The 121,896-nt window shown below is 42.3% G+C and overlaps 3 protein-coding genes across 8 annotated transcripts; all 3 read left to right on the top strand.

Annotated features, from left to right (window-relative positions):
* The first annotated feature begins 3,291 nt into the window (after positions 1–3,291).
* LOC112254391 (ras and Rab interactor 2) lies at positions 3,292–50,472 on the top strand. 4 transcript variants are annotated; one of them, XM_024426933.1, is made up of 12 exons: positions 3,292–3,597; positions 10,817–10,904; positions 21,549–21,649; positions 24,553–24,757; positions 26,981–27,092; positions 32,022–32,094; positions 36,846–36,934; positions 41,364–42,884; positions 46,817–47,125; positions 47,800–47,931; positions 48,103–48,266; positions 48,358–50,472. In XM_024426933.1, exons 2-12 carry the CDS (start codon positions 10,848–10,850, stop codon positions 48,820–48,822), a joined length of 3,228 nt encoding a protein of 1,075 aa, XP_024282701.1. In that variant the 5' UTR covers positions 3,292–3,597; positions 10,817–10,847; the 3' UTR covers positions 48,823–50,472. The 4 variants fall into 4 exon arrangements, with proteins under 4 accessions (XP_024282701.1, XP_024282721.1, XP_024282711.1 ...); XM_024426953.2 differs by lacking the exons at positions 3,292–3,597; positions 10,817–10,904 and adding an exon at positions 14,269–14,286; XM_024426943.2 differs by lacking the exons at positions 3,292–3,597; positions 10,817–10,904 and adding an exon at positions 14,274–14,374.
* Positions 50,473–57,185: 6,713 nt separating this feature from the next.
* LOC112254405 (elongation factor 1-alpha, somatic form) lies at positions 57,186–91,519 on the top strand. Of its 3 annotated transcripts, XM_042323834.1 has the most exons (9): positions 57,186–57,367; positions 70,978–71,211; positions 88,180–88,346; positions 88,592–88,771; positions 88,995–89,291; positions 89,496–89,646; positions 89,732–89,988; positions 90,373–90,607; positions 90,723–91,519. In XM_042323834.1, exons 1-9 carry the CDS (start codon positions 57,289–57,291, stop codon positions 90,845–90,847), a joined length of 1,725 nt encoding a protein of 574 aa, XP_042179768.1. In that variant the 5' UTR covers positions 57,186–57,288; the 3' UTR covers positions 90,848–91,519. The 3 variants fall into 3 exon arrangements, with proteins under 3 accessions (XP_042179768.1, XP_024282742.1, XP_024282750.1); XM_024426974.2 differs by lacking the exons at positions 57,186–57,367; positions 70,978–71,211 and adding an exon at positions 86,599–86,871; XM_024426982.2 differs by lacking the exons at positions 57,186–57,367; positions 70,978–71,211 and adding an exon at positions 87,706–87,844.
* A 4,166-nt stretch (positions 91,520–95,685) lies between these two features.
* Positions 95,686–99,427, top strand: LOC112254417 (cyclic GMP-AMP synthase a). The gene is made up of 5 exons (XM_024426995.2): positions 95,686–96,294; positions 96,389–96,605; positions 96,710–96,973; positions 97,313–97,412; positions 97,581–99,427. The coding sequence occupies exons 1-5, from the start codon at positions 95,830–95,832 to the stop codon at positions 97,915–97,917; spliced, it is 1,383 nt and encodes a 460-aa protein (XP_024282763.1). The 5' UTR covers positions 95,686–95,829; the 3' UTR covers positions 97,918–99,427.
* Positions 99,428–121,896: the final 22,469 nt, after the last annotated feature.

Raw genomic sequence — 121,896 nt, 5'->3', positions numbered from 1 at the left:
ATCATTTTCAAGCACTGCCTTAACCTTCTTGGGCATGGAGTTCACCAGGGCTTCACAGGTTGCCACTGGAGTCCTCTTCCACTCCTCCATGACGACATCACGGACCTGCAGGAGGCCTACAAACCTGACTCAGTTACACCAGCTATGTCAGGAGAAATGGGCCAAAATTCACCCACCTTATTGTGGGAGGCTTGTTGAAGGCTACCTGAAACGTTTGACCCAAGTTAAACAATTTAAAGGCAATGCTACCAAACACTCATTAAATATATGTAGACTTCCAACCCACTGGGATTGTGATGAAATAAATAAAAGCTGAAATAAATAATTCTCTCTACTATTATTCTGGAATTTCACATGCTTATAAATAAAGTGCTGATCCTAACTGACCTAAAAAAAGGGAATTTTTACTCAGATTAAATGTCAGGAATTGTGAGAAACTGAGTTTAAATGTATTTGGCTAAGGTGTATGTAAACTTCCGATTTCAACTGTATGCTGAGCACGTGTTGGCTGCTTTTCCTTCACTCTGAGATCCGACTCATCCAAAACCATCTCAATTTGGTTGAGGTCGGGTGATTGTGGTAATCTGATGCAGCACTCTATCACTCTCCTTTTTGGTCAAATAGCCCTTACACAGCCTGGAGGTGTGCTGAGTCATTGTCCTGTTGAAAAACAAATGATAGTCCCACTAAGCCCAAACCAGATGCGATAGCGTATTGCTGCAGAATGCTGTGGTAGCCATGCTGGTTAAGTGTGCCTTGAATTCTAAATAAATCAGTGTCACCAAAGCACCATAACACATCCTCCTCCATGCTTCACGGTGGGAACCACACATGCAGAGATCATCTGTTCACCTACACTGCGTCTCACAAAGACACGCCGGTTGGAACCAAAAATCTCACATTTGGACTCCAGACCAAAGGACAAATTTCCACCTGTCTAATGTCCATTGCTTGTGTTTCTTGGCCCAAGCAAGCCTCTTATTATTGGTGTCCTTTAGTAGTAGTTTCCTTTCAGAATTTCGACCATAAAGGCCTGATTCACACGTTCTCCTCTGAACAGTTGATGTTGAGATGTGTCTGTTACTTGAACTCTGGGAAGCATTTGTTTAGGCTGCAATTTCTGGGGCTGTTACCTCTGCTGCAGTGTATAAGTTCATTAGAGTTATCTCTGGGTCTTCCATTCCTGTGGTGGTCCTCATGAGAGCCAGTTTCATCATAGCACTTGATGGTTTTTGCGACTGCACTTAAGTTCTTGAAATTTTCTGTAATGATTGACCATGTCTTAAAGTAATGATGGACTGTCATTTATGTTTGCTTATTTGAGCTGTTCTTGCCATAATATAGACTTAACCCTATTTGGTAATAGACCATCTTCTGCATACCCCCCACCTTGTCACAACACAAATGATTGGCTCAAACGCATTAAGAAGGAAATTAATTCCACAAATGAACTTTTAAGAAGGCACACCTGTTCATTTAAATGTATTCCAGGTGACCACCTCATGAAGCTGGTTGAGAGTGTTCAACGCTGTCATCAAGGCTACTTTGAAGAATTTCAAATATTAAATATATTTTGATTTGTTTAACACTTTTTTTGGTTACTACATGATTCCATATTTGTTATTTTATAGTTGTGATGTCTTCACTATGATTCTACAATGTAGAAAATAGTCAACATAAAGAAAAACCCTTGAATGAGTAGGTGTTCTAAAACTTTTGACAGGTAGTGTATATCCCAACCACAACTGAAATACAAATAAGTTCTGTATTACTTTAAAAGATCGGTCTAACGCTTTAAGTTCAGAAAGTCACAACCAAACCACTGTTTGAACTCAATTTACATGTTATAACCCATTATTCCTATTTGTGTATCCTTCACTATGCTTAGGATGTACTTTTTTATAACACGCTGTCGTTCACGTCGATCCAGAGCATCCCAAACATGCTCAATGGGTGACATGTATGGTGAGTATGCAGGCCATGGAAGAACTGAGACATTTTCAGCTTCCAGGAATTGTGTACAGATCCTTGCAACATGGGGCTTTGCATTATCATGCTGAAACATGAGGTGATGGTGGCGGATGAATGGCACGACAATGGGCCTCAGGATCTCGTCACGGTTTCTCTTTGCATTCAAATTCCCATCGATAAAATGAGGAAAACACTTCAAGTGCTTATGGAACATTTCTGGAATCTTTTATTTCAGCTCATGAAAGATAGGAACAACACTTTACATGTTGCGTTTATATTTTTGTTCGTATATTTAGTAACTTTGCAACTACTTATTACTTATCAGCTACTTTGCAACTACTTAGCCCTAACCTTGAAACCTTAAACCTAAATCCTAACCTTGACCCTAACCCCTAGCCTAGCTAACGTTTGTTACCTCGCTAACATTAGCATTAGCCACATAGCTAGCTAACTTGTGTTACAACAAATTGGAATTTGTAACAAATTATGCGTTTTACAAATTGATAACATATTGTACGAATTGCAATTTGTAACTTTTCATCCGAAAAGGATGATGGACATCCACAAATGAATACCATACAAAATATAACATATCTTACAAATTGGAGTTCCCTAGATTTACTTTTACTATGTTACGTCTACCCCCAAGTGCAGGTTGGGGAGACAGCCACTGCCTCTGACTGGGGAGAGAAACAGGCTTGCTTGAGCGGACTGCCTGACCTTAATAGAAACAACCCTTCTCTAATTCTGTAGCCTACTAGAAATAATATATTTTAGGGTTCATAATACTACCAAAGTTGTATTTTGAGAAATAGCGTTCACTCACGAGATGCACATTTCTTCACTTTGCAATAGAAACTTTCTCCATTTGTTTTTTTTTTAATTTCTCTATCATTCTTATTCGTGCCTATAAATATTCGATGTTCATTTTGACTACTATTTTATTTGTTCCATGTTTGCTCACAGATTAGAGGGTTTGTTAAGAAGAGAGAAAGAGAGGAGATATTGTGAGTTTCTCCATAGCCCTGCTTAAATTTTTTCCCTTCACGAACCAAAATAATAATTGGCAGGGGGCGGATCCAGTCATAAAATGATGACTTTAGTAGAACTGTGTGGTGTAAGAAGACACAGAAAGCCAGTAGCTGCCAGGCGCTTTAAAGTGGGATATGTTGATCTTGGTATATTATTGAGGGGGTCAAATTGTCCTGTCTCTAATATTGGAGGGGGTCATGACCACCCGATTCCCCGCAAGTTACGCGCCTGCGCACACATACAAAAATAAAGTTGTAATTTTTCAGGAAAACAGGACATCCACACCAATAAAGCGGGGTGTACCCATGCCAAGGTCATCCCTTGCAAAGACACGTGACGTGAAAGCACTGATTTTACTTTAGTTCTCCAGCTGTTGCTAGGGATGTCGAATGCACGCATTGAACTGTGGAGGAAGGAAAGACAGGAACTAGAGTAAATCATGGACGCAAGCCGACTCGGAGCCCAACTTTCTACGACGAGCTATGGAAACTCCATCATTTGAATGACACAAACGTGACTTATTACTTCACAACTGGAGGCAATTATAAACATACATCAGAGTTGTCGGTTTAGGAGCTCAATTCTTCCGACTTGGTACGTTTGAAAGAGATACGTTTTCATTGTGTTTACATTTTGCAGCATTGTTTATAGAACTTTTCTCAATTTATTTCTCAATTTCCATGCCAGCAAGCCTGTCCGTAAATCATAAACGGCATATTTAGAAAGTATGATAATAGGCCCTATGTATTCATGTCGCCTGTTATTTTAGTCTAAAGAACTATTGTCCCCGAAAATACTTATGCTCCTGTTTGGATGGAGAAATCTCAAACATTGTCTCGCTAGTAACCGATTACATTCAGTTACATGTAATCTAATTAACGTTACAAAGAAACAGTAAGTAAACATTTGGCAGCAATAATAAAAACATCTGAAAAAAGAAGCACATTTAAATTTGTTCACCTAATCGAGAATGACCACAAGTTACAGACCACTATGATGACAGCAAATGCGTTTGATCGATAATTTATGTCTTCTTCTAATGCCTCTAAGAGGAAAGTCATCCAAAAGTAGTCAGATATTTACTTAGTTTGGGTAATCCTAAACTGCAGCCTGGTCTCAGATTTAATGTAACATAGTAAAGCAAATCTGGAACAGTCAAGTTAGTATGATATGTAATGTTTGGTATGGTTACTTAAAGGCAACTAAAGTTGGGTGTGTAATGGGAACGTCTAGCAACCCAAAGGTTGCGAGTTTGAATTTTATCATGGACAATTTGAGCTAATTAGCAACTTTTCAACTACTTGCTACTTTGCAACTACTTAGCATGTTAGCTCACCCTTCCCCTAACCTTAACCCTTTTACCTAACCCCTAAAGCTAACATTATCCAGCTAGCTAATGCTTGCCACCTAGCTATAATTAAGCAATAAGCCATGAGGGGGTAAGGTATATGGCCTATATTCCATGGCTAAGGGCTGTGCTTATGTGCAACGCAACATGGAGTGCCTGGATACAGCTCTTAGTCGTGGTATATTGGCCATATACCACACACCCGAGGTTCCTTATTGCTATTATAAACTGGTTACCAATGTAAAAATAAATGTTTTGTCATACCCGTGTTATATGGTCTGATATACCACAGCATTCATTTGTGGATGTCCGTCACCCAATTCGTATGTGTTATGGATTACAATTGGTATTATATGTTATGAATTTGCTAAACTTATGATATATTCCAAATTATAACTGGGTGGTTTGAGCCCTGAATGCTGATTCACTGACAGCATACCATACGAAATGTAACGTCATACTAAATGGAGCGTCTCCGATTTACATACAGAATAGTACAAAATGCTCTGAGAACAGGTTGAAAAGTGACATCACTGATTTACAATTTTGGACAGATAACTAGCAACTGTATTACATTTAGAGAGTAGGCCTAACCTAGCCAACCCTGGCTATAGCTTATTCAACACCTGTTGCCCGGTGTCTCACCTTCGATTGAGAAATACAATGTAGTCTGCGATGAGACTCTTCGGTCAGGGATGGTGATATTGTAAACGTAAGTTGAAACATGTTACTTTGGGGAAAAAGCAGACTGGTGTTACGTAGAACTTCAGTCACAGGTTAGAATTTGAAGAACTGTGCCAAGACTGGCAGTTCATTACTTAGCCAATAGTTTGTTTTCGCCTTCTCTCCTTTACAGACTAGCAGGTTCCCTGTGTTCAAAGCTTCCATGCACACTCAGCTGAATATTACCATCCAAGGCAGGATTTCTCCCCATTACCATATTGTAATTGGCTGTAGTTTTCTTTTACCTGTCAGTTTCTTCCCCCAGAGGTCTGCTGTGGTTGCGTGCAGATCACCAATAGGGAAATGTTTGTTATCACTTCAGACTCTAACCACAGAAAGCCTAGGAGATATACTACTGCAAAAAAAAGCTCTTTATGGTAGACTTGGTCAGAAGTTGGAGTTTCACACTCAAATATAAAGTTAGGATTCGGCTCTGATTGAGATGGAGAACACTTCGACCTCTGAGAATAGTAGCCATAAATGCTGTCATATAGAGTTTGGCATAAAGCCTATCATAACAAGCCATGACAACAGTACAGCCAATAAACCTATAGCCATTCACCTCACCCATCTGTCTGCTTGCCCCAACTAACTACTACTGTAGATGCAGTGTAGGAAATCTGTTACTGTCAGAGCAAGAAAACAAGTCCGTTCATAATTTGGTGGGGACAGATGAGCAGCTTTTGCGTTAAAGCCTGCTTTTAGACCACCTTCACTGCGTTATTTCATCCAACCCCACTGAAATACAGCTGGAGATGCAGAGCTCTGCAGTTTGCAGTGTTGAGAGAAGTGCAGGGAGTTGGATGTGGAGTTGCAATTGTAGGGTGTTACGTGGGATGCTTTGATAGCTGGTACTGTCTTTAGAAATTTAGAACAGGCAACCACTGTTTTAGGATAACTCCCTCTTGTCAATCTGTGTGTATGTGTGATTCATGTGAGTCTTAGTGGCTGTGACCTATGCAAGCAGGGACACACACCTAATCCAAGTGGAAACAGGCTGAATGTGTCTTTTTGAGGGAGCCACATTTGGCCCCAAGTGTTGACACTCCAACACACAATAGTTATCCGGAATTCACCTATTGTTGCTTTATTTCATGTTTTATTTATAGAGGACATCATATACAGGTAACTGCCAAAATAATGGAAACACTTGAGTAAATGAGGGATACAAAGTATATTGAAAGCAGGTTACTTTGGTGTTCTTGGGCACAGGGACTATGGTGGTCTGCTTGAAACATGTAGGTATTAGACTTGGTCAGGGAGAGGTTGAAAATGTTAGTGAAGACACTTGCCAGTTGGTCAGTGCATGCTCGGAGTATACATCCTGGTAATCCATCTCAATGTTGACGTATTTAAAGGTCTTACTCACATTGGCTACGGAGAGTGTGATCACACACTCATCTGGAACAGCTGGTGCTCTCATGCATGGTTAAATTTTGCTTGCCTCGGAGTGAGTGGAGAAGGCAGTTAGCTCGTCTGGTAGGCTCACGTCAGTGTGTAGCTTGCGGCTGAGTTTCCCTTTGTGATCCGTTATAGTTTTCAAACCCTGCCACATCCGACGAGCGTCAGAGCCGGTGTAGTAGGATTCAATCTTAGTCCTCTATTGACACTTTGCCTGTTTGATGTTTTTTTTGAGGGCATAGTGGGATTTCTTATAAGCGTCCTGATGAGTGTCTGCTCCTTGAAAGTGGCAGCTCTACGCTTTAGCTCAGTGCAGATGTTGCCTGTAATCCAAGGCTTCTGGTTGGGATATGTACGTACGGTCACTGTGGGGACCGTGTCGTCAATGCACTTACTGATGAAGCTGGTGACGGATGTGGTATACTCCTCAATTTCATCAGATGAATTCCAGAACGTATTCCATTCGGTGCTAGAAAAACAGTCTTGTTTGCTTATGGCTGTCTGAGAGCCTGCATCGGTATGTGGTGGTAAATGGGCAGCTATGAAAAATATAGATAAACTCCAGGTGAATAGTGTGGTCTACAGCTTTTCATGAGGTACTCTACCTCAGGCAAGCAAAACCTCAAGACTTCCTTAATATTAGATTGCGCACCAGCTGTTGTTGACAAATAGACACAGACCACCACCCCTCGTCTTACCGGAGGTTGCTGTTCCATCTTTCCAATGCATGCAAAAACCAGCAAACTGTGTATTATCCATTTCCTCGTTCAGCCACGACTCTGTGAAACGTAAAATATTACAGTTTAATGTCCCATTGGTAGGATAGACTCCGATGGAGCTCATCCAATGATTGCACGTTTCCCAGTAGGACAGATGGTAAAGGTGGATTATCCACTCGCCAACGAATTCTCACCAAGCACCCGGATCTGTGTCCCCTGTATCGGTGTCTCCTCTTCATGCCAATGATGGGGATTTGGTCCTGGGAGGAGATATACACTGCTCAAAAAAATAAAGGGAACACTAAAATAACACATCCTAGATCTGAATGAATGAAATATTCTTATTAAATACTTTTTTCTTTACATAGTTTAATGTGCTGACAACAAAATCACACAAATTATCAATGGAAATCAAATGTATCAACCCATGGAGGTCTGGATTTGGAGTCACACTCAAAATTAAAGTGGAAAACCACACTACAGGCTGATCCAACTTTGATGTAATGTCCTTAAAACGAGTCTAAATGAGGCTCAGTAGTGTGTGTGGCCTCCACGTGCCTGTATGACCTCCCTACAACGCCTGGGCATGCTTCTGATGAGGTGGCGGATGGTCTCCTGAGGGATCTCCTCCCAGACCTGGACTAAAGCACCCGCCAACTCCTGGACAGTCTGTGGTGCAACGTGGCGTTGGTGGATGGAGCGAGACATGATGTCCCAGATGTGCTCAATTGGATTCAGGTCTGGGGAACGGGTGGGCCAGTCCATAGCATCAATGCCTTCCTCTTGCAGGAACTGCTGACACACTCCAGCCACATGAGGTCTAGCATTGTCTTGCATTAGGAGGAACCCAGGGCCAACCGCACCAGCATATGGTCTCACAAGGTGTCTGAGGATCTCATCTCGGTACCTAATGGCAGTCAGGCTACCTCTGGCGAGCACATGAGGGGCTGTGTGCCCCCGCCCCAAAGAAATGCCACCCCACACCATGACTGACCCACCTCCAAACCGGTCATGCTGGAGGATGTTGCAGGCAGCAGAACGTTCTCCACGGCGTCTCCAGACTGTCACGTCTGTCACATGTGCTCAGTGTGAACCTGCTTTCATCTGTGAAGAGCACAGGGCGCCAGTGGCGAATTTGCCAATATTGGTGTTCTCTGGCAAATGGAAAACATCCTGCACGGTGTTGGGCTGTAAGCACAACCCCCACCTGTGGACGTCGGGCCCTCATACCACCCTCATGGAGTCTTTCTGACCATTTGAGCAGACACATGCACATTTGTGGCCTGCTGGAGGTCATTTTGCAGGGCTCTGGCAGTGCTCCTCCTGCTCCTCCTTGCACAAAGGCGGAGGTAGCGGTCCTGCTGCTGGGTTGTTGCCCTCCTACGGCCTCCTCCATGTCTCCTGATGTACTGGCCTGTCTCCTGGTAGCGCCTCCATGCTCTGGACACTACGCTGACAGACACAGCAAACCTTCTTGCCACAGTTCGCATTGATGTGCCATCCTGGATGAGCTGCACTACCTGAGCCACTTGTGTGGGTTGTAGACTCCGTCTCATGCTACCACTAGAGTGAAAGCACCGCCAGCATTTAAAAGTGACCAAAACATCAGCCAGGAAGCAAAGAAACTGAGATGTGGTCTGTGGTCCCCACCTGCAAAACCACTGCTTTATTGGGGTGTCTTGCTAATTGCCTATAATTTCCACCTGTTGTCTATTCCATTTGCACAACAGCATGTGAAATTTATTGTCAATCAGTGTTGCTTCCTAAGTGGACAGTTTGATTTCACAAAAGTGTGATTGACTTGGAGTTACATTGTGTTAAGTGTTTATTTTTTTTGAGCAGTGTACATCTTTCGCCTCTGATTCGTTAAAGAAAAATGGTTTGTCCAGTCCAAGGTGAGTAATCGCTATTCTGATGTCCAGAAACTCTTTTCGGTCATTAGACGGTGGCAGAAACATTGTACAAAAACAAGTTACAAACAATGCAAAAAAACACACAGAATAGCACAAGTGGTTAGGCTCCAGTAAAATGGCAGCCATCCCCTTCTGCGCCATTACTAAAAATGTTGCTGGGTTTTCCACTCTCAACAGTTGTCCCGTGTGTATCAAGAATGGTCCACCACCCATTGGAGTCAACATGGGCTAGCATCCCTGTGGAATGCTTTCAAGACATTTGTAGAGTCCATGTCCTATGAATTGAGGCTGTTCTTAGGGCAAAAGTGGGTGCAACTCAATATTAGGTGTTCCTAATGTTTGGTATACTCAGTGTAGGTTCCTACCTTTGATGCCGTCAACACTAGCAATCAATAATAAGTGGCATATATTTTCCATTATTTGATTCACTTCTGAATTGACACCAACCCTGGCAGTGAATTGTGTTTTGCTATAACTAGGGTTATTTTTTCCTGACATTGTTACATAACCTAGAAAGACCTTCGGCCTGTTTTTTTTAAAACTTCTTTCTGGTCAGTTGGTCATTTATTTATACCCATGCAGGTCTTTGAGTCAGTGATGACATTTGTTACTGTAGAGTTTATTTTGCCTCAAATGTCAGCCGTAGGAGCTTTCCTGTTTACCTGGCCCTTTGCAGTGTGTGTTTGTACCATATGTGTGTGTGACAAGATGGACGAACATGGGGATGTTTCAGGGCAGTAACAACATCAGAGACAGAAAAATTAAAGAATTGGGTCAAATCTCTCACTGGCTGTTGGGGCTTTTCAGGAAATGCCTTCAAATACCTTCAAACCAAACCAAACCTCCACTTCCTCTTTCCCGTTCTCTCTCTCCTCTGGTATTTCCTGAGGAATGCACCAAAACATGGAAATATATTTTTGTTTTTTCAGGGGGTTGGGGTTCTGTCCCAGATACTGGAGAGTCCATACAGCAGCATGCAATGATTGACAACAGGGGTCTGGTCACAGACCAGCATCTGCGCGAGAGTGTGGATGTGTGTGAGAAAGTCAGAGAATGTTTATACAGTCCTAGACATGGCTGTCAGATCAAAGCTAGACTGGGTAGGGCCTGAGCTACAGGTGATTATCCTGGTTTCCCCCAAAAAAAGTAAAACTACCCTTTCACCTTTTAACCCCAAACAGTAGCCACTAGCAGTTACAATTAAATAGGCAGGTCTGAGACCGAAGTAGTCTCCTACAGTTACAATATAGTACATCTATGTAGACTGAGGGACTGTAGTCCTTTCAGATAGACAAAGTGATGATGTTTCATTCTCATGCCTGCTCTCTCTGGGTTGGAGAGCTGGCATTTCATTTATAAGCATTGTGTATGTACAAAATATGCCCCAAAACATGCTTAGACCATGCACACACACGTTTTCTAGTGGTTGAGATCTTGCATTGCAAGAAGGCAAAAGTAGCCTTATGCAAATGGTAAATATGATACCTCTTATTCATAACAAAAGAACAGGTAGGCCAAGCTAAATATAATAAGTTGCAATCATTTGCCATTAGTGAGAAGAACGAAAATGTATTTATCTTTGCATTCAAAAATAATAATTCTGGGATATATTGTGTTGACCTTGGCTTTACTGGAATATACTAACTACTAGACAGTACTGGAGTGTAGCCTACAGGACTGAGAATGACATTCTGTTTTCTCCCCCACAGAGACAGGCACGACAAAGGACAGGAGGATAGCATGTCCATCAGCTCACTCATTGAACGCAGCGAGGAGAAGAAAGGGAGCTTCTTCAAGGTATGGTGGGAGGGAGGGGGGAGTAAATGAGGGAGAAGATGAATTATGGGGGTCAGGCAGAAGAGGGAGATGGGGAGGAGCCTTCTTGAAACTGTCCTTGTGACTTTTGTTCTGTCGTTGTCAGTATGTCCATCTGTCTGTAATGACCTGTTCTAGTTTTGTCTGGTAAGTTAATCAACTGATACTTATTTGAGGAAGTTGGGGTTAGTTAGGTTATTGAAATTAAAAAGTCCCCATGTTCTTTCATTTTCGCATCTCAAAGTCCATGCAACAGATTTATGATATATACCCTCCATTATAGCTGTGGATGAGCCCTCACTGTTTACCGTAATTAGTCCGAGTTGTGGGTTCGAGCCTCTATCTCTCTGTAATAACGACATCAACCACATTTAAGCTGTGAACTCAGTGAAGAGCCTCTTTCAATAGGTATGTTGGGTGGTTATGTGCTGGGACCTGCTTAGCTAGTGAGCCTCTAGCTAATTATAGACCTGCACACTCCACACCACCACACTAACTAATTATAGACCTGCACACTCCACACTATCACCACACCACTTGTCAGTGTTTGTGAAGAGGGGTAGAATATCTACTGATTCCAAATCAACTCTTTATATATCCTACATTTGAATGGGGGGGTAATAGGTTACTCTAATGAACTGTGTGTCCATAGAACACACCCTCAAAATTTTGAGACCCGTCAATTTCTCACACTTTGAAGCCATTCAATTCAGATGGTAAATTAAAGCTATGATGGGGTTATGCATTCAGTATGAGTTACTGTAAGGCTGATGTTTTGATAGCAGGAAAGGGGGATGAGGGGATAACGAGAGGAAAGTAGAGGGGAGATGAAAATAGAGAGGAGGAAATGGGAATAGGAGCACTAGGTCCACTTCAGACTGAAATTCCAGAAATCTGTCTGACTTCAACCTGAGTCTTATCAATCCAGTCATCAATCAGTTCCTGTTCATATGGTTTCAGACTAAGAGAAAGATGAAAGGCTATTTACAGTCCTTACCATATGTATTTGGACAGTGAAGCTAAATATACAGCTCTGGAAAGAATTGAGACTACTGTGAAATGATCAGTTTCTCTGATTTTACTATTTATAGGTATGTGTTTGGGTAAAAAAAAAAAACTTTTATTTTATAAACTACTGACATTTGTCACAAAATTCCAAATAAAAATATTGTCATTTGGAGCATTTATTTGCAGAAAATGACAACTGAAAGATGCGGTATTGTCAGACCTCGAATAATGCAAAGAAAATAAGTTCATATTCATTTTTAAACGACACCATACTAATGTTTTAACTTAGGAAGAGTTCAGAAATCAATATTTTGGTGGAATAACCCTGATTTTCAATCACAGCTTTCATGCGTCTTGGCATGCTCTCCACCAGTCTTTCACATTGATGTTGGATGACTTTATGCCACTCCTGGCGCAAACATTCAAGCAGCTCGGCTTTGATGGCTTGTGACCATCCATCTTCCTCTTGATCACATTCCAGAGGTTTTCAATGTGGTTCAGGTCTGGAGATGGCTATGACAGGGTCTTGATCTGGTGGTCCTCCATCCACACCTTGATTGAACTGGCTGTGTAGCATGGAGCATTGTCCCACTGGAAAAGCCAATCCTCAGAGTTAGGGAACATTGTCTGAGCAGAAGGAAGCAAGTTTTCTTCCAGGACACCCTTGTACGTGGCTTGATTCATGTGTCCTTCACAGACACATCTGCCCGATTCCAGCCTTAATGAAGCACCCCCAGATCATCACCGATCCTCCACCAAATTTCAGTGAGTGCGAGACAGTGGCTTGTAAGGCCTCGCCAGGTCTCGCACACACTGTGAAATTTGGTGGAGGATCGGTACTGTTTATTGTGAAGTGGCAACGTCTAGGAGCAACAACCGATCAGCCGCAAAGTGGTAGGCCACACAAGCTCACAAAGGTGCGTAAACATAATCTGTCCTCGGTTGCAACACTCACTACCGAGTTCCAAACTGCCTCTGTAAGCAACGTCGCATAATAACTGTCGGGAGCATCATGAAATGGGTTTCCATGGCGGAGCAGTCGCACACAAGCCTAAGATCACCATGCACAATTACAAGCCTCGGCTGGAGTGGTGTAAAGCTTGCCGCCATTGAATTCTGGCTTGATGAACAGTAGGCCTGATTACCAATAATGCTGAAACAGCCTACAGGGAGGAGGTTTGGGCCCTGGGAGTGGTGCCAGGAAAAGAACCTCACTCAACGTCAACAAACCAAAGGAGCTGATCGTTGACTTCAGAGGGAGCACATCCCATCCACATCGACGGTACCGCAGTGGAGGTGTGAAGCTTTAAAACCCTGTCGGGCTGTATCATCGCCTGGTACAGCAACTGCAATGCCCGCAACCCCAGGGCTCTCCAGAGGGTGGTGTGGTCTGCCCAAACCATCACCGGTGGCAAACTACCTGCCCTCCAGTATACCTACTTCACCTGATATCACAGGAAGGCCAAAAAGATCAAGGACATCAACCATGAGCATCAACCAATAAGCACCACCAACACAGTGAATGGAAAAATTGATTAAAAGGAATCTCCCTCTGCTGGTGATTGGCTGAATGTGCAATCTTATAGGAGGGCTGTGATTGGTTAATGATCTATAATGTACATTTCTATGTATTAAAATGTAGAATTTCTACAAAAGTAGCAGAGAGCCCACTGGAAATGTTATATTGTTCCAATTAGGGGTGTGAAAGTTTAAATGTTAAAACGTTTAAACATTCAATTGTTTAAACGAAGTTGGGATCCTTAACGTAAAGAAACATCCCTCATAACTCATTGAGGTGCCAGAGTGGTGATCTTAAGGCCACAACCCCCCGCACATGTTTGATTCTACCGCCTGTGTGCATACGAATCCCGGCACATACCGGCCCTACTTTGTTTATCCCTTCTCTCTGTCTCCCTTTCATTTCACACAGTATCCGTCATTGGAAAAACAATGACATACTGATGGAGAATGCAAGTTCACAAGTTTTACTGATCTCTTATGGGGCATTTGTTGCCAACATGGAGGCTAAGTTGCAGAACTGAACTAAATGTGTCTTACTGACTGTCTTCCTGTATAACTGCTGCCTAGTGCAGGAGGAAAGGAATTTGCTGTGCTCTTGGAAACTCTTAGAATTGTGGTTTTCACGATGTTCTTTAAATAGTTTAAATCCCTCTACCTTGTGCTATAACAGCTGAACCTAGTTGCATAACATCTATTCTGAAACTGGTCTTGGAACAAGTGACACTCGTGCTTGTGAGTGTGTCCATGCGCATTCGTGAATATGTAATTGAGCAATCGCATCACTTGATTTTCAGGAAGACATTTATCGTCTCACATGAAATGAAAAAACCCAGAGGTGACTGCTGGCAAACTGGGGTCTTATTTCTTTACTAATGATGTTAGACTTTTGCTTATTTTACCTATTATTTTTTTACACTTTCAAGGTAAGCAGAGATTTACACTGTACTGATTATAGTGAACTATTGTAAGTCATTCACTAGAATAGCTGATGTACAGTAGTTTATGCATGGAGAATGTGGTTTTTTTGCAGTCCCTTTTGGATTCTAGGGTTAAAGCTACATCGTCAGTTTGCTTTTCTGGCTGTGTCTTGGCAGTGAACTGGAGAGGGACAGGCAGACCCACTGCTGTGTGTGTTTTCATTGCCTGTGTTCGTGAGAGCTTGCATGTGTGTGGTTTGCTGACTGGGGTTCAGTTAGGGTTAGACTATAACAACCCTGTGAATAGGTGTGAAAATTAAAAGGCACTGTAGGAGCATTTACTCAGTGGTGCTAGGATGGGCTCTGGTTGTGTGTGAGTCCAGTCAGATTTTACAGTGGTGTGAAATCCGCTCGGTTCATTATGTTCATGTTTGAAACAGTGACCTCTTCTGGAGATGTTTTTATTTAACGAGGCAAGTCGGTTAAGAACAAATTCTTATTTACAATGACGGCCTACACCGGCCCAACCCAGACGATGCTGCGCCAACTGTGTGCCGCCCTATGGGATACCCAGTCACGGCCAGTTGTGATACAGCCTGGATTCGAACCAAGCTGTCTGTGGTGACACCTCAAGCACTGAGATGCAGAGCCTTACACTGCTGCGCCACTCAAGATTACTGGTTTGGTCTTTGTTTTGCATGGCTGTTTATTTCTCCTAGTTAACTTTAGTATCAGCGTTAGATGTTATGTGAGTCTGGCTTCTCATCTGGTTTGTTGTTTAGTGGCCATTTTGTCTTGCTTTTCTTTCCTCTGTTTCTCTTTCCTTGTAGTCTTGGTCAGTCAGTAAAGGGGAAGTGGCTCTTCTGTGAAATAATTTTATGGTTAAAATATGGCAATATGCCTGTATGTTGACTAACAACCTAAATTCCATTGCTGGTTGTGTGTTAACTTGTCCTGATTGGATATTTCTACTACAGTGACAGAAAAGGATGCAGTTAAATGGTTATACAGGGTCAATTGATGAAATGGAACAGTGAAACATGTGGTTTGCATATTTTTTTTTTTGTTGATACTCTTCAATTTATTCAATTCCAGCCTTTTACAATGAGCCCTTACTCCTATAGCTCTTCTCACCAGCCTCCTCTGACACACACTGGGAGGCGACTAGGGCTGACCCCATTTAGTCGACTGGTCGATATACATTGCCTTCAGAAAGTATTCACACCCCTTGACTTTCTCCATTTTTTTTTTACCAAGTGGAATGAAAATGGATTTAATCGTAATATTTTGTCAATGCTCTACACAAAATACTCTTTCAAAGTGGAAAAAAAAATAGACATTTGTAAAAATAATTTAAAAGCACACAAAGAAATATATTAATTTAGATATGTTTTCAATTACAGCTTAGTCTTTCAGGATAAGTCACTAAGAGATTTGCACACCTGGTTTGTACAATATTTGCACTTTATTTTTTATTCTTCAAGCTCAGGCAAGTTGGTTGTTGATGAATGCTAGGTAGCAATTTTGAAGTCTTGTCATAGATTTCCAAGCAGATTTAAGTCAAAACTATAACTAGGCCACTCAGGAATATTCAATGTCATCTGGTAAGCAACTCCAGTGTATATTTGTTTTAGGTTATTGTCCCAGCACATAACCACCCAACAGACCTATTGAAAGAGGCTCTTCACTGAGTTCACAGCTTAAATGTGGTTGATGTCGTTATTACAGAGAGAGAGAGGCTCGAACCCACAGATGAATTTGTCACCAAGTATATGTTGGAAAGCAGACTGAACCAAGTTTTCCTCTCCGATTTTGCCTGTGCTTTGCTCTTCTGCTTCTTTTCATCCTAGACTAGGGAGTTCTTGCTGATGACAAGCATAACATGATGTAGCCACCACCATGCTTGTAAATATGAAGTGGTACTCAGTGACGTGTTGGATTTGCTCCAAACATAAAGCTTTGTATTCAAGACATAAAGTAGATTTTTGCAGTTTTACTTTAGTGCCTTATTCCAAACAACATGTTTTGGAATATTTGTATTCTGAACAGGCTTCCTTTTCACTCTGTCATTTAGGTTAGTATTGCGGAGTAACTACAATGTTGTTGATCCATCCACAGTTTTCCCCTATCACAGTCATTAAACTGTAACTGTTTTAAAGTCACCATTGACCTCATGGTGAAATCCCTGAGCGGTTTTCTTCCTCTCCGGCAACTGAGTTAGGAAGGACGCCTGTATCTTTGTCGTGACTGGTGTATTGATACACCATCCAAATGAATTGTAATTAATAACTTCACCATGCTCAAAGGGATATTCAATGTCTACTTTTTTTATTTTTTATTTTTTTAACCCATCTACCAATAGGTGCCCTTCTTTGCGAGGCATTTGGAAAACATCCCTGGTCTTTGGTTGAATCTGTGTTTTGAAATTCAATGCTGGACTGAGACTTTACAGATAATTGTATGTGGGGTACAGAGATATGGTAGTCATTAAAACATTTTGGTGAAACACTATTGCACACTGAGTCATGCAACCTATTATGTGATTTGTTTAGCAAATATTTTCTTCTGAACTTATTTAGGTTTGTCATAACAAAGGGGTTGAATACTTAAGACACTTCACCTTTTCTTAATTTGTAAACATAATTCCACGTTGACATGGGGTATTGTGTGTAGGCCAGTGTCACAAAATTTAACCCAAATAAAAATGTATGCTCTAACACAAAATGTGGAAAAAGTCATGGGGTGTGAATACTGTCTGAAGGCCCTGTATCTACAGCAATACGACAGATCCTGCTTCTGTTGCCTATTTGAGTGTTTGTTTAATAGCCTACTGATTCACTGTGCTCCAAGCCTCATACAACCACAACATGTCGGATAAAGCAGTTCCACAACTGCTTTTTAAAATATTTTCTATGCTGTAATAAAGGCTCTTTCAACAAATGTACTATCAACCATAATTTCATGTGTCTATCTGAATAATTAATGGTATAGGTTTGAAATTTGTGAAAATGAACCATGCATCAACATCACCATATTTTGCCTTACAATATTAATTGGACTAAAATGGATCACATAAGCTATACTAACCATCATTTTCTCAGCTCACTTTCATTGGAATTTTCAATTACTTTTCATGCTTAGCCGTACCAGCTGTCCTTGTCATGTCTTGATAAAATAACTGTCTTTATTCTCGTCAAACGACATACACAAAATGAGTATCACATTTCCAACGGCTTGACATAAGGTAATTGACCCCCAGAATGATAGATTCTTTAACCACTAACCTGTTGATTTTAAAAGCTTATGAAGCTGCTTATGCTTATGAAGCTGCTCTGTCAAGTAAATTGATTAAGGCATAATTCTAATGTCAATTTTCAAACATTCAGTCACGTTGCTATTCTGTTAACATTATAAAAGCAATATGAACTAGAGATAATGGCCTGTGCTCAAATGTTTATTTTATTCCAGGTCATCAGAGTTTGGTTGTAAGATTCGGGTACAAATTCTAGTCAGACTCTGAAGAAAGTTCCAGCTAGATGTATTAAATCACACTGGGTCAAACAGCTGCAAAGACAAAGTATGATTATACACGCACATATATTTATAACCTCCGTTTGTACCCTCCCCCAAGACAATACCTCCCCCTCCAGAGTCTAGGCTGTACAATGCATCTCTGTGGCTAGGCAGGTGGTGTTATCATCCCAGCCCAAGTATGGAACCTTTGATACTCCTCCACGCATCTCCTGGTCTACTTATCAGTCAGGAGAAGCTTTGAGACTAGGGAGTATACATTCTTCAGCCTGACTCAGTCCGTTGTTAATTATCCGGACTCATACACAGAGGTATTTGAGAATAAGCCACCCATTCGTACTCAAGTGTACATAATGATGCAAAACATATTGAGAGAATATGATATAAAAACAGTGAAGCTATAAGACCGTGTCATAGGGCAGTAGTTTACAATCTATTAGCTTTAACACATGCCTCCCATCTCACTCTTAAGAAAACATTGTGTGTCTGCAACAGTTCCCCTTTGTTTTGTAATTATAAATATGCTCTAGTCAATTTGTTTCCAGCATCAGTTTACATTGTTACTTTCGTCCCACCCACCTGGCCTGTAACGTCTGCCAGACTAACACCCAAGACTAGCTAGCATGATACTTGAAACATATGCTGTCATTTTAGTTACCAGATGGGTTAAGGAAATTACATATTTGAAACCTTAAACAACTAAACACAACTCTACAACTGAAAAACACTTCCAGGTCCATTTTTTTATATATATTTTTTACTTACATCGCTCAAAGCCACTTTTTGTTTAACTTTGCGAAACAACATGGTCAATCTGGGCTGTTATTTTGCAGGGAGGTCGTCCTCAACTCTGAAGCAGCCAAGAATAACTAAGTACTTCCGCGTCATGAATCCTTCAGAGTAAGCGTTCTGTCCTTTATACTTAGTAAATTAATAATTAGGGCAAAAAATAGTCTAGTTATGCAAACAATATTTAGGTATTTCTCTAAGAGATTGATTTTTTTTTTTTATACTATATAGTCAACAATGTTTTATGTATGTACACAATTTTCCGTATTTTGTGTCCAGATCCAGCTCCAGGATAAAGTGACTAAGGAGGCAGTTGAAATCAGCGAGGAGGCACATTTTTTTTGGGGGGGGTTCTTGCATTGGAATTATATTTAATTCTGCTTATATAATCACGCTATACAACAAACAAAGCTTAAATGCAGAAACTCTGATCTTTGAGTCCTTATGAAATCTATAGCCCATCTCTGCTGCACTGTCAGCACAATTGACAGCGCACTACAGCAAGGCCACTTTGGTCATGAAAATAGGCTACAAGGGTAATACACCTATTACAAACGGCCTATGTGAATGCAGCCGTACACAGCTGTCTTACCAAAATAATGCAAACTAAATGCTGAAAGTAGTAGCCTAGTTATTCATGCTTGCAACAACAACAACAAAAAACAATAGCAATTTTGGTTTAGAATACCGACACATGCGAACAAATTAATTTGAACAAAACAGCGGTACCAAGTAGGCATAGTAAACACAATATCAGATCGATAAAGGCATGACATAATCTATATTTACGCTAGTTATATTAACAGTAAACAAAAGGTGACTGGAGATAGCACCTCATTGTAGTAGGCTGTCTTGCCAAATAATTAGGCAGAGACGGGCCCGCTTCAAACATGGAAAATAGTACCGCTCACTCGTGAGTTCAGCAACACGTTGTATGGTACAATACACTTCTGTGAATCAAATTCAACCCAATTACCCAATGCTAGCCTACCACAAACACTTTTCCAATACGTACAGTTCCATTTACGGCAACAAAAGCCATAATATAGTGTATCTGTTTCTATGAAGAAACATATCGATATGTAGCTATACCCAGGGCCGTCATTTGGAATAGTGCATTGTAATTCTTTTGATTTCTGCTTATGTCACGCTATACCACAATAAACATGCGTTCAAATGCTTTTGACTAAGAAGTGACCGGTTCAATGGCACAAAATCAGGGCTGCGCTCTATCAGCAACATGGACAGCACCATACAGACTAAAGCAAGATTTGGATAGAAAACAACCACCTAGATTGTTTTCTGCTGCCTCCTTGATGCTCTGTGGAAATTCCTGAATAATCAATAATTCCATTCTCCCTAGAAACTTGTAAGATCCCCCTCAAATGCCAGTTGTATTAGTGGAGCTTTCCTCTGGTAACATCCTCTTTCGGTGCTGACTGAAAACATTTATCAAAGGTGGAAAATTAATTGACATGTAGCTGTGGACATCCCAAAAGTCAGTCCATGTTTCAGTGCAGTAAGCATGGTCGGCATAGTGGCGAGGGTCCAGGTGTCCTCATTGGAGGCAGAGTGGATGATTTCAGTCTGCAAAAACTGGCGAGCGACACTAAACTCAGCTTCCACCAAATCGGTTCTGCTTCGATCCAGCCAGCAGTGATTAATTGTTTTAACTGACTTGCCTAGTCAAATAAACAGGTAAGAACAAATTCTTATTTACAATGACTGCCTACCCGGGCCTAACACGACGACTCTGGGCCAATTTGTGCTCTGCCCTGTTGGACTCCCAATCAGGGACGGTTGTGATACAGCCTGGAATCGAACCAGGGTCTGTAGTGACACCTCTAGCACTGATATGCAGTGCCTTACACCGCTGCACCACTCGGGAGCCCTAAACATTTTTCCACATATAGAAAGTCATGGCTCTCTCCTATTTTCACATCCATTAGGATCCTTAGTCCCGTCTACCTTCAATGTGTACCAAGATTCCGATATCTTTAACTCTTTCTTCAGTGACAGTCTCACTCGTGAGCCCTATGATTTCATTTTGAATATCGTGTGACGTGTTTGTGGGGTATGGTGCTAAACACATTGGCAAGTTCCTTGTCTTTTCAAAGAGTATATTCCATCAAAGAGTATATTCCACAACAACAAAAAATCCACTGCGCCTCTTGACTCTGTTACTTCCAATGTCCCCCTCAGTGGTTACTGGTTTGAGACTAGGAACTCGATAATGTCCTCAATCACCGAAAAATAAATGTGATTTCTTGCCAGATGCCCATAATTATATATGGATTAAAACTGAGGGGGCTAAACCCACTTTAGCCCCCTCGTGTGGACTGGTATAATTTGTGTTGCAGTAAAATCTACTGCAGAATGGCCCATTCTACTCAGGAGCACTTCTAGTTTCCAAATCCAGAGTTTTCACTGAGGGTCACTTAGTGTGGCCAATCTGCTTAAATCCAACTGTTTCTTTCATATTGGACATGCATATTGCACTGTACACAATTTCCTGTATGTTCTGTCGCAGTAAAAGGAGGCTCCATTCTACTCAGGAGCACTTCTTGTTTCTAAATCAATTGCTGTCGGGCTCCCTCTTCGGTTATTTGTGTCTTTTTTAATTATTTAATCAAACGGTGCACTTAAAGCATCAGACAACTCAATCAACAATTATTATTTTGGGGGGGGGGGTCGTGGACAGCCCTAGAGGTGACAATTTTCCCAGCTCCTGAGTCTGCAGGAATGAGTGCAAAGTTGTCTCACACGAAAATACATTCACTATACACACACATTCTCAACTTGTTTGCCTCGTACGCCCTCTATCCCTCGTCACTAATCGACTTGTCTTTCTGTGCTATAGCTGATTGACTCGTTTGTCTGGGAGATTGGGACTCTGAAGAAGGAGATGGTGCAAAAGGCTGAGCAAGCAGAGGGAGATCCAGAGCCTGTAATACTACAGGGGTAAGTGTTAAAACCTACAGACAAACTGGCTAACAAAATTGTTCTTTCTGTCCATCCATTTACTCTAGTAGTGGTACGATGAGCAGACTTGCTTCAACCTTATGATGGGCTGATGTAAAACTAACGTTAGCTGTGTATGTTAGAGCGAGGGGGGAGAAAAAGGAGGAAGACATTAACAGTGATTTGTTTCCTTGAAGAATTTCAGACCACTCTCAGTTTGTTCAAGTGTAATAACAACAGATGTTGAATTCATTGTTTCGCCTGGTTCACCAACTACTTCGCTGATAGAGTTCAGTGTGTCAAATCGGAGGGCCTGTTGTCCGGGACTCTGGCAGTCTCTATGGGGGTGCCACAGGTTCAATTCTTGGCCGACTCTCTTCTCGGTATACATCAATGATGTCGCTCTTGCTGCTGGTGAGTCTCTGATCCACCTCTACGCAGACGACACCATTTTGTATACTTCTGACCCTTCTTTGGACACTGTGTTAACAACCCTCCAGACGAGCTTCAATGCCATACAACTCTCCTTCCGTGGCCTCCAACTGCCCTTAAATACAAGTCAAACTAAATGCATGCTTTTCAACCGATCGCTGCCTGCACCTGCCCGTCCGTCCAGCATCACTACTCTGGACGGTTCTGACTTAGAATATGTGGACAACTACAAATACCTAGGTGTCTGGTTAGACTGTAAACTCTCCTTCCAGACTTATATTAAGCATCTCCAATCCAAAATTAAATCTAGAATCGGCTTCCTATTCCGCAACAAAGCATCCTTCACTCATGCTGCCAAACATACCCTCGTAAAACTGACCATCCCACCGATCCTCGACTTCGGCGATGTCATTTACAAAATAGCCTTCAATACCCTACTCAATAAATTGGATGCAGTCTATCACAGTGCCATCTGTTTTGTCACCAAGCCCCATATACAACCCACTGCGACCTGTACGCTCTCGTTGGCTGGCCCTCGCTTCATACTCGTCGCCAAACCCAATGGCTCCAGGTCATCTACAAGACCCTGCTAGGTAAAGTCCCCCCTTATCTCAGCTCACTGGTCACTATAGCAGCACCCACCTGTAGCACGCGCTCCAGCAGGTATCTCTCTGGTCACCCCCAAAACCAATTCCTCCTTTGGCCGCCTCTCCTTCCAGTTCTCTGCTGCAAATGACTGGAACGAACTACAAAAATCTCTGAAACTGGAAACACATCTCCCTCACTAGCTTTAAGCACCAGCTGTCAGAGCAGCTCACAGATTACTGCACCTGTACATAGCCCATCTATAATTTAGCCCAAACAACTACCTCTTCCCCTACTGTATTTATTTATTTTGCTCCTTTGCACCCATTATTTCTATTTCTACTTTGCACATTCTTCCACTGCAAATCTACTGTTCCAGTGTTTTACTTGCTATATTGTATTTACTTTGCCACAATGGCCTTTTTTTTGCCTTTCCCTATCTTATCTCACCTCATTTGCTCACATCGTATATAGACTTGTTTCTACTGTATTATTGACTGTATGTTTGTTTTACTCCATGTGTAACTCTGTCGTTGTATGTGTCAACTGCTTTGCTTTATGTTGGCCAGGCCGCAATTGTAAATGAGAACTTGTTCTCAACTTGCCTACCTGGTTAAATAAAGGTGAAATAATAATAAAAAATTGTTACTGGCTGTTTGATAAGCATGATTTGAGGATCATGATGATAACGATGAGTGCCAGTGAGTAAAGTTGATTGGTGTTCTGTAGTTTCCTGTCTCCACCAGCAAGTGGGGATAGTGTGCTCTGGTCATTCAGGTAGCTGAGTTTCATGATGTCTTTGTGTTGACGAGATGTCAGAGGGAAAGGTGGATAGAGTATCAGTGATTTCCAAAGTGAACACCAAGCATGTTTGTGTAGATTAAATTATAGGCTACAAAAAAGATTTACAGATTACCTGACATTAGGTACATAATGACATGTAGATTACACTGGGTGTACAAAACATTAGGAACACCTTCCTAATATGGAGTTGCACCCGCTTTTGCCCTCAGAACAGCCTCAATTTGTCGGGGCATGGACTCTACAAGGTGTTGAAACCGTTCCACAGAGATGCTGGTCCGTGTTGACTCCAATGCATCCCACCATTGTCAAGTTGGCTGGATGTCCTTTGGGTGGTGGACCATTCTTGATACACACAGGAAACTGTTGAGCATTCAAAACCCAGCAGGGTTGCAGTTCTTGACACACTCAAACCAGTGCACCTGGCACTTACTACCATATTTTGTTCAAAGGCACATAAATATTTTGTCTTGACCATGACCATTTACCCTCTCTCTGAATTTCACACATACACAATCCACAATCCATCCGTTTCCTTCTACACCACGTGTCAAACACAAGGGCCACAGGGCAATGATGCATTTCTATCCAGCCCGTGCGACGATTTGGGTTGTCAATTCATTTTGGCCCGCTTACATACCACCCGTAATGCGGTGCTCTGCAAGCACTATCAGTGGCGTTAGCGGGTCTGTTCTGCCCTGATAGGATGTTAAAGCAGTTTCCGTGGAATTGAAAAAGCACCTATTTCTGAAGAAGTATAAATGGTGAAGGATAAAGGGGTGTGTGTGTGTTTGCATTGAATCATTCATTGGGTACATGTTTTACACTGGAATACTGAACCTCTTGGGCTATTATGCTATTCTCGGTTTTGAAATCCATTTATAACTATGATTCAACTCAATAATACTTTTTGGTTCTCATGCTGATCTATTACGTTCTTGTTTTTATTATGTGTTTGTGTGCACTTGTGTTTGCATAGTTTTTTGTGTGTGCATGCATGTGTCTGTACATTAGATATCACTATTAGTAAACAAATGGAGGATATAAATTGTATATTTCTAATTTGGTCTTTCTCCCCCTCTCAGGCTAGATGGGCAGGTGGGAGGTCTGTTCCTACCTCCCTGTGTTGGTGTGCGGGCAGGGCTTGCTGGAGTTAGGGATTCAGGCTACGACTCTTTGCGTAGAAGGATGAGTGTGCTGGACAGGCTGGTGCAAACGCATGCTGTCTGGCTGCAGCTGGGACTGAGCCGGGCAGAAGCCACACGCAAACTGCAATCACAGCCCACTGGGGTGAGACCAGATGCACTCACCTAGTCACAGGACCAAATTCATGTTCTACTAAGCTAACATATGGAATTGTTTTAAGGTCATACCATGGATCATTTAGCCATTTGATTTAGAATTTTAGGACCCCTGTAGGCATCATAAAAGGCCACATTTGATATGTTTTATTTGCCCTTCACTACTATAGCCCATAGACATGTGTTGAATAACACATTAATACATGTAAAAAATGAATCATGTTTTTGAAGTGTCTGTCCTATATCTAGGAGATGTAAGAAAGCTCAGGAAATAATGTAGTTGTTTTTGGACACGTTTAACAATACATTTTTTGGACACAAAACTACGTTCATACTTCCATAAAATGTTTTAACCATTACTGTGTTGCCTTCAGACGAGTACCGTGACAGTTGTGGGGGTCGTAGAGCAAAACGGTAAAACCATCATTTTCGTGAGTCTCCCCTTTTCCATAGTGGTCATATTAGTTTAGGCCAAACCATTCGGACGCTACAGACCGATTTTTCAGGATATCTCCTGGTCTGACAAACAGCGCTGTAGCTCTGCCACTTTCAACCTCAGATGCGGAAGACACACACACACAGGCGGAAGACACACACACACAGGCGGAAGACACACACACACAGGCGGAAGACACACACACACAGGCGGAAGACACACACACAGGCGGATGCAGTGAATTGAGACGTGTCCCATGCAATAAAAAAACCATCTCTAACTTAAACTAAAGGATTTTGATGGGGATTTTTTAATGTTAATTCGATTGACGAGTAGGTGTCAATAGACACTTAAAGGGATTATAGTGGTATTGTTTACATGCAAGCCTCAGCAAGCACCCATAAGATACTGGACACTATCACTGGCGCTTAATTAATGACAAAGGAAAGACCACTCACCCATATTTCCTATAATTCTACACATTTTGTCATGTCTTATGTGTGTTCATGTGATATTTGAGTGACTCAAACGTTACAACAAAATCAATGGGCTAAAAAATGATAGCTGACATGGGATCGTTGATCTGGACATTTCTAAAAAGTTATAAATACCTCTCGAAGGTCTGCAATGACTGACATGACAAGAGGAAAACTGCTGATGCACTACCCAATTTCGAAATTGCACCTTGAGCAACTTTCAGGAGTAAGTTGAACGCCTGACTGAGTTCCTTAAGGTACCCCCAGCCGAATTCTTGCGTACACCAGAACCACTGAGTGAGAACCACCTTTGGTTACTGGCTCAACGCTCTAACCACTAGGCTACCTGACGCCCCCTAGATGAAGAAAAGTAGACTGGTTAAAGAAGGATTTTCAAACCGAGAGACAAATGAGTGGGTAAGACAAAATATTTAAGTGCTTTTGAATGGGGTATGGTAGTTGGTGCCAGTGCACCGGTTTGAGTGTGTCAAGAACTGCAACGCTGCTGGGTTTTTCACACTCAACAGTTTCCCGTCTGTATCAAGAATGGTCCACCACCAAAAGGACATCCAGCCAACTTGACACAACTGTGGGAAGCATTGGAGTTAACATGGGCCAGCATCACTGTGGAATGCTTTCCACACCTTGTAGAGTCCATGCCCTGACAAATTGAGGTTGCTCTGAGGGCAAAAGAGGGTTCCACCCAATATTAAGGTGTTCCTAATGTTTTGTACACTCAGTGTATATGACATGGTGAAATGTCCCTCTTCCTATGAGAAGGCTGACTCACTGGTACATCTTTGTGTGCAAAGCAGTGCTTGGAGTGTTTCCTACTTATCTGTGATCCTAACAAAGTAGCAGCTGTTTGTGATGACCATCTTTCACAGTACCTAAGGCCAGGATGAAATTGGAAAAATAAATGTTCCTATAGTTCTCCTTTTGTCGAAATACTTTAAAACTGGAGGAGAGGGTATCGCTTGCTGAGTTTAAAGCTCTGATAGAGGAAAATGACTATTGTGATTGTTTTTAATGTATTGTGCTAATGTGTTGCATGTACACACTGACTACTTCCTTGCCAGGTCCCCCTCAGAGGTTTCTAACCTCAAGGGTTTATTTTTCTGTTTAAATAAAAATGAAACGCCTATTCATGCAACAACATCACAATACACAGACACCCTTACATTCTCACACAATGGAGGACTAAATGAGACACATACTTCAGAAGTGTCTGTGATTTTTCCATTTCAACGTTTTTATTGATGTCTGTGTTTCTCAATGGGCTTTTTCCCCCTGGCTGCAGACGTTTCTGGTGAGAAAGTCGACTACCCTGCAGAGGAAGGTGATCTCTCTGCGGATGCACCAGGACTCTGAGACACCCGTCAAAGATTTCCCTGTGAAGGAGTGTCAATACAGTAAGCACATGGCCTATCAATTCCTATCTATTAGGGATATTTGTCATCCAAATGTATCCCCCATAGACCTGTTATTATAAGCTTCTCAACACATTTATTTTTCCTCTGATTATTTGAATATTCTATTTTAATCTATATCCCTTTTGCTCTAATTTCCCCTCGTGTTTTCCCCCCATTCTAAATCAACACCAGTGTTGACGTGCTTCTGTCACGGTACAGTATGTGGTGTTTCTCTACCTGGGCCTCAACATTATTTTCTTCTCTCTCTACGCAGAGGTCGATGCAGAGAGCACTGGGTGTTTCCCCAAGCCTATTTCCCAATACTTACCTAGTGAACGTATTTATGTGTTATGCAGTTAAGTCACACAAAGATTCACTTCTTAAACCAGGCTTTATATTGCTGCCTCTCTTTTGATGTTCTTGGGTTGAATATAACAATCTGACTAAACTATTTGTTGGGTGTGTTGTCCCAGAAAATGGTTGACCAAGTATTTTGTATGGTTTCTTAATGTGATGTAGCCTGGTACGTGTTGCAGCTTGCTCTCCGATTCTAAGTAAATGGTTGTACTAGGCGTAGACAAATGCCTAGAAAACACACGCATCTCTCCTGCAAAAAGCCTCACTGAACAAGGCAGCTAACTGGGCATTGTTTAGCCATGGAACAATAATGTTGGAGAGTAGTGACATTGTCCAAATGTATGCTGAACAAAAATATAAACGCAACATGTAAAGTGGTGGTTTCATGAGCTGAAATAAAAAAATCCCGGAAATTTTCCATACGCACAAAAAGCTTATTTCTCTCACCATTTTGTGAACACATTTGTTTATATTCCTGTTATTGAACATTTTTTTCTTTGCCAAGATAATCCATCCACCTGACAGGTGTGGTATATCAAGAAGCTGATTAAAAGGCATGAGGGAGCGTGCAATTGGCCTGCTGACTGCAAGAATGTCCACCAGAGTTGTTGCCAGATAATTGATTGTTCATTTCTCTATCAAAAGCTGCCTCCAATGTTGTTTTAGATAATTTGGCAGTACATCCAACCGGCGGGATCGTCTTGTGACATCCATTGATTAAGGCATCATGTATTTATTTCAATTGACTCATTTCCATATGAACTGTAACTCATTAAAAGCTTTGAAATTGTTCCATGTTGTGTTTATATTTTTGTTCAGCATAGATTCTGATCATAAGTTGGTTTATTTCTTTCCTGCTAACTTGAGTACTGTTTGATTCAGCAAGAGTCAAATAGAAATGTGCAAATGTAGAGTACTTTTATGTAAATGTGGACATACTGTTTTCACATTACACAGCAGACTTTGACATCCTGTTGCTCTTCTCAAGCTCAGAATTCGTCCAAGTTAAGCATTAGTAATGGAGTTCAGTGTACAGATGGGGACGGCTCGCTGGCCTGCTGTCTGGATTTAACCCACTTCCCCAATTTCCCCTCTTAAATGTAAATACACATTCTCTCCCCCTTCCTCACTCTCTTTGCCTCTTTCTTTCCTTCCATCTCTATCACTTCCTGCATACCCCAATCTCTATTAAAATATACCTTTTTTTTTCTTTCTCTCTCTCGTCCATCCCTTTTTTCCAGATCTGGGACACGTGTATGGGTTATTAAAGACTTGTTGTATACAGTTGCCTTTGTCTGGCTCTTCATGCCTTGGCAAATGAACCAGCAAGGCACCAGATGTGTACCCTGTTGTCTTAGTAGAGTAACCCAAACGTATGAGCAACAGTTTTTCTATTAAGTTGTGTCTCAGAAGACTACAATGAAAGGAAAAATATTGGGAAACGGTGATCAGTTAACTACTCGTGATAATGCAACTTGTGTGTGTATTAGAGGTCGACCGATTTCATAATTTTTCAACGCCCCTACCGATTATTGGAGGACCAAAAAAAAAAACCCTGATGCCGATTTGTTTTTTTTTTAAATGATTTATTTTTTACATGTATTTGTAATAATGAAAATTACAACAATGCTGAATGAACACTTATTTTAACTGAATATAATACATCAATAAAATCAAGTTATCCTCAAATAAAATGAAACCTGTTCAATTTAGTTTAAATAATGCAAAAACAAAGTGTTGGAGAAGAAAGTAAGTGCAATATATGCCATGTAAAAAAAAAAAACTAAAGTTTAAGTTCCTTGCTCAGAACATGTGAAAGCTGGTGGTTCCTTTTAACAGGAGTCTTCAATATCCCCAGGTAAGACGTTTTAGGTTGTAGTTATTATAGGACGATTTCTCTCTATACGATTTTTATTTCATATACCTTTGACTATTGGATGTTCTTATAGGCACTTTAGTATTGCCAGTGTAACAATATACAGTGGGGCAAAAAAGTATTTAATCAGCCACCGATTGTGCAAGTTCTCCCACTTAAAAAGATGAGAGATCCAGAAAATCACATTGTAGGATTTTTAATGAATTTATTTGCAAATTATGGTGGAAAATAAGTATTTGGTCAATAACAAAAGTTTCTCAATACTTTGTCATTGCCAACAAAGGGTATATAACAGAGGTCAAACGTTTTCCGTAAGTCTTCAAGGTTTTCACACACTGTTGCTGGTATTTTGGCCCATTCCTCCATGCAGATCTCCTCTGGAACAGTGACGTTTTGGGGATGTTGCTGGGCAACACGGACTTTCAACTCCCTCCAAAGATTTTCTATGGAGTTGAGATCTGGAGACTGGCTATGCCACTCCAGGACCTTGAAATGCTTCTTACGAAGCCACTCCTTCGTTGCCCGGGTGGTGTGTTTTGGATCATTGGCATGCTGAAAGACCCAGCCACGTTTCATCTTCAATGCCCTTGCTGATGGAAGGAGGTTTTCACTCAAAATCTCACAATACATGGCCCCATTCATTCTTTCCTTTACACGGATCAGTCGTCCTGGTCCCTTTACAGCCCCAAAGCATGATGTTTCCACCCCCATGCTTCACAGTAGGTATGGTGTTCTGGATGCAACTCAGCATTCTTTGTCCTCCAAACACGACAAGTTGAGTTTTTACCAAAAAGTTATATTTTGGTTTCATCTGACCATATGACATTCTCCCAATCTTCTTCTGGATCATCCAAATGCTTTCTAGCAAACTTCAGACGGGCCTGGACATGTACTGGCTTAAGCAGGGGGACACGTCTGGTACTGCAGGATTGAGTCCCTGGCGGCGTAGTGTGTTACTGATGGTAGGTTTTGTTACTTTGGTCCCAGCTCTCTGCAGGTCATTCACTAGGTCCCCCATGTGGTTCTGGAATTTTTGATCACTGTTGTGTTCATTTTGACCCCACGGGGTGAGATCTTGCGTGGAGCCCCAGATTGAGGGAGATTATCAGTGGTCTTATATGTCTTCCATTTCCTAATAATTGCTCCCACAGTTGATTTCTTCAAACCAAGCTGCTTACCTATTGCAGATTCAGTCTTCCCAGCCTGGTGCAGGTCTACAATTTTGTTTCTGGTGTCCTTTGACAGCTCTCTGGTCTTGGCCATAGTGGAGTGTGACTGTTTGAGTTTGTGGACAGGTGTCTTTTATACTGATAACAAGTTCAAACAGGTGCCATTAATACAGGTAACGAGTGGAGGACAGAGGAGCCTCTTGAAGTTGTTACAGGTCTGTCAGAGCCAGAAATCTTGCTTGTAGGTGACCAAATACTTATTTTCCACCATTAATTTGCAAATCAATTCATAAAAAATCCTACAATGTGATTTTCTGGATTTTTTTTCTTCTCATTTTGTCTGTCATAGTTGAAGTGGTACCTATGATGAAAATTACAGGCCTCATCTTTTTAAGTAGGAGATCTTGTACAATTGGTGGCTGACTAAATACTTTTTTGCCCCACTAGCTTCCATCCCTCTCCTCGCCCCTACCTGGGCTCGAACCAGGAACACATCGACAACACCCACCCCCGAAGCAGCGTTACCCTCTGCAAGGGGAACAATCACTCCAAGTCTCAGAGCGAGTGATGTTTGAAACGCTATTAGAGCGCAGCCCGCTAACTAGCTAGCCATTTCACATCGGTTACACCAGCCTAATCTCGGGAGTTGATAAACAGTCATAAACAGCTCAATGCTTGAAGCACAGCGACGAGCTGCTGGAAAAACACACGAAAGTGCTGTTTGAATGAATGCTTATGAGCCTGCTGGTGCCTACCATCGCTCAGACTGCTCTATCAAATCATAGACTTAATAACATAATACACAGAAATACGAGCCTTAGGTCATTAATATGGTCGAATCCGGAAACGATCATCTCAAACAATACGTTTTATTATTCTTTCAGTGAAATAAGGAACCGTTCCTTATTTTATCTAATGGGTGGCATCCATAAGTCTAAATATTCCTGTACATTGCTCAACCTTCAATGTTATGTCATAATTACGTAAAATTCTGGCAAATTAGGCGGTCCAAACTGTTGCATATACACTGACTCTGTGTGCAATGAACGCAAGAGAAGTGACACAATTTCACCTGGTTAATATTGCCTGCTAACCTGGATTTCTTTTAGCAAAATATACAGTGAGAGAAAGTATCCCCTGCTGATCCCCTGCTGATTTTGTACGTTTGCCCACTTACAAAGAAATGATCCATCTATAATTTTAATGGTAGGTTTATTTGAACAGTGAGACAGAATAACAACAAAAATCCAGAAAAATGCATGTCAAATGTTATAAAATATATATTTCTTTAATCTGCCAAATCGGTGTCCAAAAATACCGATTTCCGATTGTTATGTAAACTTGAAATCGGCCCTAATTAATTGGCTATTCCGATTAATCGGTCGACCTCTAGTGTGTATGGTATGTCACTGTAGTTCCCAAGTGAAAACATCACTCCTTCTCTCATCTAGGAATATTGCTGTTCTGATTTATGGGAATAGCCTATGGAAATGTCTCACGGTTCCTTAAATATACATTTCTCCACAGCATTCTCCTTGGAGAGATCAGGCCTCAGCTTTGCAGACCTGTTTCATCTTGTGGCTTTCTGCTGCATCAGCAGGTAACACACACACACACATACACACCCCCCCAAAAACGGTACCCTTTTCATCCCAGCTATAAATCACCTATTCCTTTTGAAGACAAACACATGGAGCCCAGAGGTTACTGAAAGAACCTGAATCAGTTGAAGTTCAGAGAACAGCATTCACTGGCCACCTCATCAGTTCATGTTATGAGACAATTGCACTGTTTTCTTCAAACTATCATCAGTCTAGTCTGCACTATAACAATTCCAACTACTAGTGTTGAGCAAATTTGTTTTGGGGGGGGGGGTTATTAACAGACAGACAGTTCAATTACTTTAAATACATTTAGTTTGGGTTTTTTGTGAGCCCAACATGCTGTTTTTCTTCAGAGAAATCCAATTTATGAGAAATTTAGTCTAACTATATGGGACACTGGGCAGAAGGGAGTTGTAGTTTTCACTCAGTGGCGGGGTATTTATGGATGCCAAGAAGCCAGGCTTCCCCAAAAAATGTTACTTAGGAAAAAAAACATGCATTTTTCGTCTCTCCGTGTTTCAGGATTTTCCTTATATTTGCAAGAGGCTGAATGGACCGTATCTCATCTGAGAAAGCATTCGAGTGAGCGAAACAGTGCCCCTCTGTCTCTGTATTTGTAGGCCATGTACAGTTGAAGTCGGAAGTTTACATACACTTAGGTTGGGGTCATTAACTTGTTTTTCAACCACTCCACAAATTTCTTGTTAAACTATAGTTTTGGCAAGTCGGTTAGGACATCTACTTTGTGCATGCCACAAGTAATGTTTCCGACAATTGTTTAGACAGATTATTTCACTTAATTCACTGTATCACAATTCCAGTGGGTCAGAAGTTTACATACACTAAGTTGACTGTGCCTTTAAACAGCTTGGAAAATTCCAGAAAATGATGTCATGGCTTTAGAAGCTTCTGATAGGCTAATTGACATCATTTGAGTCAATTGGAGGTGTACCTATGGATGTATTTCAAGGCCTACCTTCAAACTCTCTGCCTCTTTGCTTGACATCATGGGAAAATCAAAAGAAATCAGCCAAGACCTCAGAAAAAAATTGTAGACATCCACAAGTCTGGTGGAGGTACCACGTTCATCTGTACAAACAATAATACGCAAGTATAAACACCATGGGACCACGCAGCCGTCATACCGCTCAGGAAGAAGATGCGTTCTGTCTCCTAGAGATGAATTTAATTTGGTGCAAACTGTGCAAATCAAACCTAGAACAACAGAAAAGGAACTTGTGAAGATGTTGGAGGAAACTGGTTCAAAAGTATCTATATCCACAGTAAAACGAGTCCTATATCAACATAACCTGAAAGGCCGCTCAGCAAGGAAGAAGCCAATGCTCCAAAACCGCCATAAAAAAAGCCAGACTACGGTTTGCAACTGGGACAAAGATTTGTACTTTTTGGAGAAATGTCCTCTGGTCTGATGAAACAAAAATAGAACTGTTTGGTCATAATGACCATCGTTACGTTTGGAGGAAAAAGGGGGAGGCTTGCAAGCCGTAGAACACCATCCCAACCGTGAAAGCACGGGGGTGGCAGCATCATCTTGTGGGGGTGCTTTGCTGCAGGAGGGACTGGTGCACTTCACAAAATAGATGGCATCATGAGGCAAGGAAAATGATGTGGATATATTGAAGCAACATCTCAAGACCTCAATCAGGAAATGAAAGCTTGGTCGCAAATGGGGCTTCCAAATGGACAATGCCCCCAAGTATACTTCCAAAGTTGTGTTAAAATTGCTTAAGGACAACAAAGTCCAGGTATTGGAGTGGCCATCACAATGCCTTGACCTCAATCACTTAGAAGATTTGTGGGCAGAACTGAAAAAGCGTGTGTGAGCAAGGAGACTTACACACCTGGCTCGATCAGGAGGAATGGGCCAAAATTCACCCAACTTGTTGTGGGAAGCTTGTGGAAGGCTACCCAAAACATTTGACTCAAGTTAAACAATTTAAAGGCAATGCTACCAAATACTAATTGAGTATATGTAAACTGCTGACCCACTGGGAATGTGAGGAAAGAAATAAAAGCTGAAATAAATAATTCTCAACTATTATTCTGACATTTCACCATCTTAAAATAAAGTGGTGATCCTAACTGACCTAAGACAGGGACTTTTTACTAGCATTAAATGTCAGGAATTGTGAAACTGAGTTTAAATGTATTTGGCTAAGGTGTATGTAAACTTGAATGCAAGGCCTGCCAGCGAGCATTTGGTCTCCCTTGATATATATATATATATATTTTTTTTTTAAATAATAGCCAGCATTGCGCTAAACTGAGCGAGCTAAACTGAATGGTCCTGGCACACCAAAAAAGTGTCAAGGGAAGCCCGTTTGGATTTGTCGGCACTCCTATTGTGGCAACTTGTTTTTGTCCTCCAGTGGCTAGCTAGCTCAGATTTGGCTATTTCCTAAATTGTTATTGTCTCGGCCTTAGGCCTATATATCATGGCCACAAGGCATATGAACTAACAGGTTATAGCACAAACAATGTTTTTTTTTTTTTGGCTTGGCTTCCCCAGTGATTTACCCAAGCACCACTACTGAATTAACTACAATGACCATCATCCATTGTGCCTGTTCTTTTCTGGGTCGGACAGAGATGGATACACTTTTATGCCTGCTTCGTTGTGTTAGATACGCACAGACTGCATACGCCTCCGCATATGAGGAATGTACACAGCACGAGACCACACGTGAAAGTATGCCTTTTCTACTTTGAAATCTTGTTTAAAAAATATTGTAGTACAGCTCTCAGCATACTTAGGCAGGCTAGCCTAGAATGACTAAAGATGGTACAATACAGAGATGTTAGATGGTTGTCTGGCTGGCCAACCTGGTCTCGGAGCATTTCATATTATTTTGAACGTAATTCTGAGACACTGCATTTAGTATGATATGTATTCATTTGTGGCTGTCCATCAACCATTTTGTATTATATGTTACGAATTTGCAAAATGTACAATATGTCACGAATTACCAATACTTTGGACATGTTACGAATTTGCTAAACATATATGTTACGAATTCTAGCTAGGTTAACGTTAGCTAGGCTAGGGGTTAGGGTTCAATTTAGGAGTTAGGTTAATGGGTTATGGGAAGGGTTAGGGTTAGGTACTAAGTAGTTGTGAAAAAATGTAAGTAGTTAAAGTTGCTAATTAGCGCAAATGCTAAAGTTATCCGTGATGAGATTCGAACTCGCAGCCTTTGGGTTGTTAGATATCCGCCCCAACCAACCACCCTACTAAGTAACATTTGTATTATGTAACCATATCAAACTAATTTCAGTGTACTAGATTTACGTTTCGTATGTTACTCTAGTCTATGAGACCAGGATGGGCAGGCTGGCTGCTAGTGTCTGAGCAGAGATGCGATTACTTTAAGGAATTAAAAATTATAGTAATGTACACAATTGAAATATTTTATTATTTCATAGCAATTGGACCTGACAGAGACAATGGAATATTTTCAGTTTTGGCAATTGAATGTTCACTATTTTGGGCTTTTAATTTCAATTAAAAAGCTCTAACCATTTTACTTTATTATTTCATAATGCATTTCATGTGTAAAAAAAATAATTTTGAAATTCAATTTTTTTTTTACAGAACAGTCCTCAAAAAGCACTTATCGTTCAGCAGAACTATTTTTTTTTATTTTTTTTTATTTTTTTACATTTGGTTTATAAACAAGGGGTCACTTGATGTTATTCAAACTATGCTAATCTTGGATAAGACTTAGAGGTTGTGATTGATTGAAAACATGCGGAGATCATCCGTTCACCGACTCTGCATCTCACAAAGTGGTTGGAACCAAAAATCTCAAATTTGGACTCATCAAACCAAAGGACAGATATCCACCGGTCTGTCTATTTGCTGTTGTTTCTTGGCCCAATCAAGTCTCTTCTTATTATTGGTGTCCTTTATTAGTGGTTTCTTTGCAGCAATTTGACCATGAAGGTCTGAACAGTTGATGTTGAGATGTCTGTTACTTGAACTCTGAAGCATTTATTTGGGATGCAATCTGAGGTGCAGTTAAATCTAATGAACTTATCCTCTACAGCAGAGGTAACTCTGGGTCTGCTTTTCCTGTGGCGGTCCTCATGAGAGCCAGTTTCATCATAGCGCTTGATGGTTTTTGCGACTGCACTTGATGAAAATTTCAAAGTTCTTAATGTTCCTGATTGACTGACCCCCATGTCTTAAAGTAATGATGGACTTTTGTTTCTTTGTTTGTTTATTTGAGCTGTTCTTGCCATAATATGGACTTGGTATTTGACCAAATAGGGCTCTCTTCTGTATACCACCCCACCTTGTCACAACACAACTGATTGGCTCAAACGCATAAAGAAGGAAAGAAATTCCACAAATTAACTTTTTTAACAAGGCACACCTGTTAATTTAAATGCATTCCAGGTGACTACCTCATGAAGCTGGTTGAGAGAATGCTAAGAGTGTGCAAAGCTGTCATCAAGGCACAGGGTGGCTACTTTGAAGAATCTCAAATATATTATATATATATATTTGGATTTGTTGAAAACTATTTTTTTGGTTACTACATTATTCCATATGTGTTATTTCACAGTTTTGATGATCTCACAATGTATAAAATAGTAAAAACCCATGAATGAGTAAGTGCATCCAAACTTTTGACTGGTTGTGTGTATAGATGGGACAGGGATTAATTAGCTCTTTCTATCTCTCAATCATCACACATATTGACTCTGTCTGCCTCTCTCTTAGGGATGTCTTGCCATTCACTCTAAAGCTTCCTGAAGCCATCTCTGCAGCCAGGACGCCAACAGACTTGGAGGTGGCCAAGCAAGGAGCAGGTGAATGTCCACTAGACTGATACTGTACATTTGTATTGATTTAATACATATCTGAAGCTTCTCTGAGCCCCAGATCAGTGGCTGCTAGGCACATGATGAGGGGAGTATTGGGGCCCTGGAACCACGAGTAGGCCTCACTGGGGTCTTAGACCTCTAACTCAGTCACTGTACAATGTGATCTCTCTGTGCCAAAGCTGTAATGTTGCACTGCCTCTGAAAGAGCCAATGTATAGGCCTATCTATACTAGCCTCGGTGACACACTGATTTGATAACATACTTCCTTTGGTGTGGTTTCAAGTGATCTTCACACACACAACAGGCCCACTGTGTAGCTTTTCCCTCTGATTAACGTGAGGAGACCGATTTGAGACTTAAACAATGCTTGGGTTTGTGTGTGTTGAGGTAGATGCACGTCACTGAAGGTTCACATGGATTTGAATGATGTTCATATAGGTGACCATGCTCTATGAGCCATGTGTAGGTAGGCTATGTCGCAGCACTGAAATATGGCTTTGGACATAACAAAAGACACCAGTTCTGACGTCTAGATCGGTACCCATGACGTGGGTCTGATTTCAATACAGTTAGACACAGCCCATCTATGCTTCAGAGAAAGTAGACTTTCTTTCATTCTGTCTATTCAACCATGGTTAACAGAAGTTGAGCTTGATTGAAAAAGTGCACATTTGCTGGACATACTAGCAGATGTTTGATAAATAAGTTTTTCAAGCAGTGAACCATAAGCAGACATTTCTCTTCACCATGAGGCTGAACTTTGGTAGTATTTATTCACTCTGTCATCATCTGCCTGTATTTCAGGTTTCACTCACCTCCATATTCCTCAGCTCAATCTACATTTTCCCAGCTGACAGTTTTTTTAGAACAGAACGTTTCCCTGTTAGGCCACACCCTCCCAGTGCCTCAGGTGTGTAACCTGCGAGACAGGATTTTAGTTGCAACAAGTTCACCCCTTGCAGACAACAGTTATTATTAACACTTTAGGGATGAATGTGTTTTCATCCAAGACAAGTGATTTTCTACATTATTTTATGTTCAGAACAGGGGCAATGGGATTTGAACTTAACGGAGAACTGCACTTCCTGATTTGGTGTCGTTTTTTCATCAATGCTCATTAAGAAATGCAAGCGGCCAATGAATGAAGGCAAACGAGTTGTCTTCGGGTGTGGTTTGATGTGGGTGTTTTTTGGGAGGTTGTTTATTTGCCATTCAATCACAACAAATGAGCTAAAATCACTCATGACTGCAAAGCCAGGCATGACTCCAACACCATCATTAAGTTTCTGATGACACAACACTGGTAGGCCTGATCACTGACTATGAGACAGCCTATACGGAGGAGGTCAGAGACCTGACCGTGTGGTGCAAGGACGACAACCTCTCCCTTAATGTGATCAAGACAAAGGAGGTGATTATGGACTACAGGAAAAGGAGGACAGAGCACGCCCCCATTCTCATGGACGGGGCTGTAGTGGAGCAGGTTGAGAGCTAACATGGTCCAAGCACACCAAGGCAGCTGTGAACAGGGCACGACAAAACCTATTTTCCCTCAGGAGACTGAAAAGATTTGGCATGGCTCCTCAGAAGCTCAAGGTTTTACAGCTGCACCATCGAGAGCATCCTGATGGGTTGCAATCACTGCCTGGTATGTCAACTGCTCGGCCTCTGACCGCAAGGCACTACAGAGGGTAGTGTGTGTGGGCCAGTACATAACCAGACCAAGCTTCCTGCAATCCCGGACCTCTATACCAGGCGGTGTTAGAGGAAAGACTCCAGCCACCCTAGTCATAGACTGTTCTCTCTGCTACTACACAGCAAGTGGTACCGGAACACCAAGTCTAGGTCCAAGAGGCTTCTCAACAGCTTCTACCCCCTAGCCATAAGATTCCTGAACAGCCTATCTAATGTTAGCTAGTGAATATTTCTGTCAAATCACAGTTATAACAAGATGGCACAAAAAATGGACTGTAAAGGTAACTGATTAAGAAAATGGAAGAGCTGCTTAATGAAATAATAACGAAAATCAGTCAAGCAAAAGAGGTCTGGAGGAGTTGGGTAGGAACAACTTTGGCTGAGAGCTGGAGCGCGAGTGAGGGGGTGACTGGGGGAGGAGAGAATGCGCTGTTGACAGCCCGCCCCCACGCACTTATTAGCATGTGTGAGTCATAACACAATCCGTGTGTGTGAGACACGACAGCAAGGCTGGACAGATGCAGCAGTGTGCTCTAAAGTTGTCACACTACTAAAACTACGGTCAACTAAAATCAGAGCTGGTCTTTGTCTTCTGTGAGTACAGTAAGTCAATGTTTGCTCTTATCTTACATTGTGATGTGACTTTGGCTGTGTCTGGTACGGCTGTGTGTATTTTATTGTTCTATAGAGTGAGTTTTCTCTGTCTAGTACAGCACTGTTGTGTGAGCTCTTCAGTTGGACGTGTCTCGTGTAGCAGTAGGTTTAGTTCTGTCATAGAGTATCATTGTTTGGTATATGGCTTTGGTTGCGAAGTTGGTGGCTGTGTACAGTCGTGTCCGGCGCTGTTCTTCGTTAGTCCTTTATGGTTAACGTTATATCGTACTGATTGGACCGTTACTGTGTTGGCATTATGCAGGTATGGTTGTATTTATTTGCAACATGTATTAATATGTGACGTAGGTAATAGGCATTGATAACGTGGTATGATAACAGTAATTAATTGACTCGATGATGTAACGTTGATGTGTATTGGCATTGTTGTGCCTACTTTTTCTGTAACTTAGCTGTATCAGTGTTATTATCAGGCTATTGTAGCCTCCGTTTTTAAAATGGATAGTTCCGGATTTATCTACTTCTCCAGAGTCCGATTTAACTTCTCGATACCATTTGTATGTATCTGCTCCAGTGGCGATTTTAGCATGTAAATTATTAGGGTGAGGCACATGGGCTACTAACAGTTTACTACACAACATACACTTAGTATTAGTTTTAGTTACAGTATACATATCTACCTGGCATATTACATAATTTATGCAGCAGCATACAGTATATTTAGGACTCACAGGAGGTCCTTCGTGTGCAAATGTTGTCATCAACCTTTGTCATCAAAATCTGGCGTTCTCTGGATTTATGGTGCTTTCACGACAACTGGGAACTCGGGAAAAAAATAACGAGGTCGAATCATAACGTCAGTGATCTTCAGGTCGTGGCTCTGGGAAGAGGCCCAAGATACGATTTGCAAATCCGATTTGGATGACCATTCAAAACGTATTTTCCCAGTCGGAGCTAATTTTTTTTCCGAGTTTCCAGTTGTCTTGATTTTCACAGAAGTCAGAGATTTCCGAGTTTCCAGTTGTCTTGAACGCGGCCGAAATCATGCTGGATTGACAGTATGGCCAATGTTGAATGTTTATCCTTTTAAACTTGGAAAAGAGACCCTTAAACCCAGATTTGGACCACACACCCACTCCACTGAATAGCATTTGCAATGCTTTCAGTTAGCCAATGATTTCTTCCAAACCACTCATTGTTGGATTTGGAATTTCCAACTTGTTGTGTAATGTTTATGTCCAATGGATTTTGCGGTGATGTAGGGTCCCTATGAGTGACAGAACACTGAGCCAATCACGGCGCAACTAGAGAACATTACCAGCCCCTACACTCCGTATCTTCTGCTGGCTGCACCACCACATAAAGCACTTGAGCTAGGCTGAAACGCCTGCATTTTGGAGCTACATCAAGAAAGCAAGAAAGAGACCATGTTTTTAAGTGAATGCTTTTTCAAAAAATCTGCTTGATTTTCAAGCAGATATGTGACTTAAATGCCTAAATTACATAATAAATAAGATATGTTTTTTTTGTTGCCTGTTTTTCATGTTATTTTGGCATTAATGTGTCATCAGTTTGTAAAAAATAAATAATAATAATTGAGTTAATAAAGCCTCATACGAACATGGTCTCTTTCATACTGGAGCAGATCAGTGGCGAGCCCCACCTGCCCTGAATGACGGGTCGCCACTGATCTGCTCCAGCATGAAGGAAGTTACAGGTAGTTTCCCGAGCTAATGCTGGCTGTTCCTGTAGACTTCGTCATTGTGCTAAAGCATGTTAGCAACTTCCTTCAAACTGAACACAGAGACATAAAAAATGGTATCCACAAATTCATCTGATACTGGGGAAGTATAAAAGTATATAAAGGGAGTCATTGACAAAATCCTGAACTCTCTCTTAAACGTGTTTATATTATATTACAGTATCATGTTACCCTTCTGTTTTGCTGTTGTGTAATATCAGGCTGACTCTGGCAGTGTTTGACCGGTAATGTTATTGTGAGTTAGGGAAACATAGAAATAATATTGGCATGATGTTAATGTAATGTTAGTGTTATGTTACAGTAATGTTGCTGTTGTAGTGTCTGAACCTCTCTCTCTCCTGCAGGGTTCTGGGGCTCTGAGCGTTGCCGCAGGAGGAGTTCTCTCTCCTCGTTGTCCAGGACAACCACCCACGACAAATCACCTAGCCTGAGGCATAGATCCGTTTACACTCCCCTGGTCACCCGCACCCCGTCCCAGCTGGAATGTTCCCAGTCCAACGGGGCTCTCTGCTTCATCAACCCCCTCTTCCTAAAGGTTCACCATCCAGAGGGTGGCAACCACACCTTTCCCTCCTACACCAGCCACAACAACAACAACCCCCAGCACCTAAACAATAGCAGTCCAACTACAGCTACAACTGTACAAGTACAACAGCACTGTACCAGCAACCCAGAGCAACTTAAAGACAGCCCTCAACCCCATAGCGACAGCCCTCAGAGTGATAGCCCTGGCAATAGCATCCAGCATCATAACAGCTGTGGCAGCGTGAGCCGGGCTAACAGAGTTTCCCTCCCACCACCCCCTCGCCCCCCACCTCCCTGCTGTGCCCCCCGTCGCCCTGCCTCACCTCAACGCCACCGCAGCATGCCTGAGAAGATATCCTGGATCAATCCCCCCAAAGAGAAGCAGAGGGTGGGAGAGAGGGAGAAGGGCAGTAGCCTTCTCTCCCGCCTGGGCTCCACTCTCAGCATCAGTCCTTCCTCATCTTTCCTCTCCTCCTCTTTCCTCTCCTCCTCCCCTCCCAAGAAGCGCAGCATCAGTGCCCCCATCTCTATCCCCCTGTCCCTCTCCTCCCCAAGTGACGTCGACTGCCGTCTTGTTCTCGATGACCAGACTATTGAGAACGCCATATCTCTCAGTCTGGCTAAGCGGGCACTGAGAAACGCCACCACCCCCGATGAAAACACAGAGGGAAACAGTCCGTCCACTCAAGACCAAGCCCTCTCCTCCCGAGAGGAAGGAGGCGGAAGAGGAAGAGGCGGAAGAGAAGAGGACTGCATCCAGCGCCTGAGCGACATGAGTATTTCCACCGACTCCACTGACTCAGTAGACTTCTCCCAGGGCTTCTTCCCCCCAATCGCTGAACCCAGCCCACCCACCACCAATAACCTGGTGCTGCCCCTCACCCACCCCTACAGCAGCATGGAGGAAGACGATGATGAAGACGAAGCAGACTTTGGCGTGAGTGTGGAGAACGACCAAGACCAGGACCTGACCATCACCCCTCCCGGGCTGCGCACCAAACGACGAGCCAGTGTCGGAGCCATGGTCATCCAGCAGGCCCTCAGGGGCCACTTCCGTAAGATGAGTGGGGTGTTCAGCTCTCTCCTAACCCCTGAGAAACGGGCCATACGGAGAGTCCTGGAGCTGTCCAGGGATAAGGGCTCGTACTTTGGATGCCTAGTGCAGGACTACTTGAGCTTCTTGCAGGAGGGAGGGGGCTGCCAGGCCTGGCAGTGCCACGCCTCAGGGCTGGAGCTGCTGCAGACGCTACGCCAGTTCATCACCCAGATGAAGAGCTACCTGCGGCAGAGCTCTGAGCTGGAGCCCCCCATCGAGTCACTCATCCCAGAGGACCAAATTGGTGAGTGGGGAGGGGAAGGGTGCAAATATGTGCGTTTTTACCGTTTTCCAACATTTCTGCAACTATTGGACATCAGATGCTGATTAACCGTTGCTAATTTGCTAGACATCACAGTAAAAATGTACATTGAACTTCAGCTGTTCCATTGCCATCTTTGAAATGGGTAATTAGTTGACATTGAGACACCCAAACAGCTAAAGAAAATATATTTTTTAAACTATCACATCTGGAAATATACGAACTGGACTAGACAGTGTATGCCTATAGACAGGGCGAGAGCAGCTCAGTGCGCAAGACTGTATGCATGTGTGTGTGAGCTGGCCATTGTGGTTAGGATTATATATTTAATCTCGGGTTGAGATGAGTCCTGTGTCAAATCTACTTGTTCTCAACTTGCCTACCTGGTTAAATAAAGGTGAAATAAAAATACACCATTACACAAAAAGCAAAACACAATCATAGAAAAAAACATTCTTCACTAAAACGGTCCTCAATCAGTATTTTGAATTGCCCTATAGGCATCAATTCATCTCATTTTAGAGAGCCTTGGACATTATTCCACAAGTAAGTTGCAAAAAAAAACTAAAAGTAGATTTACTTAACTCTGTGGAGATAGAAGGGATCTCCAGGGTTGGCCATCCCTGAGAGTGGGTCTGGTATCTCGTACGTCTGTAAGCAACAATGAAGTAAGATCCGTCCGAAGTTCATGCAGAAGGGCTGTATAAACAGAGTGCAATGCATCGATCTACAAGACTTCAAAGAGGGCCAGCCTACTTTTTGATACATAAAGTAGTGATGTGAACCGATTATGGTTCTCTGTGACACTGACATGTCAAACACCTGCCTAGGGGAGGGGCTTAAAGATATTGTGGGCATTGTTGGGGTTGGAAACTGGCCCGAATTGTAAACAGTGAAAACAAAGCCTGTTTCCGCTAGAGGATAATTCTGTGAACTAGCTAACATAAACTAACCTGTTCCCACTGGTCCTTTTGACAGAATTGGCAGGTGAAGAAGACAAAATAGCATGGAATTGTGAAGCAGTAACACACAGGGGAGGCATCTTTTGATCCTTACATTACCATTCTCCTGTTTGCTGTATGTCAGGAACAACCATCAAAGAGATCTCTCTTTAAGACAAAGACAGTAAAATCATTCTGGCTTCTTAAATATTCTTGATTGACAACTAATCCCAAGAATTTCATAGGCTACTTCACGATTACTTTTTCTGCAGTGTTTGGTATCGGAATTGTTTCACAATGTTTTCGTAGTTGCAGAAAGTGTTTTCAGTTTGGCTGAATGAATTGTCTCTGCAGATCTGCTTCAGTCTCTCCCATGTGACCATTACTTCTCTCTCCTCTTTCTGTCCCTCTCTTCGTCTCTCCCACTCCTCCAATCACAGATAAAACCTTTATTGCATGCCCCTAAATAGCTCTCCCTCTTTTTCTCTCCCTCTTTCTTTTTGTGTTCAACACTCGCATGTGTCTCTGGGTGTGTGAGGAAAGAGCATGGAGCGCGGAGGAGGGGAGGAGAATGGGGACCCTTGTCTCTTAAACCCACACTGCAGGTTTTTTTTCCCTTCTATTGCTTTAATTTCTATGCTCAGTGCCAAGTTGCGCAATATAATGTTCTGAAGCTCTGTTTGCGGAAGGGAGACGATATATTGCCCAATTCCAAATGGAATGTTTGCGCTGCATGGGTGCTCCCGTGTGTGTTTGCTGCTCTGTGACGCACATTGAGCTATAAGCCACTGTGGTGGCACGATTAGTGTTGGATGTGTGAATGGATTCACTTCTCCTCTCCAACTCTGTTTGTCTGCTTGCCTGTACATAACAGTACATAACTCCGGTCCACGCGGAAGCTCTGCAGGGAGGATGTTCTGAGTGAGATTAGGGGCGAGGGAGGATGTTTATTGGAAGTGGAAGGGCCCTCTCAGATAGTACAAACTGCATGTTTGTGTGGTTGGAAAGTAGCCTAACTATAAATAAGCCTAACTATAAATAAGTGTGTGACCTTGGCTGACGCTAACTCATTCCTAAGTGGGCTTGCGCCTCTGTGTCGATCTGTCCCCTCTGTCACACCATACAACTCATCACTTACTTACTGTAGGTGTAACCGGTGTGAGATGGCTAGCTAGTTAGCGGTGCACGCTAGTAGCATTTCAATTGGTGACGTCACTCGCTCTGAGACCTTGAAGTAGTTGTTTCCATTGCTTCGCACATATTTTGTGGAGCAATAGGTAATTATGCTTAAGAGGGTGACTTGTCGATGTGTGCAGAGGGTCTCTGGTTCAAGCCCAGGTTGGGGCGAGGAGAGCGATGGAAGCAATACTGTTTACACACATTGACCTCCAACTTCTTTACAGACTAGTGATGGGGAAAAAATCTACATAGTCATATCGGGATATTATTTTTTGACAATATACTGTATACTTTTGACTATCACAATATTATTTTTACACCAGTTGGCTGTTCCAAAACTCCAGCATTTTCCTTCATACCTTGTTCTCCATCTTCTTTTTAAATAGGGAGCAGATTCATTTTCAGCACTTTTTGTTTGACTGATCAAACTTGTTTTCTCATGGCTCTCTCTTGTCCCTCTGCAGCAGACATGTGGTGAGCAATATGTTTGGAACCTTCGAAATCACAGTATCTAATCGCAATCCATATCATTTCAGCGCCTAACTATCGTGATAATATTGTGATGTCCCTGGCAATTCCCAGCCCTACTAATGCCCACACACACTCCCAATATTTACACATCTAACATGTCTATAGCCTATAAGCCATACAGTTAGGCCGGTGTAACCACTGCATTAGTAGGACCACACTACAGGATTACATGCGACCACTCCATGGTTACATGTTATTACACTCCACAGTGCTAATGACCAGAGTTATGAGCAGTACCAGTACAGTAACTGGAGGCAGTGTTTAAAGACCAAGTCCAGCTAAAGTGGAAAAACATGCATGCAAAAACAAAGGGCACTGGGGATTTTGCTTGCGTGTGTGTGTGTATACATATGTGCTCCCACTGGGAAACTCATGCGCTGAGCCCAACTGCAGGCCTGAGGTCTTGAAATGCTAGCACTGCATTCCAGGGCTTTTAACCACTTTAACAGAACTATAGGGTGCCAGACGTGCTCTACATCTGCATTGAAAAGACAGGGAAGAGACAGAGATGGAGAGAGGCTGACTTCATTAATGATGACCGGGTGATATCCAAGTTAACATGTGTGCTTTGAAGTCTGATTGCCAGTGACGTGTCAAGTCTGGTTTAATCTGTTGGGTAGTTTACTGCTTACTGGAAAATATCAGTCTATTCTTAAACAATACTTTTGATAATGATACAGTGATGTTACACCTACAAGGAAATCTGTTGCTGATCTTGACTTACGGAACGAGGAAGGACTCGTTGATACGCACATTCTGAGACTGTCGTAACTTTTGAGAAGTTTAGATAACAAATGCTTGGGACGGGAGACTCGCCTTTTACAATCTGGCAGACGGGATAGGAAAGAACGAAAAGTGGGTGTTGAGTGAGTCGAGAATTAGGGAACGAGTTGAACATTCAGTGGAGGAAGCTGTGGCTCAGTCTGCAGATGTCTTCAGTATAATCTGCTGAGTTTGCCCCATTCAACTGCACAGTCAGTACGATCTCTCTCTGTGGGGCTTATTCAGCTCTGTGGTTTGGATTCCCTGTCTGCATTTATCCTGTGTATATTATGATATCATGGCTACTATTAGCCAGTCTCTTTGAGTAAGCTTGTAAAAGCTGAGGTCTACGTAATGTCTTGATGACATGATATGGACTGAATCCTACTGCTACCAGGCATCAAGTAAGACTTCTGCAATTCGTTAATAATACAGATGGATGGTGCCATTTCAGTATTTGCTGTCAAAATAAGTCTATTTCTCCCGCTCTCCTCCATACAGACTATGTCCTAGAAAAAGCCATGCATAAGATAGTCCTGAAGCCCCTGAAAGGTGTGGTGGGGGTGGCCCTCCAGGAGTTCCAGGTCCGCAGCGGCGCGTGGCAGGAGCTCAAGGAGAACCTCTCATTGGCCAAGGCCCGGCAGCCTCATGAGATGGGCGTGGCCAACGCCTTCCCTCCGGATCCAGTTAACATAGAGAAAATCCGGCACAAGTTCCACACCATGTGTAAACTCTATTCACCTGAGAAGAAGGTGACCATGCTGCTGCGCGTATGTAAACTCATCTATACCATCATGGAGCACAAGTCCGGTACGTAGTAACACATGTATGCAACTCAATATTAGGAAGGTGTTCCTAATGTTTGTAAACTCAGTGTAGATGCACCGACTCTCAAATCAAATTTTATTAGTCGCATACACAGGTTTAGCAGATGTTATTCCGGGTGTAGCAAAATGCTTGTGTTCCTAGCTCCAACTGTGCAGTAGTGTAAAATAATGGATTTAAGAAATATTAGGATGAGCAATGTCGGAGTCCGGAGTATAAATGTTTGTGTGTGATATAGAGACATTATTGACAATATTAGAATATTTATTATATCCAATCTGTAGAATACGTAGAATAGAATAGTGTGTGTATATATACACACAGCAATAGTTGAATAGGATGGCATTGAGTAGAATACAGTATGATGATATGAAATGAGTAAAACAGTATGTAAACACTATTAAAGTGAACAATGATGCCATGTCTATGTACATAAAGTAGCAGCCTCTAAGGTGCGGGTTTAAGTTATCAGGTGGCAGGTGGCTAGTGAAAGTGACTAAGTTCAGGGCAGGGTGCTGGGTGGAGTCCGGCTAGTGATGGCTATTTAAGTCTGATGGCCTTGAGATGGAAGCTGTTCTGTCTCTCGGTCCCAGCTTTGATTCACCTGTAACACCTTGCCTTCTTGATGACAGCTAATACCAATGCTGTGTGTGTCTCAGGTTGTCTGTATGGAGCAGATGACTTCCTGCCCATGCTGACCTATGTGTTGGCCCAGTGTGACATGCCTCAACTAGACAACGAGATCCTCTACATGATGGAGGTTCTGGATCCTTCTCTGCTGCATGGAGAAGGTACAGCACACATCTGCTTTACATGTATTTCCTTCCTTCCTAAACTTTACCTTTAAATTTATTGTAAATTGTAATGTTCAAATAAACTAAATATCGATTGTCATTGACTGCTGTTGTAGCAGTGTCAGGTTGCAGAGATGTTTGACCCTCCTCTCTCCTGTGTTGTTCCAGGTGGATACTACCTGACCAGTGCATATGGAGCCATGTCCCTCATTAGGAACTTCCAAGAGGAGCAAGCAGCTCGTGTACTCAGCTCTGAAACACGCAACACACTCCGCCAGTGGCACTGTCGCCGCACCACCCAGCACAGTGCGCCCTCCGTCAATGACTTCCAGGTAATACACACACACACACACTGGATGCTTAACTCTAAGTCCCTGAATAAATGCATCTGCTAAACAACCCTATTTTTACATTTTTTCTCAGAACTACCTGCGGGTAGCGCTCCAGGACAGCGGTTGCACTGCCAAAACTCTGCAAGTGCAACCCTATGCCACGACTGAGGAAATCTGCCAGATCTGCGCCTACAAGTTTAAAGTTCCCGACCCTGAGAATTACGCCCTAATCCTGCTCACTGAGGGCTCATGCCAGCAGCTAGCTCTCGACACACACCCCCAGAAGATCAAAGCTGAGCTCCACAGTCAACCCCAGGCCGCACCTTTTCACTTCGTCTTCTGTCGGGTGGCTAACCTCAATGACCTGGCCGCGACCTCGTTTGAACCCCAGTCCAACCTCAATGACATCACACTTACCAAAGAATCTGAGCCCAACCTTAATGGTGTGGCCTTGACCCCTTCTGACCCCCAGCCCAACCTCAACCTGGGTCTCAGTCCCAGTCTCAGCTTCAGTCTACCCCCCAACCAGCACAATGGTAACTCCATATCCATCTGAGACTACAGGGCTGGAGAGTTGAAACCCCTATCTGGACTACCATCACTCTTACTGTACCCCAACAAAACTGGGCTGAACTGTGTTTAAAACTGGTCTGAGCTAGGCTGAACTGGGCCTAACCGGGTTAAGCTGCGTCATGCTGAGCTTAGCCCCAAAAAACTTCCCCTTTTGGTGATTCTTCTGTCTTGCAGGGAATCCTCACTGTAAAGCTTTGTCTGAGTACAAGAGGAAAGGAGAGGAAGGAAATGCGACAGATGGGGTTATTTTGCAGCTCTATTTGTGAACTTTTGGGACATGGCACACGTGAGGGCAAACGCAACTCTCATAAAAGATGGATAAAGGTTTTGAAATAGTCTTGTTACAGACAGCCAGACAGTTCAATTCCAAAAGTGTCAAAGTGCAGATTCAGGGTCAGTTTTTGGTTTGTCACTCCAAGTGGTGAAGCATAGGATTAAGTAAAGGGAAAGCTGATCTCAGATCGGTGGATAGGGTTCACTTTTATCTGCTTTGGTTCCCATCTAGTGATGTACTCGTTCAGTCCATTAACTTTCGTCAGACCGAAAATGTTCCTTTTCAGGCAGAAAAGAGCCTCCACGTCTTTACAGAAAATATACAGCAATTATTTTATCTGGGTGATACTTCTATAATGAATTACTTGTTGCAGTTGCTGGTAAACTGCATTGTGTTTTTATTGAATTTTTATGTTATAGCATTGCTTTTCTTTGTTAAAGTAAAATGTTAGGAGCAGGCATGTCTGCCAGTGATGAAATTATGAACTTAATGTTTTTATGATTATCCAGGAGATATGATACTGTACTTCCCTCATAGCTAATACTTAGTTAATCGAGGTCATCCCTCCCGTAATAATTGGTGTGATCATAAGATATGTGATTGGCTGACTTGGTCTACGGTACAAGCGTCAAATCGTCGACAAGGTCATGAAATATTGTACTACTGACAAATATTAAAAGTAGGCCTAAGTTGCCTTGTGAAATTTAGTGTGTTGATTCTCAAACTGGTCTGAGATTCTGCGCGCGCACACAAACGTGTGTGTGTTTTGACTCTTGACTGGTAAGATTTTTAGCGTTGGGTATGAGAGGGTGCAAATTTAAAAGATGGAAAGAGAAGGGAAAGGAGTAAGAAGAGAAGTAGAACTGAATCATTAATGAAATAGTCTCTGTTCTTTAACTTAACACAGATAATGTTAACAAATTGTATTCTATTTTATCAGTTCTTCAATGTTTACATTATGAAATGTAAACATGGGCATTGCTGGAGAGATGACCAAAAAGTGAAATGGGGAAATGTGCTTGAGATAAGGTTGAGTAGCCAGAGCATGGTTGTTAAGCAGTAGCATTATTGTTAGAAAAACTATGTAGCTTATGTTAGTTCAAATATATTAAACTATTTGGACTTTTTAATAATAGATGTGTACTGTAATACAATTGCTACTCTAACAAGATATTTTAAATGATACAAATGTTAGTATTTATATGTATCGGTGCTGGGATTTTTCACATATGGCTTTTTTCCCCCATGTCTGTCATATTGCAGTTGTCCCAGATCAACAAGACATGTCCTTATGTTCCAATGCTGTCTGCATCATTGAATGATATTATTTTGCACTCAATACATTTTGGTCATGACTAATTACCATCGGTCCATTGTGTGTGAACAGTACATGCCCACACAGTGGAAACAGTCTTTGTGTGAACTGTAATTTCTACTCCTACAAGTTTTCAGTAGGACTCTGATTCAACAGAAAGGTGTAGTTATAATGCTGGCTGGGTCATTTAGGGTCAGCATCAGTTTCAAGCCAATAGGCTCTGATCCATTCCATTTCAAACTATTAGAAAAAAGTAATTTAAAGGTAGACTGCGATAGGATGTAGATGCATAAAGTATAGTGGGTCAATTGCCGCAACAACTAAAAGCGTTCTGTGTTATTTTGGTGCCTGGCTACCACACTGTGAACAGCTTGATGCAAACCTGTGCACATGCGCAGAAACTGTGTCGCTATGAGAGCGAAGTGTTGCATCTCACTCATCTCTACCGCTGCTGAGTCAATCTTTGTAAGTAATTTCTTTTTTTAATGATTTTCCCATTCTTTGACTGAAATGACTGACGGCAAACAAATTCATCCCTAAAGTTTTGATCCGATCATAGAAAGAGGAATCTAGTGCCCAAAAGCCAGTTTCACCATTTTGAAATAGTTAACTGGGTGGGACTTATATGTATATATATATATATATATATATATATATATACAGTGGGGAGAACAAGTATTTGATACACTGCTGATTTTGCAGGTTTTCCTACTTACAAAGCATGTAGAGGTCTGTAATTTGTATCATAGGTGCACTTCAACTGAGACGGAATCTAAAACAAAAATCTAGAAAATCACATTGTATGATTTTTAAGTAATTCATTTGCATTTTATTGCATGACATAAGTATTTGATCACCTACCAACCAGTAAGAATTCCAGCTCTCACAGACCTGTTAGTTTTTGTTTAAGAATCCCTCCTGTTCTCCACTCATTACCTGTATTAACTGCACCTGTTTGAACTTGTTACTTGTATAAAAGACCCCTGTCCACACACACTCAATCAAACAGACTCCAACCTCTCCACAATGGCCAAGACCAGAGAGCTGTGTAAGGACATCAGGGATAAAATTGTAGACCTGCACACGGCTGGGATGGGCTACAGGACAATAGGCAAGCAGCTTGGTGAGAAGGCAACAACTGTTGGCGCAATTATTAGAAAATGGAAGAAGTTCAAGATGACGGTCAATCACCCTCGGTCTGGGGCTCCATGCAAGATCTAACCTCGTGGGGCATCAATGATCATGAGGAAGGTGAGGGATCAACCCAGAACTACACGGCAGGACCTGGTCAATGACCTGAAGAGAGCTGGGACCACAGTCTCAAAGAAAACCATTAGTAACACACTACGCCGTCATGGATTAAAATCCTGCAGTGCACGCAAGGTCCCCCTGCTCAAGCCAGCGCATGTCCAGGCCCATCTGAAGTTTGCCAATGACCATCTGGATGATCCAGAGGAGGAATGGAAGAAGGTCATGTGGTCTGATGAGACAAAAATATAGCTTTTTGGTCTAAACTTCACTCACCGTGTTTGGAGGAAGAAGGATGAGTACAACCCCAAGAACACCATCCCAACCGTGAAGCATGGAGGTGGAAACATCATTCTTTGAGGATGCTTTTCTGCAAAGGGGACAGGACGACTGCACCCTATTGAGGGGAGGATGGATGGGGCCATGTATCGTGAGATCTTGGCCAACAACCTCCTTCCCTCAGTAATAGCATTGAAGATGGGTCGTGGCTGGGTCTTCCAGCATGACAACGACCCGAAACACACTTCCAGGGAAACTAAGGAGTGGCTCCGTAAGAAGCATATGTGTGTGTGTGTGTGTATATATATATATATATATATACATACACACACTTAACAAAAAAATAAACGTCCTCACTGTCAACTGCGTTTATTTTCAGCAAACTTAACATGTGTAAATATTTGTATGAACATAAGATTCAACAACTGAGACATAAACTGAACAAGTTCCACAGACATGTGACTAACAGAAATGGAATGTGTCTCTGAACAAAGGAGGGGTCAAAATCAAAAATAAGTCAGTATCTGGTGTGGCTACCAGCTGCATTAAGTACTGCAGTGCATCTCCTCCTCATGGACTGCACCAGATTTGCCAGTTCTTGCTGTGAGATGTTACCCTACATTTAAACCAAGGCATCTGCAAGTTCCGGATCATTTCTGGGGGGGAATGGCCCTGGCCCTCACCCTCCAATCCATCAGGTCCCAGACGTGCTCAATGGGATTGAGATCCGGGCTCTTCCCTGGCCATGGCAGAACAGACATTCCTGTCTTGCAGGAAATCACGCACAGAACGAGCAGTATGGATGGTGGCATTGTCATGCTGGAGGGTCATGTCAGGATGAGTACCACATGAGGGAGGAGGATGTCTTCCCTGTAACACAGTGTTGAGATTGCCAATGACAACAAGCTCAGTACGATGATGCTGTGACACACCGCCCCAGACCATGACGGACCCTCCACCTCCAAATCAATCTTGCTCCAGAGTACAGGCCTCGGTGAAACGCTCATCCCTTTCGACGATAAACGTGAATCCGACCATCACCCCCGGTGAGATAAAACCTTGACTTGTCAGTGAAGAGCACTTTTTGCCAGTCCTGTCTGGTCCAGCGAGGGTGGGTTTGTGCCCATGGGCGATGTTGTTGCTGGTGATGTCTGGTGAGGACCTGCCTTATAACAGGCCTTCAAGCCCTCAGTCCAGCCTCTCTCAACCTATTGCGGACAGTATGAGCAATGATGGAGGGATTGTGCGTTCCGGGTGTAACTCGGGCAGTTGTTGTTGCCGTCCTGTACCTGTCCCACATGTTCGGATGTACCGATCCTGTGCAGGTGTTACATGTGGTCTGCTGCTGCAAGGACAATCGGCTGTCCGTCCTGTCTCCCTGTAGCGCTGTCTTAGGCATCTCACTGTATGGACATTGCAATTTATTGCCCTGGCCACTTCTGCAGTCCTCATTCCTCCTTGCAGCATGCCTAAGGCACGTTCACGCAGATGAGCAGGGACCCTGGGCATCTTTCTTTTGGTGTTTGTAGAAAGGCCTCTTTAGTGTCCTAAGTTTTCATAACTGTGACTTCAATTGCCTACCGTCTGTAAGCTGTTCCACATGTTCATTAATTGTTTATGGTTCATTGAATGGGAAGTATGGGAAACCGTGTTTAAACCCTTTACTATGAAGATCTGTGAAGTTACTTGGATTTTACGAATTATCTTTGAAAGACAGGGTCCTGAAAAAGGGACGTTTATATAGGTTAAGGAAGGTTTGTTTGCCAACTCCGAAGTAGTAGAATAAGATAATTGACTACTTGAAAATGGAGATGGACTCAATGGCGCTACAGATTGAACAAGGATGTTTCGCCGGATGTATAAATCTGAAGCATCATGTTGGAATTCCCACGTCCCACCAAATATGGTGAGGAGAGGAAGCCTAGTGGCCAGCAGTGGGAGCATATGGAGCGAGATGGAACTAGGCAGACATTCTGCTGATTTTCAAATCCGATTCAAAGTCTAACGGGTGTGAAATGGCGTGCGAGCAAGATTAATCAATAACCAGTGGCGGTCTCCTCAGAGGAGGAAAGGGAGGACCATCCTCAGTGATTTTCAGAAAAATAAAAGTGAAACATTAAAGTTATCCTTTTTAGATAAAGCTATACAAAATATATTAAAATGGCACCAATTGATAACTAATTTGCAATGAAGGAATACAGTAACCTCTGCAAAACTCTGTAGGGTAGCATCATGGTGTGGCCGGAGGACAGCTAGCTTCTGTCCTCTGGGTACATTGACTTCAATACAAAACCTAGGAGGCTCATGGTTCTCACCCCCTTCCATAGACTTACATAGGTTGGAGGACGTCCTTCGGAAGGTATTACTAAGTATTACTTTAAGGTATTACTATCAGAGCTCTTGTGGCTCTGATAGTAATCAGAGCTCTGTCAAAGCTCCATCTATATTTTGGTGTGTGTGTGTGTGTGTGTGTGTGTGTGTGTGTGTGTGTGTGTGTGAGACACACACACACACACACAACCATTCAAAAGTTTCGGCTCACTTAGAAATGTCCTTGTTTTTTAAAGAAAATCACTTTAGTCCATTAAAATAACATCAAATTGATCAGAAATAGTGTAGACATTGTTAATGTTGTAAATGACTATTGTAGCTGGAAATTGATGAATATTTTTTTATCTACACAGGCATACAGAGGCCCATTATCAGCAACCATCACTCATGTGTTCCAATGGCACGCTGTGTTGGCTAATCCAAGTTTATAATTTTAAAAGGCTAATTGATCATTAGAAAAACCTTTTGCAATTATGTTAGCACAGCTGAAAACTGTTCTGATTAAGGAAGCAATAAAACTGCCCATCTTTAGACTAGTTCAGTATCTGGAGCATCAGCATTTGTGGGTTCGATTACAGGCTCAAAATGTCCAGAAACAAATAACTTTCTTCTGAAACTCATCAGTCTATTCTTGTTCTCAGAATGAAGGCTATTCCAATGGAAAAATTGCCAAGAAACTGAAGATCTCGTACAACGCTGTGTATTACTCCCTTCACAGAAGAGTGCAAACTGGCTCTAACCAGAATAGAAAGAGTGGGTGGCCCCGGTGCACAACTGAGCAAGAGGACAATTTCATTAGTGTCTAGTTTGAGAAACAGACGCCTCACAAGTCCTCAACTGGCAGCTTCATTAAATAGTACTTGCAAAACACCAGTCTCAACGTCAACAGTGAAGAGGCGTCTCTGGGATGCTGGCCTTCTAGGCAGAGTTCCTCTGACCAGTGTCTGTTCTTTTGCCCAAATTAATCTTTTATTTTTGTTGGCCTGTCTGAGATATGGCTTTTTCTTTGCCACTTTGCCCACAGCATAGAAGTTATTTAGTTTGTCTGGTACGCGCGTGTCACTGGGCAGCTGGTTGCACATTTTAACATGCCGATTAGAAATTAGATTAAACTCATTTGAAGTTACACTGTGTTAAAGTCCCCAGCCACTAGGAGCGCCGCCTCTGGATGAGTGTTTTCCTGTTTGCTTATGGCGGAATACAGCTCATTGAGTGCAGTTTAAGTGCCAGCTTCGATCTGTGGTGGTACGTAGACAGCTGTGAAAAATACATATGAAAACTCTCTAGGTAGATAGTGTGGTCTACAGCTTATCGTGAGATACTCTACCTCAGATGAGCATAACCCTGAGACTTCCTTAGATATCGTGCACCAGCTATTGTTTACAAATATGCATAGGCCCCCACCTGGTGTCTTACCAGAGGCTGCTGTTCTGTCCTGCCGATAGTTTATGTTCTTAATGTCGTCATTCAGCCACGACTCTGAAATAAGATATTTGTTTTTAATGTCGCGTTGGTAGGATATACTTGCTTTCAGTTCGTCCCATTTATTTTCTGGCGATTGACTGTTAGATAGCAGAATGGAAGGCAAAGGAAGATTAGCCACTCATCGCCTGATCCTCACAAGGCATCCAGATCTCTTTCTGCGACACCTATGTTTTCTTTTCCAGCGAAACACGGGGATCTGGGCCTGCTTGGGTGTCCGTAGTATGTCCCTCGCAGTGAACTCATTGAAGAACTCGTCCAATTTGAGGTGAGTAATCCCAGTTCTGATGTCCAGAAGCTCTTTTCTAAAACAGCATGGTTGGTTAATTAAGAGCCAATAAGACCGCAGCCCTACCGATTATAACTTTTTTTTTTTAAAGAAGCAAACGGAACGCAACTGGGATAAACATACCTGAACTTGTCCAATAGAAGCTCTTGTTTGCCTAATGATTACAACCTAGATCATCTAGATGCAGGAAAGAATGTGCAAGGCGGTAATGAATGTGTCACCTTGATTACTCTAATTTCTCTTGACCTGTGCACCTACCTTGTAAACTTTCATTCTTAGGCTTTGTTGTAGCAACCTCATGATGGGTATAGAGGAAATTTGAGTATCATGTAGTAGACTAAACCTATAAATGTTACATTGAGCTGTGTGAATGGAATATGAATGAGTCATCCAAAATGCTGTAATAGAAATAAGGCCATGCGCTTAAAGAAAAAAAATCCTCCCTCGCCACTCGCCCCCGCAACTGGTTTGAACATCTACAAATATTTTTGTCATGGTAGAGCGCTAAAGTACTGCCCAAACTCTAAGCAAAATTTACACGTAGTAGGTTTACAGATGCAATTATTGCTCAAGAAATATTAACTTACAAGTTTGCAAATGCGAATACAACTAACAAAATAATAATTTATTTAATGTTCACAACTAATCAGCTACATGTTTGGGGAGGGGGGATGCCTGCATGCATGCAGGAAGGTGCCCGAATTGTAGGCTGCAGTTGTACACTATTGAGCTAGCAAGCCCTCTGCGACAATGTTATTGGGACACTGGAATTTCTGATTTGTATATAAATGTTAACTGTCATTGAAGTTGGTGGTTACTGCTGTACTGGTTTCAGATCCGAAGCGAGAGAAATGGTCTGCATGTTTTGGTAAGGGGTCAGTGACGTAACACCCCCAAGAAGCTCAATCAACCTGATGGGTTCGCGACTCATGAATATTCATACAATTTGCCACTGCTTTTCTACTGCTAAGCCATGTTAATGCGCTTGTCGGAACTAGGAAACTCAGACATTCCCGACTGGCTAACTAGTGGAACGCAGCAAGTGTAAAACTATAACCAGTTAGCAAGTCGGAAATGTCAGTTTCCTAGTTCCGACTAGCATATGAACAAGGCAGAAATCTCGCCTCGGGTTCATGCCTCAGTGGGTTCCCCTCAACTTCCGCTCACAGTTCTCGTGATTCAATGCTGACTGCCGTACTTTCATACAACAAACATTTAACTCTGATGTGCAATGGACCTATATGCATCGGAGACCGATGACCAAGAACGACCATTGTTACTTAGCCGACAAGATGATACAGTTGAAAAAGGTCAGTGCAAGCTGGAACAGCTGCTTGAAGCAATCTGACCGTTGCCCCAGGCTAGACCGGTCCTGAAATATCTTAGCCTGTATTAACACAACCATTTGTTACCCCTGGGCTAAGGTTTAGCACTGACCTAATATTCCAAAATCCTGGGCTAACGGACAAACAATGCGACCAACATTCTATCTCTGACACGCAATCAATGTTAAAAGCAAAGCAATAACACACTTATTAACACTAACACATTACCTCTTGCACTAGCATTTTATTTCCAACAGTGGTGGTTTGTATAAACCTTGCTGACTGCCTGTCTGACCTCGTAAACAAAATGTTTTACTTTTGAAATTCGATCTCGCTCCTGTCAGAACGATGTGCACGAACGAGACATCAACTTTTCTGATCCAGGCGAAATCATTAAACAATATTATTAAAATGGTTATATCCAATCAAAAATCAATATAAAAGCTATGAAAACAGACAAATGGCGCGTTTCCTGCACTTCCAATTGTAGAGTTTGTAGCTTTACTAGTTGGCTAAGTGAGAAGAGCTTGCATAGCAACCATTTTGTTATTCATGGCAACCAATGATTTAGAGCGAGTGAAAGTTTTTTTTTTGTTTTGTTTTTTTGTCCTCAGATGGAAATAGTATGCATCTACTTATCAAAATAATGCAGAACGCATTACAGCCATCACGAGCATATGTTGATGGACAGCATTCTAGGCGTTTTTCTAGACCCAATTTCACACGGGCTATTTTGGCACCGTATTTCGGGGGCTAACCCCGAAAACTCGGTCCTAAGTACATAGCCGCGGAATGTTGGGGGCTGCAGCACCCCCTGAAAAATCGGAATTAGTTTTTCATATAAAACATTTATTAAAATAAACTTCAATAATTTTTTCACAAGTAGCTCACTCTTGCAAAAAAAAATACTGTCAGGCTGTAGTATAACTGTAGTTAAAGTGCAGTATAACTGCAGAATGTTGCAATTACCACGTCCAAAATACTAGTCGACTGCAGTTTCAAAACTGACTTTTTGTTGTTGTTGTAAGGGCAGGGCCTTTACTGTTCTTCTATTGGTGGACCGATGTAGCAGGCAGATCATTTTTTTGCATCCTGTTTCCATTGATCATCCTAGATGTTTCTACAACTTGATTGGAGTCCACCTGTAGTAAATTAAATTGATGGGACATGATTCGGAAAGGCACACACCTGTCTATGTAAGGTCCCACAGTTGACAGTGCATGTCAGAGCAAAGATCTGGCCATGAGGTCGAAGGAATTGTTCATAGAGCGCCAAGACAGGATTGTGTCGAGGCACAGATCTGGAAAAGGGTAACAAAACATTTCTGCAGCATTGACGTCCCCCAAGAACACAGTGGCCTCCATCATTCTTAAATGGTAGAAGTTTGGAACAACCTAGAGCTGGCCGCACGGCCAAACTGAGCAATCGTGGGAGAAGGGCCTTAGTCAGGGAGGAGACAAAGAACCCAATGGTCACCCCAGAGTCCCTCTGTGGAGATGGGAGAACCTTCCAGAAGGACAACCATCTCTGCAGCACTTCACCAATCAGGCCTTTAAGGTAGAGTAGCCAGACGGAAGCCACTCCTCAGTAAAAGGCACATGACAGCCCACTTGGAGTTTCACAAAAGGCACCTAAAGGACTCTCAGACAATGAGAAACAAGATTCTCTGGTCTGATGAAACCAAGATTGAACTCTTTGGCCTGGATGCCAAGTCTAGAGGAAACCTGTCACCATCTGTACTGTGAAGCATGGTTGTGGCAGCATCATGCCGTGGGGATGTTTTTCAGCACCAGGGACTGGGTGACTAGTCAGGATCGAGGGAAAGATTATACAGAGCAAAGTACAGAGAAATCGTTGAAGAAAACCTTGAAGAAAAGAGCTCAGGACCTCAGACTGGGGCAAATGTTCACCTTCCAACAGGACAACAACCCTAAGCACACAGCCACACACAGCCAAGACAACGCAGGAGTGGCTTCGGGACAAGTCTCTGAATGTCCTTGAGTGGCCCAGCCAGAGCCCGGACTTGAACCCGATCGAACATCTCTGGAGAGACCTGAAAATAGCTGCGAGCAACGCTCCCCATCCTGTAGATTGACGAGGGGGAAAAATAGCTATTTAATCCATTTTAGAATAAGGTTGTAACGTAACAAAGTGGAATTGTTCCTGTTTGTTCCATTGTTCCTGTTCCCAAGAAAGCTAAGGTAACTGAGCTAAACGACTACCGCCCCGTAGCACTCACATCCGTCATCATGAAGTGCTTTGAGAGACTAGTCAAGGACCATATCACCTCCACCCTACCTGACACCCTTGACCCACTCCAATTTGCTTACCGCCCAAATAGGTCCACAGACGATGCAATCTCAACCACACTGCACACTGCCCTAACCCATCTGGACAAGAGGAATACCTATGTGAGAATGCTGTTCATCGACTACAGCTCGGCATTCAACACCATAGTACCCTCCAAGCTCGTCATCAAGCTCGAGACCCTGGGTCTCGACCCCGCCCTGTGCAACTGGGTACTGGACTTCCTGATGGGCCGCCCCCAGGTGGTGAGGGTAGGCAACAACATCTCCTCCCCGCTGATCCTCAACACTGGGGCCCCACAAGGGTGCGTTCTGAGCCCTCTCCTGTACTCCCTGTTCACCCACGACTGCGTGGCCACGCACGCTCCAACTCAATCATCAAGTTTGCGGACGACACAACAGTGGTAGGCTTGATTACCAACAACGACGAGACGGCCTACAGGGAGGAGGTGAGGGCCCTCGGAGTGTGGTGTCAGGAAAATAACCTCACACTCAACGTCAACAAAACTAAGGAGATGATTGTGGACTTCAGGAAACAGCAGAGGGAACACCCCCATCCACATCGATGGAACAGTAGTGGAGAGGGTAGCAAGTTTTAAGTTCCTCGGCATACACATCACAGACAAACTGAATTGGTCCACTCACACAGACAGCATCGTGAGGAAGGCGCAGCAGCGCCTCTTCAACCTCAGGAGGCTGAAGAAATTCGGCTTGTCACCAAAAGCACTCACAAACTTCTACAGATGCACAATCGAGAGCATCCTGGCGGGCTGTATCACCGCCTGGTATGGCAACTGCACCGCCCTCAACCGTAAGGCTCTCCAGAGGGTAGTGAGGTCTGCACAACGCATCACCGGGGGCAAACTACCTGCCCTCCAGGACACCTACACCACCCGATGCTACAGGAAGGCCATAAAGATCATCAAGGACATCAACCACCCGAGCCACTGCCTGTTCACCCCGCTGTCATCCAGAAGGCGAGGTCAGTACAGGTGCATCAAAGCTGGGACCGAGAGACTGAAAAACAGCTTCTATCTCAAGGCCATCAGACTGTTAAACAGCCACCACTAACATTGAGTGGCTACTGCCAACACACTGTCAATGACACTGACTCTACTCCAGCCACTTTAATCATGGGAATTGATGGGAAATGATGTAAATATATCACTAGCCACTTTAAACAATGCTACCTTATATAATGTTACTTACCCTACATTGTTCATCTCATATGCATACGTTGATACTGTACTCTATATCATCGACTGCATCCTTATGTAATACATGTATCACTAGCCACTTTAACTATGCCACTTGGTTTACATACTTATCTCATATGTATATACTGTACTCGATATCATCTACTGTATCTTGCCTATGCTGCTCTGTACCATCACTCATTCATATATCCTTATGTACATATTCTTTATCCCCTTACACTGTGTATAAGACAGTAGTTTTTTGGGGAATTGTTAGTTAGATTACTTGCTCGTTATTACTGCATTGTCGGAACTAGAAGCACAAGCATTTCGCTACACTCGCATTAACATCTGCTAACCATGTGTATGTGACAAATAAAATTTGATTTGATTTGGAAAAATTCAAGGGGTCTCAATACTTTCCGAATGCACTGTAGCTTTTTATTAAGGCCATTTGGATCGACTGATTTATTTGATCAGCCCATGTCCATTTACTATTATTGACATTTATTATTGGCATGGCTAGTGGGACACTCCCCTGCGAGGCTACATAGGTGCCTCCAAACTTTTCTTACCCCAAGGCTCTGGTGAAGTAGCCTGGTGCTAGGTGATGTTAGCAATGTGACAATATTTTATTTTAGCAACGCAAGTGTATTTAAAAACAGTCCGTGAGAAGCTAGACGTAAAATACAAATCCAATGCAACTTACTGTGCCGATGGGCAGGACGGTTGGTCATCATGACAGGGGGGTCTTATTATTAAGCAGACTTTCCAAATGTCGGCCTGCTGTAGACCCACTTCCTCTCTGCTTACTTCTTGTCCTATAAGTGTGCCATATGTGGACAAAAAAGGAATAACTTGTAGTGGGCTTTTATATTGACATGAGGTAAGCAGCAGAGATGAAGTGGAGCTACAACAGACCCACATTTGGCAAGTCTGTTTAATAATACAAACCTATTTAGTACCCACTACAATCAAATGCAACGCAAGTGTTTGTAAATACACCCGTGTTGCTAAAAGAACCTCCCTGGGTCCCAGTCTGTTTTTGCTCTCTTGCCAACTCCTTATGGAATTGTCATGCCACCTAGAAAAAGATTCACTGTTGAACCTTGCTCCACTACAAGATGTCTTATCTTTTGCACTACCATTACCAGCTGTTTATTGATTCATTGTGTCACAGGTTGTGGGACTAATTTCCATCACCATCAGCTAGGGCTAGTTAAGAAACTTATAAAGTCAAAGTTCACTCTCGAAATCGAAGTTTGTCAGATGTTTTCAGACCTTGGTCTTATGCCAAGATTAGTTCACGTTTCATTCCACCTCAAAAAGCACAAGAAAAAGATTGACACCTGCCATCTCAGATTGTGTTGGAATTAGAAACAGAGATTAGCATTCCTGCAACATTATTTTGTTGAAATATAATTTGACCTGTGAGAAATAAAGGTAATTGCACCCAAATTGGCCACTTAATTTATAGGATTCTTATATTCAATAAATATTTTACCCAACATCCGATTTGGACTGAACATATTTTCTAACACTATGAGTGAGACATGAGGAATCCAAAGAAATTGTCAAAAGCCACCCACAGACGATGACTATATAGTATTAGTTCTCTGTTTGACACGACATGTTTTTCTATTTAGAGAAATTCGTCATTGAAGTTTTGGGGTTTGTCCCATCCTGCATCCTGATATTTTCAGGTTCTGATCACCTAGATGGCACTGTTCCTGCTATTAGGTGATTATTTTTTAAAGGGATCATTCACTCAAATTACAAAATTCCATATTTGGTTTTCTCACCCAGTAAGCCAGCGTTTCTTAAAGTATGGGTCGCGGACCTGTTAATGGTGGGTAGCGAAGTAAATGTATAATTATTTCATTAATTACGGGAATTGATTTGGCCAAGTAACTGGCTCTCGGTTCAGTGCGCTCTCTGTTTGGCAGCTGCGCCAGTGGGAGAGGGAGAAGCGTTGTGTGCTTTGCGGTTTCCCTGATCTTTTTTATGAAGTTTTCTTGAAGACCACTCATCGACCCACACACTGCATCGCTGTCTTTCAGCAGCGGACGATGCCCTGTCAGCCACTGACTTGTCACTCCCACTCACCGCTGTCATGAAATGGTCTCATGCTGGACACAAGTTCTGACTGAGCGCAATCGTCATGACACGCAAATACAGTGATGCCTCTCCGTCTCTTTCATACAAACCTTGAGAAATAACGAGGAGCACCCACAATGTGTTTTGTGCGGGGAAGCGCTTAGTAATGAGTCTTTCAAAACGAACAAATAAATAAATCGACACGTCCTGACCAAACATCCACAACTTGACGGTAAACCCAGGGAGTTATTTCAGAACAGGGCAGAATGATTCAGGAAACAATGCTACGAAAGTGGAAAAGTCAACCAACAAGGCATTGTTGTCATTTTATAACAGGTGGTGATAAGCAGAAATAAGGTATCTCATAAGGTATAAGTACTATCTCTCATAGTAGATGTGAGTTTCTCTTTCAAACAGTCTAGATGAAAAATTCTACTGTACATCTTACTGTAGAAATTATTGTTGAACACATGTCTAGGTTGGAACTGTTGCTGTTAAAATACAATTAATAATTTTATTCTGAACTGGAACAAACTGATTGACGCAATATGCTTTTTGAGGCAAACATACTCACTATTCTGCCCTGGAATTGCGTTCTCATACAAAACTAGACAGATAGCTAACAACCGAGTCTTCAATAATCTCCCAAGGCGTGACTTTACTGAAAGAATATATTGAAAGCGTTTGTTGTGAAACTGCGAAATGCAGAAAATAATATAATGTAATATTCAATTTACATCGACATACTGTAGCAGTACATTATACATTTCAAGCTGAAGTTACATAAATACAAAGCATGGGCCAAGGTACCATGTATCTGGCATGATGCCAAACCAGATAGCCAATTATGAGTAGCAACTAGCCAACTCCTTTCGTTACTCGAATGATGTGCAAACACTGTTTGAATGTTAAATGACGAGACAGAGGCATTGATGCGAGTAACCAGTCTTGTTCAGTACATGACAACACATCCGGGTATCTCAAGCACCCCGGTAAAACACAAGAGTTGCAGTAATGAACATTTACCAACAGATGGCATCACTGTGCCATTTTACACCCATAACGTCTTCCATTTAATAAAATAGGACAGGAGGTGTCAATTCACTAACAAAACAAACCTAGTAACAATTTCCAACATGAACAGTTTAGTCGTTTTTTTTTTCAGGTAACAACAACACATTTTGATATTCCCTTCACTTTTATCTCTGTCAACAATCCCTGATGGAAAACCTACAGATTAAGTATTTTTGGTGGCTGGGACAGACGCCCGCAGCGTGAAAATACAGGGGGCTTGTCTGCGAGGACTGCGGGTTCCCGCACAGGCGTGTCACTTGAATGTCTAAGGGGAGAATTGATGGGCGAGAGAGCGGCTGACCTGTGATCCCCTGGCTCTTCGCCCAGTGCCTCAGGCCCCATGTGACTTTCTGGGGTTCTGTCTTTTGTCATGCGACCCCATTGGCCATCAGGGTTCTGAGTAGGTGCTGGCTCAGCAATCCGAAGGTCAACCCTGTTACGACGGTACAGTGATCCATTCACTTCGACCAAGTAGGAGCGTGGTGCCACTTTCTGTACACAGGATCCGAGTCTCCAGAGGCCTGTCCGGTCCCCTGGTAGTGGCTTAATTCGCACCGTTTCACCCACCCTGAGCTCAGGTAAGTCTTTTGCTGATTTGTCGTAGATGAACTTGGAGACCTGTCTTCTGTGACGTAGCTTCACCAGCACATCTGTCACCACACATGGCTCCAGGAGAGTGCTGGCTACTGGCAGAGCTGCTTTTAAGCGCCGTGCCATGAGGCGCTGTGCCGGGCTGCTGTCCATGCCTTCTGTCGGGGTATTGCGCCACTGCAGGATTGCTTTCCAGGCATCTTTGCCCTCTCGCAGAGCCTTTTTGCAGAGGTTCTTTGTGATTTTTACTGCGGACTCTGCCTTCCCATTAGCTTTTCGGTGTCGTGGTGATGAAGTGACGTGTTCGAATTCCCACCCTGCAGCAAATTTTCGGAACTCAACTCCGGAGAATTAGGGTAATTTCAGACAATGGACCCCATCTGGCTGGCCATAGCGGGCAAACTGAGCCTTGCAGCGTTTGATCGTTGTCTCTGCTGAGAGGTCGGGGAGGAGGTCAAACTCCCAAAAGTCTGAGTAATGATCAACTACCAGCAGAAAGTCTTTGTCACTGTGCTGGAAGAGATCTAGACTTACTATCTGCCGGGGGCGCATCGGTAGCTCGTGGGACATCATCGTCTCTCTCTGTTGCTCAATGGCATATTCATTGCAGATTGTGCATTTACTGACATAGTCTTTGATTTCACTCTGCATTCCTGGCCAATACAGTGTGTCACGTGCTTGTCTGTAACAGGCCTCACCTCCTATGTGACTTGAGTGCACGTGCGCCAACATCTCAGGGCGCAGAGACCAGGGAATAACGACTCTCTGACTCTTGAATATTACTCCGTTTTGAACACTGAGCTCCTCTTTGACTGGCCAATATTCTCTGACGGCTAAAGCAGTTTCTTCCCTGCAGTCGGGCCAGCCCATCAGAATCACAGACCTCAATGCCTGGAGTTCCTCGTCCCTGTCTGTGTCCTGTCTGATTTGTATAAGGCGCTGGTCTGTAACATTGAGGTAGTCAGCCTGGTTGATGTGTTCAACATCCACTTGCTCTGTTTGTAAGCTGCACACTGCGTGTTGTTCATGCATGGAGCGTGTGTGAGTACCTGATGCAGTAGCCCTGCTGAGCGTGTCACTCACATACATCTCTGGCCCTGGCTTATACACCACCTTGAGGTTGTAGTTTTGTGGGGCCAGTAGCATGCTCTGCAGTTTTGGGGCATTCAGGAGAGGCTTGCTGAATATAGCAATAAGGGGCTTGTGATCTGTCTCTGCGGTAATATTGTCGTGCCCGTACAGGTAGTGGTGGAAGCGTTGGCATGCAAACACAAAGAGAAGGAGTGCCTCAGCAATCTGGGCATAGTTCTGCTCTGTTGGGGTGAGTGCCCTAGAGGAGAATGCCACAGGCTGGCCCTCCTGCATGAGGCAACAGCCAAGTCCATACTGGCTTGAGTCACTCTGAATTGTGACAGGTTTTGACACATTGTAGTATCGCAGTACAGGTGTCTGTCTGGGTGACCAGTTGTTTTATTTCCCTCACCGCTGCGTCATGTTTTGGGAGCCAATGCCAGATGGTGTCCTTGTCCATGAGCCTCCTCAGTGGCTCACACACTTCAGAGAGCCGCGGAATTTGGCCAGGTAGGTGACGAATCCGACGAAGTGCTGCACTCCCTTCACGTCAGATGGGTGGGGCATTTCCAAGACAGCCTTCACTTTTTCAGGATCCGCCTTCAATCCGGTGGAGGACAAGATGTGCCCATGAAAGCGGACCTCTGGCACTTTAAACTGAAGTTTTTTTATGCTTAGCCTTAGCTTGACCTGTCTGCATCTGACCATCAGGATGTCATCTGCTATGGGTTCCACGCCACTGAGTCCTATCAACAGCTCATGCTGTTTCCGCTGATACACCTCTGGAGCCACGGAGACACCAAACGGAAGCTTCAACCACCTCTTCCTGCCCCAGTGTGTCCAAAAGGTGGTCATGTAGCTGCTTTTTCCCTTAACCTAGTGACAAAGCTGTCAATGGACTCCCCGTCCTCCTGTTTGCAACGACCAAAAACATAACGCTCGTAGATGACGTTCTTTGCTGGCGTAAAGTAGTGTTCAAGAGCATCAAGAATGGCTATAGCGTTACCTTGCTGAGCTGCTGTTAGGTTCAGGTTGTGTTTGTATACGTGTCGGCATTCAGTTCCCATTATAGTCCTCAAAGTGGCAGCCACTACCTCATCTTCCTTTTCCAGAAGTCCCGTTGCTAGCGCATAGTCCTCCCATTCACCTCTAAATGTATCCCAGTTCGTGCTCCAATGCCCGCTGAGCTTCATAACGGCGGGAGGGGGAATGTTCGCGGCCATGTCTAACCGGTGCTAACAACACTGAAGCTAACTACCAAACTCACTCTAGCTAAGGCCAATTCTGGGCAAAATTTTACACAAATAAGCATTTGTTTGTAAACCAGAGCAGGTGACTCTAATTTGCGGAAAGCATGGTTAGTTATCCGACTCTGACACCATGTTTGAATGTTAAATGACGAGACAGAGGCATTGATGTGAGTAACCAGTCTTGTTCAGTACATGACAACACATCCGGGTATCTCAAGCACCCCGGTAAAACACAAGAGTTCCAGTAATGAACATTTACCAACAGATGGCATCACTGTGCAATCTTACACCCATAACAAACACCCCCGTACAATAACAAAGCATATTACACTAGAAACAGTAATAACACTACAGTATGTTTTACAATTCGTTTACATGACGCACGAGCAAACTAATACAGCTGACGGCATACATGCAAGGCAATTTGCGTGAGTAAATGCAACCAACTAGCATTGATAAGTAAGCAATTCTACCAATAACAATATCAGTAGCAATATGCTTGAATCGAACTTAGAAACAAATATTTTCAGAGGCTGAAGCGTGACAAGAAATGGCTGCACTGAAATAACTGCACCGTAGCGTTGTTTTTAGCCGATTCTCTGCATGCAGTAATGACTACTCTAATCTACTTCCTGTTTCCGTGCAGTCTTTATAAGTACAAGAGAGCTCCACTAGGGGGCGATAAACACCATGGAACACAATGAAAGTCCATTTTAACCACTATAATAAAATAATTTGTTACATTCTAACAGGATGGCAGCATACTCACACAGTTCTGGGTTGCTCATCTACAGCAGGTCATCATGACCTCAGTGTTGCGCTGTCAAATCCTGAGCCCAAAATAGACATGCTTGTTAAACTTAAACCAGCCACACACCTCATTTAGGACTGTGTGTGTTTTCTGATCTACATCTGTGTGATGTGATCAATTAGTCCAGTTTAGAATTAAATTAATTGTATTTCAACAGCAACAGTTCCAACCTAGACAGGTATGTAAGAGTGTTTTTAATTGGGAAAAATAAACTTAAATATATTTATGGGTATTTCATTTTGTTTTTGTCTATATTGCTTTTTTTTAGGCATAAAGGCAATGTACTGATATTTCCATATAGTTGCATATTTTCCTAAGCTTGGGTTCCAGGAAAACACAGAATTTCTCATTTGGGTCCCAGGCTGAAAAAGTTTAAGAACCCCTGCTGTAAGCAGTCTATGGACCATGTATAACAGCAACCCATGCTTTGGTTTTGTTTACCTGGCCACTTACAAGGTTAGACAACCAATATGTAATTTGGGTGAATTATTCCTTTAACAATTGAAAAATAATCACCTAATCACCTACAATCTTTGAAAAAAAATCACCTGATTGCAGGAACAGCAACATCTAGTGGTCAAAAGCTGGTAATATCAGGATGCAGGATGGGCCATAAACCCAACAACTTCAAAAACAGATCTCTCTAAATAGGGGGAAAAAACATCACCAAATTAAATGAGAATACATTACATAGGATAAAGAAACAATATTCAGAGCCACAGCTCCATAATACTTGACAAAAATAGAGAACTGATACTATATACTGGTTGTTGGGATAGGATTGGCATTTGGTGTGGAGGGGTCCGTAGATGGCTTTTGATCACTTATTTAGATTACGCATGTTCTACTCATTGTTAGAAAAAAGTTTGGGCCACATTGGATGTTAGGTATTATAATTATTAAGTATTATATAAATCCTATAAACTAAAATGGCCAATTTGGGTGCAATCAATTAGCTTAATTTCTCAGATCAAATTATATTTCAACAAGATGTTTCCCCGAATGCTTATCTGTTTTTAACTACACAACTGATTTCAGAACAATCTGAGATGGTGGGTGTCATGGCCTGCTGAAATGACAAGGAACGACTCTCACATTACATCCCACGCCTGTTATTTCAGTGGTGCATATCAATCTCAAATGAATGAGGAAGATCGGGAAACCTGTTAGAATGATGCTTATCCTATGAATTCCAGCACCAATAGGTTGTAGCCTAGGACCAGTCCATATATTTATTTGGCCTAGACTAGTAGAGGAACATTTCTAAAGGACTTTGAACAGGCAGGCCAATTCTAATATTTTGCCCAATTATAGGCCAAAGAGCTGATCTGATTGGTTAAAAGCCAATTTGGTGGAAAAAGATTAGAATTGGACTGCTTGTGTAAACACAGCCAGAGAGAGGGGTATATTCATTACACCAATTATGTTGCAAAATGTTCCTTAAACGGAAGAAAGCAGAACGAAACAGGGAGGGACCTAGCTGAATTTGTCCAATAATAGAAACTCTTGTTTTCATTTTGCAACTGTTTGGACTAATAATTCCTCCCCAGAATTATTATTTAACCAGCTAAATTTAAGTCAGATGTGTTCATTCCTCCTCCTTGACTCCACCTCTCGTTAGCCCCAAAAATCGAATTATGTCTACAAAATAAGGTTGATTAGCATACTGGGGCTACGCTTCTCAGGTGGCAAAGTGAAGCTAGCGAGAAGGAATCTACCACCCTTCACACATCCAATTTGTCAATCTGTAAAAAGGTATTAAAGTTTTTTTTCTGGACAGAACCCAGAAAAGTTTTCAATATTGATTGATTAGGCATGTTGTGGAAGTATTAAATGTGTCACACTTTGTCAGCAAGCTGGAGAGGTCACAGTCAAACTTAGATGCATAAGTACCGGTCTTAAGTGCCTCCAGAAGGGCATTCCTTACATAGAGCCTTATATACTGCTATCTAAACCTACATCAACATGATTCATTGGATCGGTTCCCACATGTGACTGGCTCTGTCTCCTATCTTAACTGAAAGAGCATATTCTGGGGTGTTCTGACAGATGTTCCTCCGGAGGGCCCCCCCTCCCCATCTCTTGACCAGACATAGGCAGGAACCAATGATTGTCTATGACACCAAAGATAAGATGCACAAAGAACATTTCCTTTACAGGCATATTGAGTTCAAGAACTGGCCTAAATTACATACGGCGATAAACTCAAGTGTGTTGCGGAAATGGTTATCTGTCACCCCGTTTGTTTATAATGTTGTCGTCTAGATATAATTGTGTTAGTGGCGGGTTTAGCCTAATCCAGTGTTTCCCAAACAGGGGTAGGGTCTACAAGCAGTCTACCATATGAACGGCAGTTGAATATGGGGGACACAGTCTCAACTTTTTAGCTAACCAACCTTGTAAAAGGATGCCATGATTCAACAATAACAACCTTCAGTCTCATAAACAGCCTTTAGCCATAGTTAATGGTGCTAAAGACAGAGATGCTGTAGAATATTGTGAAGGGAAAAAATGATACTAATACTGTAGTTGTCCTCTATGATCAACATTAGGTGTATGTGACAATACAGCATATTTGAATAATAATTGATTATTGTGACATTTTACTGTGTCTGGTCCATTTCCAAGGCGTTACAGCATCTTACAACTCTCTCTGGTCTCCCTCCACTCTCTCCTTCTATCTCTCCCATCCCTCTCTCCTTCAGCCCCTGCGTGCTGCTCCTCGAGGTACGGTCTGTCCCTGCTCTCCTGTTATGGTTTCTTTGTGGCTTATGCCCTTAGGGTCAACCTCAGTGTTGACATGCTTAACACAGACGCCAGCGGCAACACCAGCACATCAGTGTGTCCTGCACACCCCAGCCCTGCTCGCCCCAAGCACAACCACACTGTGCGTATCACCACCCCAGCCCTGCTCGCCCCAAGCACAACCACACTGTGCGTATCACCACCCCAGCCCTGCTCGCCCCAAGCACAACCACACTGTGCGTATCACTACCCCAGCCCTGCTCGCCCCAAACACAACCACACTTTGAGAAATAATGTAATACTGCAACCACTATGACTGCACACATTACACAACCTCACTGTGATTGTGACGCTTAATCACAACACCACATGATAAGCAACCGTATGTGTTGACTCTCTTGTTTGCTCTGGCCAGACAGACTAAGAATTGTCTGTGTGTGTGTGTGTCTGCTAGGTCAGTGTGTACGACTGGGACTCTGGGACCCAGGGCTAGATCCTGGGCTGCTCCTTCTACGGCTACATCCTGACTCAGATCCCTGGGGGCTACCTGGCAAGCAAGTATGGGGCGAAATGGCTGCTGTGCCTAGGAATCCTGGGAACTGTAATCTTCACCCTCCTCACCCCCATGGCTGCCGACCTGGGTGCAGGTTACCTCATCGTTGTCAGAGTGCTGGAGGGCATCGGAGAGGTATTGTGTGTGTGTGTGTGTACTAGAGGTCGACCGCCGATACAGATACTGATTATTGGAGGACCAAAAAAGCCGATACCGATTAATCGGCCGATTTAAAAATAAAAAAAAATCGAATGAAGAATTTAAAAAAGTATTTGTAATAATGACAGTTACAACAATACTGAAATAACAGTTATTTTAACTTAATATAATACATCAATAAAATCAATTTAGCCTCAAGTAGATAATGAAACATGTTCAATTTGGTTTAAATAATGCAAAAACAAAGTGTTGGAGAAGAACGTAAAAGTGCAATATGTGTTATGTAAGAAAGCTAACGTTTCAGTTCCTTGCTCAGAACATGAGAACATATGAAAGCTGGTGGTTCCTTTTAACATGAGTCTTCAATATTCCCAGGTAATAAGTTTTAGGTTGTAGTTATTATAGGACTATTTCCCTCTATACCATTTGTATTTTATTAACCTTTGACTATTGGATGTTCTTAGAGGCACTTTAGTATTGCCAGTGTAACAGTATAGCTTCCGTCCCTCTCCTCGCTCCTCCCTGGGCTCGAACCAGCCACACAACGACAACAGCCACCACATCGAAGCAGTGTTACCCATGCAGAGCAAGGGAAACAACCACCCCAAGGCTCAGAGCAAGTGAAGTTTGAAACGCTATTAGCGCGCGCTAACTAGCCAGCCATTTCCCTTCGGTCACACCAGCCTCATCTGGGAGTTGATGATAGGTTTGAAGTCATAAACACGCAATGCTTGATGCACAATGAAGAGCTGTTGGCAAAACACATGAAACTGCTGTTTGAATGAATGTTTACATGTCTGCTTCTGCCTACCACCGCTCAGTCAGATACTTAGATACTTGTATGCTTGTATGCTCAGTCAGATTATATGCAACACAGGACACGCTAGATAATATCTAGTAATATCAACCATGTGTGCCCCTGAACAAGGCAGTTTGTCAACAGGGAGTGACGTTTCCCGCCATGCAGCCCCCCCCAAAAAAAAAAAAAATGAAATAATAATTTAGGATTTCTTGGGGGGGGAACCACTAACTTCCAACAATTCTCCAAATGTTACCATGGGTCAAAGAGAAACATGTTCTGTATAGCTAATTTCATGATAATCTACACATTTTGCCATGAGGCTGAGAGGAAAATGTGCAGTTTTAAAGGTAATATCATGCTTTTCTACACATTTTTGCAATGATGCTGAGCGTATTTTACATTATTAAAGAACATTTCCTGCTTTTGAGAATAAATGCAACTCGCAAGCACACGACGTGGAAATGAATACAACACTTGCAAACATGTCACTTGATATGTGTATCAATTCTATAAAATTTGCAAGCATGCTACTCAATTTGAGAATGAATGCAACTCATTCACTAAACTTAACCTTCTGTGAAGCAGAACTACATTTGCCGATTTTGAATCTGCATACTCAAAAAAAAAAAGTGCTCTGAATGCAAGTGTAGCACATGGGGATGTGTAAAACTTCTCTTCAGCCTGAAGTGTCCCCACTGCACCAGCCAATAGCTAGCTTTTTGCATGGCGCCGACTGCTAAGACTCTTCAGGAGGACGGTCACGTGTGCTAGGAAGGAAAATGTCCCGAGTTCGCTCCAGGTATGGGCTGAATCGGTCAGGAAGTGGTACTTGATAACATATTGTTTTCACCACTTCACCAAATCGTCAGACAATGTTCGGCCCCCATTCATTTTCATAGGGGGCATGCAGAGCAATGCCAGGGGATTGTGGTAAGGTGAGTGGTGAGGACCCTACTAGCAAAGCAGTAGAAAATGTTCAGCTCTACTTCCTGCAAATTGCACACCCCCACCACTGCCGTTAACCAATCAGGTGAGGAGCATGTGCTTGAAAAACTTCCGTTCATGAAACAATTCCGCCTGCCATTAGTTCCGGGCAAGCAAGACCAAAAAAGAGGGGGGAAAGACAATCATTGCTGTGTCTGGTTTTCCAATTCTATATGATGCTGCTTTGCTAGAATACAGAGACAAAATCAGAAGGTCAATGGCCTGGAGGAGGATTGCAGAGAGTGTTGGTGGGTGAAGAGAGATTTGCACAACAATGTTTGCTTGTTCTGTTAGCTAGCTATGAAACTCAATCAATCTAAACCTCAAACCTGATCAAGGCCACTATTTGTGAATGTGTTGACTAATTATGATTAAATTTGCCCACTAAAGGGTAGAAATCACCAATAACACACAACATTGTAAATTAAACTCCGGGCATGAATTTCCCATGTTAAATGCTACCAATTTAATTATGGTATCATAACATCATGATTCTCATATATTATATCTTATGGCTCTTTCATTATACCTGTGTCTTGATATGGATGATTATAGCTCACTTCCTGTAAAATACATTGGCCTACATGTAATGGGTACTTTAGGTAAAGGAAATTGTGGTTTTGACTTGCAAACATTGTGCAAAGCTCTCTTCACCTAACTTCAACATCAACAATCTCTGCAATCCTCCTCCATGCCATTGACCTTGTACTCTAAAATCATTCTCAGCAAATAAACAAGGTAGAATTACGCGCCCCAAGATCCTTTTCGACATTTTGAATTACCCTACAAATTGTCAGCTCCTTATTTTCATATACAATAATGCACCTACAATACAAGGGATGGATTTGCACTAAACAATTTAATGTCAGAAAAAAACAAAGGAGGTTGGTTAGCCTCATTATCTGCTGGTATCATTTTAAACAGGTTTTGCTTTGGCAAGCCTTGTTTTTTTTTATTGACATTTGTCAATAAAACTCATGAATACATCTATATATGTAAACGTGTTTTGTATGCTACTTGTAGCTCTGGTTGTCCTGAAAAGAAAAATGGTAAAACACTTCACTATGAGGCTAAATATAAGACCTGGACATGCAGATACAGTTGAAGTTGGAAGTTTACATGAACTGAGATTGTAGTCATTAAAACTCGTTTTTCAACCACTCAACAAGAAATTTGTGAACAAACTATAGTTTTGGCAAGTCGGTTAGGACATTTACTTCATGCATGACAAGTAATCTTTCCAACAATTGTTTACAGACAGAATATTTCACTTATAATCCACTGTATCACAATTCCAGTGGGTCAGAAGTGTACAAACACTAAGTTGACTGTGCCTTTAAACAGCTTGGACAAATCCAGAAAATGATGAAGCTTCAGATAAGCTTCTGTTTACATATTTAGAAGCTTCTGATAGGCTAATTGACATCATTTGAGTCAATTGGAGGTGTACCTGTGGATGTATTTCAAGGCCTACCTTCAAACTCAGTGCCTCTTTGCTTGACATCATGGGAAGTATCTATATCCACTGTAAAACAAGTCCTATAACGACATAACCTGAAAGGCTGCTCAGCAAGGAAGAAGCCACTGCTCCAGACTACAGTTTGCAACTGCACATGGGGACAAATATTGTACTTTTTGTAGAAATGTCCTCTGGTCTGATGAAACAAAAATAGAACTGTTTGGCCATAACGTCCATTATGTTTGGAGGCTTGCAAGCCGAAGAACACCATCCAAACCGTGAAGCATGGGGGTGGCAGCATCATGTTGTGGGGGTGCTTTGCTGCAGGAGGGACTGGTGCACTTCACAAAATAGATGGTGTCATGAGGTAGGAAAATTATGTGGATATATTGAAGCAATATCTCAAGACATCAGTCAGGAAGTTAAAGCTTGGTCGCAAATGGGTCTTCCAAATGGACAATGACCCCAAGCATACTTCCAAAGTTGTGGCAAAATGGCTTAAGGACAACAAAGTCAAGGTATTTGAGTGGCCATCACAAAGCCCTGACCTCAATCCTATACAAAAATATGTGGGCAAAACTGAAAAAGCGTGTGAGCAAGGAGGCCTACAAACCTGACTCAATTACACCAGCTCTGTCAGGAGGAATGGGCCAAAATTCACCCAACTTATTGTGGGAAGCTTGTGGAAGGCTACCTGAAACGTTTGACCCAAGTTAAACAATTTAAAGGCTATTCCCACTTATTGAGTGTATGTAAACTTCTCACCCACTAGGAATGTGATGAAAGAAATAAAAGCTGAAATAAATCATTCTCTCTACTATTATTCTGATATTTCACACTCTTAAAATAAAGTGGTGATCCTAACTGACCTAAAACAGGAAATTGTTTCTTGGATTAAATGTCAGGGATTTCTATGTATTTAGCGCAATCCATCATTCCTTCAATTCTGACCAGCTTTCCAGTCCCTGCTGATGAAAAACATCTCCACAGCATGATGCTGCCACCACCATAGTTCACTGTGGGGACGCTGTTCTCGGGGTGATGAGAGGTGTTGTTTTGCGCCAGACATCGCGTTTTCCTTGATGTTCAAAAGCTACATTTTAGTTTCATCTTACCAGAGTACCTTCTTCCATATGTTTGGGGAGTCTCCCACATATACCTTTTTGCAAGCACCAAATGTGTTTGCTTAATTTTTTCTTTAAGCAATGGCTTTTTTTTCTGGCCACTCTTCCGTAAAGCCCAGCTCTGTGGAGTGTACAGCTTAAAGTGGTCCTATATACGGATATAGGAAAATCGCCAAGGGGGATGAATACTTTTGCAAGGCACTGTACATAAGTATTCAGACCCTTTACTCAGTACTTTGTTGAGGCACTTTTGGCAGTGATAACTACCTTGAGTCTTCTTAGGTATGACGCTGCAAGCTTGCCGCACCTCTGTTTGGGTAGTTTCTCCCATTATTCTCTGCAGATCCTCTCAAGCTCTGTCAGGTTGGATGGGGAGAGTTGCTTCACAGCTATTTTCAGGTCTCCAGAGATGTTCGATCTAGTTCATGTCCGGGCTCTGGTTGGGCCACTCAACAACATTCAGAGATTTGTCCCAAAGCTGTTTCTGTGTTGTCTTGGATGTGTGCTTAGGTTCATTATCTTGTTGGAATGTGAACCTTCGCCCCAGTCAGAGGTCCTGAGTGCTCTGGAGCAGGTTTTCACCAAGGTTCTCTCTGTACGATGCTCCATTAATCTATCTCACGATCCTGACTAGTCTCCCAGTCCCTGCTACTGAAAAACATCCACACAGCATGATGCTGCCACCACAATGCTTCACCGTAGGGATGGTGCTAAGTTTCCCCCAGACGTGATGCTTGGCATTCAGGCCAAAGGGTTGAATCTTGGTTTCTTCAGACCAGAGAATCTTGTTTCTCATGGTCTGAGAGTCTTTAGGTGCCTTTTGGCAAACTCCAAGTGGGCTGTCACGGCCACTACTTATAAAGGCCTGATTGTTGGAGACTGCAGTCTTTTTTTCAGTTTTGCCGGGTGGCCAGCTCTAGGAAGAGTCTTGGTGGTCCCAAACTTCTTCAATTTAAGAATGATTGAGATCACTGTGTTTTTGGGGACCTTCAATGTTGCGGAACGTTTTGGTACCCTTTCTCACATCTGACCCTCGACACAATCCCGTATCGGAGCTCTACAGACAATTCCTTCGACCTCATGGCTTGGTTTTTGCACTGACATGCATTGCAACTGTAGGACCTTAATAGACAGGTGTGTCTAATCAATTGAATTTACCACAGGTGGACTCCAATCAAGTTGTAGAAACATCAAGGATGATCAATGGAAACAGGATGCACCTGAGCTCATTTTCGAGTCTGATTGCAAAGGGTCAGAATAGTTATGTAAATAAGGTATTTCTGTTTTTGTGTTTCTATAAATTTGCAAAAAATTCTAAATAAGTGTTTTCACTTTGTCATTTACTTATTTACATAAGTATTCACACCCCTGAGTAAATACTTTGTAGAAGCAACTTTAGTAGCGGTTGCAGCTGTGAGTCTTTCTGGGTAAGTACTGTATCTAACAGCTTTCCACACATGATTGTGCAAACTAATTTGCCTATTATTATTTTCAAAATTCTTCAAGCTCTGTCAAATTGATTGTTATTAATTCATAGGCAACCATTTTCAGGTCTTGCCATAGATTTTCAAGTAGATTTAAGTCAAAACTGTAACTCAGCCACTCAGGAACATTCACTGTCTTTTTGGTAAGCAATCCCAGTGTAGATATGCCTTGTTTGTTTAGGTTACTGTTCTGCTGAAAGGTGAATTCATCTCCCAGTGTCTGGTGGAAAGCAGACTAAATGGAATAGAGTTAGCACAGGCAAAATCCTAGAGGAAAACTCTAGGATTTTGCCTGTGCTATATCTCTATTCCGTTAATTTTTTTATCCTGAAAAACTCCCCAGTCCTTAACAATTACAAACATACCCATAACATGATGCAGCCACCACTATGCTTGAAAATATGGAGAGTGGTACTCAGTAATGTGTCAGTATTGGATTTAACCTAACTTAATGCTTTATATTCAGGACAAAAAGTGAATTGCTTTGCCACATTTTTGTCTGTTTTACTACCACTACACCTGTTTGTTCGTGTTTGTTTTCCTGAGTTTTCCCCGCATTCCCAGCATAAGGCGCTCGTCGATTCAGGCGCGGCTGGGAATTTTATCGACAGAGCGTTCGCCCTTAGTTTAGGGATTCCCATTGTTCCTGTGGTTAGACCTTTCCCGGTACACGCTCTGGATAGTCGACCAGGTTGTTAGCCCTCCTGAGATCCAGTTTAGTGAAGAAGCGCACCCCGTGCATTGACTCAATCGCCGTGGCGATGAGAGGTAGGGGGTAACTACCTCACCGGGATTTGATTGAGACCTCGATAGTCAATGCACGGGCGCAGACCTCCCTCTTCCTTCTTTATAAAAAAAGAAACTTGAGGAGGCGGGTGAAGTGGAGGGCCGAATGTACCCCTGACACAGGGGTTCAGAGACATATGTCTCCTGGGCGAACTTCTGGGCGCTCCTCCTCACAGGCAGACACTTTATTTAGGCAGGAGCAAACAGCAACTGTGTCAAAACCTCCAGCAAAAATGGCAAAAGTGCAAAGCACGAAAACAGTCACAAAAGCTATAGTTACCAAATAAACATACATCATGAAAGAAACATGGAAAACCAGCCTGGTGCGTCACATAAAACACGTAACACAAAACAATTCCACACAAGGACATGGGGGGGAACAGAGGAATATATATACACAATGTGATTAGGGAATGTAAACCAGGTGTGCGGGGAACAAGACAAAACAAATGGAACAATGACAAATGGAGCGGCAATGGCTAGAAGGCCGATGACGTCGAACGCCGCCTGAACAAGGAGAGGAGCCGACTTCGGTGAAAGTCGTGACATTGATGGCATGTATGCATATGCTTCAGACTACAGATTTAAACCTCTAAGGAATCGGTGTCCCTATACCGGGACGGTTGTTGCTAACGTGCACTAATGTGACTAGAATGACGTAAGTAACAGCCAAATTTTCACAACATAGACATGTCTTATATTGAAGTGTCCAATTTACAGTAGCGATTACAGTGAAAACAATACTATGCTATTGTTTGAGGAGAGTGTACAACAACAATCTTTTAATCACGGTAACTGGTTTGATACATTCACCTCTGAAGGTAAATAATGTACTTACATTCAGTAATCTTGCTCTGATTTGTCATCCTGATGGTCCCAGAGATAAAATGTAGTATAGTTTTATTTGATAAAATCAATTTTTATATTCAAATGTAGGAACTGGGTTCTATAGTTTGAACCCCTGCTGTGTCTAGCTTCAGGTCCTGAGATACAAGCAGGTAGATTTGGGTATGTCATTTGCAGCGAAAATTGAAAAAAAGGGTCAGATCCTGAAGAGTTTTTTTTAAGGGCCATGAAGTGGTAAAAACAATGTCATAAGGGGAAAAGCAGTAAAGATGAAAAAAACACATTTACAATGGTTTTCTCTGTATTAGTATTACTGTATCCACATCAGCCCATTTAAACACCTAGGTAGAGCAGAGAGGACTTAGAGCATGTGGCTTGGCAACAATCAAATGTTTCATCTCCACACTGGGATGATTTTAACAGTGTGACACCACACAGGCCTCATGCCGCTCAGGTAGGAGGGTACCAGTAATAAATTAATAAAAACACAAAACTAATGAAAGCGCACACAGGATCCCAGCACTGCAGGAGCACAGACACAAAAAACATCCAATTTCAACTGACCCGGCTCGCTATTCCACAAATGGAGATTTATTAAAGGCAGATAAAATTCCTATTGAGAGGGGTGGCTGGAAACAGCCGATGAATCTGCCAAAGGCTGCTAAAAGCTACAACACTGTGTTTGTTAGTGAAAATCAGGAGATTTGTTTGAGTTCCTCTGCTAAAACCTGTTAGAGTCTAGGCTTGTGTAGTGTGGAACTGTCGTTGAGAGTGAAGAAAAAGAATATGAGCGCCACGATCATGATGAAGTAGAGGATGGTAGTGGCCGGCAGCGGCCAGCAGCCGCGCTAATGATATGCAGCGTGGAGAAGAAGTAGTGCAAGTCATAGACAAAAGGGTAGACTGCCATGAAGAGACTGGTCGGGAAGCAATGCCACAACCCGTGAGTACTATACAAAACACAACACATTCTTTACGTTTGGCTCAATAGTTTTTTGGACACTGTAGTGAGGTCTAAGTGCTTGTATCGATGAGCAGAGAAACATTTGCATCATTTAGAAAGTTTTCATGAAAAGAAATCGATTTACTGTTGACACGAAGACTTGACACTTGGTTGTTAAACATACTGGCACAGATAATCTGGCAAACTGAAAACGTTAGAAATGCGTTTAACAAATATTACACAATACTTTTATACTAAATGTAAATGTAACAATTTAAATTATGTTACTGAGTTACAGTTCATATAAGGAAATCAGTCAATTTAATTAAATTCATTAGGCGTTTATATAGATTTCACATGACTGGGAATACAGATATGCATCTGTTGGTCACAGATACCTTAAAGGCTGTTGATTGTGGCCTGTGGAATATTGTCCCACTCCTCTTTAATGGCTGTGCAAAGTTGCTAGATATTGGCGGGAACTGGAACACTCTGTCGTACATGTCAATCCAGAGCATCCTAAACATGCTCAATGGGTGACGTCTGAATATGCAAGCTATGGAAAAACTGGGAAATGTTCACCTTCCAGGAATTATGTACAGATCCTTGCTGTGCATTATCATGCTGAAACATGAGGTTATGCTAGGGGATGAATGGCACAACACTGGGCCTTGGGATCTCTTCACGGTATCTCTGTGCATTCAAATTTCCATCTATAAAATGCAATTGTGTTCATTGTCCATAGCTTATGCCTGCCCATACCATAAACACACTCTGTTCACAACGTTGACATCAGCAAACCACTCACACCACACAATGCCAAAGATTTGTCACCAAAGCCCCTTATACCACCCACCACTGCGACCTGTATGCTCTAGTCGGCTGGCACCCGCTACATATTTGTCGCCAGATCCACTGGCTCCATGTCATCTATAAGTCTATGCTAGATAAAGCTCCACGTTATCTCAGCTCACTGGTCACGATAACAACACCCACCCATAGCACGCACTCCAGCAGGTATATCTCACTGGTCATCCCCAAAGCCAACACCTTCTTTGGCCACCTTTCCTTCCAGTTCTCTGCTGCCAATGACTGGAACGAATTGTAAAAATCGCTGAAGCTGGAGACTTATATTTCCCACACTAACTTTAAACATCGGCTATCTGAGCAGTTAACCGATTGCTGCAGCTGTACATAGCCCATCTGTAAATAGCCCACCCAATATACCTACCTCATCCCCATATTGTTTTTATTTACTTTTCTGCTCTTTTGCACACCAGCATTTCCACTTGCACATCACCATCTGCTCATCTATCACTCCAGTGTTAATTAGCTAAATTGAAATTACTTCGCTAATATGGCCTATTTATTGCATTACCTCCTCACGCCATTTGCATACTCTGTATATAGACTTTCTTTTTTTTCTATTGTGTTATTGACTGTACGCTTGTTTATTCCATGTGTAACTCCGTGTTGTTGCTTGTGTCGCACTGTTTTGCTTTATCTTGGCCAGGTTGCAGTTGTAAATGAGAACTTGTTCTCAACTAGCTTACCTGGTTAAATAAAGTTAAATAAAAAATGTGGTTTGCGGTTGTGAGGCTGGTGTGCCAAATTCTCTAAAACGACATTGGATGCGGCTTATGCTAGAGAAATAAACAAATTCTCCGGCAACTGCTCTGGTGTACATTCCTGCAGTCAGCATGCCAATTGCATGCTCCTTCAAAACTTGATACATCTGTGGCATTGTGTTGTGTGACAAATCTTCACATTTTAGAGTGGCCTTTTATTGTCCCCAGCACATGTGTAATGATCATACTGTTTAATCAGCTTCTTGATATGCCACACATGTCAGGTGGATGGACTTTCTTGGCAAAGGAGATATGCTCACTAACAAGGATGGAAACACATTTGTGCATAACTTTTGAGAGAAATACGCTTTTTGTGCTTATTATTATTATTTTTGAGATCTTTTATTTCAGCTCATGAAACATGGGACCAAGTCTTTACATGTTGTGTTTATATTTTTGTAAGGTTTACATACAGAGAGAGCACAGTATGCCATTATCGTAATCCATGTACAGTACCAGTCAAAGCTTGGACACACCTACTTATTCAAGGTTTTTCTTTATTTGTACTATTTTCTACATTGTAGAATAATAGTGAAGACATAAACTATGAAATAACACATGGAATCATGTAGTAACCAAAAAAGTGTTAAACAAATCAAAATATATTTTATATTTGAGATTCTTCAAAGTAGCCACCCTTTGCCTTGATGACAGCTTTTCCAACTCTTGGTATTCTCTCAACCTGCTTCATGAGGTAGTCACCTGGAATGCATTTCAAATAACAATTAACAGTGTGCCTTGTGAAAAGTTCATTTGTGGAATTTCTTTCCACTGTGAAAAATGGAGGTGTGATGGTGTGGGAGTGCTTTGCTGGTGACACTGTCAGTGATTTATTTAGAATTTAAGGCACACTTAACCAGCATGGCTACCACAGCATTCTACAGCAATACACCATCACATCTGGTTTGCCCTTAGTGGGACTGTCAATTGTATTTCAACAGGACAATGACCCAACATACCTCCAGGCTGTGTAAGGGCTATTTGACCAAGAAGGAGAGTGATGGAGTGTTGCATGACCTGGCCTACACAATCACCTGACCTCAACCCAATTGAGAGGGTTTGGGATGAGTTGGACCACAGAGTGAATTAAAAGCAGTTAACAAGTGCTCAGCATATGTGGGAACTCCTTCAAGACTTTTGGAAAAGCATTCCTCATTAAGCTGGTTGAGAGAATGCCAAGAGTGTGCAAAGCTGTCATCAAGGCAAAGGGTGACTACTTTGAAGAATCTCAAATATAACATATTTTATTTGTTTAACAGTTTTTTTGGTTACTAGATGATTCCATATGTGTTATTTCATAGTTTTGATCACTTCACTGTTATTCTACAATGTAGAAAATAGTAAAAAATCTAGAAAAACCCTTGAATGAGTCTCTACACAAGTGGAAGAAGCACATAGGGTTGGGAAGTTCAGCTCTTTTTACTGACACAGATCTTTTCGACTTGTTCAGTGAAATTAACCGGTGGTGGAAAAAGTACCTAATTGTCACACTTGAGTGAAAGTGAAAGTCACCCAGTAAAGTACTACTTGAAGTATTTGCTTTTAAATATACTTAAGTATCAAAAGTAAATGTAATTGCAAAAATAACTTTGATAATTAAGTATAAAGTATAAATAATTTCAAATGGCTTATATTAGGCAAACCAGACGGAACAATTTTTTAAATATTTATTTAATTTATGGAACCCAGGGGCACACTACAATATGCAGACATAATTTACAAACAAAGCATTTGTGTTTAGTGAGTCCTCCAGGCCAGAGGCAGTAGGGATGACCAGTGCATGAATTTGACCATTTTCCTGTCCTGCTAAGCAATAAAAATGTAACTAGTACTTTTGGGTACCAGGGAAAATGTAACTAGTACTTTTGGGTACCAGGGAAAATGTAACTAGTACTTTTGGGTACCAGGGAAAATGTACAGAGTAAAAAGTACAATATTTTCTTTGGGAATGTAGTGAAGTAAAAGTTTTCAAATACCCCAAAAAACTACTTAACTATTTGTATCTGAACTTTTACTTAAGTAGTACTTTGTAGTATTTTTACTTAAGTACTTTAGCCCACTGAAAATAATAAATCTTTCGACTTATTTCATTAATTTGCATCAGTAATGCCCAGAGCACACAGGACCGCCTACCGGCGAACAAAGAGTATTGATGCTACAAGCCTCTTGTTCACTTTTCGTTCACCACAAGGGTAGTAGTGTGGGGTCACGTCCTAAAGAATTGATTCCACCAGTCCTTGCCCGTCGACTCCTATTTCTGGGTGTCAAGACTTCTACGATTCTGTATTTTTGAAAGGAGGAAACTAATTTACATAGTATACTTTGAGAACACAAACTCTCACATCTTTCACAGCAAAGAGAGAGAGCTAGCGAGGGAGAGAGAGAGAGATGGCAGGGCCACAGCCAGGCATAGGTAGGCATGTTTCCAAGTGTTTTGGGTCGAGCAAGAGTCAACTCCTGGTTGGAGTCAACTCCAAAAATCCTGAAGTCGTGCAGCGCTACATAAGGGGCTTATTATAGGGATGTTATTTGTGACTGAGTCATGTAAAATTGTGCATTAAACGATGTACATTTGTTGTTGGCTAGATATAAAAATATGATTATTTCTTGCTACATTTGAAACAAGGTCTAGTTGTGGCAGCAACCGGACAAGATTTTGAACGACTACTTGCGGAATGTATTACCATTACAAAAAAAGATTGCAGTTTTGAAACTGCAGTAAAAGTGCAGTAACTGCAGTCGTCTGTGGTATTTTGGAAGCAGTACTTGCAGAATAACTGTAACTGCAGTTACACTGCAAAATTACTGCAGTAAAAAAACGGTGTTATTTTGGACGCAGTATTTCTAGCATACTGCACTATAACTGCAAGTTATACTGCAGTGTAATTCAGTTTTACTGCACTGTGACTGCAATATTGTTTGTAAGGTTTTGCTTGACTGCCACGAGGGCGATTACCACAGTATAGTTCGAACTGCAGCACCCCAAATGATTCGTTTTTCAGTTTTTTGTGCAAGTCTTACAGAATGTCCCTGCAGAGGGCGCTGTGGGACTAATTTCCAGCGTGTGTGTTGTTGTTTATGTCTGGCTGGAGCCATGCTGAATGACTCTCACCCATCCTCCTTCCTCACCCTTTCTCCCCTTCACGTGAGAGATCACGGCTCCTCCAGCTCATGGCTTCAGCCAATCGGACAACAGCCATGTGTCTCACCCCTGTGTATGCTCTAACCATGCAGTCTCTCCAGGTCCTGATTGGCTAGCCAGCCTGAACCACACTCTCAAAAGGGAGTAAAGATTACCACACTGTACCTGAACTTGGTATTCCAGTCTGTGATTGTGGGTGGACATACAAGTATGTGCATGGGATGCTTGAGTAAATTATGGTTGTTTAGCTTGGCTTTGTATGGCTACGTAGCTATTACAATGTTATATGCTGAAGTTGTTATTAGGATTGGCAATTATTACCATTTAGTGTAATGCTTGCTATTTATGTTTCCCATTTGTATAGCCTTATTGTATAGTATTAGGTAAGATGTTTACATTAACTCTGCTGTTATTATTGTACTAATATTTAATACCTGGTTATTAGAGACGGTCCTTGCCTATTGTGCTATTGCGGTTCTCTTCCATTTTTTTATTCACTGTTTTAGCCCATTTCATATGCAGACATTCATCCTGCTCTATTCATTGCTTTCCATTTGTATATTAATTATCTCTCTGTTTCTGTACCTTTACAGAAACATATACCTCGTGTTCATCTTGTCCTGTGTGTGAATAAAAGTTATGTATGTGTTTTAACTCTTGGACTGCCTTATTCCCCTCTAACCAGCGGCGGTGTCAGTGAGTCACAAACCAAACCAGTGAAATACGTAGGGCAGGGTCGCGCTCTTTCACAAAGGCTGTTGAGAAAATACTCAACAATCAAAATCGCACTCCTTGCTCCACTCCTTGTTAATTACACATTAACAATCAATGAATTACTTGTTTGTTTCTTTAGGAATCATTATACAAGCACCGCAAGTAAATTCAGTTCATGGTTGAGTGACAGACTTGACATTTGTTATTAACAGCCGCTGAGCGCAACTGCAGATCCTAGTTACCAGGCACCGCTGTTAAGGACGTCATGCTGCTTACTTAGCGAGGACCACCAAAGATTATGGATATACTGACAAGATACATGTCTCTCCAACCTAACAGTGAGAGTCGTTTGTCCACAAAGCGGCACAGCGTGCTGTCTAGCTCCCACCTATTATTTTCTTTGGATTGGTGGATACATCTCATTATTGTATCCTTTTTTTAACATTAGGGTTTTTCATTCATTTTTTTTTTTTTTATGGAGTAACGAGTACAATATTTTCTTTAGGAATGTAGTGGAGTAAAAGTAAAAGTTGTTATCAATATAAATAGTAATGTAGAGATACCGCCAAAAGCGACTTAAGTAGTACTTCAAAGTATTTTTACTTAAATTCTTTACACCACTGATTAGTGGTTCCACTTCCGCTTTGGCCCATAACAGGCTAGAACTCGGGACCTCTGCCTCGCTCGCACATGTGACCGCCCTCCTGAAGCGTCTTATATACAGTACACACTATGGTTTTACCAGTCGGCATCACGCGAAAAGCTAGCTATTCGCTGGCGCAAGTGGGGACACTGCCCGCTGATGAGTACGTTTCACACATCCCCATGTGCTACACTTGCTTGCAGAGCAGCTCTTACAAAACAGAGGATTCACCAGTTGCAATTGTTGTAAATAAATTGCATTCATTCTCAAATTGAGTTACATGCTTGCAAATCGTATTGAATTTATTCACATATCAAGTTACATGTTTGCAAGTGTTATATTTTTTCACATCACATTACGTGTTTGCGAGTATTGCTGCATTTATTCTCAAAACACTTTACATGTTTGCAAATATTTTATGCAACTACAACACGGATTATACAGGTGCAACTCATATTTGACATGTGCAAGTCATACTTCACAATGCCTACACAATACATTGTCTTTAATTTACTTCCATAGCAGGACATCATGTTTAGGAGTCCATGCTTATGTTATAGGGTCGGTCTTATTTATAGGACCTTATTTAGTTTATACACAATTATTATTTCTCTCCGAAAATACTTGTACGGATTATATCCCTAACCGCTAACACTTTCATTGACGAATTCAAATTAAGTTGATCAATACAAATTAGGAAAAAGTCAGGTGTTGTATTCGATAAAAGTTTTTATTAAAAGTCTGAATTTCAGCACCACGCGGAAGGACTGCGGTTGTATAGGAAGGGTAGGCGTTTTCATAATTACAATTTAAGTATGGACTGATGGCGGCTCAATGTTGTCGCTAGCAAAACGCGGGACCTGTTATCGTAACTCAACTGTGCCTCAATGTAAGAAAACGGAGTTGAGTGTGCCTTATCTACTCGTTCCCTTGCTCTGATGCTCTGTCTAGGACGGTCTAGGAGGGGGTATGAGAATTGAGCGCAATTGCATAACCCCCTACTGTCTGGGATATAAGCGGATCAGCATCTCGTCACACACGGTCTTTCATTCAGCACCGAACTTGACTGTCGTTTGAGCAGGTAGGCAACAGTTTCCGATAATATTTCACCCTTTGTTAAATTGTTCTCAAATGCAATGCTGTAAATGGCGAATGATTGAATTATCTTTATCTATTTTCAATGTGTCCTTATAATATTGTTGTCCGTAATGTTTGTGTGCGTGTGAATATTGCATTGACGCTGGAAGCCGACAGTCGGCCGCTAATGCGCATAGATAGTCTATTCCAGTAAACAGAGGGATGAGAGAACATGGCGGCAGAGGCAGAAGGAGAGCTCGAAAAGCCTGCTAAATCCCCTAGACTCCCTTAGAATTATCTGGTCGCGCTGCTAATTGTAGCACCCGCCCCCGTTTTCTAGTCACCTATTTTTAAATACATGGACAGCAAAGGAAAATGAACAGTGGAGAAAAAAAAAACTATTGCAAAGAAAAATAAACTATTGCAAAGCTACCAGAATTTTATAGTAAAAATAACTCAGTTCTGATTATATCTGGTATCAGCTCCCAGTGCACATAGATAATCTTGCAGAACTGGCTACTGTAACCATTTCCATACATTACTCAGCTAATGAAATGTTATGTCATAAATAAATAACAACCTAGGGTGTTGATTAATGTGGCAATTGCAAAATTAGGTGAATTTGTGATGATCTTGTGTTTATCTGTCATTGTCATGTTGTAAGTCAATGAAAATGAATCCACACTACTGTCCTAGAAAAGCCAGAAATTGTTGACATGTTATTCCCCTTCATTTAACCTGTGCATGCATCCACTGCAGTAGTTTGGCTTCAGAAATGGCTGCTGCACTTCCAATGGCAAGGATCATGACAAAATGGAGGACTATCTGTGAGGCTATAGTTAGCTAAATTGATACGGAATACGGAGGATATTCAATGACATAAGATCTGATCGTCTCAATGTCTCATTACTGAGCTGAGCTGTGGTGGCAGAAGAAAGGAGGGATAACTAGCTGGCCTGCTAAGTGGAAGAAGAGAGGTGTGTGGAGGGATGTGAGGACAGGGAAGAAACTGTCAGTGTGTCTTGAGCTTGACACAATTCTGTGCCCACTGATGTGATGCCCAATTTGCTGACATTAAGTGATTGCTTATTTGTCTCGTGGTGACAAATATGTGAAATTGTTTGTGTGTGTAAACTGTGTGTAAACTGTGCTTGCCCTTAGAAGTTATACTGAGGCAGTAGCTGCTGGGGCTGTTACGCAATGGCAAGTCAGTTGTAGTGTCCTTGTGCTATAATTCAATGTATTCCCTGCTGTGTTTTTGCCAAGGAAATCCCTTAAGATCTGTTGACCGTGCTGTGTTTTCCATTTGTAGACTCTCTCACTGTCACTTTAACCATGGGCAAGGAAAAGCTTCACATCAACATTGTGGTGATCGGCCACGTGGACTCTGGAAAGTCCACCACCACTGGCCACCTGATCTACAAGTGTGGTGGCATTGACAAGAGGACCATCGAGAAGTTTGAGAAGGAGGCTGCTGAGGTGAGTAGGAGTTCGTACTGTACTCTGCAATCAACTCTTGATAGTCTGTTCTTCTGTTAGCCGACGTGTTATGAAAAGGGTTTGTAGACTGCTGTTATATTGTATTATCCAATCATCTTTATAGGCTACTTAGACAAGAAAACACTGTGTCAAAAATGCGACAATCCTTCATCTTGGGAGTAAAATTCACCACCATGTTACTCCTCAGTAACATGTTTACAACCAGTGATGTGTGGTTTTCTCAGATGGGGAAGGGCTCCTTTAAGTACGCCTGGGTGCTGGACAAGCTGAAGGCAGAGAGGGAGCGTGGCATTACCATTGACATCTCACTGTGGAAGTTTGAGACCAGCAGGTACTACGTCACCATTATCGATGCTCCCGGACACAGGGACTTCATCAAGAACATGATTACTGGAACCTCCCAGGTCTGAACCACAATGACAGTCTTTCCTTACACACAGACACCTGCCAGGTCTTCACTTGCAGGGCCTGGAAGTCTATTATTAAACTTGCAGCTTTGGTTTTCAAGGTTAGCTTATAGCTGTACTATAACCCCAGACAAATTCAGTAGTCGTAAAGTGCCTTCGTAGCATATTACTTTTTTGAAAGCTTATTATATGCATTATTCCCATGTTCTGGTGTTTACAGGCGGACTGTGCAGTGCTGATCGTGGCGGCTGGCGTGGGGGAATTCGAGGCGGGCATCTCAAAGAACGGGCAGACCCGCGAGCACGCCCTCCTAGCCTACACCCTGGGGGTCAAGCAGCTGATCGTGGGAATCAATAAGATGGACTCCACTGAGCCCAACTACAGCCAGAAGCGCTATGAGGAGATTGTGAAGGAAGTCAGCACCTACATCAAGAAGATTGGCTACAGCCCGGATATGGTAGCCTTTGTTCCTATCTCTGGCTGGAATGGAGACAACATGCTAGAGGCCAGTCCTAATGTACGTAAGCACAAAACTAAAGCGCATTTCTTGTTATTTCTGGTCATTATTCTAGGATAGCGTTGCAGCCACAGTGAGCCATCTATGACTATATGTAATATAATCTGCTCTCCACTTTAATTTGAAGTACGTCAATGTGTAGCACAGCACACTTCATAACTTTGCATTGAACATACTGCTAACTCCTGTCTCCTGCATGCTCAGATGACCTGGTTTAAGGGATGGAAGATCACCCGGAAGGATGGCAGTTCGTCCGGGACCACCCTGCTGGAAGCTCTGGATGCCATCCAGCCCCCGTCCCGCCCCACCGACAAGCCCCTCCGCCTGCCCCTTCAGGATGTCTACAAGATTGGAGGTGAGCATCACACCCACCCTAGAGGCTGTACATCCATAATGATGATACATTTATCACGTTCACTTTCTTATCCTCTCTCACTCAGGAATTGGCACAGTGCCCGTGGGGCGTGTGGAGACGGGTATGATCAAGCCAGGCATGGTGGTGACCTTTGCCCCTGTTAACGTGACAACTGAAGTGAAGTCTGTGGAGATGCACCACGAGGCTCTGACCGAAGCAATGCCCGGAGACAACGTGGGCTTCAACGTCAAGAACGTGTCCGTCAAAGATATTCGCCGTGGCAACGTGGCCGGAGACAGCAAGAACGACCCCCCAATGGAGGCAGCCGTCTTCACTGCTCAGGTGGGCAGGGTCACACACACACACACACACACACACACAAACTACTGTAGAGGTGTAAAAACCATAGAACCAAAAGTCATACAACTACAAATAATTATTATGTTTAGCTATGATACACAGTAATGATCACATGGATAAAAGTATTTGTGGCGATGATACAGCTTAGTAGTTACTATTAATATCCCATATTTTTCTTTCCACTGTTTTATACTGCTCTTCTCTCTTTTCTCACAAATATATATTTGTGGCACAGTGTGATGAGCTGTGGGGAACTTTTTTTGTCAAAAAAGGGGCCAACATTGAATGTCATGGTTACCACATCAGTGCTGATACAGGTGTTGACAGAACAACCATGTTAACTGTGTCTGATGTTCCCCCCTTTAGGTGATCATCCTGAACCACCCAGGTCAGATCAGTGCTGGGTATGCCCCGGTGCTGGACTGCCACACAGCCCACATCGCTTGCAAGTTTGCTGAGCTCAAGGAGAAGATAGACCGTCGCTCAGGCAAGAAACTGGAGGACAACCCCAAGGCCCTGAAGTCTGGGGATGCCGCCATTGTGGATATGGTCCCGGGGAAGCCCATGTGTGTGGAGAGCTTCTCTGAGTACCCTCCACTGGGTGAGTATTGTTGGGTAGTAGTTCTCTTGGGCCTGGTTGGAATTCTTTGAAAATCATTCAACTCTCCCTTGAAGTTACCATTGATCTGACATCCGCTCTCTCTCTCTCTCTGCAGGTCGTTTTGCAGTGCGTGACATGCGCCAGACAGTGGCAGTCGGGGTGATAAAGGGTGTGGAGAAGAAAGCTCCCTCCACTGGCAAGGTCACCAAGTCTGCCCAGAAGGCCCAGAAGACCAAATGAATGTTGTGCTGTGCTGCCGACTCCAGAGTCACCCATGGCAGGACAGTGGTCACCCAACCCCACCCCCCTATTGGCTGCTTCAACTCCATAGTCAAGAACTGGTTAATAATCACAATGCATCGCAAAAGTATCAGAAGGAAAGAAAAAAAAAGCTTAGTCCTTAAGACAGTGTTTGTTCTTACTCCCATTTCAAAGTGGCTATATTCATATGTATTTACGTTGTAATAGCACATTGCTAGTTTTAAACGTGTACTGTTAAATAAGTGAATGACCATGTTCCCTGTGTGTGAGATATTTTAACCATAGAGGGGTGCGGTTATAACTCACTCTTCACGCAGTCTGTTGTCTTGCTTTTAGTGTTTGTTTGTAAACTACCTGGTGCTTTATAGCAGCCTATGGTAATACAACTTAAAACTCTTATAAGTAGAACATTTGAGAAAAGTTAAGTGTATGTTGTATTATAGCTATAAAGGAAACAAAAAAGCTAAACATTTTACATTTGTCTCACTCTAGGCATACTGAGCAGACCAATTGTTGACACTCCAAGCACTTTTAATTGGCGTTTTGTTAACTTTGCACTGGAAAACGTTTTAATTGGCAGAAGCTGTTGCATCTTACTCTGTTCAAGATGGCAGAAGCCCTGTTCATGACATTAAAGATGTTTCAACCAACCAGAATGTTCACGTACACCGTTTTTGCAGATGCAATCGCAGGTGCACGAAATGCTTGTTTCTCGCTCCGACAATGAAGCAATATCTAGCAATACATTAACAATACACACAGGTTGAGCAATATCAGAACGTGCAATGTCAGGACCAGAATGTAAATGTATACAGAATGTATTTGAATGGTGTGTATAGACAGAATGGGCAGTAGGGGAGTGAAGTAATTTGAGCCGAAGGGTTACTTGAGCCACCACCTTTTTCTAGGAAACCATACACAAAATGAATCTTAAGGAAGATGTCATCTTCAAATCAAATTTGATTTGTCACATGCGCTGAATACTTAGTGAAATTCTTACTTACAAGCCCTTAACCAACAATGTTTTAAGAAAAAAGTGTTAAGTAAAAGTAGATATGTAAAAAAAAATAATAATAATTTACAACTTTTTTATTTTTTTATTAAACAGAAGCAGTAAGATGACTATAGCGAGGCTATATACATGGTGTCTGAAGGAAGAAACCACATGGGAAAAGTGGTAAGCAAGTTAGGTCCAAAAAACTGATTTTCACAGTCGAATAAATGTATTGTGTTACAGTGGCTTGCAAAAGTATTCACCTCCTTGGCATTTTTCCTATTTTGTTGCCTTGCAACCTGGAATTAAAATAGATTTTTGGGGTGTTTGTATCATTTGATTTACACAACATGCCAACCACTTTGAAGATGCAAAATATTTTTTTTTGTGAAACAAACAAGAAATAAGACAAAAAAACGGAAAACTTGAGCGTGCATAACTATTCACTTCCCCAAAGTCAATACTTTGTAGAGCCACCTTTTGCACCAATTACAGCTGAAAGTCTCTTTGGGTTTGCCTCTATAAGCTTGGCACATCTAGCCAATGGGATTTTAGCCCATTCTTCAAGGCAAAACTGCTCCAGCTCCTTCAAGTTGGATGGGTTCCGCTGGTGTACCGCAATCTTTAAGTCATACCACAGATTCTCAATTGGATTGAGGTCTGGGCTTTGACTAAAGCCATTCCAAGACATTTACATGTTTCCCCTTAAACCACTCAAGTGTTGCTTTAGCAGTATCCTTCATTGTCCTGCTGGAAGGTGAACCTCCGTCCCAGTCTCAAACCTCTGGAAGTCTGAAACAGGTTTCCCTCAAGAATTTCCATGTATTTAGCTCCATCCATCATTCCTTCAATTCTGACCAGTTTCTCAGTCCCTGCCGATGAAAAACATCCTCACAGCATGATGCTGCCACCACCATGCTTCACTGTGTTGGGTTTGTGTCAGACATAGCGTTTTCCTTGTTGACCAAAAAGCTCAATTTTAGTCTAATCTGACCAGAGTTTCTTCCATATGTTTGGGGAGTCTCCCACATGCCTTTTGGCAAACACCAAACATATTTGCTTATTTGTTTCTTTAAGTAATGGCTTTTTTCTGGCCACTCTTCCATAAAGCCCAGTTCTGTGGAGTGTACGGCTTAAAGTGATCCCATAGACAGATACTCCAATCTCCGCTGTGGAGCTTTGCAGCTCCTTCAGTGTTATGTTTGGTCTCTTTTTTGCCTCTCTGATTAATGCTGTCCTTGCCTGGTCTATGAGTTTTGGTGAGCGGCCCTCTCTTGGCAGGTTTGTTGTGGTGCCATATTCATATTTCTTTTTTAATCGTGGATTTAATGGTGCTCCGTGGGATATGATATATCCGTGATATTTTTTTATAACCCAACCCTGATCTGTACTTCTCCACAACTTTGTCCCTGACCTGTTTGGAGAGCTCCTTGGTATTCATGGTGCCGCTAGCTTGGTGGTGCCCCTTGCTTAGTGGTGTGGCTGACTCTGGGGCCTTTCAGAACCGGTGTATATATACTGAGATCATGTGACAAATCATGTGACACTTAGATTACACACAGGTGGACTTTATTTAACTAATTATGTGACTTCTGAATGTAATTGGTTGCACCAGATCTTATTGAAGGGGTTCATAGAAAAGGGGGTAATACATATGCACGCACCACTTTTCCGTTTAAAAAAATATATATATTTGGAAACAAGTTATTTTTATCATTTCACTTCACCTATTTGGATTTTTTTGTGTATGTCCATTACACGAAATCCAAATAAAAATCCATTTAAAATGACAGGTTGTAATGCAACAAAATAGGAGAAACAGCAAAGGGGAAGAATAGTTTTGCAAGGCACTGTATAGGTTTCATGCTTGTATCTAAACCAAAGTACATATTTTTAAGATTGTTTTATACATCAGTTGGGGTCTCTATAAGCTAGAATATGAGTTCCTTAACCCAGCATGAAAGTGCATCCTTGTAGCTGTGTGGGCTAATATATTCATGTGTTTTTGAACACGGGTAGGTTGAGCCAATAGCCATGGGGTAAATTGAGCCAATGGCCACCATACCCCATACAAATTATGAGTACATTTAGTCCGTTTTGAGCAATATGCATGGTATTTTCGCAATGTGTCATGCTTATGAACTCAAGTGCATTTTTAATGTTACAAAGCAGACATCATCATTCCCCCTGTATACAAACATCAAACAAGCAGGGGTCTACCCCCCCCCGGGGCTGAATAATTTTGCACACCCAATTTTTCAGTTTTTGATTTGTTAAAAAAAAGTTTGAAATATCCAATAAATGTCGTTCCACTTCCTGATTGTGCCCCTCTTGTTGTTGACTCTTCACAAAAAAATACAGTTTTATATCTTTATGTTTGAAGCCTGAAATGTGGCAAAAGGTCGCAAAGTTCAAGGGGGCCGAATACTTTCGCAAGGCACTGTACCATGAATGTTCGCTAACCCTTACTAACACTCAAGTTAGTAACCTTAACTCTTGTAGCTAACTCTAACCTTAACCGTCTAACCTAACTCCTAACCTTACCCAGCTAGCACAGTGGAGCTGGGCCGATTCCGGCTGAGAGTCGGGGCACTCGGCTGAGAGTCAGACTTGGCCGACGTCATGTGGCCGAGTCTGAGCCGCCATCGGCAGTATTAATTATGGCTAGGATGCTCGGGCCGCTTCCGGTGTGAGTTATCTGGCCCAAATGTATATATTACTTGGTGCTCAGGCCAATTCCGCTGTGAGTTATCTGGCCCAAATCTCTTACTTTTGGGGCTTGGCCGATTCCAGTGAGAGTTATCTGGCCCAAATGCATATATTACTTGGTGCTCGGGCCAATTCCGGTTATCCGGTCCCAATCAATTACTTGGGGCTCAGACCGATTGGCGCTACTCTCTGGCAGATGATTACACGGGCTGCTTTATATAATTAACATTTAATTATTTATTTATTTTTTCCATATTTTCCTCATTGCTTCTGTGATCAAAGAATACAATTAACATTTAAATTAAATTCTTTAAGAGTCCTGTGTAGTATTTTAGTATTTTGGTACTTTGTGCAAGGCAATTGATAAGCATTAAAAACTTTGTGGGAGGAACTTCCTGAGTGGCGCAGTGGTCTAAGAAACTGCATCGCTAACCCCTAACTCCTAGCCTAGCTAATGTTAGCCAACTAGCTAACATTAGCATTAGCAATCTAGCCACCTAGCTAACGTTAGCCACAACATATTCGATTTCATATCATTAGTTTTGCACATTCGTAACATATTTTACGTTTTGCAAATTCTTAACATATCATACAAATTCATAACATATAATTTGAGAAATGGATGATGGACATCCACAAATTAATGCATACCATACAAAATGTAACATATCCCACTAAATAGAGTGTCTCAGATTTACGTACAGAATAACACAAAATGCTCTGAGACCAGGTTGATAGGGCAGCAGTCTCTATGGTCCAGGATAGAGATGACTGTTTAACAGTCTGATGACCTGAAGAGCCCCTCTGGGGTTCATGGATATCTCAAGAGACATCCTATACTTGTTTAACTGGGTTAGGGTAGTCATTTGCCCCGGTTTAGTAATATAGTTAATTAATGTAAGAGTAAAATAGTAAACGTTACATATTTATCACTATCGTACTGAAAGTTAAGTTCATTAAGTTACTCGATGGAAGATAGGGATTTGGAGCAACAAGCATTTCTCACGTCATTTACCTGACAATAGCACATTTCAGGGCAATCATACATGACACAAGTGAGCGGTGGGCGTGCATGTGCTTTTGTTTACTCTGTCTCAATAGCTTTCGACACAAGAGGGCGACGAACGGATTCTGTATGTGGAAAGGGGAGTGTTCACATTTACTTTTCATCACACGGAAACAGTGAAGAGAGTTTCATTTAGCTAGCATAGAATACAGTTGAACTCGTCGGTGTCACATCACGATCATACTTACTACAATGAGCGGCAGAGGGAAACCACGAAGCGTGCGCGCAAAGAGTCCGGAACCAGCGCATGCCAAGAATCCGGTTCGGGCCAAGAGTGCCCGGCAACCTCCAAAGGAACCAGTGAAAGACACTAAGAAGGAAACGCAACAGGTCACTGATGAATACAACCCCAAGAAAACCAAGGAACATAAGCAGCCTAAGCGCATCACTGAGGAAAAGGCACCTGTGCCACAGAAGTGCGTAGAAGTTAAAACCGGATCAAGGATGGTCAAAACAGGTTACAGCGTTGACTCAAATCCGAATAAGATCCTGTTTACAACCATTGAACAATTGAAGATTAAGAAGAAACAGAAATCGGAATCAGCAAGTATTGTCAATGACACGGTAAAGCATATAATGGACCACATGAAAAAGTGTACAGAATGCTTCAAAGATGTAAATGATCTGCGCACTGGGAGTTATTACGAGAATTTAAAGGTGGGTCATTAATTCAATTCAATCATACATCACCAGTGTGACCCAATAGTCTTTCATGCTTCACAAATGTTTAACGATTTTTTGATCAATATAGATTTCTAATCCCGACGAATTTGACGTGATGTTAACTGTGCCTGTCGAGCGGGTGGACATTCGGCCGTTTGGGGATGTTGGGGCGTTTTACAGCGTGGCGTTCAAACGAGGAAAACACTCGTTGGATCGCTTTCTATGTGAAGACAACACAATATCTGCCAGTGGAATGCTTACGGAGTTCAGAAACGAGGTTAAAAAGTGTGTGAAGATACTCAAAGGTGTGTACGTCTGTAGCGCGCGTTTCCCAAATGCCTGTAATGTAGCGTATGTATGCAAAATATTTGTTCATTAAAATGTTTATTTTTTCCATACTTCTATCAAGACGTGGGGTTGGAGAAGAAAAAGAAGGGTTGCCCGGCGGTGACCTTACTGATAAACGGGACGGGAACAGTCCCTATCTCACTGGACATTGTTCTGGGTCTTGAGGTCCGCTCGAGCTGGCCCACTTTCACCCAAGGAGGCATAGACAAAATAGACATCTGGCTCGGGACCAAAGTGAAGAAAGAACAAAAGCTTAAGGGGTACTACCTCGTTCCGAAGTACGAGGGAAAGGGCACGGTGGAACGGGAAGGTGTCTGCGCTAAAGGTAACCTTTTTGTAAACATTAAGTCAACACTATTAAAGCTAACATATCTTGAATAAAACTATCACTTTCATTTGTGATTTCTTCATGAATGGGAGTTGCAAAGGGCGATCAGGAAGCCTGCAGACCCCCCCCACCCCAAACAAAAATCAGAATAAAAAATGTTTTGAAATTGTTGAAAGAAATTAGGGCCTTTACTAGTCCTGTATTAGAGGTCACATATAGGTGTCAAAAATAAATTCAGCACTGCTTCCCCCCTTTCCAGAGAAAGGGGAAGTGGCATGTAGCTATGTCCTTTTTCTGAGTTTCCTAAATGTGTTTTTCTTGTCCTGTTACCTACAGATGCATGGCGCATCTCATTCTCGCATGTGGAAAAGAGTATCCTAACAAATCATGGCTCCCAGAAGACCTGCTGCGAGGCCAGCGGGACTCGCTGCTGCAGGTAAGCCTACTATAGAATGAATACTACAAACATGAAAACTGTAGTCATAACGATCAAGTGGATTTTTCCTAGTCGTATGAATTTACACATTTTATGAACTCATCATTAAACCTTTGATGAATTGTGTATTATCATGTGTGCCTTAGACTTGCCATTTTCTTGCTTCAGGAAGTTCTGTCTGAAGCTTCTGAAGCACCTGTTGGGCTTGCTGAAGGCAGAGAACCCTAGTCTGTCCAAGTTCTGTTCCTACCACGCCAAGACCACCCTGCTCCATGCCTGCTGCTCCAGGACCCAGGACAGCGACTGGGAGGCGGCCCAGCTGGGACCATGCTTCCAGCAGCTGCTGGAGGACTTTGAGGGCCACCTGAAAGATGGCATGCTCCCCAACTTCTTTATCCCCAAACACAATCTACTGGGCTCCGGCCATGACCGCAAGAGCTGTCAGTTCCTGGCCCGGCGCATCGAGGAGGAACGCAACAATGGTTTCCCCATTTTCCGCAAGTGAGTCAGGGCCTTGATCACCTCCCTTTAATGACTCACCCAGAGGCCCAATAGGCATAAGTGGAGTACAGTGGTGGTTCTCATAATGTTGTCTATTCTTAAAGCAAAGGCATGGGCAGGAGGAATTGAAGAGCAGAGGAGTCGGAAGTTTAATTTCATTCAGATCTTACTTGACGAGTTTTGAGTGAGAGCCAACTGCTCCTCCAACAAATTATAAAAGGTAATGTAGCACTTTCCTGCTGTCAATGAACAAAAGCGCGCTCTTAGGACTCATGGGTGGAATGTTATTAATATATTTTTTTGTAATTTCATAACGATTCATAAGATTATTTTTAAAAACCCGACAAAAATCTGGAGTTTCTATGTCAAACAGTTTTGTTATATTTCAGTGTTCTGTGATGTATATAAGTGTAATATTGGGATGCAAAGTAAAAAATGTATAAATCTCAACTCTGTATCTGACACGGTACAGGTGTCTTCTTTTTTAAGCCCATAACCATGTTTGAGGTGTATACTTTTGTTTAAGACTACCAAGAATCACTCTGTGTGACCCTACATTTTGCCCACTGAAGTAAAAGGTTAAACAAACTCAGTACAACACTATTCATTGTTCAATAAATAAACATACAAATGTGCAACACAAAAAAAGGCTGAACACTGGAGGTTCCAGCATGGAAGTTGCAAGTTGCTTCTTCTTCTGGGGAAAGAAATTACAGATTCCAAAGACAATTGGCAATGGGATATTGGACTCTAAACCACAAAATATTAGTAGTTTTAGCACTAGGAGCTAACATGAGCTTTCAGTGAGGATTTTCCATAACTTTTTAAAAATCGCTTACAAATAATTCCATACTAAATTCTACCTACTCAGGATGTCAACACCATCTATTCCTTGCAGAGTATTTGTCCACCTGTGTGTCTGTCTTGGCCAAAACAAGAGGAAGAAACAGATTTTCCCTGGTGTATGTTTTGCTGTTTTGAATTGTTAGAAACTGACTGTGACAGTTGGTCCAGGTGCATGCTGGGAAACTCCAGCTATAATATTTGTGACCACGGTCATTGATTCGAACTGTCTAACAGAGAGAGAGAGAGAGTGTGTGTGTGTGATGTGAACACATTGCAGTTGCCTCTCTGTTTACCCAATATGTATTTCTGTTCAGCTTTTGTTCACACAAGTTTATTATTAGCCATTCATTGGAATTTAAGGCCTGAGGGCAGAGGTGTTTTCAGCTGTATACCAATAAATTGGAATGTGCATGTGTGAAATACCCTACTGTCAGGCGCAGGAGAACGGACTTGGTAAAAACGGAGTTGTTTAATAAATGCTGATAAAACTCCAAAAAAACTAAATGTACAAAATAACAAAAGTGGGTACAAAACCCATCACACACCAACATAATACATGCACGTCACATACCATCAAGCAATCTCAAACAAATACATGAGGGGAAACAGAGGGTTAAATACAAAACATATAATTGATGGGATTGGAACCAGGTGTGAAGGAAGACAAGACAAAACCAATGGAAAATTAAAAATGGATCAGTGATGGCTAGAAGGCCGGTGACGTCGACCGCCGAACACCACCCGAACAAGGAGAGGGACCGACTTCGGCAGAAGTCGTGACAGGGATGAAAACTTTTGCAAGGCACTGTAAGCTGTATCAAGTTAGTTACAACTGGGGATGGAATGAGAACCTACAGAAAGTTAACTCTCCAAGAACAGGGCTGGATAGCCCTGGCCTACTGCTTCTGTAACAATAGCCTAGAGCTAAAACCACTATTGTTTGTCAGTGTCAGAGTAGCCTGTAATTTTGGTCATGTGTGTGGTCATAAACAATATTCTGCTTACGTCTCCAGTCATTCCCTTACCAAAATATCAGGCTTCTGGCAAACAGTTGTGGAAAACCTTGCTGCAAGTTCATATTTTCACATGCAAAGTAGTTTTGGCAGAATGTTGTGGCAAATTTGCGGCGACTTGTGAACTTCTGGCAAACAATTCTGGGAAACTTGTGAACATTCTACTGTTTTCTGCAAATTTGATCAGGTTTTTGGTTACTGTGTGTTAACATTGAAATGTATCTACATGAACTAAATCACCATTTTAAATGCACTTATTTCACAGAGAACTAAACTATGTGTACTATATATGCATTGAACAAAAATATAAACACAACATGTAAAGTGTTGGTCCTATGTTTCATGAGCTGAAATAAAAGATACCAGACATTTTCCATATGCACAAAAAGCTTATTTCTCTCAATTTTGTGCACAAATTTGTTTACAGCCCTTTTAGTGAGCATTTCTCCTTTTCCAAGATAATTCATCCACTTTACAGGTGTGACAAATCAAGAAGATGATTAAACAGCATAATCATTACACAGGTCAATCAAACTGATAACACAGCCCTTTTAACATCAGCAGATGTCACAAATTGCTTATACAGAAACCCAGCCTAAAACCCCAAACAGCAAGCAATGCAGACGTAGAAGCATGGTGCCTAGGAAAAACTCCCTGGAAAAGCAGGACCATAGGAAGAAACCTAGAGAGGAACCAGGCTCTGAGGGGTTGCTGTGCAGGGTGGAGATAAGAGTACATGGCCATTAAGGCCAGATTGAACATATTGAAGAACAAACGTCCATAGATGACCAGCAGGATCAAAAAATAATCACAGAAGTTGTAGAGAGTGCAACAGGTCAGCACCTCAGGAGTAAATGTCAGTTGGCTTTTCATAGCCAAGCATTCAGAGGTCGAGACACCAGGTGCGGTAGAGAGAGGGGGAGAGGGAGAAGGAGAAAACAGCAGGTCCAGGACAAGGTAGCACTTCCGGTGAACAGGTCAGGGTTCCATAGCCACAGGCAGAACAGTTGAAACTGGAGCAGCAGCAGAACCAAGTAGACTGGGGACAGCCAGGAGTCATCAGGCCAGGTAGTCCCGAGGCATGATCCTAGGGCTCAGGTCCCCCGTGGAGGGAGAGAGAATTAGAGGTAGCATACTTAAATTCACACAGGACACCAGATAAGACAGGATAATTACACCAGGTATAACAGACTGACCACAGCCCCCTGGCACATAGACTATTGCAGCATAGATACTGGAGGCTGAGACAGGGGTGGTTGGGGGACACTGTGGCACCATCCAACCAGGCAGGATATAACCCTACCCACTTTGCCAAACCACAGCCCCCACACTACTAGAGGGATATCAACAGACCACCAACTTACTACACTGACAAAAGGCTGATTATAGCCCATGAAGATCTCCTCCACCGCACGAGCCTGAGGGGGAGCAAGACCGGACAGGAAGATCAAGTCAGTGACTCAACCCACTCAAGTCGAGTATAATGCATAAAAGCCTGGCACCCTTCCTAGAAATGGCATGCAAGAGCACTAGTAAACCAGTGACTCAGCCCCCGTAATAGGGTCAGAGGCAAAGAATCCCAGTGGAGATAGGGGAGCCGGCCAGTGGTCCCAGTTGAGCATTATTTATTATCTGCTGTTGTTAAATAGGAAACAGCACGTTAGTTGTGCAGGGCTTGATAATGTTGATGGCTGTCGATGGTAAAATCTGTAGCATGAAAACAACTGTGTTAGCAGTGGGCTTATGTGACCAGCACGCTAGCTAACACACTTATATACAGCAATCATATACCAAAGCACATCCCAGAAAGACCCTCAATCCCTAACAGGTTCCATATACCCACACAAGTATAAATCAGCAATGTACAGCAAACTTGTACACATTGTAAAATAGAAAACAGTATTGAGAACGGGACCTATCCCTTGAATCACATTTCCATACTGGGTAGACCTGACGTTCGTGATCTCTGTTTCAGTATGATATGTTGGATAAAGGAATGAAGACAGACACGAATGTCAGATTCAATGGCCTTGTTTGTGCATTGTACAAATCCCTACACATGGAGTCCGGGGAACAGTCCCGCTAGTCGAATACCTATCAACTAGACTCCGTAACATCATCTTTTTCAATAGAAAGGGCAAACATAAAGGCATAACATTAAGTTCTTTTCTTTTTACTTCAGTTGTCATCTTCCTTTTTAAATTTAATTTGATTATTTAAGAAAATATATTTTAACCGAGGGCTTGCACAGCCGACCCACCCGTGAGTAAATATTGGCTCTGACAGGGGTAGGATTAGGGGCACGAGCTGGAGAGCTTGGTGGGGTAGAAGCCTCACCTTCAGTTGGCCCATGTCTCAATTCTGCACCCCTTACCCTTAGGCCTGGACTGTGATCCAGCTCATCTAGGTGAGTGTATGGCGTGTTCTGGTTTGTCTGCTCTGCTGTCCATGGGCTGCTGTCCCTGTTTTCGGTGGGTGTGTTCCTCAACTGTAAAATCGCTTTCCATGGGTTGTTGCAGTCGCGCAAGGCCCTGCTTAACAGGTTTTTTTTCGCAATCTTGACAGCTGATTCTGCCTTGCCATTTGCTTTTGGGTGTCTTGGAGAGGAGGTCACGTGGTCAAACTCCCATTCTGAGGCGAAACGCTTGAACTGTGCAGTGAATTGTGGGCCATTGTCCGTGATTACCTTGTCAGGCTGACCTTGCCTTGCAAACTGCGCCTTGCAGCGCTTTATGACCGTCTCTGCAGACAAGTCAGGGAGCAGTTCAATTTCCCAAAAGTCAGAGTAGTGATCAACAAGGAGAAGATAGTCCTTTTGTCTGTGGCTGAATGAGTCCATGCTGACGATTTGCCCGACCCTTGTGGGCAGTTCGTGTGACATCATGGTTTCCTTTTGCTGTTCATGAGCGTACTCGTTGCATGTGGTACAGTTGCTGACAAAGTCTTTCATTTCTGCTTGCATGTTTGGCCAGTATAATGTTTCATGAGCCTGGCGGTAGCATGCGTCATCTCCAACGTGACTGGAGTGTATGCGGGTAAGCATCTCTGGACGTAGTGATTTGGGAATAATGACCTTCTGACCTCTGAACAAGATGCCATTTTGCACGCTGATCTCATCTCGAAAGGTCCAGTATTCTCTCACTGTGAAAGATGTCTCCTCTTTCAGGTATGGCCAACCTGCGAGAGCCATGGACTTCAGTGACTGTAGGCGTTCGTCCTTGTCAGTGTGTTGCCTTATCTGGGCTAGGCGGTGATCTGTGACGTTTAAGTAGTCTGCCTGATTGATCTGTTGAACATCTTGTTGTTCCTGCTGTAGCGAACAGATGGCCTGCCGCTGATAGACAGAGCCTCTGCCTGTACATTGTGTTGTTGCCCTGCTCAGTGTGTCGCTGATGTACATCTCTGGTCCTGGCTTGTAAATGACCTTCAGGCTGTAGTTTTGCAGAGTCAGGAGCATGCTTTGAAGCCTCTTGGGCGCGTTGAGGAGAGGTTTACTGAATATAGCAATGAGTGGTTTGTGGTCAGTTTCAGCGGTGACCAGCTCTCGGCCATATAAGTAGTGATGGAATCGCTGGCAGGAGAAGACGATGCTGAGGCACTCTTTCTCAATTTGTGCATAGTTTTGTTCGGTGGGGGTGAGCGCTCGAGGCAAACGCAACGGGCTGGCCTTCCTGCATAAGGCAGCATCCAAGTCCCCTTTGGCTGGAGTCGCTCTGGATTGTGACAGGCTTCATGACGTCGTAGTAGCGCAACACTGGCATGGATGAAGCCAGAGGGGCCTCGTGCTTGGGTAGCCAGTGCCATGGTGTGTCTTTGTCCAGCAACCGGCGCAGAGGCTCACAGACTGCTGATAGGTGTGGCATGAACTTTGCAAGATAGTTTGCAAAGCCGATGAGATGCTGTACTCCTTTTGCATCAGACAGGTTTGGCATGTCGAGGATCGCTCTGACCTTGTCTGGTTCCGGCTTCAGGCCTTTTACCGAGAGAATGTGGCCATGGAAGTGGACGTCTTTCACCTTGAACTGCAGCTTCTTCAGGCCAAGGCGAAGGTTAACTGATCGGCAGCCCTCCATCAGTGCCAGGAACTTCACATCGTGGTCGCGTTCTGCTTCTTCGTCTGTGTCACCACAGCCTACGATCAGGACATCATCGGCGATGGGTTCAATGCCCTTGAGCCCAGCCAGTAACTCGTGCTGCTTGCGTTGGTATATATCAGGCGCCACTGAGACACCAAACGGGAGCTTGAGCCAGTGTTTCCGACCCCAGGGGGTCCAGAAGGTAGTCATGAAGCTGCTTTCTTCGTCCAGCTTGCATTGAAGGAATGCATCTCAGGCATCCACCAAGGTGAAAATCCTGGCCTTGGGAAGCTTATAGAGGACATCCTCTAGTGTCGGCATGATGTAGTGGGATCGTTTCAGTGCTTGGTTCAGATGCTTTGGGTCGATGCAGACCCTCAGCTTCTCTGGTTTTTTCACTATGACAATATTGCTGATCCAGTCAGTTGGTTCAGTCACAGATGTCATGTGGCCATCGGCCTCATACTTGTCCAGCTGGGCCTTCACAGCCACTTTCATTGCAATTGGCACATTGCGAGGAGCACACTGGACTGGAGTGATGCTCTCATCCACTTCAAAGTGTACCTCCCCAGGCACAGATTCAACGGGCATGTTGAATACATCGTCATATCTGCTGAGTAGTTGTTCTTTGGACAGGGGTCCATGCTGGACATGATCCACAATGTGCAGGTCATTTGGTACAGTGAACTGCATCAGTCCCAGGCGTTCGCATGTAGAGCCTGAGAGGAGAGGATGTTGACTGGTTTTTACAATCTCAAACTCCAGCTTGTGTTTGAGTCCCCGAATAACACATTCGGTCTCAAAGGTGTCCATAGAGCTCATTAGCTCTCCTGAGTACAGCTTTAGTCTAGTATCACTGGGCAATAGATGTGTGTCAGGTGCCAGATTGATTTTGTCTTTGTAGCTCATTTTCGTTGCATGTAGCACCAGAATCCAGTTGACATTGTTGTTGCTTGTTGTGTAATCGTAGTGTCACAAACCATTTCTTCCCTCTTGAGTGTACAGCCCCAATGGATTCATGCATGTAAATGTCACTTTCACTGTTCAGCTCTGAACATTGAGTGACATCATCAACACAGTGAATCTTGCCCTCACTCACCCTTCTTTTGCTTTTGAGACACACTTTTGCAAAATGATTATTAGTTCCACAAGCTCTGCATGGTTTTCTGTAGGCAGGGCAGTGCTCTTTGCCACGTGTGTGTGTATTCCCACAGTATTTACATGCTACGGTGCTCTCTGTGTTCACCGTTCGTGGTGAATTGCTCTACCTCGATTGGTTTAGTCTGAATGTCTGCCTAGAAACAGCGTGAACAGTATCAACGTCGGAGCGTGGGGTTTCGATTTCCATTGCTCTCATTCTCATGTCAGTGACTTCAGCAGTGCGGCACATTTCGATGGCAGTTACTAATGTTAAGCCTCTCTCTTTCAGTAGATGCCGGCGTGTATCCTCATTTGCAATTCCCAGTACTATTTTGTCACAAATCAATTCATCTTTCAATCCCCCGTATTCACAAGTGGCGGATTTCTCTCTCAAACGGGTTACAAAGTTGTGTACTGACTCACCCTCTTCCTGTTTGCAGCTTCTGAAAACGAACCGCTCGTAAATGACGTTTCTGGCGGGTTTGAAGTAATTCTCCAATGCATCCAACATAGCCTTTGCATCACACTGTTGTCGTGCTGTGAGGGTGAGATTGTGCCGGTAGATATGCCTGCATTCGCTGCCCATTAAACTTCTCAGAGTTGCAGCTTGTACCTCGTTGGGTTTCTCATGTAGACCGGTCGCCAGCACATAGTCCTCGAATTCATCCCTGAAGTTGTCCCAATTAGTATTCCAGTCCCCTGTGAGAAGCATGGGATTTGGTGGCGGAATGTTCACTGCCATAGCAATGGAATATGAGATTTCTTTGCCTTCAGTCATCAAAGTAGGTAGTGATGCTAGCTAGCCAGTTAACAACGAGGTGATCAGTGTTGTGAGTAGGAAACGGTGTGTGTTCGCATATGGAACGTAACTGCACCTATACTGTACTTAGCTACAAAAATAACAAGCGTGTGTTTTCCGAGCCACTTCTGATACCATGTTTCAGTATGATATGTTGGATAAAGGAATAAAGACAGACACCAATGTCAGGTTCAATAGCCTTGTTTGTGCATTGTACAAATCCCTACACATGGAGTCCGGGGAACAGTCCCACTAGTCGAATGCCTATCAACTAGACTCCGTAACAATCTCCACCTATCTGCAAGTGGGGCCAATCACAACACGCCTTATTGTCATTGGAATTGAACCAACTAATAAGAATGCTTGAACGTTAAATACGCCTTTCTTTAGAGACAAGTGTAAACATAACCAACCCTGTTACATTCACAACCTTCTGATAGGCTAATTGACATCATTTGAGTCAATTGGAGGTGTACCTGTGGATGTAGTTCAAGGCCGACCTTCAAACTCAGTGCCTCTTTGTTTGACATCATGGGAAAATCAAAAGAAATCAGCCAAGAACTCAGAAAATAAATTGTAGACCTCCAGAAGTCTGGTTCATCCTAGTGAGCAATTTTCAAACGCCTGAAGGTACCACGTTCATCTGTACAAATAATAGTATGCAAGTATAAACACCATGGGACCACACAGCCGTCATACCGCTCAGGAAGGAGACACGTTCTGTCTCCTAGAGATGAACGTACTTTGGTGCGAAACGTGCAAATCCGTCCCAGAACAGCAGCAAAGGACCTTGTGAAGATGCTGGAGGAAACGGGTACAAAAGTATCTATATCCACAGTAAAACGAGTCCTATATCGACAACCTGAAAGGCCGCTTAGTAAGGAAGAATCCACTACTTCGAAACCGCCATGAAAAAGCCAGACTACGGTTTGCAACTGCACATGAGGACAAACATCGTACCATCGTTAATGACCATCGTTATATTTGGAGGACAAAGGGGGAGGCTTGCAAGCTGAAGAACACCATGAAGAACACCACCCCCGTGCCATGCTGCCCGCATCATGTTGTGGGGATGCTCTCCTGCAGGAGGGACTGGTGCACTTCACAAAATAGACTGCTTCATGGTAAAGCAAATTTATGTGGATATATTGAAGCAACATCTCAAGTCATCAGTTAAAGCTTGGTCACAAATGGGTCTTCCAAATGGACAATGACCCCAAGCATACTTCCAAAGTTGTGGAAAATGGCTTAAGGACAACAAAGTCAAGGTATTGGAGTGGCCATCACAAAGCCCTGACCTCATCCTTTAGAACATTTTTGGGCAGAACTGAAAAGGCGTGTGTGAGCAAGGAGGCCTACAAACCTGACTCAGTTACACCAGCTCTGTCAGGAGGAATGGACCAAAATCACTCAACGTATTGTAGGAAGCTTGTGGGAAGGATACCCGAAACGTTTGACCCAAGTTAAACATTTTAAAGGCAATGCTACCAAATACTAATTGAGTGTATGTAAACCTCCTACCCACTGGGAATGTGATGAAAGAAATAAAAGAGGAAATAAATCATTTTCTCTACTATTATTCTGACATTTCACATTCTTAAAATAAAGTGGTGATCCTAACTGACCTAAGACAGGTCATTTTTACTAGGATTAAATGTCAGGAATTGCGAAAAACTGAGTTTAAATGTATTTGGCTAAGGTGTATATAAACTTCCGACTTCAACTGTAGTTGCCTTGATGTTGCTATACTTCTCACTGAAACTGGCATTTTATATATTTTTCAACAAGGAAACAATGTTTCACTTGTATGAATGCTATTTAGACAAACAATGTAGCTGGCATAAACTGGGACTTAGGCCAAGTAAATTGACCTTGAAATGTGTGGCCAACTGTTCATAGAGAGCCACAGTATACAATATTTTCAGTTATGGAAAATATATTTCACAGTGGTTGAGATAGTACAATGACTCTCTACACTATACGTGCTTGTTTTGTCAAACTGAAATTAGGCAAACTATTAGAATTTTAGTAACCAGGAAATGGCAGAGCGATTTCTGCAGTGCAACTTTAAGAGACAGTTGTCTACTAGTTGTCTCTTCTTCCTGACTCAGGTGGAAGAAAAACAACATAACATTTAGTTATTATGCCTAATATGACAACTCATATTATTTTTCCAAAATGTATTATTGATAACTTAACATGCATGTAAGAAGTCTTGACCTAGTGCACACATATTTCACTGTTCTCAGTTTGATTGAAGGCCTCAATCATTCTTTTTGCCTTCTAGAAAGAGAGAAGGAACAACACATGATCAAGATGAGATACAGTAGCTACTAGTTTAAAGCAATGAAATATCTAATTATTACAAAGATTGAATGTGTGGGCTATATTTATGAGAATAATTTCTGCATTTTGCTTACCTTATCACGCTTGAAGATGACACTACTTTATCACTAGAAAAAGTGTTATGAGTGAGTGCACCACAAACCAGTGGTGGAAAGGGTACCCAAATTGTCATACTTGAGAAAAAGTAAAAATACCTTAAATAGGAAATGTAATAGGAGTGAAAGTCACCCAGTAACTTAATACTTGAGTAAAAGTCTAAAAGTATTTGGTTTTAAATCATCCCAGTGATTTGTTGTCATCGGTTAGAAACATCTCCTGGTAAACTGTTTGCCACTAGTGGCAATAAATATTGTTGCCGCAGGTTTGCCAGAGATTTAAAAGATTCTTTAGAGAATTGTTTGCCAGAAGAAAAAAAAACTCTGGTAAACTGTTTGGCACTTGTGGCAATAAAGATTGTTGCCAAAGGTTTTCTGCAGATTCAACACTAGTGGCAAACATTTGCAAACTTCTGGCAACATTTTGTAACACACTATTTGCCACAAACTTGCGTGAAGTTTGCCTACACTGTTTTTCATCGTATAGCTTGTTCTCCACCTTTTCTTTAAAATAGTGAGGCAACATGTTTTCAGAACTTTTATTTCCATGACTGCTAAATCCCAGAGACTCCCGTAAAATTATCTGTCTACTTAAAGATAGACAAGATATGTGACAATGTGTAGACAATACGTGTCAAAAATGTGACAGTCCATCTTGGAAGTAGAATTCACTTCCATGTTACTCCTCAGTAACATGTTTATAACCAGTGATGTGTGGTTCTCAGATGGGGGTTCCTAATTGCTTTTAATCTTGGTAAAGCTACCATGGATAGATGCATAATATGTGTAACTTACATCTGATGAAAAAACATATTTATGCTCAGGTTTATTGAATATTATGGATTTCAACACACAATCTCGATGTGTTTCAATGCAAACTGGGCTTAATAGGAACAGCAAATATTTATGGTCAAAACAAATAATAGCAAAGTTTACTCATAAATTATTAGAAAACCAACGGTCTGGGGTATAAATATAAACTATATATTACAATATGATAATATTGAACAATATTTATATATTTCCATTTGCATTCTATATGAAGAGGGTGCTTTTTGTCATGTCTGCTCCCGCTCCCCCTCTCTGGCACTCGAGGTCGCCAGGCTGCTCATCATAGCGCACACCTGTCACTATCATTACGTATACCAGTGCTTCATGGGACTCACCTGGACTCCATCACATCATTGATTGCCTCCCCTATATCTGTCACTTCAGTTTCATTCCCGTGTCTGCATTGATGTTGTTTAGTTTCTCTTGTCCAGACGCTGTTCTTGTTTAGTTTCATGTCTATTTATTATGAAATCCTCACGCTGTACTTGCTTTCCGTCTCCCAGCGTCTGTAGTTACGGAACCATTACAGAATGCAGACACCACAATTGGAAGCATCAGGGAGTTTTGGTTTTTGTTGGTGACGTTGGGTCCCGCTGCCGAAGCAACCGGGGATGCCTCAGCTGGCTTGAGAGGATCACAAGCATCGGTTGGCTCGGCAGGCTCCCACGCCATGCCTCAGCCATGTTGTGATTCACCAAGTTATGTTGCTACTGTATTGACTGTAACACATGGTGCAACTGCCAGCATGAGAAGCCCATATTTTCAATTGGCAAGCAATAGTAATTATTTCCCATGTTTTATTTTATTTATTTTTTAAATTTATTTCACCTTTATTTAGTATGTTATCATGTGCATAAATTAACACACTAATCTCTTAATTTGAGAGTAAGGTACTAAAAATGTCTGAAAATGTGTTTATCTGAGAGTCGCCTCCACACAAGTGTTTTTGCAACTTTGAAATTGACCACTAGTAGGAACTTACACATACAGTGGGGCAAAAAAGTATTTAGTCAGCCACCAATTGTGCAAGTTCTCCCAGTTAAAAAGACGAGGCCTGTAATTTGTCATAGGTACACTTCAACTATGACAGACAAAATGAGAAGAAAAAATATCCAGGAAAATCACATTGTTGGATTTTTTATGAATTTATTTGCAAATTATGGTGGAAAATAAGTATTTGGTCACCTACAAACAAGAATGATTTCTGGCTCTCACAGACCTGTAACTTCTTCTTTAAGAGGCTCCTCTGTCCTCCACTCGTTACCTGTATTAATAGCACCTGTTTGAACTTATCAGTATAAAAGACACCTGTCCACAACCTGAAACAGTCACACTCCAAACTCCATTATGGCCAAGACCAAAGAGCTGTCAAAGGACACCAGAAACAAAATTGTAGACCTGCACCAGGCTGGGAAGACTGAATCTGCAATAGGTAAGCAGCTTGTTTTGAAGAAATCAACTGTGGGAGCAATTATTAGGAAATGGAAGACATACAAGACCACTGATAATCTCCCTCGATCTGGGGCTCCACGCAAGATCTCACCCCGTGAATGACCTGCAGAGAGCTGGGACCAAAGTAACAAAGCCTACCATCAGTAACACACTACGCCGCCAGGGACTCAAATCCTGCAGTCCCAGACGTGTCCCCCTGCTTAAGCCAGTACATGTCCAGGCCCGTCTGAAGTTTGCTAGAGAGCATTTGGATGATCCAGAAGAAGATGGGGAGAATGTCATATGGTCAGTTGAAACCAAAATATAACTTTTTGGTAAAAACTCAACTCGTCGTGTTTGGAGGACATAGAATGCTGAGTTGCATCCGAAGGACACCATACCTACTGTGAAGCATGGGGGTGGAAACATCATGCTTTGGGGCTGTTTTTCTGCAAAGGGACCAGGACGACTGATCCGTGTAAAGGAAAGAATGAATGGGGCCATGTATCCTGAGATTTTGAGTGAAAACCTTCCATCAGCAAGGGCATTGAAGATGAAACGTGGCTGGGTCTTTCAGCATGACAATGATCCAAAACACACCGCCCAGGCATCGAAGGAGTGGCTTTGTAAGAAGCATTTAAAGGTCCTGGAGTGGCCTAGCCAGTCTCCAGATCTCAACCCCATAGAAAATCTTGAGGGAGTTGAAAGTCTGTGTTGCCCAGCAACAGCCCCAAAACATCACTGCTCTAGAGGAGATCTGCATGGAGGAATGGGCCAAAATACCAGCAACAGTGTGTGAAAACCTTGTGAAGACTTACAGAAAACATTTGACCTCTGTTATATACCCTGTTGGAAATGACAAAGTATTGAAATAAACTTTTGTTATTGCCCAAATACTTATTTTCCACCATAATTTGCAAATAAATTCATTAAAAATCCTACAATGTGATTTCCTGGATTTTTTTTCTGATTTTGTCTGTCATAGTTGAAGTGTACCTATGATGACAATTACAGGCTACTCTCGTCTTTTTAAGTGGGAGAACTTGCACAATTGGTGGCTGACTAAATACTTTTTTGCCCCACTGTAACTGTTAATAACTTACTAATAAAACATCTGCTCGGCTTAGAAAACCACATGAACTGCTTGAAACATCTTTTTTTTTCTTTGAAACCAAATATTGAAATGGTCTTAATGGGTATGTGGGCTTAATAAGGTACACGTACCCTTTGCCTCATGCCAGACCATAAACTAATACACCTTTTTTCCACATGCAAATAAATAAAAAGGTTCAATTTAAAATCAAAGGCAAAGCACAAAACTGTTACAAAAAGCTAAAAAGCTAAAGACCTCAACCAGAGAACAAAGCAGATAATTACACACATGATTACACAAATCAAAACTATTATCTCGCCTCATCTTTCTCTTTGTCTCAGCTACATGGGGAGTGGCACTGGAATGGAAAGGGCGAGGCGGGTGGTAGGACAGAGATAAGTTTCGTTTTCCTGCAAATATTCATTGGGCCATACAATTTTCTAATCCAAGCCAAAGGCACTCAAGTTGACATTTGTTTGAGCCACATAATGAGCGCATGACTCACAGGAAATGCTATAATGATGACTTGGCATGTCTGTCATTTTGATAATTCCCTTGTCCTTGGTTTAACATGTTGTGTTTCAGCAATGGCATTCTGCCACGGTTAAGACTCCTACCCCCCTTAGGTTGTTGACTTTTCATAATGGCTATCAGAAATTTAGAGCTACTACCATATACTGTATATCCTTTACACCTGTCCAATGTTATACCGATCTAATTCGGTCAGATTTACATGAAGTGCCTCTTGAATCGGACAAGGAATAAATGTATAGTTTCCTCTCAATGTCTTGCTAGCCGTCATGTTGTGCAACACTATTCTTGTCTATGAAGAAGATTAGAACTTTGTCCTCAGGCTCCACAGTAGCAGTTGTTCATTCTTCTCTGTGTAACAGTTGGGATTATCAGACAATTCGGAGGGAAGACATATTTCTTATCCCAGGATTGAGGTACGTTTCCCCGAGCCATATCTAGCCAATCCAATCTGATAGTGGGTTATAAGCACTGCAGCTCATAAAAGGTCCAATGCAGTCATTTTTTAAATTTCAATATTAAAAACATTTCTGGATAACAATTAAGTACCTTATTAATGTGATTCTTATCAATTAAAATGGTCCCAAAAGAGTAATAATCTTAGCAAAGAGCAATTTCTCAAGCTAGATTTTTGCTAGGACCATCTGGGATTGGTCTGAGTGAGGAGGGGAAAACTGAAAACTAGCTCTTATTGGCACATCCTAGTGATGACACCAGGCAGGCCAAAACCCCATCCCACTGCCTTTTCAATAAGCTGTTACACTAAAAGGGAATTATCATCATTTTCACAATTTCACTATTATTCCAAACTTGTAGTGTGGAAATATATATAAAACACAGTAAAATCAAGTTTCGACTGCACTGGGTCTTTAAAGGCAATTGTACCTCGTGCGCGGAATCCCATTCACAGTAAACGCTGGAAATGCCAGCTCAATCGCAAATTGCCTTTAAAAACTTATTCAGGAAAGGTGTCCCGTCCACAGGACTATTGAGCTAACGTAGGCTAATGTGATTAGCATGAGGTTATAAGAAACAAAACAAAAATCCCAGGATATAGACATATCTGATACGGGCAGAAAGCTTAATTTATTGTTAATATAACTGCAATGTACAATTTACAGTAGTATTTAGAGTGAAAGAATGCCATGCTATTGTTTGAGGAGTGTGCACAATTATGAACTTGAAAATGTATGAATAAACCAATTAGGCTAATTTGGGCAGTCTTGATACAACATTTTGAATATATATGCAAGATTTCAGTGGATAACTCTACAACTTTGCACATACAGTGCTGCCATCTAGTGGCCAAAGTCTAAATTGCGCCTGGGCGAGACATTCATTATGCCCTTTATCTTGCATTTCAAAGATGGTACAAAAAGCTTCGTTTTTTTCTCTCCATTGTATCATCTTTTACCAGATCTAATGTGTTATATTCTCCTACATTCCATTCGCATTTCCACAAACTTCAAATTGTTTCCTTTCAAATGGTATCAAGAATATGCATATACTTGCTTCAGGGCCTTAGCTACATGCAGTTAGATTTGGGTATGTCATTTTAGGCGAAAATTGAACAAAGAAAAGGGCAGATCAGGCAGGCCAAAACCCCATCCTACCTAAACAGGATGACATTTCAGGCGGCATTTTCAATAAGCTGTTACACTAAAAGGGAATTTTCATCATTTTCACTATTTCACTATTATTCCAACCTCATTGTGTGGAAATATATATATAAAACACAGTAAAATCAAGATTGGACTGCACTGGGTCTTTATAAGGCAATTGTCCCTCGTGCGCGGAATCCCATTCACAGTAAACACTGTATATGCCAGCTCAATTCAGAAATTGCCTTTAAAACCTACAATTCATATAAACCCTCAATTTGATTGAATCCCACTCTAGGTCTTTACATACCTCCCCCCTCAATCCCCCAACCCCCCACACACTATAATTTTATGTATACAAATCTGTGCACTAAGATGCAGTTCGATGTGTGGTAAATGTACTGTTGAAGAAAATGCCCCCTTATAGTAAAGCCATAATAACATGTGTTATGTAGTACAGGCTACAGCTGAGCAGAGGCATTTTTAGGATTTCCACACATGGGGAATTCTTTTATCAGGTTCTAGGAAAAAACATGGATTTTAAAAACATATTTCATGCAATTCTACCTCATTTACACTACAGAAGACATTGCCTGAATATTTTTAAATACCACACAAATGACTGAAACGAGTGGCTACTCTGACACTGACAAAATGAGATCAATCTGGTCTTGAATTCAAACAAACAATAGCCCAGGCCAATGAAGCGACGCACAGATTGTAAGGAATTTGGAGGAAATATATATATATATATACACACAGTATATACAGTGTCATAACGTTGGCCTTTTTGGGTATAGCAAGCCCATCCCCCTCTCCCTGCCTCCCCCTTGCCTCCCCCTTGCCTCCTTCAACTAGGCTGCTGTGGTCAGAGGTCGTAAATTCCTGAGAAGACCTCATGGACACACAGTTATAGAGGATAGTTTTTCATGGAGACAAAGGAAATCCTTCCACCTCATAGAACTTGAGGTACGAACAAATGTCATGTTCCGGAGAAGTCTAAAAGATCGGTGAAGAATCCAGCTACGAACTGGTCCGTTTGTCACAACTTGGGAAGCTCATGGGAGACGGTGTGGCCGCGTTACCATAACGCTGTTTATATAATAGCCCCAGATATGAGGTTTACATCTAATTGTTGTATAAGATGAATGAGTGAGTATGATACTGTTAACACAATTTTACAATGTGATTTTGGACTGTTTATTGAAGGAAAACTCAAAAAGGGAATTGGAGTTAACTAAATCAGAGGACCGCCCCTGAGCACAGTTGGGGTCAGACATCCTGGGACAGCCCTTTCCTGCCATTCCGAATAAAACCCGACTTTGAGAAATTATCACCAGACCATGTTTTTCTCCATTAGGAGGAGGATTAAGTTTGTAGACCGAGCTTACCTCATTTACGAGATGGCTAAAGGTAGCAGAATCTTAACCATATGTGGTTAAACTCTTAGACTATTGATACCGACAGAATGAGAACAAGTCTGATATGAATTACTAGTCTGCAGCTAGGAATTCGGTAACATTGAACGCGAAGAACGACAACCGCTGAAACATTCATTCTATAACGAATGTCACTTTGAACTATCCCCTCTAACCAAGACAGAGAGAGACAGACAATTCTACGAAAGACAAACTTTTCACCAGCGATCAAGACACACTGAGCATAAATATATATATTGATTGCAATTGTTCCCGAATGAGTGAGCTTTCATGTGTAAAGGATTAGCATTTTAATTGTTATAATTATCACTCTGTAGTGACTTCTTAGTCGACCCCCATTTCCCCTTTGTCTAACAAGCCGCCATGCCGGTTCAGCCCACTAGGGCACATTTTCCTGTCACTTCATGTAACCACATTTACCATGTTTGTTTGTTTGTTTGTGCATTTCTGTGAATTACTTAGTAATAAATAAATCATTTAAGACAATTGATGTATGGATGACTCATAGTGAAGACTGGGTTCGTGCAGATAACCAACAATTTACGATGTTTGGAATGAGACTAACGTGAGGTAAAATAAATAATTCATTAATTCGAAGACAACTTTTCAGATGATATATCTGATCAATTAATTTTAGTAAATGATAACTTTGTAATTTGAATATTTTTCCTTGGTGCCCCGATTTCCTAGTTAATTAGTTGCGTGATTAGTCAGTTGATCGCATAGTAACTAATTACAGATAATCTTTGATAAAAACTATGTCTTCAGTTAATGATAGCAAAGACACGACAACAGCATGAGTCAAAAATGTGGATGCACCTACACATTCAAGGGTTTTTCTTTATTTTTTTACCAATTTCTACATTGTAGAATAATAGTGAAGACATAAAACAATAAAATAACACATATGGAATCATGTAGTAACCAAAAAAAGTGTTGAACAATTCAAAATATATTTTATATTTGAGATTCTTCAAAGCAGCCACCCTTTGCCTTGATAACGGCTTTGCACACTCTTGGCATTCTCTCAACCAGCTTCATGAGGTAGTCACCTGGTGTGCCTTGTTAAAAGTTCATTTGTGGAATTTCTTTCCTTCTTAATGCATTTGAACCCAGGTTGTGACAAGGTAGGGGTGGTATACAGGGCTTCAATATATCCACATAATTTTCCATCCTCATGATGCCATCTATCTTGTGAAGTGCACCAGTCCCTCCTGCAGCAAAGCACCCCCACAACATGATAGTGCCACCCCCGTGCTTCAGAATGCGTCTCCTTCCTGAGTGGTATGACGGCTGCGTGGTCCCATGGTGTTTATACTTGCGCATTATTGTTTGTACAGATGAACGTGGTACTTTCAGGCGTTTCGAAATTGCTCCCAAGGATGAACCAGGCTTTTTCTGAGGTTGTGGCTGATTTCTTTTGATTCATGATGTCAAGCAAAGAGGCACTGAGTTTGAAGGTAGGCTTCAAAATAAATCCACAGGTATACCTCCAACTGACTCAAATAATGTCATTTAGCCTACCAGAAGCTTCTAAAGCCATTACATTATTTTCTGGAATTTTCCCAAGCTGTTTAAAGGCACAGTCAAGTTAGTGTATGTAAACTTCTGCCCACTGGAATTGTGATACAGTGAATTATAAGTAAAATAATCTGCCTGCAAAAATATTGTTGGAAAAATTACTTGTGTCATGCACAAAGTAGATGTCCTAATATTCTTGCCAAAACTATAGTTTGTTAACAAGAAATGTGTTGAGTGGTTGAAAAACGGGTTTTAATGACTCCAACCTAAGTGTATGTAAACTTCCGACTTCAACTGTATATACACTAGTGTTCAAAAGTTTAGGGTCACATAGAAATGTCCTTGTTTTTGAAATAAAAGCAAATTTTTTGTCCATTAAAATAACATAAAATTGATCAGAAATACAGTCTAGACATTGTTAATGTGGTAAATGACTATTGTAGCTGGAAACGGCAGATTTTTAATGGAGTATCTGCATAGGCCCATTATCAGCAACCATCACTCCTGTGTTCCAATGGCACGTTGTGTTAGCTAATCCAAGTTTATCATTTTAAAAAGGCTAATTGATCATTAGAATACCGTTTTGCAATTATGTTAGCACAGCTGAAAACTGTTGTGCTGATTAAAGAAACAAACTGGCCTTCTTTAGACTAGTTGATTATCTGGAGCATCAGCATTTGTGGGTTCGATTACAGGCTCAAAATGGCCAGAAACAAATAACTTTCTTTCAAAACTCAGTCTTTTCTTGTTCTCAGTAATGAAGGCTATTCCATGCAAGAAACTGCCAAGAAACTGAAGATCGTACAATGCTGTGTATTAATCCCTTCACAGAACAGCGCAAACTGGCCCTAACCAGAATAGAAAGAGGAGTGGGAGGCCCCGGTACACAACTGAGCAAGTACATTAAATTGTCTAGTTTGAGAAACAGACGCCTCACAAGTCTTCAACTCTCAGCTTCATTAAATATGACCCACAAAACACCAGTCTCAACATCAACCGTGAAGAGGCCACTCCGGGATGCTGCCTTTCTAGGCAGAGTTGCGAAGAAAAAGCCATCTCAGATTGGCCAATAAAAAGAAAAGATTAAGATGGGAAAACGAACACAGACACTGGACAGCGGAACTCACATACAGACACCACAATCATTGAATATATTTGATCCCGTGAAGAGGTTTTGGTTGCATAAGGTTATTACAGTAGCTTGCATGTGCTACTTGTTAAAACCCTGGTTTTATAGTGCATTCGTAGTATGTATGGTACCATTTGAAGCCCTTGGAGCTATTCTTGTGGTACTCTGACTAAATCTGTAGAGCCAGTTCTCTAGCGGGAGTCAGAACCAGGATACCAGGGACGTCCCACATCTCTTTTTCTGTGGGCACACATACAATCAGTGTAAGAAATACAGCAAATGTCTATACCATTCCCTCCAAACTAAACAAGAACATAAGGGGTAGAGGTCAATTTTGGATTGAGCAATGGATTGAAATTACACCAGTATGGGCTCCCGAGTGGGCAGCGTCACTACATCTGAGATGTAGTGACGAGTGGCTACTCTGACACTGACAAACTAAGTCACTACATCTCAGTGCAAGAGGTTCGAATCCAGGCTGTATCACATCCAGTTGTGATTGAGAGTCCCTTAGGGTGGCGCACAAATTGGCCCAGCATTTTCCGGGGTAGGCCGTCATTGTAAATAAAAAATGTATTCTTAACTGACTTGCCTTGCTAAATAAAGGTTGAATATTATTAGATATTTTTTTAATGGTGTAAAACTCAGACTTTGCATACATGTGGATGAAGCCAGGTAGGCCAGGGTCTTCCCTGTGCCTGTCTGGGCGATCGCAATCAGGTCTTCTCCTTTCAGTGACACAGGCCAGGCCTGAGACTGGGACACAACTGTCATCAGCATGGGAATGACACTGACAACATGGGAGTTACAGTGTAATTTTGTATGGTACCAAGTACCAACCATGGCATCACAGTAGTGGGTTTATTGTTAAAACTAATTATTGTATCTCAGAATAAAGACCTTGTCAATGCCCACCCAGGCATCACAGAATGGGTGTATGCTGCCGTTACTGATGTTAGGTGCAGGAAGTGTAGTCAGCATAATGGATATAACCACAGATAACAGGAAGCTATGAGTCATTACAGGCAGAAAGCTTTCTCACGAAATATCCTTCATTGAGCTTCAAAGGGTATGTCCCAATAACATCTCCTTTCTCCTAGTTATGCACATTATACTTCTGTACTTTTATGATACTTGAACATAAAAAAATGGTTTGGAACTACAATTTAGTTACTTTTGGTAGTTCTATCAAATGTGTCTCATGTCGCGTAATGACTTAAGAGGATCAATTCTGGCCAGAAACGTCTCAGCGCATTTGGTGTTCCAGTTCGACATTTAGATGCTCTGTCGCAGTTTGCCATTTTAAAAAATGGTGTCGCAAACACATGGAAAACTCATGCTATATTTAAGCATTATGATTAATTCATGGTCTACTACTTCCGGCGCCGACAGAGATGGCCGCCTCGCTTCGCGTTCCTAGGAAACTATGCAGTATTTTAATTTTTTTCCATGTTATTTCTTACATTCGTACCCCAGGTAATCTTAGGTTTCATTACATACAGTTGGGAGGAACTACTGAATATAAGAGCAATGTCAACTCACCATCAGTAGGACCTGGAATATGGCTTAGAAGCGTATCCTGTGCTCTGCCTTCCACCCAGGACAACGGAATGGATCCCAGCCTGTGACCCAAAACAACGATGTCGTAAAAGAGGCAAGCGAAGTGGTCAAGCTCCGGAGAAGGGAACATCACGCACCACTCCCTAGCATACTACTCGACAATGTCCAGTCTCTTGACAACAAGTTTGATGAAATCCGAGCAAGGGTAGCATTCCCGAGAGACAGAGACTAACGTTCTTTGCTTCACGGAAACATGGCTCACTCGAGAGACGCTAACGGAATCGGTGCAGCCAGCTGGTTTCTTCACGCATCGCGCCGACAGAAACAAACATCATTCTGGTAAGAAGAGGGGCGGGGGCGTATGCCTTATGGTTAACGAGACGTGGTGTGATCACAACATACAGGAACTCAAGTCCTTCTGTTCACCGGACTTAAAATCCCTCACAATCAAATGTCGACCGCATTGTCTACCAAGGGAATTCTCTTCGATTATAATCACAGCCGTATATATTACCACCCCAAGCAGACAAATTGATGGCCCTGAATGAACTTTATTTGACTCTTTGCAAACTGGAAACCACATATCCTGATTTTAACAAGGCTAATCTGAAAACGAGACTCCCTAAATTGTATCATCATATCGATTGCGCAACCAGGGCTGCTAAAACCTTGGATCATTGCTATTCTAACTTCCGCGACGCATATAAGGCCCTCCCCCGCCCTCCTTTCAGAAAAGCTGACCACGACTCCATTTTGTTGCTCCCTGCCTACAGAAAGAAACTAAAACAAGAAGCTCTCGCGCTCAGGTCTGTTCAACGCTGGTTTGACCAATCTGATTCCACGCTTCAAGACTGCTTCGATCACGTGGATTGGGATCTGTTCCGCATTGCTTCCAACAACATTGACAAATACGCTGATTTGGTGAGCGAGTTCATTAGAAAGTGCATTGACAATGTCGTTCCCATAGCAACAATTAAAACATTCCCGCTGAAAGCGCAAACCACCGCTTTTAACCAGGGCAAGGTGACCGGAAACATGACCGAATACAAACAGTGTAGCTATTCCCTCAGCAAGGCAATCAAACAAGCTAAGCGTCAGTATAGAGACAAAGTAGAGTCACAATTCAACGGCTCAGACACAAGAGGTATGTGGCAGGGTCTACAGTCAATCACGGATTACAAAAAGAAAACCAGCAACGTCACGGACCAGGATGTCTTGCTCCCAGGCAGACTGAGTAACTTTTTTTCCCGCTTTGAGGACAATACAGTGCCACTGACATGGCCTGCAACCAAAACCTGCGGACTCTCCTTCACTGCAGCCATGTGAGTAAAACATTTAAACGTGTTAACCCTCGCAAGGCCGCAGGCCCAGACGGCATCCCCAGCCGCGTCCTCAGAGCATGCGCAGACCAGCTGGCTGGTGTGTTTACGGACATATTCAATCAATCCCTATCCCAGTCTGCTGTTCCCACATGCTTCAAGAGGGCCCCCATTGTCCCTGTTCCCAAGAAAGCTAAGGTAACTGAGCTAAACGACTACCGCCCCGTAGCACTCACTTCCGCCATCATGAAGTGCTTTGAGAGACTAGTCAAGGTCCATATCACCTCCACCCTACCTGACACCCTAGACCCACTCCAATTTGCTTACCGCCCAAATAGGTCCACAGACGACGCAATCGCAACCACACTGCACACTGCCCTAACCCATCTGGACAAGAGGAATAGCTATGTGAGAATGCTGTTCATCGACTACAGCTCAGGATTTAACACCATAGTACCCTCCAAACTCGTCATCAAGCTTGAGACCCTGGGTCTCGACCCCACCCTGTGCAACTGGGTACTGGACTTCCTGACAGACCGCCCCCAGGTGGTGAGGGTAGGTAACAACATCTCCACCCCGCTGATCCTCAACACTGGGGCCACACAAGGGTGCGTTCTGAGCCCTCTCCTGTACTCCCTGTTCACCCACGACTGCATGGCCATGCACGCCTCCAACTCAATCATCAGGTTTGTGGACGACACTACAGTGGTAGGCTTGATTACCAACAACGACGAGACGGCCTTTAGGGAGGTGGTGAGGGCCCTCGGAGTGTGGTGTCAGGAAAATAACCTCACACTCAACGTCAACAAAACAAAGGAGATGATTGTGGACTTCAGGAAACAGCAGAGGGAGCACCCCCCTATCCACATTGACGGGACAGTAGTGGAGAGGGTTGTAAGTTACTCGGCGTACACATCACGGACAAACTGAATTGGTCCACCCACACAGACAGCGTCGTGAAGAAGGAGCAGCAGCGCCTCTTCAACACCAGGAGGCTGAAGAAATTCGGCATGTCACCAAAAGCACTCAAACTTCTACAGATGCACAATCGAGAGCATCTTGTCAGGCCTGGTATGGCAACTGCTCCGCCCACAACCGTAAGGCTCTCCAGAGGGTAGTGAGGTCTGCACACCGCATCACCGGGGGCAAACTACCTGCCCTCCAGGACACCTACACCACCCAATGTCACAGGAAGGCCATAAAGATCATCAAG

Source organism: Oncorhynchus tshawytscha, linkage group LG01, assembly GCF_018296145.1.
Source record: "Oncorhynchus tshawytscha isolate Ot180627B linkage group LG01, Otsh_v2.0, whole genome shotgun sequence".
NCBI classification, from domain to species: Eukaryota; Metazoa; Chordata; class Actinopteri; order Salmoniformes; family Salmonidae; genus Oncorhynchus; species Oncorhynchus tshawytscha.
Note: the sequence above shows the minus strand (reverse complement) of the source record. Positions and strands in the feature narration are given on the sequence as shown.

Excerpts from the sequence above, each read along its gene's own strand:
- LOC112254417 (XM_024426995.2), top strand. The coding sequence starts at position 95,830 with ATGAGCGGCAGAGGGAAACCACGAAGCGTGCGCGCAAAGAGTCCGGAA. Across the intron at positions 96,974-97,312 it reads GGAAGGTGTCTGCGCTAAAG|ATGCATGGCGCATCTCATTC; the intron begins GTAACCTTTTTG and ends TGTTACCTACAG. Across the intron at positions 97,413-97,580 it reads AGCGGGACTCGCTGCTGCAG|GAAGTTCTGTCTGAAGCTTC; the intron begins GTAAGCCTACTA and ends TTCTTGCTTCAG.
- LOC112254391 (XM_024426933.1), top strand. The coding sequence starts at position 10,848 with ATGTCCATCAGCTCACTCATTGAACGCAGCGAGGAGAAGAAAGGGAGC. Across the intron at positions 47,126-47,799 it reads CATCATGGAGCACAAGTCCG|GTTGTCTGTATGGAGCAGAT; the intron begins GTACGTAGTAAC and ends TGTGTGTCTCAG. Across the intron at positions 47,932-48,102 it reads TTCTCTGCTGCATGGAGAAG|GTGGATACTACCTGACCAGT; the intron begins GTACAGCACACA and ends GTGTTGTTCCAG.
- LOC112254405 (XM_042323834.1), top strand. The coding sequence starts at position 57,289 with ATGGACCTATATGCATCGGAGACCGATGACCAAGAACGACCATTGTTA. Across the intron at positions 71,212-88,179 it reads TGCTGGAGGGCATCGGAGAG|ACTCTCTCACTGTCACTTTA; the intron begins GTATTGTGTGTG and ends TTCCATTTGTAG. Across the intron at positions 88,772-88,994 it reads TGATTACTGGAACCTCCCAG|GCGGACTGTGCAGTGCTGAT; the intron begins GTCTGAACCACA and ends TGGTGTTTACAG.